This window comes from Capra hircus, chromosome 28 (genome assembly GCF_001704415.2).
Source record: "Capra hircus breed San Clemente chromosome 28, ASM170441v1, whole genome shotgun sequence".
Lineage (NCBI taxonomy): Eukaryota > Metazoa > Chordata > Mammalia > Artiodactyla > Bovidae > Capra > Capra hircus.
In genome coordinates this window covers 19,262,268-19,384,163 of record NC_030835.1, presented here as the reverse complement: position 1 = coordinate 19,384,163, position 121,896 = coordinate 19,262,268, and the positions used below count along the sequence as shown (strand labels likewise).

The following is a 121,896-nucleotide window of genomic DNA, read 5'->3' as shown; positions in this document are numbered from 1 at the left end:
AATCCTATGGACAGAGGAGCCTGATGGGCTACAGTCCATGGGTTTGCAAGAGTCAGACACCACTTAGCAACTAAACCACCACCACCTCTGGCTCTAAGGTTCTTCTTGCTCACTTGTTACACTGGGAGCGCTCAATTTCATGACCATCGACACAGAATGAAGTGGTGACTGCCTTCACTTAATGAGCTGGATGAATGTGGCAACCAGAGAGAGAGGTAGCCCAGTGTCCTAGAAAGAGAACTGGGCCTCTTGACAAAACCAGACTCAAAGGACAAGGCAGCTGTGACCTTGTACTGATGAGAAAATGATTTCATCAGAAAATGGTGACTACACAGTCCTTTGGTCATAAATCTATGAATACACCAGAAGATTCTGGGTACATCTACTTAATTGCTTCCATGAAAAGTATCTTTTTATGAAAATGAATTGTGTCAATAAAGAAATGGGGTCATTTTCATTTGTCCACATAAAATCCAACTGCAAAATCTTCCTGTGTTGAATTATTTTGGAGTCTCTTCTAAACTTTTGATGTGAGACACACACAATGATGTGTAGTGAGATTAACAGGGGCAGTTAGGTGGAATGGAAAGAACCGTGGAATCTCCATCAGAATGTCACAGTTCTGATGCCTATTGGGCCACTAGCTACGTGACTTTGGGCCCATAAGACAAAGTTAGAAGACAAATTCTCTCTGAGACTGTGATGTAACTGTGCCTCTTGCCAGAGAAGCCTAGAAGAGGAACATCTCAATGATTCATTGCAAAAGACTGTTCTTCATCTTATCCAAAATGCTTGTTTTAATGTACATCTTTAGTTTTGGGGGGTTTTTTTGGCCATGCCAAGCAGCATGCAGGATCTTAGTATCCCTGACCATGGATCAAACCCATGAATCAGTCTTAAGTATACATATGTCCCCTCCCTCTTGAACCACCACCCCCCCACACCCCACCCCCTCCAGGTTGTCACAGAGTGCCGCACTGAACACCCTGTGCTATTCAGCAACTTCCCGTTAGCTATCTGTTTTACATACGGTAATGTATACGTTTCAACGCTACCCTCTCAATTTGTCCCACCCTTTCTTTCCCTTGCTGTGTACAAAGCCTGTTCTCTATGTCTGCATCTCTATTCCTGCCCTGCAAATAGAGTCATCAGTACCATTTTCCTAGATTCCATATATATGCCTTAACATACAATATTTGTTTTTCTCTTTCTGACTTGCTTCACTCTGTATAACAGGCTCTAGGTTCATCTACCTCATTAAAACTGACTCAAGTACATCCCCTTTTATGGCTGAGTAGTATTCCATTGTGTATATATATATATATATATATATATATATATATATATACCACAACTATTTTATCCATTCATCTGTCAATGGACATCTAGGAGTTTCCATGTCCAAGCTACTGTAAATAGTGTTGCAATGAACACTGGGGTACGTGTGCCTTTTTCAATTATGGTTTTCTCAGGGTATATGCCCAGAAGTGGGATTGCTGGGTCATACACAATTATTGTAAGAAGTATATGAGATAATACATGCAAAGCACTTAGCAGAATACACAGCACATCATAAGCATGCAATAGAGTTTATTATTATTAACATCATTACTATTCTAAAAGTGCTTTGCAGACCCAGGCATATGGAAAATGTTCAATAAATAATAGCTATTGATATTATGGGGGCTTCTCTGGTGACTCAGAAGTAAAGAATCTGCCTGTAACGCAGGAGAACCAAGTTTGATCCCTGGGTCGGGAAGAACCCCTGGAGAAGGGATCAGCTACCCATTCCAGTATCCTTGCCCAGAGAAGTCCATGGACAGAGGAGTACAGTAAGTTTGTATGTTAAATAAAATTCATTTTAAAGATTCATTTTAGAGCAAATAGTTAAAGACTTAATTACAAAAGGACAATATGGTACACCCCCCACTCCATTCTTAACTATTATTATCATTTTATAGATGAGGAAATTAAGGTTCAAAGAGATTCTGTCACCTCCAAAGTCACACAGTGGAGGAACTAGGACTAGAACCAAATCTTTCATTTCTAAGCTCCATGAACCCACATGAAGAAAAACAAAATAAGCTAGGAGTGTGGTCATGTGACAACGGTTCACCTATCACCCAACTGAGAGATGTGTTACCTCCTCCGCTGCTTACCACTTCTGAGCCTTTCAATTCCCTCATGTGAAAAAGGTGAGAAATTTATTTTACATGTAATGGAGAACCTCCTCCAGTTGAACATGACTGATTGAACATACAGTGGATTAGTCTACTTACAATGACCTAAACAAGACAGAGGTGTAATTCTCTCCCACATACCAGGGATCATTAGAAGCCCAGAGCTGATAAGGTGCCCCACTATGCTGGGGACCCAGATTCCTTCTCTCTTGTTGCTCAGCCTTCCCCAAGTGTTACCTGCTTCTGCAAGGTTGAGGATGGTTCACCACCATAACCATGCTCCAGGCAAAAGGGTAGAGAAGGAAAAGATCAGCCTCTTCCCTTTAGAGTTTGACCTGGAAGTTACACACATATCACATGCAGAACTAGCCAGAACTTAATAACACAGCCACATCCAGCCCCAAGGGAAACAAGGAAAAACAGTCGTTATTCTGGCTATCTCCCTAAAATATAGGGGAGGGGATTCTTTTAAAAAAGGAAAAATACACTGACTAGCAGGTGGAATTTTAACTCTGTTACCTATGTTTATTTTCACTTCCTCCTGAAACGCCACTAAAATAATAATAAAGGAATTCACAGACATAAACCCTTAAGGAGAAAAACTGTAAGAGAAATGACCACAGGTGAAAGTATAAAATGTGAGAGTATTAATAGGCTAAAGCTGCTTTCAGATATGCAAATAGTTTCACCTCTATGCACCCTTTCTCAGGAAGTTCCTGGAAAATGTTCCCCACCAAAACAAGGAAGTCAACCAAAAATAAGAAGGACAGCAAAAGGGGAGAAGGAAATTGTTAAAGGGGTGGGAGAGATAAATCCCTCAAATAATTAGACAGCAATCTGAGAAAGCAAGCAGCACAGCCTGGAGTATGCAAAGAGAGATCCAAGAGAAATGTCTATGAGAAGAGGAAGAAGAGAGGGGGAAGAGGAAGGAGACAGAAGGGGAGGAGAAGAAGGAGAGAAAGGAGGAGGAGAAATGTTATCACCCCTAAAGTAGAATCCCATTCTTCTCATTAGTAGACCTGTATTCCAAAGAATTAATCTCCAAAATATACAAGCAGCTCATGCAGTTCAATACCAGAAAAACAAAACCCAATCAAAAAGTGGCAAAATACCTAAACAGACATTTCTCCAAAGACATGAAGATGGCTAATAAACACATGAAAAGATGTTCAACATCATTCACTATTAGAGAAATGCAAATTAAAACCACAATGAAGTATCATCTCACACTGGTCAGAATGGCCATCATCAAAAAGTCTACAAACAATAAATGCTGGAGAGGGTGTAGAGAAAAGGGAACCCTCAACATTTCCACTGTTGATGGGAATGCAAACTGGTACAGCCACTATGGAGAACAGTGTGGAGATTCCTTAAAAAAAAAAACTGGGAATATAACTTTCATATGACCCATCAATCCCATAGCAGGGCATATACCCCAAAGAAACCAGAATTGAAAAAGACACATAGACCCCAGTGTTCACAGCAGCACTATTTGCAATAGGTGGGACATGGAAGCAACCTAGATGTCCTTTGACAGATGAATGGATAAGGAAGTTGTGGTACATATACACAGTGAAATATTGCTGTTGTTCAGTCACTCAATCATGTCCAACTCTTTGCAACCCCATGGACTGCAGCACACCAGGCTTCCCTGTTCTTCACCATCTCCTAGAACTTGCTCAAACTCATGTCCATTGAGTCACCGATGCCATCCAACCATCCCATCCTCTGTCATCCCCTTCTCCTTCTGCCTTCAATCTTTCCCAGCATCAGGGTCTTTTCTAATGAGTTGGCTCATCGCATCAGGTGGCCAAAGTATTAGAGCTTCAGCTTCAGCATCAGTATCAGTCCTTCTAATGAATATTTAACACATTTGAGTCAGTTCTAATGAGGTCGAGGAACCTGGAACCTAATATACAGAGTGAAGTAAGTCAGAAAGAGAAGACAAACACTATATATTGATGCATATATATGGAATTCAGAAAGATGGTACCAACGACCCTACATGCAGGGCAGCAAAGGCGATACAGATGTAAATAACACACTTTTGAACTCAGTGGGAGAAGGCGAGAGTGGGATGATTTGAGAGAATAACACTGAAACACATATATTACCATTTGCAAAACAGATGGCCAGTGCAAGTTCAATGCATGAAGCATGGCACCCAAAGCCGGTGCTCTGAGACAACCCAAAGGGGTACGGTGGGGAGGGAGTTGGGAGGGGGGGGTCAGGATGGGGAGGACACATGTATACCTGTGGCCGGTTAATGCTGATGTATGGCAACCATTACAATATTGTAAAGTAATTATCCTCCAATTAAACTAATTTTTTAAATAAAAACAAAAATCATATTCCATTATTATTACTATATTTAGAATTGTGTTAACAAAAAATTATGGAAATTTGTTTCTTCTCTTGCTATATAAATACCTACATAATATCCTCCACAAATCTAAAATATTGACTATCTGTCCCTTTACAGAAAAATGTTTTCAATCTGTGCTATGAAGGAGGTTTTCTGGGAGTACGTAACAGAGGAATCAGAGCTAGCTGGTGAGGTGAGGAGTCTGGGGTGAGATGAGAAGATTGAGCGGGCAGCTATCTTTTGTGGGGGAAATCCCCGTGAGAAGCTGCCAACAACACAAGATGGAGCGCAACAAAAACGCACACACACAAGTCGTCCCAGAGCCTTAGTATCTCCCAGGAGCTCAATAGCTCTCAGTGGACCTTTCTGTGCCCAAAAACCCAAGCTAAGAATTTTCAAGGAGGAAAAAGGAAGGAGGGAAAAAAGAAGGGAAGGAGGAAGGAAGAAGGTCAGGGTGGGCGGGGCGGGGAGACAGGGAGGGAGGGGAAAAAAGGAGAAACAGGTTGAAACCTCTATGGACAGCAAAGGTGTGAGTGACTAAGTCTCCTTTGACATAAACTCTCTTCCCATTCACTCTGAAGCTCTTCTCCAACCCAAATCGAATAGAAGGAATACTTAGGTGAGGCAGGAAGTCTTCTATTGAAGCCCAAGCATGAAATTCTCTCTCTCTCTCTCTCTCTCTCTCTCTATATATATATATATATATATATATATATATATAAATTCCTCTGTAAGAATAGGGGAGGGAGCAACACAAGGGCTGCTGAGAACCAGACCTGAGGAGGCCACAGCTGAAAGGTTGCAGGAAGCCATGAGCTGCCCCATTCCCACTGTTTCCAGAGCTCATTTCTCTAGTGCCTTGGCTAAATCAGCCTCCTGCTCATGGAGGCTCCAGGGACACGCTGCGCCCTGGTCCACTGCCTGCAGTCCCCCGAAAGGCTGAACTGGAACCGGCCTCCAGGTGGGAAGGTTGGCAGCCCAAACCAGGGAGCAGCAGCGCCAGCTGAAGGTGAACCTGCTCAGGGGCCCCAGGCTGCAGAGATCCCAAGCAGACATGACGTTGGATGTGATCTGGGTCAACAGACATTTCATTGATTCGGATGCCCTTTGAAGTGGGGAGCGTGGGGGTAAGTGGGTTCAGTCCAACTGCCCTGGGAGACTTGTCCACATAATGGGGGTCTGGGGGCAGGGCCCATTTCATCTCTAGCCCCACTCCTGGGAGGTATTTATGGGAAATAAAACGGAATGGCATCCAGGCATCGTCAAGGAGTCATCAAAGGTGAGGGAGGGTCCCCCTGCCTTCAGAGCTGGGACTCTGGACCTGATAGACGCAATGTATTTCAGTGCCGGCCTTGTCTCTGGGGTTTGACTTACATCACGTGAGGATTTTTCCAGATCCAGAGTGGTGGGGGGTAGGAATTTTCACTTGGCTGCACCAGCAGGAGATCCTCGTGGTTACATTCACCAACATCTCACCTCCAAGTCTCTGTGCCCATACTTCTGCCTGAGATCTTAACAAAGAGAAGTTCATGTGCTGTCATAGAATCTGTCCCCTTTGAGGTTTGACTATAAAGACTCTTCCAGAGTCCCTTGGAGAAAACAAATAACACTTTTGTCCACAAAGAGACACCCAGGGGAAAAGTGGTGCTTGGAAGGACAGAGAAGCAACTTAACTTTGGGGAATGCACCTGGCTGCCTGGGGGATACAGGGAAAGGACCCCTTCGACCATCTACCTTCGCATTTTTCGATTTGTGTGTTATATTCAGGTGTCATATATATCATAATGTCTGAAATATAAAAATAAAATTAAATATTTGGGGAAAAAACTTGGTAGGGTTAATTTTAAGAATACTTTGGAAAACCAAACTATAAGAACTGGTGTGGACTTAGGAAAGGGTTCAGAGATAAGATAACCACTGACTCTGGTGAACCATTTTTTATTGATAATGTCAAGGTGATTTCTGTATCTATCACCGTGTCCTGAGTTATCAGGTAGATGGCAAGCTTCCTAAGAGAAGAAAAACATACCTTTTTGTACCTCGCCTGTGACCTAATCCAGTTTCTTTAAAAGGGCACATATTAAGAAATATTAGATTCCATTCCAAAATAATTGTTAAAATATGAATATTCAGCGGAGTATCTGTTATGTGTAGAGGGATGGGGACAGGCGGTTTTCCCTTCTCTTTCATTTATTTCCCTCACCTAGAGTCCTCTTTTCTTTCAGTATTAAAGGTAAGATCTAATTTTCAATAAGGGCTATGAGTTGGTGCCTAGAAATCAAGTGGCCAGGATCATTCAATAGTGATTTGCCTTCTTGGCCTCCAAAACCAAATCCAGGGCTTGAGTTCAAGCCCATAGTCCTACCCCATCCATCAGAGCCGTGCACTACCATGAGGCCATAGCTCTCTAAATGCTAAAACATGTTTCTCATGCAGCAATCTTAATAAATGCGATTGGGCTCCATTTCTTGGCTTTGAGGTAATGAAAAATTAATTACCATACTTTTACAAGTAATAGTTTCTACTCACAGCACTCCCTTAGAAGTAAATATATCATAAATAGTTACTGTTATACCAATGGCTGGTAGATTGGGCAGCCTGTCGTCCATAAATCCTTTTTCAACAGACATGTTATTTCTTCTGGGGAACAAACAGATTTGTTTTAGATTAGAGAGTCAACTGACAGATGGCCTTTGTAAAAACACACCATTTGTATAAATAAATTATAGTTTTACTATGGGATTCTGCTTGTGTGCATTTGGAAAATCAATGCCCCCATTCTCTAGAATGGGTCTGAACTGTAAAGAGCCATTTCATTGAGGTGTGAGGCCACATCGCACAATCTCCCAACACAGATGCTAAAGTCCAAAGTCTCTAGATGCACGCTGCCACTTCCCGTCACAACTGTCACAAAGAGCTCTGCCTGGGGGTACTGGGATGATCTCCCAGGGAGCTCCAGCACCAAACAGAGCAAGATACCAACTGGCACACTCCCCTGAGCTCCAGGTTCTGTTTCCATTCAATTTAATGATATCACGTGCCTTATTTCCCTAACTACAACTCTGCATAATTGGGGCTGACAATGTATTTCCCTTAGAAACATGAAACATTTCATTTTCCTTTACAGCATAGCTCATTGGTTAAATGCTAAACATTTGGTAGATTTCTTTAAAATCCAAATCAGGCCTTTTTTTTTTTGGCCTGGGCTTTCTCTAGTTTTGGTGAGCAGGGGCACACTCTTCTTTGCCCTGTGTGGGCTTCTCACTGTGGTGACTTCTCTTGAGGAGCACGGGCTCACGGGCTCAGCAGTTGTGGCTCGGGGGCCCTAAAGCACTGGCTCAGTAGCTGTGGCACACGGCATTGCTCCACAGTATGTGGAATCTTCCCAGACCAGGGACTGAACTCTGTCCCCTGCATTAGCAGACGGACTTCTATCCGCTGCGCCACCAGAGAAGTCCCAAACTGGGCTTAACTCTGAACCTACAGCAGTCTCAGTCACTACCCGTCTTATAACGTCCACATATGTAACATACACACCAAAATTTATTTGTTCATATGTGGATGTATATACATAGATATGCATCACACCCACTCATGTAAATCCCCCTTTCAAACCAAAATGTCCTGCGTGCATTCTAACTGGCTTCAGTTGTGTCTAACTCGCTTCAGTTGTGTCTGACTCTTTGCAACCCTATGGACCATAGCCTGCCAAGTTCCTCTGTCCATGGGATTCTCCAGGCAAGAATACCGGAGTGGGTTACCACCTCCAGGGAAATCTTTCCGACCCAGGGATCAAACCCGTGTCTCTTGCGTCTCCTGGTTTGGCAGGCAGGTTCTTTACCACTAGCACCACCTGGGAAGCCCAAAAGGTCAGGACACAGTATCTAAAAGGACATATTCTATCGTTGTTCTTAAGAACCAGAACCAGTAAAATGTTTCTTTTGTTAGGGGACGATGTTCATTTTAGCCTGAGACACCAAGAATGCACTTTGCTGGCACAATAATTGCCTATGTGTTCTCTCTTTAAGGATATTATTCACTACCCAAAATGATTAAGATTTTAAAGCCACCAGTTCTGTGATAAGGAAATAAATGTTTAACATTAATCATGTTTACAATTCAAAATATAACAGGAAAGACTCTGCATTTCTCTAATAAAAAACTTTAATGTCAGATTGCCTAATATTTTCCAGGCTATAAGGTACACTTAGAAGCTGCGTTTGCGTCTTAGCATAGTGGGGAACTGTTTAGCTTGATGTTTTGTGGGCATTCATAACCTCAGGCTTCCAAGTTGCTATTTAGAGTTAGGCCAGTTGGTGCCTTGATGGAATTAATATACCATCTAGAATTGCCTAACTTACATTCAAAGAAGAGCTTAAACCAATGATTTCCATCTGTTTTTATGACATTCCCAGGGAATCTCAGGTTACTTCAAAGGAGATCAGAATTCTCAAATGAAATTACTCTGGACATAGAAATCTCATACTCATGTACTTAGATATGTCAGATAAAAACATACACCTACATGATATAGTCTTCTAGAAGAGGTGAGGATCAGGAAATTAATAAGGTAATTGCATCCCAAGATCTCAGAAGGGTAAGACAATCACAAATTATAATAGCTGTCATAAACCAGATTTGAACTAATTATGGAAAATAAAAACCCACTAAATTCACACATCAAACATTTGGGTCACAGAAAAAGTAAAATGGCTTTGGAGGGTGGGCAAAATTGAACCTATTTTTAAAATTGATGATTTTGTGGATGAATTACTAGCAGACCCAGCAGAATATGAATCTGGTAGCATGGCTAATTCATTTCTTTCATCTCTAAATCATGTGACATGCCTGTCTCTAAGTGAAGAAACAGTTCATCCTGCATCTCAATAAAATGTTTATGAGAGATCCTTGTTGCTAATGGAGTCAACTCACAATCAATACATTTATTCATAAAGTCATGCACACATACAGGTCAAGGGTTAAGAAAATATTTTCACTGCCACGGTAATCAACCAAACGTACTATAATCATGCTTTTCACTGACTCCTTGAGGATATGGATTGGGAACGGTCCAAGAGACTTTCGACCTTGTGACCAATCACAAAATTGCTCTGCTTAAAGCAAATGCTTCCCTGGTAGCTCAGCGGTAAAGAATATGCCTGCCGTGCAGGAGGCCTGGGTTCAGTCCCTGGGTCAGGAAGATCCTCTTTATAAGGAAATGCCAACCCACTCCAGGATTCTTGCCTGGGAAATCCCATGGACGGAGAAGCCTGGCGGGCCACTTAGCAACTAGACAACAACAACAAAACAAAGAGTATGAGGCTGCCACTTTCTAATTGTAACTGCGGGTAAGTTTGTCTCCCGCTCACTGCCTCAGTTTCAACACCTGTAAAAAGGAGAAAACAACACCCACCCCATAGAGTTGTTGTCAAGATTACATGAGTTAGTATTGGAAAAGCTCAGTGCATACAATAAGCATTCAATAAGTGTAGGGTCTTACTATCATTATTTATTATTCACCTTGTCAGAGGCTCCCTGTGTGGGAGGCCACTGCAGAACTCAAGATTATTGATGAACTCATAAGCCTGTTGACTATTTCAAACGTATTTTAACTATACAATATTATCTCAGTGCTAAATTCCTGTTCATGTTCTAAATGTTCAATAATAAATATAGACAATTTAACTAGATCTGCACATTAGGTTACATTTTTGTCCCCTCTACATCCTGAATACTAGATTTTTCCTATCACATAAAGGGTTTGACCAAGTGAACTCTGGGATCTCTTCTAAGAACCAGACTATTATGAAACTGACATTCCCTTGATTCTCTGAATTTCAACTACATCATCTATTTGAAGGAACCAACCAGTATGAAAGGGGAAAGTCCTGTCTAGTAAATTTCTTAGACTCAGCCTTTATCAGAGGAGCATATAAGAAAATGCTATGATGAAACAAGTTATATAAACTACACATAAAAATGACCATGCCTACATTTTTATTGGGAAGTTATAGGGAGAATGTGAATCTAATATATATTGATGAATTATTCAGCTCTATCTCAGTCAGCCTGGCTGCCTGCATCACACGATAGGAGGATTTTTCAAGCACTCCCAGAAGGCTCTTGAGCCCTCTTGAATGTTGGCCTGGAGATTATTTCTGATCAAGTATAGGCATCAGAAATCTATATAGTAGGGAAGGTAGGGGCTTCCTGTGGGAAGGGAAAATCGAAACCATTATGAGATGCCCCAGGGGATCATTTTTAAACTCTTTAAACACGTCTTAGGAAAAGAGAACTTTGTCCTGACTAGATTTCTGACCTGGCAAGTGACCTTCAAAGACAAAGAACAGTGAAGTCATACACAGGGAGTGTAAAAGAGCACGAAGGTGAAGGAAGGAAGTCCCGGAGAACAGAGACCATTTGGGTCCAGGAGACTTTGAGAAGCCATGTGAGAGTTAAAGACAGAGAGGTTTGTTTATACCTTTATGATACATCATAATCTTTTGGGAAATAAACCAATGCTCAAAAAACCCTTTGAAGCACATTTGGTTTAATGTGCTAATTCCATCAATAGCCCTGATTAATTAGCATAAATCCAGAGGGTAATGGACATTTGGGGTCTTCCCACTTAAGTCTATTGGAGGCTTTTACACTGAAAGATTGCCTAAACATTTATACATTTATAGCATCAAATACACATAATATTACCAAATGGAAGAGGCTTTGAAATGCATCCATTTGGCCAGTGTTGGAGAATTGTGTTTTCCTGTGGGTTTCTCTTTTGTGAAGACATCAAAAATTTGCCTCTCCTTTCGTCAATCCTTTGACTTACCAAGAGCAGGAGATCACAGGAAACAAGAATGGCCCATAGCAAGATAGCTTTTCCCACTGAAATAAACAAATTCCTTTGACTCAACCCCCTAGCCATGGAGCCCTAGCTAATATAATACAAAGGACAGAACTGGCTTCCAGTAGAACAGAACTACAATAAATGCCATTTTCACACCTGATATTGTCCACCACACCCCCATAAATATATTTTTTTCCAGAAACTAACAGAAATTGGTCTTTAAGACAATAGCCTCCTGCTAGTCTTAATACCTACCAAGAATACAAATTAACCCCCCGTAAAAGCAACTGAACTAAAAATTAGGTCCACGCACACAGTCTTACCCATGAAAACATACATCTGCTAACTCCAAAGAATATGCAACTCTGGATTCTGTCATAATTTATAAAAAGCTAAAAGGCAGGCATGGATATAAAGTCTTAGTTCTCGTGGCTGTGGCCACCCAACGCTATCTTCCCAGTGGTGGACACAATCGTTAATGTATTTATTATTCTTTGAGGACACGAGACATTGGAAAATGGCATTTTTCCCTTTCACCTTCTAAGGCTTTCCCCAGGACTACCAGATGAACGCCCACGCCACCTTTTTCCACCAAAGGTGGATCCCGCTAACAGGAGACTCTGGATCGAGACCATAGCGCCTCAATCACCAGCTCTGGGGGAAGCCTCATCTTAGCAAGAAGCCCTCAGCGCATCCAGCGGATCCGCCAGCTAAGCGGAGGCCGCGCGGTTTCATCATTAATGCTCCTGAAGGACAATAGCTCATCAAGCCCCACCGAAAGCCCCGGACCGGTCGCGGAGCATGGGCTGGCGGGGGATGAGGCTGAGCGACTCCTCCTAGAGGTGGTTATGTGGAGAAGGAGCAATCCCTTCTCCCTCCTCCTCCTCCCCCCGCTACTATCCGCGGCCCGGAGAACTGCCGCTTGCCGCCATTGACACGCACAGATAGAACCCAAAGAAAGGCAAAGAGTCCTGCCCGGCACCGGCGCCGCGCCGGCCGAACCTGCGCCCGGGAAGCGGCGCGCGGAGGGCACCGGGCGCCCGGAGCAGGCGGCGCAGCACCAGGTGAGCCCGCCATGGCGGTGGCATTATTGTTCAGGGGGCTTCGGGGTCTGGAAACAAAACGAGCCGCGGGGGCAGTGCAGGGGCCGGAGAAACCCCCCTGCCCCTCCCCGCTGCCCAGCCCCTGCGGGCGCTCCCCGGAGAGCCGATCCTTGCCGCAAAAAAAAAAAAAAAAGAAAGAAAAGAAAAAGAAAAATTAATAAATCAAGCTGCCCAACTTGCCTTCTCGGGAAATAAAGGGGGGTTGCTAAAGAAGCGGTAAAATTCCTGGGGCTGGCGAGGAGCCGGGGGCATCTTGGGCGATGAGGGAGGGAAGAGAAGGGATGCGGGGTCCAGCCGCCGGCCCCGGGCGACGCTGGACCCGAGGGAGCGGAGGGCTCCTGGGGATGCGGAGTTGGGGGCGCAGAGGGGGAGAAGGGAGACGCCCGGCCGCAGAGGAGGGCTAGTCCGGGGGCGGTGGTCTGCGCAGGGGCCGAGAGAGCCCAGGCAAGGCCGCTCTGGGGGCCTCCGAGGGTGCCCAGGTCGGGCGCCGGCTGCTCCGGGCTGACAATGGAGGGGGCGCGGAGGCGCCGGGTGGAGGGAAGAGACCGGGGTCCGGGGGCGGGCCGCACCAGAGAAGGTCAGGCCGGGGACGCGGGCCCCGGGGGCTAAGGTCTGGGGCTGCCGCGCGGTGAGCGGGGCGCCGCGGGCGGCTGCGAGCCCCCGGCCGGTGCGGAGGAGGGTTCGGGGCCGGGCACTCCCCTCCGGTTTCCTTTCCGGGGCGCCCGGTGCCGACGCGCGCGCTGCGCTTTCCCCGGGAAATGGCGGCCCCTCCGCCGCTAGCTTGGGCAGTCCCAGGTTCCTGCTTTGCGCGGGAAAATAATAATAATAATTACGGTGGAAAGGAATAAAAGTAAAGTGTCTACGACTCAGGAAAGGGCTGCGCCGGGCGCCAGATGCGGAGCGAATCGCGCGCGGGGCGGGGACCAGCCCTGCCTCCCCGGGCGCCCAGCCCGCTCTCCAGGAGCACCCTAGTTCCAGCCTCGCCCGCCTCTAGAATTCCGCCCGCGGGTGTCCTTCCCCACCTTTCCTCCTGGGGGCGCCCTCCGCTCCTGCCCTCTTTGTTCCACACAACAACGGCCAGGGCACTGAGCCTCTCAAGGGCCAAACGAGCCTCCTGTTCCAGTTGTTTCCAGACCCTGATTTTTCCTGGCCTGAAATGGGCCGCCGCGGACTTGAGTTAAGCCTGGTCACTGCTGGGTTTATTGGCAATGGCCCCAGGGTGGGCGAAGGGATGAAAGGGACGGGGATAGGCTGAGAAACCACAGCGCGGGTTCCTGTGTATTTTAAGGGGGTGCCGCAGGGACCACAGCCCCGAACCCCTGATGGTAAACTAAAGGCAGTTTGGGTTTTCCAACAGCGCTAATGAAATAAAGTATTAGCCTTTCTAGCCTTTCTCCAGCCCAGGGGAATTCAAAACCTGGCCTCGGTCTAAGCCCCCTGAGACCTCAGGGGCCCATTCCCCAATCGGTCCAGCACAGCAAACAACTTCCTCATTTTTTTCATTTGTTTTTGTGTCGAAATGCAATTGTACCCTCACTGGGCTGCGCAGTTGCTATTGAAACGGTTCATTAGGTGAGAGAAAAAGAAACACTGTTAAGAGCGAACATGTGTCTTCCTTTATGTTATTTCTTATTTAGGAACAGTTCCTTTGTGAAACACAAACCAAGTTACATGTAATTCTCAATGAGTTCACGTTTAGCTGAAAGCTATCTCTTACCCCTTTGTAAAATTCTTCTTATTTTCAAATTAATGTTCAAAACAGCAAAATTTGGAACTTCACTAGTCGATTTTTAGAATTGCTTTAGCTCAAGATTATCATATAAATAAATATAGGCACTGCTTGGAGGGAAGTTTCTCTTGAATCACGTAATTCACACCTTTAAAACCCTTATTTCCTGTATCCACATTTCCTTTAAAAATATGCCCAGTTCTCACTCTGGTTTTTCCTACCCCGTCACAGTTCCTCCTCACCCAGATCCATTTACTGCCATACTTTGGACATTATTAATGGTTTCCTCTATTTCAAAACCCTATAAAAGAATTTACCTTCTTGGGTCCAGAATGTTCCACAGATTGTGACCCTGCTCCCTCACCATTCCATCTTGTCTAGTTCCCTGGGGTTTTGAGGCGCCTTTGGTCTCCTGTTTCCCAGCGGGTGGGACACCCTGCTAGCTATTGTCTGAGATAACCAGGTCTGTTTTCACTGCTTCCTGCCAGTGAGGCAGAAGAGAATCCTGTCTTAAACAACTTTAAATGAAAGATATCTGTAACTTGTTCAGGAAGGAGGTATGTGCAAAAAACAACAACAACAACTTTCTTAGAATTGTTTTCATTCTCAAAGTTAGATGCTATCTTGCTAAATGCTTTTGAAAAGTGTGTATTAACCAGAGGTGAACAGAAAACTTATGGTTAGAGAGCATTCGACAAGCATTTGTGAAGTACCAGTTATCAAACCCCACTGGATGCGGGAAGAATTCCAAATATGAGGAGATCCTAGACCCTGCTTTCAGAGTGCTTACACCCCCAAACCTAGGAAATAAACTATATATGAAGGTAAAAGAAGGGGAAAGGAGATAAAGATTGGCAAACTAATGGGGAAATGGGTACTTTTATATACTGCTGACAGGTGTGTAAATTGATATAGCCTATTTGGAGGGCAGTTTGGCAGTGTTAATAATGTGCACATTCTATGACCCAGCAATTCCATTTCTCAGTATATATCGTAGAGAAGCAGGCAGGCGTGTACACATATTATGTTATTCCCTTCCATGGCAGAGTTTTGGTAATTTTGAAGTTGAAAAAGCCTAATGGCCATCAGTAGAGAATGGCTGAATAAACTCTGTACATCTTCTTGGAAAGTAGGAAATGGTTAAAAAGAATGAAGTATAGCTATGTATACTGAGACAGAAAGGTCATTGAGACTTATTACTAATGAAAAAAGCAAATTGCCAAACAATATATATTGAATGGTACCACTTTCATAAAAACAAAATAAAACCATGAATTTGTATAAGTAAAAATGCATACATAAACAGATAGGAAAGGTGTAGAATGAGACACCCACTAAAAGAGACAAGAATTAAAGGCATTGTGGAGGAGTTTAGTCATATTAATCATACCCATCCATAACCATTGTTATAATATTTGAAATTTTACAACTTGGATTAATTTGTATGTTGCTTGGATAGCTAAACACAATTAATTTCAAAGTGATTGATAATATGTAATAAAAGCCATAATTAAAATGCTACAACAGTTTTTAAAGGGAGAAAAGAATTCTAAGCTGGAAGGGAGGATTTGGGCAAGGCTTCACAGGGAATGTAGCAGGATTGGAGGGAAAGAGGGAGGGGAGACAAGGCAGGAGAAGGAAGCCTAATGGAGATGCCAGGCTCTAGCTAGCACCTCCTCTTTCTTCTGCGTGATGATGTACATTCCCTCACAGGCTGAATCCTGGCCTGTCCTGCCTGCCCAGGTTCAGGCTGGGGAGTGAACTAAATGAACAGGTCACAGCTGCTTTCATCACTATGACTCTAGGAATCCCTTAAGTTAGATGTGGAAGGGAAAAATGAGGACATGAGTCCTAACAGTGGTATTGGAAAATAGCACTTTGAAAAGGAATGTAGGGGGGACTTCCCTGGCAGTCCAGTGGTTAAGACTTCGCCTTCCAATGCAGGGGGTGTGGGTTCAATCCCTGGTCTGGGAGCTAAGATCCCACATGCCTCAGGGCAAAAAAACAAAAACAAAATAAAACAGAAGCAAAATTGTAACCAATTCAATCAAGACTTTAAAAAAATGGCCCACGTCAAAAAAAAAAAAAAACTTTAAATAAAAATGGAAAGGAATGTGGTGGAAACGAGGATGGGGATTGGTTTTCCTCTGGATACTCAATGAGATATGAACTGGGAAGTAGGTTGGAGGGAAAAGTGTTTGAGAAGGTGATCCATTCCCTCTCCCCAAATATTACAAAAGGGACCCCAAAATACTTTGAAAACAAATCGTTAAGGTTGGTTTCACTCTCTCATTGAAGGAATATTTTTTTGAATGTCAAATGTGTAGATAATACTATGCAAGGTGCCAGTGTGGATGAAACATACAACAAAGGGTATGAGAAACAGCCCCAGACCAGGGTTCCAGAAGTGGGGGTGAGGGGACTTGGTCTGGTCTCAGACTGTGTAGCCATGGACAAGTCGTTCAGTGACCGCCACCCCTCATTTTATTGTGGCAGAAATTGGGGAGGGGGTCTAAATGACTGATCACTCAGGTCCTTTTCAGTCTTAAGTTATGATGTTGTGAGATCTTATGGGTCTAACATTGTGATGATTGTGAATTCCCAGGCAGATGGAAGATGGGAATATGAGATTAGAACGAGACGGGCCCAAGGTGCCAGGCCTTGAGGGAAACAGAAGCATTCCCACAGAGCACGTGGCTCTTGGTGTCCTCCCAGGACTAACGTTTCTTTTCCACCCCACATTGCCTCCTAAGAGGAATGAGAGAAGCAGAAAGACATCTCTGAGTTTTAAGCCTCATGTTATACACACATCCAGCACTGTACTATTATAAAAGTCGCTTTTGAATTAAAACGTTAGCCTGCATTCTATAAAAATAGTCTCTAAAACTTGCTTTTGTGGAAATAAGTCATAATAGCTAATGTTTATTAAATGCCTTCCTGCCTGCCAGGTACTGTTCCAAGCATTTTATATGTATCGATGAGTTTCATTCTTATAACAGCCATAAAGACAGGTACTGTTGTTATACCCATCTTGCAGAAAAGAAAGGAGAGGTTAAAATGTATCCAAGGTCACCGCACAACTGGTGGGTGGTAGACTCAGGACTCCCACGCAGGCAGTCTCACTCCACCAACCATATCCTCCTGTGTGCGCAGAGAGAACAGGAGATACCAGCATTCCACTGATTCTCAGATTATGTTCTTTTTAAAGTTTTTTAATGCTATTGTATGCAAATTTTCTGTTGAAACTCTTCTTTATGTCACTATTTTACCTGACTATATCAATAAAAGATAAAGAGCATCAGATTGAACCACCTCACACTGTACTTTAAACTGTCTTTGTCATGAAGTATTAAATAAGATAAATTTGGTGGTTTCTCTGAAGCCCTTACTGTTCATTTATCCATCTCACCATCCATCATACTTTGCCCGATTTATTTGACTGGCATTGCCAATTTCGACTTGGAATGGAGTAAGTAATTCAAGTCAAAATTCCCATGCTTTGACAGAACGTGTATGGAAACAGGCATAGGACCACCAACCTCGTACAGGGATGTTTATTTCAGCTGATTCTGTGATGCCACAAAAATTAAGTACAGCAATAGTATAGTTTAGGTCAAAATTGCAACACATGGTCTGACCAAAGATTTGAAGGTCATTTCTGAATATGAGAAGTAGCCCTGATGATACAGTTTCGATGCCTAAATGTGGTTATTTCCATGACAACAGGATAAAAATCTAACAGAATGAAATCAGACTTTCTGGGAAAACCCAGACCCTGTGTTCACTGATCTGGCCTCAGTAATGGTTCATACACAGAACTGCGTAACTTGTATTTTTGCTGCCTTCACTGCTCAACAAAACCAGAACAGCACATAGTGGTGGAAGAATACAAAGAGGAAGTTCCAGTAGCTTATACCATATACAGCATAAACTTTTGGATCAGACGATAATTCACTGGGTTCCCCACCAGAGTGCTCAACTTCCAAATCGACCAATCTTCCAGAATTTCAGTAAGGTGGTCATCCACTCAAGCACTGCCCCCTGCTTCTAAACTGGATTTTCACCCCTGGCTATTCTTTAGTAAACAATATAGATCATTGTCTTGGAGTGGAAAAGAAACAAGCCATAACCTCAGTAAAGTTTTTTGGGTCGCTTTTTCTTTTCTGTGGTTATCATGGGTGATGGAATAGTGACTTCAAAGGAAAGATCACCAGCATATGATTTAATTCTACCCGATTGTTCCATTTCTAGGAATAAAGTAACAGATGGGGGTTGGGGGGTCAGAAGGAGTGACATTTTAAGCATCTTCCTAGAGTAGCAGAAACGTTTAGGTCAGAAAGGACCTCGGAGGTCCGCTAGCGCCATGGTTCTCCAGTGGAGTACCACAGGCCCAGAGTTCCTTGGAGGCCCAAGACAATAAAGGGTGGGGACCAAGCCGTCAAGCTTCCCAGGCCTTCCTCATTCCAATCCGCATAACTCCCCCTCTTTCTGCGTGTTATATATATTCTGAAAGGTGTTTCATTTGAGCAAAAGAGAGGTTCTGAAAAATCAACTGATTTGCCTAAGGGCCACAGCTGGGTGTTGCAGACCTGGAATCCTCCCATTGCCCCACCATTATGCACACTGTGAGGTCTAGCTTGTTCCACCCACAGATGGAATGGCACCATATGGCTGGCAGTCTCCTTACTATTGCAGGTGATATAACCTGCCAGGGCCCGACTATGGGGGACACTCACCACTTTGACCAGGGAGCAACACTGCCTGTCACCAACATAGAACCGAAGCAACAGCCTTGCCCACAAGGTAGCCACTGCCTGAGGACTGACCGTAAGGAACACAAGGTGGGGAGAGGCAGGCAGGGGGAGGGATGGAGGAGGAGGGGCTCCAGGACAGCTGCCTCTGCTCAGCATACAGTCTGTTGTAGCTGTGAGAGCCCGCAAGTGGCGCCACCTGTATCCTCAGTTGCCCAGCAGTACTGAATGTCTCTGGAAGCCCCTGGTAGGTCAGGCAGCACAAGGGGCTGCAGCCCACTCACTGGTGGACTGGTCCAGTCACCACCAAAGGAGGCTACATCCCCTTCCCTCCCACTGAGCAGCTCATCTGGGTTCAAAGCTAGTCCCCTGCAAGGACAGGTCACTGTTATAACAATACACCTCACTATTAATCTGAAACTGTTCGATTTTAAGGAAACAGGATAGCATGCCCACTGTTCTGATTTGTTAATTCTCAAAAGAGCAAAAAGACAAAACCAGGCTGGACTCAGTGAAGGGTTTTCTTTTATTGTGGTTTCCGTGAATAAATAGATTCAGGAAGGCAAACTGGCTCATTTTCTTCTGGGATGTGTTACTAACTCAGAATCAAAGAAAATTCAAAGTATTTTTATTCATTCCTGTATACTCATTTCTCATCTAATTAATACCATAGATGGCCAAATATATTTATATTAGAAAGCAACAGAAGGCTAATAACAAAGAAGAAAAAAAAATCCTTAACTCTGGTTCAGTGAAGACAAAATGTTTTAAGAGTCACCAGAGATAATTGAGGAATATAAAATTTCTTATCCAGAGATGGTACAAGACTCGGGGCTTCCTGGTGGTCCAGTGGTTAAAATTTTGCCTTCCAATGCAGGGGTGCAGTTTCCATCCCTGGTTAAGGAGCTAGGATCCCACATTCTTCATGACCAAAAAATCACAAACAATGTTGTAACAGATTTTTACTTTAAAACTGGTCCGCATCAAAAAAAAAATCTTAAAAAGTCACCATGTACTATAGTAGCAGCAGATAGCCTAAGTCCACTCCACATCGGCTCCATCCCACGCTCTGCCCTCCATCCCTTCTAAAATGTCTCAGACAGCCGCATATCTTCTGCCTCTGAATTATAAAGAATGTGCTGGCAGTTGATTTTCCCGCCAGATTATTCCAGGACATGACTTGAAATGCTTTTTTGAACGGGACTGATTTGTAATCCAATAGTATAATTTAAATAAATTGGGTTAATGCTTGGTTCTAACGTTCGTGGTTGGTTAATTTAGTTAATTTGATCCATGTCATCTTGATGAAATTGCATTTGATATAGCTCTTTACATTATAAATTGTTAATGCGCTTTAACATATATGACGATAAAATTATTGACTCTTCTCATTCACTTAAAGGTGGCCTTGGAAGAAAATGGTTTGGAAAGTATTACTTGTGCAATAATGATTTGCCCTTGGAGTTCATAAATGGAAGTGTAATAGAGCAAGTGATTTAGCTAGCGCTACTGAAAATGGTTTTTACAGCTACAAAATAATAGTAATAAACTATTATTTTAATACAGTACTTATAGTAACACACTGAAATATGTTAGAATTTTATCAGATATGAGACTGGAATTTTTTTTCTACCCTTTAAAAACATATTTCTACATACAGTTAATGTATTTACATTGAATTCCCTTATGTCCTACCTAATTTTATTTCATCTCATTTTATTCTCCCAAAGGATAGTTTTGAAATGACAAAGTAAAGATGCTTATTGCAGGATCTACTTTGTTTTTTTTCATAAATATTTACAATAGAAAATATTCTGAAGCATAGTACGACAGATTAGGGAAATATCATGGGAACTGAAGATGAATAAATTGAATAAATTTTAGCAATTTTAAAACGAATCCATTAGGGGATGACACTATGAATTTCATGATTATAAACATTACAGAAGTTTGTTTTTAAATTTATTTCTATCATTCAAAAGCGAGAAGACCTCTTAGTTCTAGATTTAACATATTGTATGTATAAAAGCATTTTGATTTATATACTTCTGAAGGGAATGCCCTCAAAAGAGTATTTAAAATAAACTATCTTGATAGTCTAGATCCTTCATCAAGGTGGCGCATCAGCCCAATCAAACTACGCCTGTGACACACTGGCCTGTAATTATTGCTGCCAATCTCAAATGCTGACTGCTATCTCTTTTTAAAAGATGGTTTGCTGAAGCTCAGAGGCAGAAAAAGTTGTCATTTAAATCAGAATTGCTGCTGGCTGCTAACAGGCCATCTTGCCAGTTGGCTATTTTGTCTTGTTCCCCATCAGTTTGTATATAATAAAAACTTCAAGAAGTTGGGGCATGAAACTTAGTTTATTCTCAATCAGCTATTTATGCTTGAGAAAGAACTTATTTAAATTAAACAAAGATACTGGTCTAAAAAGAGCTTCCCTGGTAGCTCAGCTGGTAAAGAACCCCCCTGCAATGCGGGAGACCTGAATTCCATCCCTGGGTTGGGAAGATCCCCTGAAGGAGGGCATGGCAACCCACTCTAGTATTCTTACCTGGAGAATCCCCATGGACAGAGACTTGCAAAGAGTCGGACACAACTGAGTGAAAAAGCATACAACACACACATTGTTCTAAAGAAACCAGATTATTTCATCTTTTCATGAAGGCAGTGTATTAAGTAAAGTTTGCTGTTTCTCACCAAGAGCAATTGATTCAATAAGGGCAAATGCTTGCTTAGGATGTTTTCTTTCCTTCCACTCCTCCCATCTGGGATTACAGTATAGTTTTAAATATTGTTTATAGGAATTCCATATGCTATAATTATGCAAATACAGACACACTGAATCTAATTCTACTAGTGAGCCTTATACAATCTTTCTTTTTGATGTGGACCATTTTTAAAATCTTTACTGAAGTTACTGGGCTTCCCAGGTGGCCCTAGTGATAAAGAACCTGCCTACCTGTGCAGGAGACATGAGACATGGATTCAGTCCCTGGGTTGGGAAGATCCTCCGGAGGAGGGCATGGCAACCCACTCCAGTATTCTTGCCTGGAGCATCCCATGGACAGAGCAGCCTGGTGGACTACAATCCATGGGGTCAAAAACGTCGAATGTGACTGAAGTGACTTAGCACACTGAATTTATTACAATATTGCTTCTGTTTTATGTTTTGAGGTTTTGGCCGAGAGGCATGTGGGATCTGAGCTCCCTGACCAGGGATCAAACCCAAGCTCCTTGAGACAGAAAGCAAAGTCTTAACCACTGGACTGTTGGGGAAGTCCGAGTCTCCTACAATGTCTTGATAAGAAATTTTGTATTCCTCAGTTGTCTCAGGACCAGTTAGTTTCCACTGACTCACCTGGTGATGAAAGTAAATCTGAATTTTTCAATATGCCATTCTTATTCAATCACAAAACTCTTGAGCCTTTTCTCTTTACTGGTATACGCATATCTAGGCTAATTCCCAAGTGATGTTAAGATGTTAAATTAAAATGACACTTTTGATTTCCGGTCCTAAGTGATGGACTCTGAGCACCTGCGCTTTCCTAAAGCGCATGAGCTTTTCCTCTGGAGCCCACAGAAATAATGGTAAAAGACGTACAGAGAAAATAAGCCCTTCACAACCAAGCAGTGGGGGCTGCTGATGGTAATCAGCAAATGGGAGGGAGATTTCAGCAAATTTCCTTCTGTGACTGAAAGCACATAGAAACGTAAATGGCATCACTGAAAGAGCCACAGCTAAGAATAAAAGCAGGAGGGAGCTGCCCTGAAGTTGGGCAGGATGAAAAATGGAAAGTCACTGAAGGTCTGTCTCCAGAACAGCTAGGTGAATGGGTCTCTCTCCCTCCCCTACTCCTAGTCGGGCTTCTGTCAACCTGGCATTTATCCTCCAAACTGACAATCTGAGGTTTCTTCTCGAAAGAAACTGAACAACTACAGAGGAGATCTGGAATCTGGAGGATGGGTATGGCTCTACCAAGTAGAACTCTCATTCTGCCATTTGAGGGCTCTCAGTTCCTAACCAAGCATCCTAAGATGATGCCTGCTAATTGGCATGCCCCATGCATGTACCCTGAGGTCCCAAACAGGAACGGTGCCTACCAAACAATAGCTGTGGAAAGCTTTTCTGTCTGCCTGTAGTAAGCAACCGTGTCTTTCATTCATAAATATGAATGCATCCCCAAAGATCACCAGGCATGGTAGGAAAGCCAACATGAACAAGAAAGATGAAAAGAAATAAATGGGGCAACTGAGTCAAAAACCTCAGGTATGCAGATGACACCACCCTTATGGCAGAAAGTGAAGAAGAACCAAAGAGTCTCTTGATGAAAGAAAGAGGAGAGTGAAAAATTTGGCTTGAAGCTCAACATTCAGAAAACGAAGATCATGGCATCCAGTCTCATCACTTCATAGCAAATAGATGGGGAAACATGGAAACAGTGTCAGACTTTGTTTTGGAGGGCTCCAAAATCACTGCAGATAGTGATTGCAGCCATGAAATTAAAAGACGCTTATTCCTTGGAAGGAAAGTTATGACCAACCTAGACAGCATATTAAAAAGCAGAGACATTACTTTGCTAACAAAGGTCCGTCTAGTCAAGGCTATGGTTTTTCCAGTAGTCATGTATGGATGTGAGAGTTGGACTATAAAGAAAGCTGAGTGCTGAAGAATTGCTGCTTTTGAACTGTGGTGTTGGAGAAGACTCTTGAGAGTCCCTTGGACTGCAAGGAGATCCAACCAGTCCATCCTAAAGGAGATCAGTCCTGAATATTCATTGGAAGGACTGATGCTGAAGCTGAAGCTCCAATACTTTGGCCACCTGATACGAAGAGCTGACTCATTTGAAAAGACCGTGATGCTGGGAAAGATTGAACGCATGAGGAGAAGGGGATGACAGAGGATGAGATGGTTGGATGGCATCACCGACTCAATGGACGTGAGTTTGGGTAAACTCCAGGAGTTGGTGATGGACAGGAAAGCCTGGCATGCTGCAGTCTATAGGGTCGCAAAGAATTGGACACAACTGAGTGACTGAACTGAACTGAGTCAATAAAATAATTTAGAGAAAGAAGATGATGTAAACACCCCAGCTAGTTTCAGGGAAATTGGAAGACATGGTGCATTCATTAAAAAAAAAAAAAACAAGATGCTATGAAAAAGGAACAATCAAAGAACAAGAAAGAACCCTCAGAAATTAGCAATATGATTACCAAAATTAAAAAGATGGGACTTCCCTGGCAACCCAGTGGTTAGGACTCCACACTTCCTGCAGGGGACATGGGTTCGATCCCTGGAGGGAACTAAGATCCTGCATGGGAAGAAAAGGAGTGGGGAAAGAAATTTAAAAGCCTGAGAATCAGAAGGAAAAGGTTGAGACTTGGGGGAGCAATCTGGAAGATCCAAGACCTGGTTTACAGACATCCCATTAAGAGACAGTTAAAGGGGGAAGGGGGAGAAATAAAAGAGGTGGGGGAAATAATCAAATACACGACAGGAAAATATTCCAGACGTTTTGAAAAATTTTCAGATTGAACAGGCTTATCATCAAGTGCTGACACCTAGACACATCCTTGTAAAATTTTAGAACACACAGAGAAAATTTAAGTTTGGGGAATGGGGTCTACCAAACTTCTCTATAAAACTGAATGTCAAAAATGATGGCTCAACGGCTTCAAGATGTTGAAGCAAAATGACTTTGATGCTAGAAACTCCACCAAATAATAATCCAAAGATCATTCAGTAAGGACAATTTCATTTGTGTAAGAAAAAGTTCACCTCTCAGCACTGTCCCGGAAGAGCAACATGAGGCAGATAAAAGGAAAACGAGAATGCCAATAAGGAGGAAGTCGTGGCATCCAGGTTGAGCTGGGAAGACAGCCCCGGGATGACTACTGGGTAGAACAACCACCCCACACTGGAGCCCAGGGCAGAGGGCTCCAGGAACAATGTCTCTGGGGGAAAAGTGCCCCCTGCAAACAACAGTGTGACCTAGAAGCTGGGTGATGCCCAACCAGGGATCAAACCCAAACCTTGCAGTGAAGTCTTTCCCAAGGGCTCAGCAGTACAGAATCCATCTGCAATGCAGGGGATGCAGGCTCAATCCCTGGGTCGGGACGATCCCCTGGAGGAGGAAATGGCAACCCACTCCAGTATTCTTGCCTGGAAACTCCCATGGACAGAGGAGCCTGGTGGGCCACAGTCCGTAGGATCACAAAGAGTCAGACACGGCTGAGCATGAGAGCACTAGTCAATTGCAGTGAAAGCCCAGAGTCCTAACCACTAGGCTACCAGGGAACTCCCAAGGCACATTTCTCTTCTGTCAACAGGAGCAAAGATAAGTACGGTCAACCCTCATTATTCATGGATTCCATATATGCTAACTTGCCCACTCACTGAAATTTATTGGTAACCCCAAAATCAATACTTGTGGCACTTTTGCAGTCATTCAAGGACATGCACAAAGCAGATAAAGCTGACCCATCCACTGCACACCTTCCCAGCTGAGATCAAACAAGGCCACACTCTGCCCTCTTGTTTCATCTTCCACGTTGTACATGAGTCTTCATCATGGTCTATTTAGTGCCGTGTTTTTCAGTTTTGTGCTTTCTGTTAGTAACCTCACTGTTCAAAATGACCCCCAAGTGTGGTCTTGAAGTGATGTCTAGTGTTCCTAAGGGCATGGAGGCTGAGATGTGCCTTATGTAGAAAGTATGTGTGTTAGATAAGCTCTGTTCAAGCAAGAGTTATTGATGCTAGCCATGAGTTCAGTGTTAGTGAATCAACAATTCATATTACATAAGGTGTCTTTGAACAGAAACATACATCAGACAAGGTTGTGTATTGATCCGTTGATGAAAATGTTGTGATCAGAGGCTCACAGCAACCCAACCCTGTTTCCCCAGAACAGCTGTTCACCACTCACTAATGCAGTGTCCTACCTACTTTATAGAACATGTTGTAGCACATGGAACTCTGCTCAGTGTTCTGTGGCAGCCTGGATGGGAGGGGAGTTTGGGGGAGGATGGGTACAGGTGTATGTATGGCTGAGTCCCTTTGCTGTCCACCTGAAACAATCACAACTTTGTTAACTGGCTATACTCAATATAAAATAAAGGGTTTTTTTTTAATTAAAAAAAAAAGAACTACTGCACATAACAAGGATCAACTGTAATTACACAAATACCTCATTTTATTGTGCTTCGCAAATATTGCAGGTTTTCACAAATTGAAATTTTGTGGCGACCCTGCCTTGAACAAGTCTACCGGAGCCGTTTTTCCAGCAGCATTGACTCACTTGGTGTTTCTGTCACATTGTGGTAATTCTCACAGTATTCCCATCGTTTTCATGATGATTATTTTTGTCGCAGTGATTTGTGATCAGTGATCTTGGATGTTTCTGTTGTAGCTGTTTGGGCATCTTTTTAGCAGTAAATTATTTTTTAATTAAGGTCTGTACTTTTTTTTAGACATGCTGCTGTGCTGTGTGCTTGGTTGCTCTGTTGGGTCCGACTCTTTGTGACCCCATGGACTGTAGCCTGCCAGGCTCCTCTGTCCATGGGGATTCTCCAGGCAAGAATACTGGAGTGGGTTGCCATGCCCTCCTCCAGGGGATCTTCCCAACCCAGGGATTGAACCCAGGTCTCCCACATTGTAGGCAGATGATTTTTTACTGTCTGAGCCAATAGGGAAGCCCAGGACATACTGCTATTGCATGCTTAATAGACCACAGTGACATGAAAACATAACTTTTATATGTGCTAGGAAGCCAAAAAATTTGTGTGGCTCACTTTATGGGGTTATGCTGGAGCTACACCTATAATATCTCTGAGGTATGCCCGTAGTAACTTGGGTGTGTGTGTGAAATGTGCTAGCGTTGGACCACAGAGAAAGAAGTGTGATGCTAGCATCCCACTCAGGTCCGACAGGAACGATATTTACAAGGCCTTCATCACGTTAATGCTATTCATCGGCATTTATTTTTAAAATTTCACCTAGGGACAAAATTGTGATTACAGAACAAAATAGAAATGTTGTAATTCGGGATAGTGGAAAATACAGGAGAGGTGGAAATAGGGAAATAAAGTCAGGAGATGAGGGCCAAGGAAAGATTGGGGCTCGCACATCCTCATTTTACATGGAGAAGGCTCAGGAATCAGTACCTAAAGTTGTGTGTGTGAAAGTTGCTCAGTCGTGTTCAACTCTTTGTGACCCCATGGACTTATACAGTCCATGGAATTCTGCAGGCCAGAATACTGGAGTTGGTAGCCTTTCCCTTCCCCAGGGGATCTTTCAACCCAGGGATCAAACCCAGGTCTCCCACATTGCAGGCGGCTTCTTTACCAGCTGAGAAGGGAAGCCCGGCAATACTGGAATGGGTACCCTATCCCTTCTGCAGCAGATCTTCCAACACAGGAATCAAACTGGAGTCTCTCCTGCATTGCAGGCCGTTTCTTTACCAGCTGAGCTGTCAGGGAAGACCTGAAGTTGATGGAGTTAGTAATAGGAATTGAAACATATTATTTAAAGTTTTCAACGCAATCAATGGTTGAAATAAAATGATAAACTTCTTCACCTTTTCACTTTATTTTACTGTCGTGTGCAAGTATTAAATTTAAAGATAAATTCAAAAATTTTTATATAACTTCTTTAACTTTCTTGTTTTCCCGGCTTTAGGGAGACCTTGAGCTGGTCCTAATTATATGTTTCAGCTTATATAAGCTCACAAGAGAATGTAGGGTCTTGGCCATTTTTTTTCACAGAACCCAGAAGAAAAGCCTTCCATTCCATTTATTAAGTGGTTCGATCTCAACAACTTAACAAGTATTTCTGTCCTAACAATTTAGTAGCCATTTGAAAAAATAATAACACATGAATTAGGAGAACAATTGGATCCCAGTCTTAAATAACCAGGGATGAGTTAGAAAGAGGGGGTGTACACCTATTGGACAGTCTATGATTTCTCCCACCTTGGAATCAGATTGAACACCCCATTCTCATTCACATTCATTTTCACCCTGCACTTGCTTTTAATCACAACAGCCAATAACTCAGCTTTGCAAAGATAAGGAATCACCAAAAGGAAGATAGTACAACCTACCCTGAACCACCGGTGGAACCACATAAGCTGGTAGGTATAGAGGCAACCAGAAGTTGACTATCACCGTAGTCCACTTGAAAGCTTAAACATTCGCTGTTTTGTCCCAGGGTCCCTTGGCACACAGTTTGGGAACCATGGCTCTAGCATCTTTAAAACTTTATCATGATCTGTCATGTAACTTCATTGGAAAATATTTGAGGACAAAGGCCATGTATATTTTACAGTATCTAATGTAGTTTCTTGTTCAATAATAAGTGCTCCATAAATACTTTCATTGAATCTATGATCTCATAGATTGTAAGATGCATACTGATTTCTAGAGATTAAAAAAACATTTAAGTGCATCGTAAAATCAGTGAAATACAATAGTAATTTAAATAGACTGGTGTGATTTTGTTGCCCAGGTCTGAGTCAGTGTTGCAATTTAATATTAACCCTTGTGATACCTGTAAAGTCTAACCCATCAGTGTTCTTATGGACTTAAAACCCAAACATAAAAATAAATCCTAAAACAACAGAGTCTGATATGCCCTCTTCCCCAGCACACACAAAACCAGTGGTGTCCTCCCAACCGCTGTGCTCCCAGAGGTGAAAGGCAGTGAGCAGGCCACACTTATTTTCCCTGCCTCTTCCCTGAGTTTTATTTTCCTGCCCTCCCTCAACTTAACATGCTTACAATTCGTTTGTTCACTTTGCAAGTCATTATGAGACTTTCTACAGTAGTCATACCTTAGTCTTCCAGATGTGGAAGGACAGGTATGATGCGGATCCGGCTTGTATCTGGTCTGCTCTCCCATTCCTCCCGTCCCCCACGTAGTGTGTGTAACCACTGGAAGAGCTTCATCCAGCCATCTTCCTTCTTCAGTCCTATAAACAAACATCACACTGTAGTCCTTAAGCTCTGCCTAATTAGAACAGAGCTTGTTTTCGAGGAGAAGGTAAGTAAATGTAAACATTTAATTATTAGTCTAGTGAAACAAGTTTCACGTTGCCGTAGTTCTTTCCTCTTTCCAGGAGTGGCCCTCCACAGAGATTCATATTCACAAGAGGAGGGAAACCTGCATTCAAGTTTTTTTAACTCCTCTATTACCAAGCCTGCATAGAGTTGGGTGGTCTGGAAAAGAAGGAAGTTAAAGGTTATCTTTTCTCACCACTCCAGGTAGAGTCCAGCGCAAGCTAGTGGGCAAGGGGGGATTTGGAAAGTAGGGTCTCCTCTCAAGTGGGCCGAGAAGGTTCTACCCTTCCTTCCATCTATGGGTCCTGGCAGGTGTGACCTATTAGCTCCCATGAGCCTGCTGTCTGCTTCCCCGAAGGATTCCTGGACGTGGTCTGATTCTTTCAACGTGCAGGGGCCTCCCAGCCCTCGAGGCCAGGAGTTAGGCACCTGGCTGCTTAAACTGAGCACAGTGGCTGCACGTGCAACCAGAGGGAGACCCCTTCCAGGGCCCGAGAGTGGGCTCTCGTCTAACACTTGGAAATGAATTGTCCAAGAAGACACACCTACTGACAAAACAAAAGACTTTATTGGCAAGGGGGTGGAGAGCAGCAGGGTAAGGGAACCCACGTGAACCGCTCTGCACATGGCTCACTGTCTCAGGGTTTGTGGTGGTGGTGGGGTTAGTTTTTGGGTTGACTCTGGCCAGTCATCTTGCCTATGCCCATACTTGGTCTGACTTTGGGTTCTTCCTAGTGGCCCAGGCATCTCTCAGCCAAGATGGGTTCCACCATGAGGGTTTCTGGAAGGTTGGCAGAATACATCACTCTCCTGATCAGGACCTCCTGTAGTGAGACTTGTAGTTCATGCAAATGATTATTCTTGTGCCTGGCCACGGCGACTGGTTGTGGTCACTGGTTTCCTATCAAAAAGACAGGTCCGCAGACACAAAGACTCCGCTGTCCTAATGCACGCGCAACAGTCCACCTCACATTTAGACTTCAAATAGCGCTGCACCCCTAGCTCTAAGGCCCTTTTGTTGTTTAGTCGCCAAGTTATGTCCTCTTTCGCAACCCCATGGACTGTAGCCACCAAGCTTCTCTGTCCATGAGGTTCTTCAGGCAAGAGTACTGGAGTGGGTTGCCATGTCTGGAAGTCAAAGGAAGAAATTCTCGATACAAAGTGCAATGTTGGGGGTGATCCCTACATTGTATAGTGTTCAGCTCGTACGTTACTTTGTTTGATCTAACCCTTGTTTTCCTTTCTTGGCTCTTTTATCTTCATGAATGTGCTAGCCATCAATTCCCTAAAGTCCCCTATTTCTCTTCTACTGCCAGTCCTCATTTCCAACTTGTAGGGCAATTTGTGACTCTGCTTGGCTAATTCTGGGAGAGTCCCTGGTGGCTTTATCCTGCACACCTAGTCATTCCTTGTCTGTTTTCATTTGAGAAAATGTCCTGGGCATGGGGGGGATGAAGGGGTCCTGCCTTCGTGGCCTTTGTGCTCCGTGGGTTTTGCTCTCTGTCAGAGAGATTATGACTATCCAGCATGTCGCACTGTTGCCATAGAGTATATCCATCCTGTGATGGGCTTCTCGGGTGGTTTCCTTGGCAACCACACCTACTAATCTTCCCCCTCCCCCAACTTACTGGTAACTGGAAAAAGCACATAATTGGTTTAGTGGAGTTACCAACACTAACGCATCTTTATGCACCTGCACAGGCTTTTAACTCTTCAGATTTCATTTCTTAAAGAGACTAAGCTTCTTTTCCAGAGCCACTGGAAAGTGCATTTCCAAAGATTGGAATGTTTAAGATCAGAGAGACCTTCAGGATCAATTAGTCACCTCCCTGTTTTATAGAGGAGGCCCATATGAATGACACACAGAGCTCCCATAGCTGGTCATGAAGAAGTGGGACCACACCCAGGGACTCCTGCCTGGTCCCGGGCTCTTTCCACTACACCAGGGGCCACCCCAATTCTGAATGTCACCAGTGGCTAGCCAGCATGTGCTGCGAAGCTGTCCCTGAGAACAGCAACTGTTTAACATTGTTTGGAGTGTTCCCTGTCTCCCAGGACGATACGGACCAGTAGGTACTTCATATACATACTACTAATGCCTGACCTAAGTTTCTTTAATATGAGTTGATGGTCATAGTCCTAATATGCAGCTACTTGCTCCATCACAGAGAGGACAGCTCTAAGTGGATTTGTGAGAGTTTGCAGCAAACGCACAAAAATGTGGAAGTTCTAAAAACATTGATGCTGTCTTATCCTTGTGCCTTACTGGGAAAGAGATAAAGTTCTTAGGCTGTTTGCTCATCTTTCTCGTACTTAACTTTGATGAATACCTACATCTCTCGGTGGCAAAATGACATAAAATAGGAGTGCAGTAAGTACATAAGAACATACAAAAGGAATGTATGTAAAGTATGTAGTTAAAAATGCCTCTAACTTACATCATTTACCTCTGAGATAAGAGGGTGCTGAGAATGGGGTTTGTTGCTAATTCCATAGTTTTTATATAAAAATCCTCAGTCATACAGAGTAATCAGATACTTTAGAAAACTGAACTCCATGTTCGGTCTTCCATCTGGATTAAATCCCAGTTCTGTATCTTTCATATTAGTCATGAGTTTATTTATCTAGCACTTTCTTCTATCTTTTTTTTTTTACTTTCATGACATCTTGGTTGTTGGCAAACCGACTGAGCCAAAATTTGTGTTGCTTCAACAGGTAGAACCAATTTTATTTTTGACCTTCTCCTTCTCATTTTCCAACCCCAAAGAAAATGGCCACTGAAAATAATGTTGCCTTTGGGCCAGAGAGGTTTGATTCACTAACATTTTTCCTAGAAAACGTTTGTTTCCTTTTCTTTGATCCTTCTTGTTTATAATTTGCTTTTACTTATTCTAGCTTATATTTCTTTTTTTGGTTATAATACTCTCTCCACCAACAGGTTAAGCTCTATTACAATTCTCTGAATTAGTTTTAGCCTTACAAAGGTTTCTTCAGAAGTATATAATTATTTTTCATCTTTGCACTAAAGATAGCTTCCTGAAATAACAATGAATCATATATGTATCTCTCCATGCATTGTACTGAAGTCACCTCTTTGTGCTGATTCTGAAGTTCCTCCCCCAAATCACCCTGGGTTCCCCATTCCAAAGAGCAAGAGTCTGAGTTGCACTATGGTTTTTCATTTGCTGTGTTACTCTGCATTAGCATATTCAATAAAACTGCCTCTTCTGGCATATTTGTTTGCAAGGATGCTACATTACTAGAGAATTTAGAGAAGTGTTTCCATCTAAAAGGTGCACATCAGCTCTGAGTTGTGGGTCAAAGCAAACCATTATGATAAGCATGGCCATATTAACTTTGTACTCTTTTATTAACAAGAGGCAGAAGCAAATCAGGGCAAAGAGGAACCATATTAGTTTGCTTGTTGCCGCTGTAACAAGTTATCCCCCAAATTTAGTGGCTTTGAATAATACAAATTTATTCTCTTACAGTTCTAGAAGTCAGAAGTCCAAAATCATTTTCTTTTTTAAACTTAATTATTTCTTTGGCTACGCTGGGGCTTCATTGCTGCACATGGGCTTTCTCTAGTTGCAGTGAGCAGGGGCTACTCTGTAGTTTGAGTGAGCGGGCTTCTCATTGCTGTGGCCTATCAGGTTTCAAAGCTAGTTCTAGGCACGTGGGCTCAGTAGTTGTGACCCATGGGCTTAGTAGCTCCTCTGCATGTGGGATCTTCCCAGACCAGGGAGCGAACCTGGAGCCTCTGCACTGACAGGTGGATTCTTATCCAGTGGGCCACCAGGGGAGTCCCAAAATCATTTCCAGTGGGCTAAAATGAAGATGTCAGGAGGGCTGGTTCCTTTGGGATTCTCTGAGGGGAGAATCCCATTTCCTGCTGTCATCCTGTCAGTCCTCTCATCTCCCTCCCTTCTTGGAAAGACCCTTGCAATTACATTAGACGCACCCAGATAATCCAGGATAATCTCTCCCACTTAATCACACCTCCAAAGTGTCTTTGGCCACGTGAATGAGTGAGAGTCGCTCAGTCGTGTCCACCTCTTTGCAACCCCATGGACTGTAACCCGCTAAGCTCCTCCATCCATGGGATTCTCCAGGCAAGAATACTGGAGTGGGTTGCCAATTCCTTCTCCAGGGGATCTTCCTGACCCAGGGATAGAACACGTGTCTCCTACATTGCAGGCAGATTCTTTTACCATCTGAGCCACCAGTGAAGCCTACTATGAAAAGACATTTTGAGTATAAAGACAGGTCAACTTAAAAAGTATCAGCAGATAACATGCTTGAGTAGCCAATTCACAGGTTCTGGAGATGATGAAGGGGATTTCATTGGAGACTGACCACCGGGTATCCCTCTCCTGAGTTTCTGTGGCGTCTCCTACAGAGGCTGGGCTGGCTGGGTGGGATGGGGAGTTGTTTGTGGGTGGGCGTGCCTACACCCAGCTCCCCATCTGCAACACCCTGCAGTGGCAGCCAGGTCTCAGCCACCTCCCCGGGGCTATCAGGTGGGTCGCAGGTGCTCTGGGGCTGCACTGCGGTTCTCAAGCCGTCGGCCAGTCGCCCTTCCTCACCCTGCCATCTTTCCTTTCCAGCATTGAGTCAGTGCCCGGAGGCCACCCTGTAAAGCAAGCTGCGAGGGAAACTAAGGCAAAATGTCGGGCCGGAGCGGGAAGAAGAAAATGTCCAAGCTGTCACGTTCAGCCAGGGCCGGGGTCATCTTCCCGGTGGGCAGGCTGATGCGGTACCTGAAGAAAGGGACGTTCAAGTACCGGATCAGCGTGGGTGCTCCTGTCTACATGGCTGCAGTCATCGAGTACCTGGCAGGTAATGTGAACACGCAGGTCAGGTAACCCCTCCCAAGTAACCCTCCCCTCCCTTCACCCCCCCCCCCCCCCACCGACCCCTACATCCAGGCTGGGCAGGAGAGCCTTGATTCGCCCTGTGGCTGTCTCAGGGTCGCTGTGGCGGGTATTGGGGTTTTGGGTTGCCTGATTGACTAAAACTGACTCCTGCTGGCTTTAGGGAAGAGGACAGAGGATCAACGTGAAGGGAAGAGAAACAAAGGGACTCTTCTAGACCACCCCAAGAGAGGTGTGTCTTGCTGTATACAAATGTAATACATAAATTTCTAGGCTCCCACAGAGACAAACTACAGGGAAGATAGGGGCTTGCTATTCATTTTGCAGGAGAGTTTTTCACTTTTACTCCAGGGTCCTCACTTCAGTACTCCTGCTGTACTGAACTCGATGTCCATAAATAATAGACTCAGTGTCCAGAAGTAATGTTGACTCTGGCACTGAAAGCATCTTCAGTTCGTTCTATAATGCCAACAATATTTTAATTTTACTCTCCATTACAGAGGTTTTCCTCTGTCTACAGATATATTGGAAATAGTTTCCTGTGTTGGTTGCTAAAATTTTTTTTTTTACTGAAAGATGACATTTTGTTGTGTGTGGTCTCTGTCTATTTGAGGACTTTTAACTTTTTTGTTGTGGCTCTCTTATGTCTTAAACAGAAATCAAACTTCACAGTATCAAAACATATATACATATATAAAATATATAAGTATAAAAATACATAGGAAGAAATGTGATTAGTTCCTTGAGAGGTCATTTTAGCCATCAGCAACAATATCCCTGACTTTGCCCAAGGTTAACAAATTCTCCAGATACCAGGGTTAAATCCCAGTTAAGTCCATGAGATAACTCCCCAAACAGTTTACCCAGGAAGCTGAGCTCCCTGCAGCGGCAACATGACCCTGCTTCTGTCACCAGGTCCCTTTTTCCCTCTTGCTTCTCCTTCAAGAGCGGCCTCTTCCTTCTCTTTATCTACTCAGTCCTGTTCTGCCCTCTTGGTCCCCCATCGCTCACCAAGCAACACTTACTGGCAGGAGGTTTGCTGTGATCCACCCATGGAAACCTCCTCCCGCTAGAGCTTCCATCAGGCAGACCTTGGCATCTTGAGTCTTTATCTTCTCATGAAATGAAATGCTGGTTCCTGAGCTAGAAGTTTTTGGGGAGGATCCTTTAGGAGGTTGGCAAGAAGGGCAGGAGGGATCTGAAAGGCAAATCAATCAAGTGTGATACAGCAGTGCTTTTCAAAGTGGGGGTCGCTCTGGGAATCCTGTGGACAAGGTCAAGGGTAAGGCCTGAGACTCTGCATTTCTAACATGCTACAATGATGCTGATGCTGCTGGTCCAGGGACCACTCAGAGGAGTGAGATTTTAGCCAGTCTTTCAGCAGCATGAATGCTTCTTTAAAATGCAGGTTCCTGGCTGCACAGACTGTACCCCCTGGAGTCTGATTCATTGGGTCTGGAGTGGGACCCAGGAATTTGATAGAAAAAAATCTCCTGACTTGGAGGGAGAGGAGGGACTTTGAAAGTGATGACAGAAGTTTAAAACAACCTATCAGGTCCATATCACCCACTGATGCAAGAAGATCCTGAGTAACCCAGAGATGCCATAGCCTCCAAGCAGGGAGCCAGGGTTCCCTGAGGTTCTTCAATCCCAAGCCATGCATTTTCTACTTCAATACACTGCTCCATTACAATGTTTGTATAATCAAAATAATTAGTACTTCCTGTGCCTCCACTTAGCCAAAGCCTAAACTGTGCATAATAAAACAAAATTTGGCCTTTTCAGTCACCAGAGACTCTCTTCTTTGGTTTACACATGTTTGATGAGAAAGCTTATGTTTTCCTCTCCACTCATTCAACAAATATTGGCCAAGCCTCTACCTGTCAGTGCACACAGTAAGTCCTTAGACTTTTTCCTGGTAACAGCATTGGGCTGTTTATATATTTTGGCTTACTTCCATGAGACCCCATAGCAATGCATATTATAGCCTGAATGTCACACTCTGGACTTTGAGACAGCACATCCGTGAAGACTGATGGTGTCTCTCAAAGTAGGACGTCACTCATTTTCTCATAGTCCTTCATTCACTCAACAGACATTTATTGAGCACCTACTATATGCCAGGTGTGGTTTTAGATGCTGAGGATCCAGCAGAGACCAAGGCAGACAGGAGTCCCTGCCTTGGAGCAGAGTGCATTCTGGAGAGAGAAAGGAGTGAGCAGAGGAGTCAAGAAATGAGTGGGGTGTATGTGCTGTGTCAGATGGTGACACGTGCTCCAAGATGAATAAAGCAGGAAAGGAGTGAGGCTGTTCCCGGAGGCTGGGAGCTGAAGGGAGGCCCAGTGAGGGGCTGGCACCTGAAGGAGGCCAGGAAGGGGCATGTGGGGTGGGCCCTCCGGGCAGAGGGAAGCAGGTGCTGGGAGTGTCTGAGAAGCAGCAGTGGGGCTGGAAGGCTGGGGCTGAGGGAGGGGCTCAAAGTGGAAAGGAGGCCCGAGGGACAGTGGCTGGTCAGGGAAGGAGAGCTTGTCCTGAAGGGTTTGAGCGGAGGCAGAGCAACCTGACCTTGCAGGCAGAGGGATACAAGGCTGAAGCAGGGGAAATGGCAGGAAGTTAGTTAGTTGCAGAGATCCAGGTTAGAGGTGTGAGGCTGGGGAGAAGCCGGTGAAGCTTCTGAGGAGGGATCAGAGTACTGAGGGATTTTGAAGGCAGAGTCAACAGGATCTGCTGACAGGTTGGACATGAAGTGTGGGAGACAGGAGGAGGAGCACGCGGAAGGATGGTGTTTCCAACAACACTCCTTCCCAGGGCCAGCCTCCAGCTGCCCTGGGTCAAATGGAGAAGATGCAGCGGGGCTTCTGGCTTCTGTGTGTCCTTTCCATCCCTTCCATTTGTGCTTTTTCCTCCTCTCCGAACTCAGGCTGGAATTGAGAGCAGGGGTTTAGATGTCAGTTTAAATCGGGTTTCTCAATTTACCAGCTCCATTACCTTGGACTAATTCCTTAACCTCTCTGATCTTTGAGTATTTTCAGAGCTAAGCTCATTTAACTTTGTTAATGAGCCACAATGTATGTAAAATGTCTGGTGCATAGGACGCACTCAATAAATGCTTATCCTTCTCCTTTCTCTTCTATGAAGAGCTGATGAAATCATTCAGGGTAAAGTGTAATGACTAATTCCATAAGGGTGGTTTATTTGGGGGCTGTATTGCATTTTAATGAGAGAGGAGTTTAAGCCAAAAGAATGAATCATTGCTGCAGGCCACTGGTGAATAAGTAAAAGGAGGATTTCTGTTAGCTGTTGTTTTGTTTTGTTTGGGAGAGGGGCATGAATTGACTTTGTTTAGGGAAAGGAGTTGAAAGTGTGAAAGTCTCCCGTCACCCTTGAAATGACCTTCAACATTCATGACAATATTGACTGAGTTTCTCCTTTGGACCAGGCCTTGAAAATACAAAGGAAGACAGACAGATGTGGTCCTGGGTTTACATTCTAGCAGGACCAAAGAACATTGAACACAACAGAAAAGGGACTTCTCTCGTGGGCCAGTGGTTAAGACTCTACACTCCCAATGCAGAGGACTCGAGTTCAATGCCTAGTCAGGCAACTAGATCCCACATGCCTCAACTAAAGATCCCGCATACTACAATTAAAACCTGGTGCAGCTAAGAAACAAAAAACAACACAATAAGATGGCATGCCTGTGGGCAGGGAAGCTAGAGGAGCTTTGGGAAGCAGGGGGAGGCTGCCTAATATCAAGCAAGGGCTATAAAGATCTAAATCAGGTTCTCAATCCTGGTTTTTTAACAAATTGATTTAAAATCCTGATGCCTGGATCTTACACCCAAAGATTCTGAGATAATCCCTGGGCATCAGGATTTTTTTTAATTTCCCCAAAAGATTCTGATGGGCAGCCATGATGAGTAATTAGCAGGAGCCGTATAGACTCAGATGGGTTATTTGTCAGGTTGCGGAGAAACGAGAGTGAAGATGGAAGTTTAGAGGAAGTATGTGGCCCCTTGCAGGACCTGGAGGCATTTCTGTGTACGTGGAGCAGAGCTGGGGAATGGAAGGGTGAGAGATGAGATGGGGGACAGGGGACAGGGCTTTGAGGGCCACATGAGAATGTGCACATTTTGCACACTCGTGCCAGGGGAAGGCATTGAAGGCAGGAGGTGGCATACTGGGGCCCTTCAATATCCATAATGGAAAAGACCATGAAAAAGAGTGTACAAGAAGCCAGTGGGAACCTGAAACGTCTTGTAGTTGTCTGAAGATTCTTCAGTCACTATGTCAAGCGACACAGATGTTTCTCTTTCTTCATTTGATGAAGATCAGGGATCTAAACTTACCCTAAAAGCTCACTGTTTGTCCCCATTGGAATGGCAGGTGTGGCAGCAATTGTTGCATATGGATTATATAGATTGAAAAGCAGGGGAAACACTAAAATGAACGTTCACCTGACCCACATGCGTGTGGCAGCCCAAGGCTTTGTTGTGGGAGCAACGATTCTTGGTATGGGCTATTCCCTGTATCAAGAATTCTGGGCAAAACTAAACGTTAGAAGAGGAGATGCCGTCTTGGTCTTGTTGGTGGTGCTTGCTTTAGTTAGACATCTCATATTGAGCTCATATGTGTATATTGAAAATAAATTGTTTGGGTCAGACAAGAACATGGTAATTTGAATATTGGCTTCCTTTCTTGCAGGCTTGATTTGCGTGGTGACCAAGTTACTGGTGACTAGTTCGCTAGCTAGGTCATTCAGGGGAGTCAGATCAGCACACAAAAAAACATGTCACTTTTAAATACACTTGATAGCAGTACCTGTCCACCTTCTTAAACTCTTCCGTTGAAGTTAGTTCCAAAGAAGACAACATGCCAATCCTGAAAATGCTCCCAGTTGCTGCAGAATACCATATGCTTTTGATGTAATGTAGGAATCCTATTTACCCCACTTAATTTTACTTTCTGACTGCCTTGTGGACTGAGTTCCGTTTTAAGGGCTGGCTGGCTCTTGAGGAACCCTTTCAGAACAGTGCGTGGAATACAACGTTATAAACCTCCCTGCAAGTCTTGTGTGTGTTTTTAAACCAGACCTAAAAAGCTGGTAACAGAGCCACTTTGGAATAGTATCTATTTTAGAATCGTAGTTGTAAACATGAGAATAACTTAAATTGTAGATCCCTTTTAGCTCTTCTGTAGTTGCAGAATTATGTTTTGCTGCTGTTATATTAGAATAATATTAACTGATATTTTGAAACAAATGTGTATTTTAAGTGCTAATACAAAGGCAAATGAAAACCACTTTTTAAACGTGTGCAGTATGTTTATTCTCTCCAAAAGAATCATCAGCTAAATAAAATGCCTATAATGGAAGTGATTGATGAGCAAGCTGGTTTAGTCAGACGTTATACAGACTTTGGTATATCACAGAATGCTTTGCTGTGCTTGTAAAATTTTCTTGTCTAACTTGAATTTACATTCCATGGTGATAACATGGTAAATGTAGTGTTATTAAAGTAAATGAACACACACACACACAAAGAATGCACATATACGTATGTGTAACTGAGTCACTGCTGTACAGCAGTAATTAACACAACATTGTAAATCAACTATACGTCAATAAAAAATTTTTTTAAAGAAAAAGAAAAGGGTTTTAAAAATAGCGTGTAAATTGGTGGGAATGCAAATTGATACAGCCACTATGAAGAACAGTATGAAGATACTTAAAAAACTAGTAATAAAACTACCATATGACCCAGCAATCCCACTACTGGGCATATACCCTGGAAAAACTATAATTGAAAAACACACATGTACCCCAGTGTTCATTGCAGTACTATTTACAATAGCCAGGACATGGAAGCAACCTCCATGTCCACTGACAGATGAATGGATATAGAAGTTGTGGTACATATATATAATGGAATATTACTTGGCCATAAAAAGGAACAAATTTGAGTCAGTTCTAGTGAGGCAGATGACCCCAGAGACTGTTATACAGAGTGAAGTAAGTTAGAAAGAGAAAAACAAATATTGTATATTAACACATATATATGGAATCTAGAAAAGGGTGCTGATGAACCTATCTGCAGAGCAGGAACAGAGACACAGGCTTAGAGAACAGACTTCGGACACAGCAAGGGAAGGAGAGGGCGGGATGAACTGAAAGAGTGGAACTGACATACATGCATTACCGTGTGTGAAATAGACACAAACGGGAAGTTGCTGTTAGCGCAGGGAACTCAGCCTGGTGCTCTGGGACAACACAGATGGATGGGATGGGGGCCGGTGGGTGGGTGTGAGGGAGGTTCAAGAGGGAAGGGACGTATACCCATGACTGATTCATGTTGCTGTATGGCAAAAACTAACATAACATTGCAAGGCAATTATCCTCCAATTAAAAGTAAATAAATTATTTAAAAATAGCATGTAAAAATGCAAAGTCATATTTCACAAATCTTTGAAATTCATGAACCATTCTTTCTATTAAGTAAAACTGTACCAAGAAATTATCCATATTTTAAAGTCCATTTTAATTTTTCCTGGAGCAGATCCCCCAATTTCATAAAATCTATTAAAAATTTAAATTTTAACAAATAAAATCTATACCAAATGGAAAAAAACAAAAGAGTGGGTGCTACTTAGCCAAAAAAAAAGGTTGCACAAATTTTCAGGTGCTTGGGGAGAAATAGTAGTTGGCCTTGCCCAACTACTGGACTTCTCTGGGCTGGCTGCCTGGCTGACCCCAGGTTTACACGTCATTATGACTTTAGGGCCATAGGCCATTTCTGGTCCAAACCTATGGGGGAGGTTGCACACTCCGCCTCAAGTACCTGTTGGACTGCTCATCTAGAAACATCCACCAGCCTCCGAGAATGGACATCACATTCATAGTTCAGTTTACATGCTGGCCCAGTTTACATCTCTGACGTAAGTGAGGGAAATGGACTGAAAAAGCAAGCCCAAATTCTGGAAAAGAATTTTGTATCCATCAGCAATAAATATCATGATATGGATATCAAGATATTTATAATCATTTTATGGTGAGAAAATGTTCTGTAATTATTTTTAATTGACTGGACAAATAGGCCTTAAAACAGGGTTGAGTGGCTTCCGTGGCAGTTCAGTAGTTACAACTTCATGCTTCCACTGCAGAGAGCATGGGTTCGATCCCAGGTTGGAGAACTAAGATCCCACATGCCACTCAGCATGGACAAAGGAAAAAAAAAAACAAGGTTGAATTTGAGAGCACTTCATGAAATCTTCATGTAACCGAGAAACCTATCATTTACACATCATTTCCAGACAATTGGGTCTATCCATTTAACACCAATGGGTAAATTTAATTCATAGCAGGAGAGATAAGAAAGCCCTCCTCAGTGATCAATGCAAAGAAATAGAGGATAACAATAGAATGGGAAAGACTAGAGATCTCCTCAAGTAAATCTGAGATACCAAGGGAACATTTCATGCAAAGATGAGCACAATAAAGGACAGAAATGGTATGGACCTAACAGAGGCAGAAGGTGCTAAGAATACATGGAGTGAGTGAAGTGAGTGAAGTCGCTCAGTCGTGTCTGATTCTTTGCAACCCCTTGGACTATAGCCTACAAGGCTCCTCTGTCCATGAAATTTTCCAGGCAAGAGTACTGCAGTGGGTTGCCATTTCCTTCTCCAGGGGATCTTCCTGACCCAGGGATCGAACCCGGGTCTCCCGTGTTGCAGGCAGATGCTTTAACCTCTGAGCCACCAGGGAAGAATACATGGAAGAACTATACCAAAAAGATCTTAATGACCAGATAACCACGATGGTGTGATCACTCACCTGGAGCCAGCCATACTGGAATGCGAAGTCAAGTGGGCCTTAGGAAACATCACTATGAACAAAGCTAGTGGAGGTGATGAAATCGCTCACAGTTGAACTATTTCAATCCTAAACAGTGATGCTGTTAAAGGGCTGAACTCAATATGCCAACAACTTTGGAAAACTCAGCAGTGGCCACAGGACTGGGAAAGAATGGCAATCAACCCAATCCAAAAGAAAGGCAATGCCAAAAAAAGAAAAAGAAAAAGAAAAGAAAGGCAATGCCAAAGAATGTTCAAACTACCGCACGATTGTACTCATCTCACACACTAGCAAAGTGATGCTCAAAATTCTCCCAAGTCAGGCTTCAACAGTACATGAATCGAGAAACTCCAGATGTTCAAGCTGGATTTAGAAACGGCAGAGGAGCCGGAGATCAAATTACCAACATCCGTTGGATCATAGAAAAAGCAAGAGAATTCAAGAAAAACATCTTTATTGACTACACCAAAGCCTTTGACTGTGTGGATCACAACAAACTGGAAAATTCTTCAAGAGATGGGAATACCAGACCACCTTACCTGCCTCCTGAGAAATGTGTATGCAGGTCAAGAAGCAACAGTTAGAACCAGACATGGAACAACAAACTGGTTCCAAATCGGGAAAGGAGTACGTCAAATCTGTATATTGTCACCCTGCTTATTTAACTTATATGCAGAGTACATCATGCGAAATGCTGAGCTGGATGAAACACAAGCTGAAATCAAGATTGCTGGGAGAGATATCTGAGACATATCACCTCAGATACACAGGTGACACCACCCTTATGGCAGAAAGCGAAGGACTGAAGAGTCTCTTGATGAAAGTGAAAGAGGAGAGTGAAACAGCTGGCTTAAAATTCAACATTTAAAAAACGAAGATCACGGCATCCGGTCCCATCACTTCATGGCAAATAGATAGGGAACAATGGAAACAGTGAGAGACTTTATTTTCTTGGGCTCCAAAATCACTGCAGATGGTGACTGCAGCCATGAAATTAAAAGATGCTTGCTCCTTGGAAGAAAAGCTATGACCAACCTAGACAGCTTATTAAAAAAGAGAGACATTACTTTGCCAACAAAGGTCCATCTAGTCAAAGCTATGGTTTTTCCAGTAGTCATGTATGAATGTGAGTCGGTCTATAAAGAAAGATGAGCACCAAAGAATTGATGCTTTTGAACTGTGGTGTTGGAGAAGACTTGAGAGTCCCTTGGACTGAAAAGAGATCCAACCAGTTCATCCTAAAGGAAATCAGTCCTGAATATTCATTGGAAGGACTGATACTTTGGCCACCTGATATGAAGAACTGACTCATTAGAAAAGACCCTGATAATGGAAAACACTGAAGGCAGCAGGAGAAGGGAACGACAGAGGATGAAGTGGTTGGATGGCGTCACCGACTCAATGGACATGAGTTTGCACAAGCTCCGGGAGTTGCTGATGGACAGGAAAGCCTGGCATGCTGCAGTCCGTGGGGTTGCAGCGAGTCGGACACAACTGAGTGACTGAACTGAACTGAACTGACTTAACACCAAACTTTTTTTTAATCTATTGATTTTTTTAGTTTTTACATTTGGGTTTTGAAAAGATCACTTTGGCAGCCAGGATCACACCTGTGGTTGCGCAGGTTGTACACTGCCCAAGGACATACATTTAAGGTAGTAACATTCGCATCACAGACCTCAAAGAACTGTAACTTATGAACACTTCCAGCAGATGGCGGTAGAGCGTCTTGTCCTAACAAAAGCAGGGCAGTCCAGCATCTTGAGGAAGGGGCATCTTTTTCTAATTTGCACAAAGATGCCATCGGCCAGTGCTGGCCTTTTTGGCATGGGTCTAGAGGAAGACAAAACCAGGGACAGGAAAACCACTTAGGCAGCCGCCACAATTATCTGGGCTGGAGGAGAAGAGAGGTTTAACTCAGGTAATGGCAATAAGTTTGGAGAAGAGAAAAGGTGTGTAAGACTGATGAGGCCAAGTGAAGAGAGGGAGAAAGTGAGGTAGGGATAGAGAATGACTCCCGGTCTGTGTGTGGATGGAACTGCCAGTCCCAGGGGTGATGGGAAGAGCCTCTTTCTGGGAATGATTTAGATTTGGGGATGTGGTGAGTTTGATTTACCTGCAGAACACCCAGGTGACATCATGGCAGGGCTGGAGGGACAGATCTGGTGACATGGGAAGGAGGATGGAAGCGGGCGCTGTGACTGAGAGAGATTTCCCCAGAAGACTGCACAGCCTGAGCAGAGCAGAGCAGAGCACCCAAACCAGGGACACAGCCACCTAGTGGGCGGGTGGATAAACGTGCAGAGGCGAGGGCAGGAGATGGTCCCGCGTTCTGGTATTTCCCATCTCCTGTGAGCTGAGCTGTCCATTGTTGGGTTAGATTGTGTCCAGAATGAGAGGACATGGGCTCTTCCAAGCATAATGTGCGTAATGAGCTTTCCTGCATCCTTTTTGGCTAAGAAATCATTCTTTTTACTATCAGTTGTATTCCAGATGGTTACTGTGACTGGAAGTGTGACTTGTGAGAAGTGAGCGGTTTGCTGTAGAAATTTCCAGACTTCCATGGAAGTCTCCACCACTTAACAAATTATGATCTTCCCACAAAATTTGCAGTGAAACATTGTGTGCCATATAAATTCAGTTTTTGTATCGACTGCCAGTTCGCACAAGGATACTTGTATTCCCAAAATCAATAAAACCACTCAGGAGTGTAGCAAACTTTTATAGTTGACATGAATATATTTGTCATAACAACATTCAAAAATATTAATAATGATTAACGTTATTTCAAACATTTAAATGGTGAAATCTGCCCCAAGGAATGCTTAGGCTAAACATCCAACAGAGAAAAGAACTTCTAGGTCTAGATTTTCTGCTGTGTATTCTTTTTTTTTCTCTTTAAAAAGAAAAAGTTCTACCTCTGCTTTCGCACTCGAGCACCTGATCAAGCTCTTCCTCCCTATAAATTATTTCGGAAGAGTTAGTCCAAGAGCCCAGCTGCACACGGGCCAGCCTCACCCGTGGGCCTGCATTGTGCCTTCTAACAAATTGCTGCCTTTAGCCTCTTCCTGTGGCCGTGTACGATGAGGGCAGATTTTCCCTTTGAGAATCCAGTCTTTGCATCTGTCTGTCAAGCTGAAAATAACCTGACCTTTAGGGGCTTCCTAAAGGCTGCAAGCATGGGCTGCAAGCTTCCCATTAGCCCTGCCTCTCATACTGATGGTTAATTTGATGAACCCTGGAGAGGATCCTTAACTGCTTCCTCTAAATGCTGGTGACAGAGGCAGGACAGTTACGGTCCCTGATGCTAAAAGTAATTCATCTTTTCAGAAGCTTAAAACTCAGAGGCCCATTTCCACCATCTAGACAAAGGGGTGAGTGGAGCGCTCCTTCCTCCCAGGTTTGGGGCCCCTGGTATCAGCAGGTATAGGAAAGTCCTTTTAATTGTGCTCAGTGGGGTGCTATACATTTCAGCCTAGAGTCATAACACAAGCTATTTGTGAAGACTTTACAATGACACCTCTTTTGATGCGTTCCCATTTGTATAATTTGATTGATTGATTTCTTTGGCTGTGCTGAGTCTTCTGAGTGGGCTTTTCTCTAGTTGTGGCGAGCAGGAACTACTCTTCTTTTGCAATGCACGGCTTCTCATTGTGGTGGCTTCTCTTGTTTTGGAGCACAGGCTTTAGGGCACTCGAGCTTCAGTAGTTGTAGCACATGAGCTCAATAGTTGTGGTTCTCGGGCTCTAGAGGCCAGGCTTAAGAGTTGTGGCTCACAGGCTTAGTTGCTCCGCGGCATGTGGAATCTTCCCTGACCAGGGTTCGAACTAGAGTCTCCTGCACTGGCAGAAAGATTCTTTACCACTGAGCCACCAGGGAAGCCCCATTGGGCACCCTTTTTAAAAGAAAGAAAAGTTGGGCAACAATCTGAAGGCAGCAAACCATGTTAGATATCTAATATGGCATTCATTTCAAATGCTCTTGTGTTCCATTCCCAACAAGCCTGCTCATATTTTTCAAACCGCGGTTCCTCAATCTTTGATTCAGAAAACGCCGTGACTGTGTAAATGAATTGTTGGTAAACACCATATTCCTTGCTTAATAACCTGGAAAAGATGTGAGAAGAATTTGCAGTGATTTAGCGCTTTTCATTATGGAAATGCCATATAAATATTTAACTCTAATGCGTATTTTATTCTAATTTTTTGTTAATCACATTTGCTTAGTTAATATGGCGTATTTATGCCAACTTTTTATTTTATTGCCATAGATTTTATGAATGATGGCAATTGCATATGTTGTTTTATTTGAAATTGGGTTGATTGTATAGACTCATGCAAAATTGTCTGTTAATTTTAGGGCTTAGTATATATGCCATTGTACCAGCAAATCCCCTCAACACACACGTACACACACACCTGGACACATACATACGTTACAACACATTCATGCACATACGGTTCCCCCCACCCCCACATATAACACATTGGCACTTTGCCTTTTTCGCTAGGGAAGGAATTCTTCCTAGGGAAGGAATTTTTTTTACAGGCTCATTCATACTTTTGAAGGCAGACAAATTTGATTTAGCAAAACATTCTTCTAAAATTGAGAAAGAATTAAAAAAATAAATAAAACAAAGGTGGAAGGAGAAAGCATTCAGGAGTATAAACCAATTCTATGGATTTTTTTAAATTTTGACTCCAAAATTTTGATAGTATGTGAAATACTTTTAGGGATATTCTTTTCTTTAAACTTTTTCACATTTATCAAATGATACGTTTGCTGAAGTCAGAGCCATGGTTAGGTCCTGAGGGATATGTGAAAAACCCCTGGGGCCCAACAAAGCTCCCTTCCTAGGTCTCGAAGGTATTCCCGTTAGGAGTTCACCTTTTAGGTTAAATAGTTCCTCACCCCCGAGTATAAATCAGTTCTTTCTATCCACTTTCCTTTAGGACATAAGGGACCAGGGGCATCAAGTGAAGAGGAAGGAGATTCTGAAAGGGGTCTCAGCTCTCCTCAGAAATGGCTGCACAGTGAAAGAAACTAGGGTTTTATATTAGAGTTGTGTTTTAATAAGGGTTAACTTCTGCTCAGTGTGGGCTTCCCTGGTAGCTCAGAGGTTAAAACATCTGCCTGCAATGCGGGAGAGCTGGGTTCGATCCCTGGGTTGGAAAGATCCCTTGGATGAAGGAAATGGCAACCCACTCCAGTGTTCTTGCCTGGAAAATCCCATGGAGAGGAACCTGGTGGGCTATACTCCATGGGGTAGCAAAGAGTCGGACACGACTGAGCGACTTCACCTTCTTTCTGCTGAATGTGGCTTTAAAAAGACAGTTTCTTTTTCTCTCATACAAAAGAAGTCTATAGAAGACAAGGAGGCTCCACGGTCATAAGAGATTCTGGTTCCTTCTATCTTGTTGCTCTGTAATCCACTTCTTACTCTTGGACAAAGGTGGCTGCTCAAATTCCAGCCATCGTGTCCTCAGTCTGCCGGTAAAGAGGGAAGAAGAGCACTGTCCTTTCATTGACGGATACTTCCCAGAAGTACCATGCAACACGACCAGATCTTTGTCACATGACCACATTTATCAACAAGGGAGACTGGGGAATACTGTCTTCATTCCTGTGATTATGGGCTCAGCAAAAAATCAGAGGTCTACCGCTAAGAAAGATGGGGGAGAATTAATGTCAAGGGACAGCTAGAAGACTGCCACAGGATCATATATCAGGTCTTTCTAAAATACCTTACATGTCTATGACCTGAGTACTTTTCAGTTTTCTGGATTTCTTTCTAGCCCCAGACATAAAAATCGCAAATGAGTAAAAGTGATCAAACTCAAAGACCATTTCCAAAGAAAAGCTTTGGAAAGCTCAGACCCCATTCTATGATTGCCTATTAACACTCCCTTGAAATTTCAGCGGAAATTCTAGAATTGGCTGGGAATGCAGCAAGGGACAACAAGAAGGCCCGGATAGCCCCAAGACACATCCTGCTGGCTGTTGCCAATGACGAGGAGCTCAACCAGGTACGTCTGAAGCACTGACACCAGCCACCAAATGGATTTGCCAAACACATTACTGCTTGTGGACCCAGCTGGTTAGAAATCCTTCCTGCTGTAGTGCCCAGTTACATCTACACTGAAACATTCAGATAGTATAGGACTGAGATTCAAAATAAAATTGTCTCTGGAATAGACTCCATTATATATTCTGAATCTTGCCAGAGCTTCGCTTCCTCTTTAAAAGCAAGCTCTGTGTGTTGCTAGGGGAGGTGCGGTACACACGTGTTCTTCTCTATACAGTCTCCTCACCCAGTCTTTGTTGATGATTTATTCTGATGAGGGCAGAAGTGTCCTTCTTTCTATTATCAAAACTAACCCTTTATACTTTAAAACTGATTGCAAAATCAAGTAAATTCCCACCTTCATTCCCCCCACGGAAGATGTGCGAGGTAGCAGGTAGATAGTATAAGAACTTTCATTTATATTTGTTTTCTGGTCTTATTTTTTCAACCTGTTTGTGGCTAAGAATCAGTGCCTATTTCCAATCCAACATGAACTGATAATTTCCAAAAATAAAATGAAAAGTAATTACTAGAAAAATTAAAAGACAAAAATATACAAACTACCAGCTACAATTTTGTTGTTACTAGATCCAATAGATAAACAATAACTCTATCAACTTATGAGACGCTTCCTCATGATTTCTGTACCGCTTTTGCCACAGATGGGTAATAATAGCTTATGGACGGGCCCTGGTTGCAGACCACACTTGGAGTGGCCCTGCTATAGAATGTGCAAAATGCATTAGTGTAGCAGTTCATGTCGATTAGTTAGAGTAAACAGATATCCATTGGGAGGTGCATGGCCAAACATATTTTACTGATGGAATGCATGATCAAAGGAGTGAGGAAGGTTGTTAACTGAGTCTAGCCCTTGCATTAACCTTTGAACCCCATTTTGTCAAGCTGTGCTCCTACGTCTGAAGCTCTTTATCCTCTGTTATGTCTGGAATTTCTGAGCTCTGGGCAACATCCCTGGTTCCACCCTGTCTACGCTTTCATTTCACTTTGCTTGTTTTTTTTTCCATACAAAATTGTGGATTGCCTTGATACCTACAGAGAAAAGCCCTACCCGTGAAACAGGGAAAACCAGTTAAATCTCGTGTATCCTGCAGTTTCTTTGGAAAGCAGAGACCAGATTTAACACTTTCTTTGCCAACAGTTAGAATCATTTTCAATCCAGAACCAACATGCTCTTTGCTGTCTGAGCTCACACATCGTCTCTCTTCAGCTGCTAAAAGGAGTCACCATCGCCAGCGGAGGCGTCCTGCCCAGAATCCACCCTGAACTGCTGGCCAAAAAGCGAGGGACCAAAGGCAAGTCAGAAACCATCCTCTCCCCTCCCCCAGAGAAAAGAGGAAGGAAGGCCACGTCAGGAAAGAAGGGGGGAAAGAAATCGAAGGCTGCCAAACCACGGACATCCAAAAAGGTAAGCCTAGTGGTACCTGTGAGCCCCAGACACTCACAGAACCGGAGGGAAGTTGAACCATCCAAAGAGGAGGATGTTGCCAGCATCTCCAAAGGACTGGGGACTTGCCTCCGTGGGTGGGTGGGGGGAGGAAATGATAGGAATGTCTGTGAAAAAGAACAAAGAGGGGACTTCTTGGCAGCCCAGTGGTTAAGACTTCACCTTCCACTTCAGGGGCGTGTGGGTTCGACCCATCCCTAGCCGGGAAGCTAAGATCCCATATGCCTGGAAGCCAAAAAAATCAAAACATAAAAGCAGAAGCAATACTGTAACAAATTCAATAAAGAATTTAAAAATTAGCTACATCCAAAAAAATCTTTAAAATAAATAAAGAGTCTTTGAGACCAGCTCAGATAATCATGCAGGGTCTACTAGAGATTTCCAACCCCAAAACATGGTGGTTTTCACGTTTCCGGACCCCTTCCACTGCCCCCACCAAAATCTTCGGTGAGAGATGCTGGCCTGGAACACTACTTCCCACCTCCCCCATGTGTCATGCTGACACATCTCTAGCCTTCCACAGAGAGTCATCCAAGTTCAGCCACTGGCATTTCAGGTGTTTGAATAACCTGATATGCTACGTAGCTATAACTCAGAGATACCATTCGTGGAGTCATATTTTTCATATGCTGCCCAGTACAGCAACTACTAGCGACATTTGGCTATTTACATTTGAATTTAAATTAATTAAAATGAAATAAAACTCAGTTCCTTGGTTGCTCCAGCCGCAATTCACATGCTTGACAGTACCAAGCAGCACAAAGGTAGAACATTACCATGAGGGAAGGAAGTTCTGTTGGACAGCACTGCTCTGGGGGTTTCAAGTTTTCATTCCTCGGACCTCTGTGATGACTAAAAAGATGACAAAAGAGTTCATTTCTCGGCCGCTGTGCCCCAGGGAGTCCTGGGGAGAAGGGAGATTGAACAGTGTACTATGAATGACCCCAGCCTCCATGAGGTGCAGGTGTTGAAAAGAGCAAGAATAACATACCTGTGTCCAGGTTTGAGTAAGGACTGTGGATGCATAAGAATCCCTTGCTGCTGGTGCTAAGTCGCTTCAGTCGTGTCCGACTCTGTGCGACCCCATAGATGGCAGCCCACCAGGCTCCACCGTCCCTGTGGTTCTCCAGGCAAGAACACTGAAGTGGGTGCCATTTCCTTCTCCAGTGCATGAAAGTGAAAAGTGAAAGTGAAGTCGCTTAGTCGTGTCTGACTCCTCGAGATCCCATGGCCTGCAGCCTACCAGGCTCTTCCGTCCATGGGATTTCCAGGCAAGAGTACTGGAGTGGGTTGCCATTGCCTTCTCCGAAGAATCCCTTAAATACACTTTATTTTTTGTAGTATTCTTTTTTCCCCAGGTTGGTATCCCTTGCTTCCCTCCATCAAAAACAGTAGAACCTAACACCTGACCACTTCCTTTTATATACAACGGGGTGGTTACCAAGGGAAAGACTTAAAAGCCACTTTGGGCTTTTTCTGGATGATTTCTCATCTGTCCTTCTGGTTTCTACCAACAGTCCAAACCAAAGGACAGCGATAAAGAAGGGACTTCAAATTCCACCTCTGAAGACGGGCCAGGGGATGGATTCACGATCCTGTCTTCTAAGAGCCTTGTGCTAGGGCAGAAGGTAATAAAGAAACTTGTAATGTGCTGCCATAAAGCACGACTGCACTTTTATAACCTACTGTTTACAAGCAATGATGCCACCTTCATCCATTCCTTCCCTGATATAACTTTCACTCTGGTCTTGTATTCATTTTTAAATTGAAAAGCTATGGCAATGTCTGCATTGTGAGGATAAACAAGCTCTTTAGCGCTGAGAATTGTTTATGCTGACATTGGTCAGCCAGTGGATCTTTCTGCTCAGTGTCTTTCTGCTTCCCATGTCCCAGTTATTCCTGTGCTCACCAAAAACAAATCCAGGGCTAACTTTCTCAACCAGCCTTTGGGAGGCCTGCTTTACATGGTGTGATGTAATTTATCATGAAAAGAAAATGGAAAGATATGTTCCCTGAATATCCCTGGTGTTAGAAGTGAATTATTTGCCAATAATTCAGTCTGCTTGCCTTTCTAGGCTTCAGAAAGAAAACAAACTGGGTTATACATTTCAACAGTTTTCAGCAGCACAACAGCAGCCCCCGCCAAACATGCAGATAATTCATTCCCACAAGCATAACAGACAATTTATCTACTGAGTCAACTGGGGCTGCAATAAGACACGTGTAGAAAGAGTTAGTTAATCATATCTCAGGTAGCGAATGTTTGCAGCCTGTCAGTGGTAAAACCTCTTTTGAAGCCATTGGCAAGAGCATGTTTTGAGAAGCGCATGAAAGTGGCAGGTTACTAATTTATCACTGATGAAAGCAGGGGAGCAAAGAGTGGAAGTTATGTCTGCTCTAGGGGCTGTCCGTGGTTATGAGATGATTCGCTTTCTCTCACTTAAATAGGGGAGCAAGAAGTTCTTGCTCAGGTGGGAAGATGATGGAGAATGGTTTCCATTCCACTGAGTTCACGTCCCTAGGGCAGCATTTCACAAGTGTGGCTCCAAGGTCCCCAAAAGACAAGGTGGCCATACACGGGCAGGTCAGAGTCCCAGAACCCATCACTTCTCTCCCGCAGAAGTGGTTGGCTTTGCGTCCCTGTCCCCAGAGGTCTGTGCTGCTCTGAAAAGAATGCTGGGAACTGAGTAGCTTCTTGCAGGAGCTACTCAGAAACTACAACATCAAACACCAAGACCACCCAGAAGAGAAATGAGGACATAATTTATAGGGAGAAGAAAAGGAAGGGAGATCCCATTCCTGTTCCTGGAAGAGGAGGCAGATTTGTTGCGTGTTGCTAACCTCAGGGTGAATATCAAATCCACTGAGCTCAAAAGAGCCTACTGGAAACCACACACCAGGGAAACCTGAGATGGCTGTTCCACGTAGAGCCGTTTCTGTTGGCAGTCAGTGAAAGAACGCACAGATATGAAGGTCTTCCGGAGGACTTACTCGCCCAACTCTCCATCTTCTCTTCCCAATGCAGCTGTCCTTGACCCAGAGTGACATCAGCCATATTGGCTCCATGAGAGTGGAGGGCATCGTCCACCCGACCACAGCCGAGATTGACCTCAAGGAAGATATAGGTAAGGTTCCAAGACTTCAGGAGACGTGCCTTAGAATAGCTCCTGTTCCGGCAAGTTCTCGTGAGGCTGGTCTCTGTCAGCTGGAGAGCCTCTGCTTGGTGGACCCTGTCGATCAGACTCTGCCGTTGTGTTTAACTGAACAGCATTGAAGTATTGGGACTTCCCTGGGGCCTCAGACAGTAAAGAACCTGCCTGCAATGCAGGAGACCCAGGTTTGACCCAGGGATCAAAAACTAATTTTTTTAATATGCATATATTTCTGAAATTTTTATTAAAGTGTCATACAAAAACAGATGATTAGTGCACAGCTTGATGAATAAAACTGTGTCACCAGCATCGTGATCATGGAACAGAACCTTGCCAGCACCCCACAAGGCCCCTTCATCCCTCATCCCAGGACCATTTTCTCCAAGGGTAACCACTATGATGTCCTCTGTTTTTTTGTTTATTTGTTTGTTTGTGGCTGCTCTGTACAGCATGCAGGATCTTAGTTCCCCCACCAGGGACTGAACCCACGCCCCCTACAGTGGAAGCACAGAGTCTCAACCATTGGGCCACCAGGGAAGTCCCTACCGCTATCCTGTCTTCTAATAGCATAGGGGGGGCCTCATCTGTTTTAGATTTTATAGAAGTCGTGCAGTACGTCTCCTTTTGTGTCTGGCGCCTTTAGCTCAGCTTTGTGAAACCCACGCGTGTTGTTGAGCTTGGTTGTAGTTCATTCGTTGTCTTTCTGTGCAGTGTTCCGTTGTAGGAATATAACAGTTTGTTGATCCAGTGTACCCCTGGTGGCACCGGGGCCGTTCCAACATGGGCTATAATGAGCAGTGTTGCTCTAAGTATTGTTGTGCTTGTTTTGGGTAAACCTGTGCATGTGTTTTAAGCTGCAGTATTGAGAACACCACTGGTAAAAAGGAAATTGACATCTGGAACAAGTTAGGCTGTCTGTAAGGCTATACACTGAATTATTTCACCAGTGGATTGCCCCCTGTCCCACCAGTGGGACCAGGCTAGGCGGAGGAACCTAGGAAGGTAAGCTTCCAGACACTAGAAATAAGATGGCAACTAAATGGTCACCATCTCACCCATTTTTACAAGACAGAAATGAGTAAAGAAAAGGTTTTGTTCCTGGGATACAGGACTTGCTCCTGAGGTAGGTGATTTGGAGTGGATACTAGTAGCTCAGCCCTGAATGGCAGCACCAGGGGCCCCAGGCTGCCGGGCTCACCTGTGTGTCCCCCTTGGCATCAGAGGCCACTTGCTTTGCTGAAATGGAGATACGATAGCACTGGGTGGGAGAAAACACAAAAAACAAACAACAAAAACTAGTATTACAGAGAAACAGGGTTTCTCTTGCGCATAGAGATGGTGACAACTCCTCCACACCTCAAACCCAGCCCAGGCTCTACCAACTGCCCTCAACTCACTGCGTTTGGAAAGCCTCTCCCTAGTGGCCTTAATCTGGAGCTCTGCCTGAAGTGTGTCCTAGGACACGACCGAGCGACTTCACTTTCACTTTTCACTTACATGCATTGGAGAAGGAAACGGCAACCCACTCCAGTGTTCTTGCCTGGAGAATCCCAGGGACAGGGGAGCCTGGTGGGCTGCTGTCTCTGGGGTCACACAGAGTCGGACACGACTGAAGCAACTTAGCAGCAGCAGCAGCAGCAGTGGCTCAGTTGGTAAAGAATCTCCCTGCAATGCAGGAGGCCCTAGTTTGATCCCTGAGTCGGGAAGATCCCCTGGAGAAGGAAATGGCAACCCCACTCCAAGATTCTTGCTGGGAGAATTCCATGAACCGAGGAGACTGGCGGGTTACTGTGTCACAAAGAATCAGACACAACTGGGCGATTAACACTTAAGTGTGTCCTAGCTTCTCACACAGAGAAGGCAATGGCACCCCACTCCAGTACTCTTGCCTGGAAAATCCCATGGATGGAGGAGCCTGGTGGGGTGCAGTCCATGGGGTCGCTAAGAGTCGAACACGACTGAGCGACTTCACTTTCACTTTTCACTTTCATGTATTGGAGGAGGAAATGGCAACCCGCTCCAGTGTTCTTGCCTGGAGAATCCCAGGGACGGGGGAGCCTGGTGGGTTGCCGTCTATGGGGTCACACAGAATCGGACACAACTGAAGCGACTTGGCAGCAGCAGCAGCAGCTTCTCACAAATAAAATAAGTTTATTTTTTAAAGTTTTACCTTCTTTTTCATTTCTACAGTATTTGCATTTTTATATCAGGAAAACAATAAAGATAGCTCTATTTTTAAGTAGTGGGTGATAGTAGAATAGAAAAAAACACTAGAATTGGAACAAAAACTCAAGGTCAGATCCCAAACCCAGTGGAGGTTCTGAGTCCTTAATTTTTTAAAAAGATCATTAAGAGTTCATGTCATTGAGACTGCTTTATGAACAAATCAACCTCTAAAAAGGTCCTTTGAAGAGTTTGTGGCGATAGCCAACAATATAACTTGTACCACTGACTTACTCTGATAGCACTCATACTGGGATAACTTCTCCCATTTTACGACTCTCCTTCTGTTTTTTCTTATGCTTCCTTTTTGCTTTCAAGAGGGATCAGTCTTTTTTATCTCCAGTATCCTTTTCCTCTACAGTGGAGACTTCTTCTTCTAAATAAAATATCAAGTTAAGAAATAAAGACATAAGTTGAAAAAAAAGAAAACCTTATTTATCTAACCCTAAACCTTAAAGTTATAAATACTTTTGTTTTCGCAGAATACTTTTGGTTTTGGTTTGGTTTTTTTTTTTTTTTTTTGCCACACCACGGGCTCCGGCAGTGAAAGTGCCAAGCCCTAACCACGGGACCACCACGAAATTCCCTCTTCGCAAACTTCTGAGGCTTCTTTTTTATTGTTGTCTTTCTGGGCCATTTTTAAAATTTCTAATTTGGGAGCGAGGCATTCTGCATCTTCAGAGCAGCTTCTTTGCCTCTTCCCTATTCTGACTGAGGGCCTAGACCTGCCTCAATAGCTTCTGCTCCTTGTGCTCATTTCACATTCCACAAAAGCAAACCCCTGTGACTCTCCAGGAGACTTATAGTGTGGTACAGTTAGAAACAACATTACTGTATTTTGCAAATATTCTTTCAATCCAGCTGTGATTAACATTTTGGGGAAACAATTCCTATGATACATTAGAAGCAATAGTAAGTGAAATAAAATATTAAATAATTCTTTAAAAAAAAAAAGTTTGCTAGCATCTAAGTACTGTTGGATAGAAGCACAGGGACCCCTGCCACCAGTGATCACTGGCAACCAGGATTTAATTTTTTAATTTTTGAAGTTTGTTGATTTACTTTTGGCGGTTCTAGGTCTTTGTTGCTGCATGTTGCTTTCTCTAGTTGCAGAGAGTGGCGGCCGCGCTCTAGCTGGGGCACACGGAGGTCTCACTGCAGTGACTCTCTTGTCACAGAGCACAGGTTCCAGACGCGTGGGCTTCAGTAGTTACAGCTCATCAGCTCTGGAGCACCGGCTCAGTAGTTGCGGTTCATGGGTTTAGTTGTCACGCAGCATGTGGGGTCTTCCCGGACCAGGGATTGAACCCTTGTCCCCTGTTTTGGCAGGCAGATTCTTAAGTGCTGGACCACCAGGGAAGCCCGGAAACCAGGATTTAACTGCGAAAGTTGATTGCTACTTTCTAAGCACTTTTTTAAGACGTAGTAAAACTGTTACCCAGTGTAAATTAATGGCTTTGAAAAGGGCAACCACAATGGCTTTCCGCTATTGTCCTTCACAGGTAAGGCCTTGGAAAAGGCTGGGGGCAAGGAGTTCTTGGAAACAGTAAAGGAGCTTCGCAAGTCCCAGGGCCCTTTGGAAGTAGCTGAAGGTAAGTGTGGAATTGGGTCACGTCCCCAGCCACCTTCCCCTCTAGCAGGACATGCTTCACACACATTCAGTTCACAGAGCAAAACAGGCCACAACCAGTCAGGAAGGCGTTTTTAGCATCTCTCAGATAATTTGAGCAGGCCCACATTGATCATTTCATACACCATGGGGACTATAAAGTGTCTGGATAGTTCGGGCCAATTGGCATCATCAGCTCACCCAAAACCGGTCTAGAACGGCTGGGTAACTTTCTGTGTGTGCAAAAAATGCATGACAAAGTTTACCACTGTGACCTTTAAACCTGTGCAGTGCAGTGGCATTAAGTATACTCAGCGCTGCTTCTCTGTCACCGCTACCTGGTTCCCAGAACTTGTTACCACCTTCTGTAGCAACTCCACATGGGTTGAGTAGTCACGTCCCTCCCCCAGCCCCTGACAACCACCAGTCTGCTTTCTCCCTCTATAGATTTGCCTCTTCTGGATGTTTTATATAAATTGAATCGTATAATATGTGATCTTTTGTGTCTGGCTTCTTTCACTTAAAATGTTTGGAGGCTCATCCATACTGTAACTGGTATCAGTGCTTTGTTCCTTTTTAGGGCTGAATACTATTTCATTTGTTTATCCATTCATCACTTGGGTTATTTCCACCTTTGACTTCTGTGAATAGAGTTCCTCTGAACACCTGTGCACAGGTTTTTGTTTGTTTGAACACTTACTTTCAAAGGTAACTTTTTGACAAGTGGGTCTGACTTCAGATCCATGTTCACACCTGCCTCCAGGGACATCTAGTTGGTGCCAAGTGCTGCCCTGGGGCAGGGGCTCCAAGGACAAAGAAAACCCACTCCTGTCCTCCAGCACTAGACAGTCGAGAAGGTGAGACAGACACATAAGTGGGGCACAGAGAGGGAGCCATACACTCTGCTTGGGAAGTTGGGGAAGTGCCAGTGAGGATGCGAGATCTATGTGGGGGCAAGGACACTGTGGGCAGTAGGGACACAGTGTGAGAAGGCAAGGTCAGGAGCCGGCAGGGAGGAGATGAACAGCAGCCGGAGATGGGCCTGGCCCTCGGGCTGTGCTAATGGTCTGGATTTGACTCTGTATAGACTAAGAGAGGTGCTTTTGAAAATAGAAGCTGGGGAACGTCACGATCAGATTGGATTGCAAGAAAACTTACAGGGCTACCGATCAAGAAAGCACGCATGTCCTCACTTTACAGTCTGCACGTACCACTCGTCATACAATGATAGATAGAATTTCCTTTTTAAAATGTTAAGACATTGGACTTCCCTGGTAGTCCAGTGGCCAAGAATCTGCCTCCAGTGCAAGAGGCATGGGTTCAGTCCCTGGTCCGGAAGGATCCCACATGCCGTGGAGCAACTAAGCCCAGCTATTGAGCCTGTGCACTGCAACAGAGAAGCCACTGCAATGAGAGGCACGTGCACCACAATGAAGAGCATCCCTTGCTTGCCACAACTAGAGAAAGCCCTCGCACAGCAGCGAAGACCCAGCACAGCCAAAAATAAAAATAAAAATAAATTTTTAAGACAGTGGCATGCTGACATAAAACATAAGCATCCATGTAGACAGAGATAGGAGAGCTGCAAGCAGCAACAGTGAGGGGATGTGGGAGCTGGGCTGCAGTTCTGGTAATACGCAGAGAAATCAGGAGGCCACCTGCTGAGGGAACTAGAGTCACCTCACACTTGGAAGGGATGCGAGCCAGGTTCCCTGCTGAGAGAAGGGGCTGGATGAAATCTCAGCCCCTACAGGAAGCCAAGGTTCTGACCGACACCTTGGGCTCTGGCTCGTGTGAAGTCCATTTTCTAAAGTAGCAGAAGGGTGTAGAGGGCCCCTCACCCAAGCCCAGGGCCAGGTCATCCATCAGCTGAATGCCTGCATCTACCCCATCTCTTGTATAACCCAGAGACAGCCCTGAATCGTCCGTGGAAGAGAGGATCCTAACCGGGGGTCTCGGGGAAGCACCTGCAAACTGCCTGATAGGATGGGAAGGAGAGAAAAATAGCTTCTCTACATAAAACGAGAGCCTCCAACATGCTGCTAAAGAGTTCCAGAGGTAGGAAATAGGAGGTAGAGAAGCAAAACGTAAAAGGATGAAGGGACTTCCCGAGTGTCTAGTGGTTAAGACTCCATGCTCCCACTGCAAGATCACAGCTTCAGTCTCTGGTCAGGGAACTAAGATCTTGTATCATGGGCCAAAAAGTTTAGAAAATTAATAATAATAATTAATAAAAAGATGAAGAGTTACAAACTACTATGTGTGAAATAAATAAACTACAAGGATATATTGTTCAGCACAGGGAATACAGCTAATATAGCCAGTATTTTATCATAAGGTTAAATGAAGTATAATCTATAAAAATCCTGAAGGACTATGTTGCACACCTGAAACTAGTATTTTATAAATCAGCTATACCTCAATTTAAAAAAGGTCTTGACTGAGAATTTTCCAGAATGAAACCCTTGAGTCCTCAGGTTGAAAACATTGAGTATATTTAAAAAATCAAAATAAATCCAAAACCTGGCCTGTCATGGTGGCATTTCCAAAAAAATCAAGAGAAACCTGAAAAGCAGCCCATGGAAAGGCAGGGCATTTGTAAAGATGGTTCTCCTGCCAGCAGACCTGTCAGCAACAAAAGATGCTTGGAGACAGAAGTGTCTTCAAAGCACCAAGGGGGAGGACTGTGCACTAAGAAGGTCACATGTTATTTGTTATTAGTCAACAGGGAGGGTAAAAGGTGCAGAGTTTCAGATAGCAAAAGTTGAGAGTCAGGGGTCCACAGACTCTTGCTGAAAGGACCGCAGAAGCCTCACAGGGAGAAACAGAAATGAATCCAGAAGGACTGAGAGAGCTGCAGGAAACAAGCATGAGCTAAGAAAGCAGATCCCTCTGTTAGGGCCAAGTATTCATGCCCCGGGGCCAAACAGCAGTTACCTCCCTGGGAAGAAGGATTTTGTGTGGGTGCATCTGCAAAAGGGGAGATAGTTCATCAGGGTTTAAATTAGACCTTTTTTTTTTCATTCAGTTTCAAAACACCATCACTTGTAAGATATGTCCTTATTGTGAGAAAGAATACATTTCCAAGATAGGAGACCCCACACAAAGCCTGGGCACCTTCAGTTTAACAGAAAGCAAAACATGGACCCACCATGCAGAAAGGGCAGCCAGTACCTGTCTTGACCTTGGCATTGGGTAGACCAATGGGGAAAAGCCTCACTAGGGAATTTGAACCACATGCTGGTACGCCTGTGGATTTGCACTGTGGCCCCAAAACCTCAATTGGGAAGGCTGGTGGGACGTGACCTGGGTATGGTTGAGTCCCCAGATGACATAGAAGCAAATGCAACTTCCCTGTGGAAGAACTCATCTCGGTCCAAGCCCACAGCGATTATAAGTACGTCCAGATTCCAGCCGGGAAGCTGGATGGGAGAGGGGTGGGACATGGTGGTGAAAGTGAAGCAGATGGGCCTGGAGTGAGGCAAGTCAGAGGAAGCCAACAGGTGGTGGCAGCGACAGAGACAGAGAAAGGGGAACTGGCTTTGGGCGCGAGCGATGACTCTGATGGGCACCTGTTGGACCTGGGGCTCCAGCAAGGTCACTGGTAAGCAGCTGATGAAAACTGAGGACAAAAATGGTTCGAAGGAGCCAGGGCCAAGTGGCAGCAGAGAGAACACTAGGCCTGGGTGGACAGGAGAAGGAGGGGCTGCTGCACAGGGCCGTGGAGACCAAGGATCGGCCGCAGCCATAGCCTCCCAGCAGGACAAGGCGCCGCCCTGCCGTCCACTTGACGGTGGTGACTCTGAAAAGGTGCTGGGCTCCCCTGAAGGAAGGTTCTAGAGGCTCCTTGCAGCCACTCTGCCATCTCAGAGCATGGTCCCCACCAAGTGAAGGTGACTCACCAGGGGACATCACATCACATAAAGAGTATTAGTAGATGTTTCTACCAAATATCAGGGTCCCGAGCCCCAAGATCACTTGACCTTCACCTTGGCGCCTCTAGAGAACACTAAATCGTTACAACTACAAGCGGGGGTTTCCATTTACAGTTGCCATGGAAATGCTTTGTTTTAGGCTGATCTGCTACCATGGACTTCCTTCAAAATCTAGTGTAGGGACTCCCCTGACAGTCCCTACTGCAGGGAGCCCGGGTTCAATCCCTGGTGGGGGAACTAAGATCCCACATGCCATGTAGCATGGACCAAAAACACCAAAGAAAGAAACAACAACAACAACAAAAAAAACCTAGTGTAAATAGAGAGTGTCAGAGGGGATGAGAAGGCACGCCATTTTTTCTTGATTAACAACACATTTCTTGTTTCACTTAACACTACCACTAAGGGTACATTTCTCTTATTTAAAATGACTTTTAACATTAAAAAGAATATCATTCAGCTGGTAACATGATCATATTTTAAACATATATAAAATAAATCAACCTGGTTTGTAAGGAGCTGAAATCTCCCCAGCGTATAAGAACAGTGAGGGCCTCAGGGAAGTTGCCCCAAGCAGGCAGTGCCAATCCCCACGATACTGGGTTCCCTTGAACCACAAGGTCAGTGGGAACATTCTGCTTCTGGTGTACAAATGTACATGGTCGGAGAGTCAACCAGTCATGCCCGCTGCTGCCTCAGTATTTACATCAACTGATTCCTTAACTCACTCAGTCACTAATCAGACACTTGGCACCAGCCTGGGCACTGGGAAGGCAGGGCGTTCACAGCTGTAGCCGAAGGGCAGGGGACGCCCCTTCCATTTGTCGCCACCCACCCTGGCCTGTGCAGGTATAGCCTCTTCAGCACGGTGGATGGACATCACTAGGAAACAGCTTGTGTACTAGGTGGGCATCATACCTTCCAAATAAGTCTTTTAAACCAACCGCACATGCTGCTCTGGAATGCGGCAGACATATATTTGTCAGAAATGCTGCCATAGCAGCGTGACCTGCTCTAAGTCCCCCGGTCTCCCAGAGCCTGGCCACTGCAGGAGGGTGGGGGGCCTCTGCTAAATTTGGTTCCTTGAATGGCACAGAGCCCCAGCTCCACAAGGTGGGTGGCTTAGAGGCAAGCAGCAGGTGGCTGCAGCCACCGACGCCCCCAAGGGGCCAGAGAGTGGCCAGTGGATCAGACCCAACCGCTCCTTTGGAGATCAATGGCCACAAGGACTTACCTAGAACTCCTCACTATCAGCTCTGGCACTGACAATAAAGAGGTTTGGGGGAGTAAAAAATAAAAATAGGGAGTATGAACTGAAATTATGAGACCAAGCAGCTGTGACTTAACTTCACAACCTATTGTGAACACCTGCTCGCTGCAGGCTTCTCGGGTATACAGGGATGATCAAAAGACAGTCCCTGTCCAAGGAGGTGTACAACCTAGTAGAGTGGGTCTCAACTTATGGAGGGTCCTCAAATCACCAAGCACAAGGCCTGCATCAGACCTACCAAGTCAGGACCTCAGATGGGGAGAGAAGAGAGGGATTGTCAGTTTTTAAAAGCCATTTTATTAGTCTCCCATCACTAGAAACTATTACAGGCCTGCACAATTTAGCACAAACTTGGTAGCATCAAACAACACAAATGTATTGTCTTAGCACTCTGGACATCAGAAGGCTGCAGTTAGTCTTAAGAAGCTAAAATCAAGGTGCTGGCAGGGCTGGTTCCTTCTTAAAGCAGCTGTTCCTTGCCTGTTCCAGCTTCTGTTTGTGCTAAGTTATTTCAGTCATGTCCGACTCTTTGTGACTCTATGGACTGTAGCCCGGCAGGCTCCTCTGTCCATGGGATTCTCCAGGCAAGAATACTGGAGTGGGTTGCTTTGCCCTCCTCCAGGGGATCTACCTAACACAGGAATCGAACCGGCATTTATTGGCAGGCAGGCTCTTTACCACTCTCGCCACCTGGGAAGCCCGCTCCAGCTTCCGGCCTCCTGCATTCCTTGGCCCCTGGACACATCACTCCCACCCCTGCTCCTCTGTCACAGTGCCTTCGCCTACCTTTGACCTCTCTGCCTCCCTCTTATCAGAACCTGTATGATACATTTAGGGCTCAGCTGGATAGTCCAAGATAACCTTCCCATCTCACTCTCCTTCGCTTAATCATATCTGCAAAGTCGCTTTTTCCACATAAGTTATCATTCACAGGTTCCAGGAGTCAGAGACGAGTCCACTGTGTACCTTTGATTGTGTGTGTGCACATGTGTGCTCACTCATGTACAACTCTTTGTGGCCCCATGGACTGTAGTCCGCCAGGCTTCTCTGTCCATGGGATTTTCCAGGCAGGAGTACTGGAGTAGGTTGCCGTTTCCTCCTCCAGAGGAGCTTCCCAACTTAGGGATCGAACCCACATCTCCTGCATTGGCAGGGAGATTCTCTACCACTGCACACATACTACCTGGGAAGCCCCACACCTTTGATTAGGAGGCCAGAAGGCAGACCATGTGAACGTCTGCGGCATACTGTAACATCTGTTTCCACTGTTTACCCGAAACTTGTGCCAACTGTCAAAAGCAATTCTGCCACGGCTCTTCCTCTCCTGAGGAGGACACAGGAGGTTCAGCCTAACCCCCTGGCTTAGTGTGAAGACATAAGAAATAACCTGCAGCATCTCTCTCTCATGTCGCAGCTGCCGTCAGCCAGTCGAGCGGACTTGCAGCCAAATTTGTCATCCACTGTCACATTCCTCAGTGGGGCTCTGACAAATGTGAAGAGCAGCTTGAAGAGACCATCAAAAATTGCCTCTCGGCAGCAGAGGACAAGAAGCTGAAGTCGGTGGCGTTCCCACCCTTCCCCAGCGGCAGGTAAGATGTTCTCTTCTGGACAGGCGGCAGGGATGCTGGGTCAGTTCATCCAGCTTTCTCCCTGGGAACCAGCTGCGCCCCCACTTGGTCACATCCAGCTTGGCCATCCCGGAGGATGTAACCAAGGACTGCCCGTGGCAGCCAAGCACTTTGACCAGGCGACAGAGTGAGAAACCCAGTTTCCATCGTTCGAAACACATAGAGAAAGGTAGCCTCCAGGAGGAACAGGAGGCAGAGTTCCTTTTTGAGAGCCGGGTTCAAAGGCCACATGCCCACCAGCTGTTCCTGTCTAGAACACAGAATGGGAAACACCAGGCTCAAAGGCGCTTGCTTCTCAAAGCGTGGTCCACCCACCAGCAGCAGGGAGCCCACAGAGTTAGGATGCAAATCTCAGAGTCCCCAGGGGAATCCCATGCTGCTCTGGGGTTGGGTGAGCCCTGCGGCTGAGGCTGGAGAAGTGAAAGGTCCTCAGCAAGGGCTTGCTTTCAGGGTTTGGAGAAATGATTGCTGTCTCTGCCACAGACCCCAACTGGGCACGGGAGCAATATTTCAGGCAAATAATGAGGCTGTCTGTCCTCACATGTAGCATGGCCTCTCCCCTTCCACTCACAGCCAGAGGGAATTATTGCTTTAATTTTGAACAGCCTCTCTCTTGAGAGTCCTCCATAGCGAAGATGATTTACAGTCTGAAGATGTGACGGCTGAGTCATACCGGAAGGCAGAGAGGGAAGGAATGAGGCTTAGCTTCCTGCCGCAATTCTATCCCAACCTAAGTGGGCAGTGCTGGGTCTCCATAGGCTGGCCTGGAGACGCTTTGAATGGAATTCTCTGCATACAACTGCGACCACTCGCCAGGATGTTCTGGGCTGGGACATGACAGCTGACCAAGAAGAATTCTTATCAGGCCAGCCCATCCCAGACCCACCCAAGGGGGGCCAGGGTGTCACCACAATGGTTGGGTCCCTGGCAGACAGCTCTCCTGTGGCATCCTGGGGCTTGGGGCCCTGCCCAGAATCATCACTGCTGAAATTACATTGGCACATCCACATGGGTTAGTGAGAGGAAGGTGAAATGCATGAAACAGGAACTAATGAAGATGTGCCTCTTTTGAGCATACATTTGTGCCCTTTAATAAATAATCCGTTTAGCATGGAAACCAGTTTTGAGTGAGCTAATAAAAACTATACAGGCTCTCTGCAAGATCAATTATTTTAAATACTGAGTTGGTATTTTTTTAAAGCTAAGCCGGACTTGAGTCAGGCCACATAGATTCAAACACGGGGCTCCTCACCAGCCAGCCCTAAAACCGTGGTGCCTCTCTGAGCCAGTGTGGCACTTGTGAAGTGGGGACTTTACAAGGACCTTGCCTGTCTCCTTCCCAAGCTGTCCTCCTGGGGTCAAAAGAGATTGTGTGTGGACCCCCCTGCACACAGTAAGACCTTGAGTGACAGGAACAAGGGCCTGGTGCCAAGATAAGAAGGAACCACGTTGCCCCCACCCCGGGCTGAGGGCAGAGTTCCTTCATGGGCCCCAGGACTAAAGTGACATTGGCTCCTCTTTCCCTTTGGCACAGAAACTGCTTCCCCAAACAGACGGCAGCCCAGGTGACCCTCAAAGCCATCTCGGCCCACTTTGATGACTCGAGTGCATCCTCGCTGAAGAACGTCTATTTCCTCCTCTTCGACAGCGAGAGCATCGGCATCTACGTACAGGAGATGGCCAAGCTTGATGCCAAGTAGCCGCCCTGCGCCCACAGGCGGCCACCACACTCACCAACAGGAATCAGGAGGATCAGAGTCACAGGAGCGGGGTTTTATCTTTAAAAGGAGAGAGGAAGGGTGACGGCAGGGGAGCGGAGGGCAGCTGAAAGGGAAGCGCGTAGCAGGAGCTGCAGGAGCAGGCCCTGCCCACGGGAAAAGCCCTCTGCATTTCCATTATTTTATATTCTCGTTAAAAAAGAGCCTCAGTCCGTAATTAACCAGGTCTCCACCAGGGTTTTCTTTCTATGTGTTTTCTTCCTGTTGTTTTAGAACTTTTTTAAAAAAAAAACACAGACTTTGTTTAGATTTATAGCATTGACTTTTACACACACACAAAATCCTTTCAGAATTCTTAAAATCTTCTGTTTCTCCTTTTTTTGCAAGGGAAGAGGGCGGAAAAAAAAAAGTGACTTGGGCTTTGTTGGCTGTCTGTATTCAGTGATGGGAGAGAAGAAAATTAGAAAGGCATCTCACTGGTGCTTTTCTTTTCTGTTTTAGTGCCCCCACCTTTAACCCTATAATATCTGTAACTGCTCTTAAAAAGATTTTGCTTCAGGCTTTGTTTTGTTTTGTTTTGTTTTTTTAAAGAAAATGAAAGGAAAAAAAAAATAAAAGATCCAGTGTCTTTCTTACAATATATTCTTTTATTGCAACGTTGTCCTCAGTTTGGAGAACTGTGTCCCCGTGGATGGACACTTCTAGAATGTTATAAGTAGAACAGGGCCTGTCCCTGCAGGACAGAGGCTCCCACCATGCCAGGCCCCAGGGCAGACGGCACGCAATGGCTTGTGTTTCTCAGGCAGCAGGTCCCGCTTGCAGGAAGGGAGCCTGGTTGGTTGTGGTCCGCAGGAATGGAGGCCTGGGTGAAGCCTCCGTGGGGTGGCCATCCTTTGGGAGAGAGGCACAGTCTCTCTAAGGCATGGGCAACAGCATGGAACAGACTTGGGCCACAGCCTAGACAGGATAGACCACAAGACCCTAGTGAGGCTGGTATCCTAAGAATTCTGGCCAAGTACCCAAAGGTTACTGTTAAAAGTAGGCAGGGAGAGACAGGGTGGGCCAGGGCAGGGCCTGAATTTATTCAGATGAACTCATCAGCCACTTCCGCCTTAGGCTTGTGGTCCCAAATAGGCTTGTCCTGATTAGAAGTCCTCTCTCTAACAGAGGAGTCAACTTTTTATTTTTTTTTTATCTTAACATCATTGGTGGCAGGCATTATTGCCACAAGGCTGAGCCTCCAGATAAGTGACACTGGGGTTGGTCAGGAAATCAGAGGAACAAAACCACAGGGTTCCCACAGGGTACTCCTGCCCCAGCATCAGCTAGAGATTTGTCACAAATTTGCCCATGATGCTAGCCTGGAAGCATACAGGGGTTCCCCTGCTGAACCCCAATCTATTCTCTGAATGTTAGCCAGATTGCAACCCATGAAAATGGTCACATTAGCTTGGCTGCCTTTCCTTAAACACCCCCAGCAGCTGGCAGACCAGGCTTCCGTCTTAACCCTTTAGGTCTATAAAAACTCGCTCTCTGGTAGAATGGACTATCCAGGAGGGAAATTTCATCTAATGCTTCTTAAATACAACCTATGGTATATAATCAGGATCTAAAAATAGAAATATTTGTTTCATGAAGAATAAAAATGGTATGGACTAACAGTTGAAAAATCAGGCTCCTATTAATCTGAGTGTTGCAGGATGTACAGGCTTCCCCAGGCCCCATGTGATGGGAGAGGTTGGGTTGCAGGCCATCCCTCCATCCCAGCCCCCTTTCCTTAGCTGGTTTTGTGCAGGCCCTCTTTCCTGCCCTTACAGACAGGGAGATGCTTCCTGCCACCAGGAGAGGGAGCTCTCTCCCCCACTCAGAGCTCTGAATGCCACATACCGCACGAACACACACACACCCAAGAGGAGGCTGGGGTAGAGAAGGCAGGCTATGCCCTTCCCAGGAACAAGTGAACCCTTTAGCCAGCATGAGTGCAACACCTTTGCAAACCCAGAACGAGTCCCTTAGGGGTGTCTTTTACCATTAACATCCCTCTCCCTCGCCGAGTTTCTGGTTTTCTATAAATTGTGTGTCTGGTCGGCACTTCACTGACATCTTACTCCAGGAAAAGGGCTTTTCCCCTTAGGCATTTGTCAAGTGGGTACCATCTGTCAAGAAATCTGATCCCCAGGCGGCGGTGGTACCTGTCTCTCGCCTGGATCCCCATCAGGGTGGAGACTGTTTCATGGTTTTCCAGCTTGTGGAGACCAACAGGTCCCGGCTCTTGGCCAGCCGAACCATAAGCCGCCCCACATAGAAGCCGCTGATCTGGCCCACGCCGTCATTTCTCCCCATGGCCAGGAGGAACGTCAGTGAACCTGTAGAGCAGAAACACGCACACAATCTAGAATCCTGCTCACTGTTCATGGGCCTGCAACTCCCTGGGCACAAACCCTTCCTGGGGCCTTCAGTGTCGGGGCGGGGAAATGCATACGGCCTTCAGGAAGGTGGCCAAGTCCCCAACATACCTTCCTAGAGCTCTGGGTTGGGGTTGGGGTTGGGGTTGTGGGGGCGGGTTCCTATCCCTAACTTTCAGAGTGTGTTCTAGCGTTCAGGCATCCTAAAGTCCACAAAGGCTTCTCCGCATCTAACCCAAACTCTCTTAAGACTGTGCCGCATGTGGGGCTTCCTGACCTGGCTTGTAGGTTTTGAGGGGCCTCTGTTTCATGGAGTTGACAATGTTGGCCACGGCGACATTGGCATGGAGGCCGGCGTGATAGGCCATCTTGGGCTCCCTCACATCGGCGCAGTCTCCGATGGCATAGATGTGGCTGTAACCTTCCACCTGGAGGTACTCGTTTACTCTCAGAGCACCGTTGCCAGCCAGCCGATCACCTGCCAGGAAGAACCAGCCCGAAACCAAGATCCTGAGCTGCCGTGGCCACCTGAACCGCAGTGAGGACTGGCTGTGGTGCTGGTCTGGCCACCCTCTAAAGGCACATCCTCAAGAGGCAAGTCTCCTTCCTGGTTTATTTCTGCCTGACCTCTCCACCTCAGAACGCTTCATGCAAAGGTGAGGTTACAATTCTAGGGTGGAAACTGGTCAGAAATATCAGAAAGGGTCACTTCTTACAAAGCACTTGAGTCTTTATAAGTTACCACGATTAACAAGAATTCACTTGATGAATAAGTCACAACCTAGGCAAGTCTTGATTTCCTTCTGAATGAGGATCAGATTTTTTAAATAACTGCAGGGCTTTAATAAATGATAACCATTTCTTTATAAGGGACTTTAAACAATTTACCTTTGGAAATATAACATTAGGACCATTAGGTGTTAAGTCCTGGGATCTCTGACCCCCAAATACCCAGGACTAGTTTCTTTCTGGGATTGGATCATTCTTTTCTGCTAGACACACAACAGGAGCTTCTTATCTAGGAAAGGTACTGGGGAGCATATGATGGGGACTTGGGGACACACCCACAGTGTGGCCTGAGAAGAAACCACTGAGTCTCCAGCTCACAGATGGAGCCATGGGTCTAGCTCCCTCATCTCCATTTTAGTTCAATAAGTCAACGCTGAGCTTTAAGAACAAGAGGTTTCATTATCGCCCCCGTTCCTCAAGATTGTTCCAAGCTCAAGTGGTCAAATGCCTGGGTCAGGATTTTGGGAGAGCAGCACCTATGAACAGAGAAAGGCCTGACCCTGGAATTTCCCCTGCATCTGCAGAGAAAAGTAAATAAGTGTTAGTCGCTCAGTTGTGCCCAACTCTTTGGGACCCGATGGACTGCAGCCCACCAGGCTCCTCTGTCCATGATCAAACCCAGGTCTCCTGCACTGCAGGCAGATTCTTTACTGACTGAGCTACAAGGGAAGCCCAGAGAAAAGTAGAAAAAGCAGAGAAAAGTAACAGAAAGCAAATCTTTCTCTCTGAAACCTGTTTCCATCTCTCACCACTAGGGGCGCGGGATCCAGTTTTGGAAGAGTCCGGTCACTGGGCTGCTGCTGCTAAGTCGCTTCAGTCGAGTCCGACTCTGTGCGACCCCAGAGATGGCAGCCCACCAGGCTCCCCCATCCCTGGGATTCTCCAGGCAAGAACACTGGAGTGGGTTGCCATTTCCCTCTCCGATGCATGAAAGTGAAAAGTGAAAGTGAAGTCGCTCAGTCGTGTCCAACGCCTAGCGACCCCATGGACTGCAGCCTGCCAGGCTCCTCCGCCTATGGGATTTGCCAGGCAAGAGTAATGGAGTGGGGTGCCATTGCCTTCGCCTTGAACTAAGTCACCATCAAAACAGCCTAGGGAAGCACAGCAGGAGTGGACCCAAACTTGAAGTTTGATGTCACCATTCAGAAGACACCAAATGAGCTGTTGAGATAGGGTGGGGGTGGGGGGCAGAGCGCCGATTCCTGAGGCAGAGTCCTGCAGGACCTTCCCCAGGGGCTGGAGAGAGAAGAGGTACCCTGCAGAAGGGCCCTCCGCTCAGCCTCCCACTTACCAAATGCGCTGCGGTAGGCTGCACTGTTGATCTTGATACCGTTGCAGACAATCACCAGGTTGGCATCCACCTCCATGCCTTTGTCCGTCTGCACCTTGATGCACTCACAATGCTCATTGACAGGCAGCGCCTCTAGGTTGCTCACCCGCTCACCTGTCAGGGAAGGCTCGTTGACCAGGAGGCTGGCGGAGGGCAGGTGTGTCTCCAAGGCCGAGGCCCAAGCCAGGCTGGCCTAACAGCCAGACACCAGTGCGCTCTGCAGCCCTGAGAAGCAACAGCTTGGGACCAGGACATCTGGTCCCAAGGGACCCAAGGGGAGGCAGATTCCAAGAAGCAATTTGGGGAAGTGAGGTTGAGTTTTCCAATAGGTTCTCCAAAAGGTTATTTGAGGAAACCACCTCCCTAAATGTTCATTCCACTAGCCCAGCCAGGCAGGACGAGCCCTCTAGGCTTTTCCCCGTCAGGGACAAGGGAAGTTGAGGGGTCCACTGTCCTTGCTGCCTGGAGGAGGGCTGTACAGTCACTTCCATGAAGCCCAGGAGCGGGGAGGGCTCTCATGGAGCAGACACCTCACCCTCCCAGCAAAAGGTGAGAGGGTCAGGGAAGGAACTGGGGGGATCACACCCCCAGAACACGAGCCCCACCCTAATATGCTGGGTAGATCTCTTCCCTCCTGCTCTGGACAAAAGCCATGCTCTTCACCACCCTCAAAAAGTGAAAGTGTTAGTCTCTTAGTTGTGTCTGACTCTTTGCAACCCCGTGGACTGTAGCCCGCCAGACTTCCTCTGTCCATAGAATTCTCCAGGCAAGAATACTGGAGTGGGTTGCTGTTCCCTTCTCCAGGGGATCTTCCGGACCCAGGGATCAAACCGGGGTCTAGATTCTTTACCATCTGAGTCACAGGGAAGTCTCACCACCCTCAAAATACAAACCAAAAACACCTCTTCTCTCCACCAAAGAGATATCATAATTCAGGTAGAATATTTTACATGATTTTTAAACCATTCAACAAATGGGTCCCACCTGTACTCCATCCAAAGCAACATCCAGGACGGTGCTGCCTCCACAACACAGAAGTCTGTCAGGACCAGGGCCTCGGCCCTGCGCAGACATACCTTCAGGAGAACAATGGGCTAAATGGGCACTGAACAGAGAGCCTGGGCTGAGTGCGGCCACCCTCACTCGGACTGTGGGCAGAGACCAAGTCTCTGCCGGGGAGAGGGACCAGGCAGGAGGGGCCTTGCACGTACTCAGCAGCAGCTGCACACCTTTCCGGAGCAAGATCTCCTTCACTTCCTGCCGGACACAGGGCAGGAGCTCTGTGTCTGCGAGGGCCATCTGGGAGTGAATGAGAGTGACCTGGGGGCAAAGAACCACAGGGCAGAGAAAAAACACTGAGTCTCCCACTCACACAAAGAGGCCCGAAAACATAGCAGCACTTCTCCCCCACCTCCTCCCAACTTCCAGTTTACAAGTGAGGAATCTGAGGCCCCAGAGAAGTAAGTGGCCCACTGGCAGATCAGTTATAAGACAGTAAAGAATCCGCCTGCTATGCAGGAGACCCGGGTTTGATCTCTGGGTCAGGAAGGTCCCCTGGAGAAGGGAATGGCTACCCAGTCCAGTATTCTTGCCTGGAAAATTCCATGGACAGAAGAGCCTGGCGAGCTACATTCCATGGGGTCGCACAGAGTTGGACACAACTGAGCGACTAACACTTTCACTTTCAGACCAGTTAATGGTGAGCTGGGCTGGAACCCATATCTCCCAGACTAGAATTCTTTCAGATGTGCCAATGCTTCTTGACACATACCTCACCGAGAGACATGTGGAAAATTATTTTCAAGCATCCTTGGACACTTACACAGTCTCTATGTAAGCCATTGACACCCTGTAAATCAGGCTGACATTTACACCAAAGCTGGTTCTAAAACTGGGGCTTCCAGGCATGTCTATTTGCTGCCTGGGTCAGTGCAGTGAAGTGGAAGGCAGCCTATAGAGATGTTCAGAGCTTGGACTTTGAAATCAGACTGCCTGGGTTGAAATCCCATCTCAGATATCCACTCAGACACATCCCAAAGACTTCGTAAGGTGGACAGTCCCACTCAGAGGAATTTTGTAATGATGAAATGGCTAAGCAGAAAGTACATAGCTCAGTACATGTACGTGCGTACTCAAGTCATGTCTCTTTGGGTCCCTATGGACTGTAGCCCACCAGGCTCCTCTGTCCATGGGATTTCCCAGACAAGAACACTGGAGCAGGTTGTCATTTCTGCCTCAAAAGGATCTTCCTGACCCAAGGATTGAACCCGCATCTCCTGTGTTGGCAGGTGGGTTCTTTACTGCTGAGCCACCTGGGAAGCCCCAACTCAGCACATACTGACTCCTCAATAAAGGGTAACTACTATTACTCTTACCTGTCTACTAATTATAAACATACAAGAATTACACTGAGTTATTTACTACTTCAGACCAGTCTCTACCCCATAAATCAAAATTAATCAACTTCTACATCAGTCACTCATAATAATTTCCAATAAATCATCAGAGAATAGCCATATAATTAAATTAGCCTATATTGATCTCTCTTTTCAAAACCAACCTGCCTTTCTCTAGGGAAAAAGAACCAGCCACAGGCTCCACATGGCTCCCAGAAGCTGATCTGGCATCAGCTACAGGCAAGCTCTCGCCTCATGGATCCATAATTGGTGAGCATCACTCAGCCCTAGGCTGAGCGTTTATAGCCTGCTCTGTTTGTCTCCAAGATGCCAGCAAGACAAACGGGAGCAGGGCCACCCTCTCGCAGGCAAGAAAGCAGTGCTGGCCAGTCCTTCCCCAGCAGGGGCTGTGAGGGGTGTGCTGCAGGGTCCCCCTATCTGTCCAGGGAGAAGACTACTGTCTCTTATCCAGAAACAGTGTAAGCGTTGGTCGCTCAGTCATGTCTCACTCTTTTGCAACCCTATGGACTATAGCCCACCAGTCTCCTCTGTCCATGGGATTTTCCAGGCAAGAATACTGGAGTGGGTTGCCGTTTCCTCCTCCAGGGGATCTTCCTGACCCAGGGATCAAACCCAGGTCTGCTGCATTGCATTGCAGGCAGATTCTTTACCGTCTGAGCCACCAGGGAAATTTGTCTCTTACCCAGACAAGACACCAGTGAGGGAATCTTTGACCAAGCTGGTTGTCAGCAAAAAGAGGTAATCAAAGTTTCTATCACAAAGGAGAAATTGCTGCAGGGCACACAGGAGTTAACCTTTTGTAATGTTTTTCCCCTGGGCTTGATCCTCTGGGTTGGCCTAGAGGGCAGAACCCCTCACTGAATGAGGGCACACCCTAGCTCTCCAGGAAGAACTCCCAGCAGAATGGGACTTTAGAGGGGCCCCAGTACAGAGAGCAGGAGATGGGAAACACATGCTCCCACTTTATGTTAATGAGACTCCCTTCCCAGGCCCTGAGCAAATTCTGAGGTTCATTAGACAAAAAAGAAGCCCACCTTGGGGAGTTCAAACCCAAGGTCACTGGCCTACCTCTTTCTCGGGGTATTCCGTTTTAATCTCTGCTGCCATCTCCACTCCTGCAGAGCCTCCTCCCACCACCACAATGGACTGTGAGCGCTGGACCTGGAGAAGCAGGAAATGTAAGCACACCCTCAAGTCCACCCCACCTCTGGGCCCAGACTAGGAAGTGGGTACCTTGACCAAGGAAACATAGAGAACCCTTTCCAAGTTCAGGGTCCAAATAACCTTCCTGGGGATCAGGCTCTTGCTGGGTGTCTCCCTGCATTTCTTACTAAACTCTCACTACCTGCCCACCCTGCAGATGAGCGGATCTGCCTGAGTTCATAGGCTAGGTTCTTAACTTCAAGTCTAACATCTGCTCATGACTATGTGAGAAGTTCCCCAGGCCTCTCAGTGGCTTTGCAGAGAAGGAAAGGCCTGACCTCAGTCACACGGCTGCATGACCTTCTCCAGGTCCCCATGCCTCATCTGTTCAGTGGGGACAGACCCATTCCACCCACCTCTCAGGATCCCCATGAGAACCAAGAGCATGGATCCAAGCCCGCTCTGTAAAACATATGCCCTGTACAAACAGGAGCCAATAGCTACATGAGCAGGTCTAGATGCCCATGTCCAAACTTCATGACAGGTCCAAAGGTCTTCTCCCAGGAGCCTCTTTCTGGTAACTCTGCATCTCTGCAACCCCAGACACCTCCTGGCGGCTCCCTGCTGCAGCCCCAGGTGTCCCGCAGCTGTTTCACTCTCCCGGCACACCCCCAGCTCTGTCCTCAATCCCCGCCCCTGGCAGTGGGCAGCTCACCTGCGTCACCATGTTCTCATAGGCCTGGATGGCCATCTGCTGGCTGGAAACCTGGTTAAACTTGCCCGGGAAGAGCCCAGTGCTGCCCGTGGCCAGGATGAGATGTGAAAAGGGTAGGGCCTGGAAGGAGCAAGGAAAAAATAATGGTGAGGGTAGAGCCTGGGCTTCTGCATCCAACCCCAGGCTCCACCAGGCAAAAAACTATTTCTGGGGAATAAGTAGGATTCTAGCTTCCAATGCGGAGTTAGTCTAGAATCTCCCTATTACTACATTTATTCTAGAAGAAACTTCCCCCATCCTGGCCAAAAGAAGGGGAAAAAAAAAGGGAAGAAAAACCCTTGGGCTGGCCAAAAAGTTCATTCATTCGGGTTTTTCCGTAAGATGTTACAGATATAAAATTGACAAAGGCAGAGCTGCTCTGATGGGAGGGAGATGGAGGATCTGTATCCCACTCAGCTCGCCACTCCCCCATGGAGGCCTGAGATGCCCTCAGGGACCCAAAACTACAGGATAAGGACTTTTTCTATCATCATGCCAAGCAGAGGTTCTATAGTCTTAAAATTGATTCAAGGAGGACTAATTCACAAGAAACCACGCACTCATTAAAGACAGGAATTGGAGCCCCTTTGTCCAACCCCCACTTAGCTTTGACTAGAGCAGAGGGCCAGGCTGGAGGGGATCCTCCAGTGGGTGGGCAGGTGGCGGCTCACTGACAGATTTCTGGTCCCTTGGGGATCCACCAAACACTGAACTTATACCAGACTGGGTGCTGGGTCTGAGGAGCACTAATTCCAGGAGGAAAACCTCTGCACCCCTCCCCCACCGGGTGATGTGGGATCGTGGCACCTACCCCTTGATTCGACAGCGAGGGGGCCTCTGGGCTGGGCAAAAAAAACTGGGTCCACATGCTGGTGGAGGGTTGGGGTGCACCTCCCTCCCAGGGTCACAGTGGGCATTAAAGGAGAACACACGAGGCTTCAGACAGTGCCTGGCATACAGGGAGGGCTCCAAAAATGTCTGCACCACTCCTGTGGCCGCTGGGGTCTAGCCTCGGCTCAGAAGGCATCTGCTATCTTCCAGGCACAGGGAAGGGATGGGGGCGCCTCGTCCCTGAGGAGACCAGCCCAGGTATCCTTCCACCAGCAGCCACATCCCTGGGGCCTCCTGAAATCAGCTGAGAACGGCCAGCCCCCCTGGACTCACCTGGCCATCCTCCAGCAGCACCGTCTGATTCTTCAGGTCTATCTCAACCACCAGGCCCTGCCTGAAGTTTTCCTTGAAGGTCACCGAGTAGGAAATGAATGTCTTTTTGGCAAACCCTGGGGAATGGATAGGAAGGAGGTTGCAGTATAAAGCTGGGCTGCCCACAGGAGGCCAGAATAACTCAGAACCCGTCCTGAGCTGCATGCCAACAGTGACACCGCTGGTTAAACGACCCCTGGGTAGCCACTACACCCTAAAGTACCCAGTCTGAGCCCTAGGTCCTCAAGGAAGCTCCACTCTGACTTCTGGGGCCTTCATGTGGTAGCTGCTTAAGGGCAGGGACTTAAGATTCCCCAGAACTTGTCAATGGTGGAATTTAGGCACCTTGCCGTAAAGGGAGAAAACCACCCTCTGACCCACAGTGGTGAATAGGCCACTGTCACAAAGAAAGCCCCAGAGAGGGGCCCCTTACCACTCTCCACGGAGGCCCGGAGGGCTGCCACGTTGTGGTGGAAGGAGTCCTTCATGTCCACCAGCACAAAAGGGATGTTCAGTGCCTGCAGCTGGCTGGCGGCCGCGATGCCACCAAAGCCCCCGCCCACAATCACAACATGCACGGCTCCCGCGTCCATCGAGACCTGGGACCCCATCTCGGACCAGGCACTACTGGGATAGGAGGAAAGACCACATCAGATTCAGGGGGGCTCAAGGTTGAGAAGGCAGAGGTGGGCCCACAGCAAAAAAGGCCTCAAATGCCAAGACCTGATCTTCTGAAAGCATGTGATCACCTTTCAATGAAACTCCAATTTTTGTAAAATTTGAATTAAATTCCAAAGGAACAAGGGGTATCCTAATTCCATCTCATCCCCCCAGCCCCCCGGTTCCCTTCTCCAAGGCATCTACTGTTACCAAGTTTATATGAATCTTTCCAGAAACATTCTGTGTGCCTACAACCATGATTATTATTTTTTTTGCACACATTAAACAACTATTTTGCACTTATTTTCACTCATTAATATATTCATTCAGTCAATAATGTAAATTAATGAACCTCTTGCTCTTTGATGTGTTCTGTGCTGTGGATGCCATAGTCAGAGACAGACAGAAAGATAAGGCTTAGCCCTTTTAAAGGGAGGATTTCAAACTCAAAGAGCCAGTGGATGATGATGTGGGAAGCTGGGTGCGTGCACAGTACCAAGGAACAGTGGGTGTGCCTCTGGGGAGCTGGGGAGCAGAGGCCACGTTAAAGGAACAAACAGAATTCTTTAAGGAGCGCACTAAGCAGACAGTGACCAGATTCCACCCAGCTCACAGGCCACCAGCTTCAGCCCCAGGTCTAAGGAGATCAGTTAGCCGGTAAGACAACCAGCCTATAAAATAGGCTGCGGTGTGAGGCTACGACAGTGGGGTCAGGAGGAGGGGGCTGCCAGAGCAGAGGAGGTGCAAAGGGACTGCTGGGTGACATCCCCCAGGAAAGAGGGGGCAAGAAGGAAGCTCTGCTGAGAGAAGAAACAGTGCTGGTTAAGGACCAGGAAGGAAGTCTGCAGGTGAGAAAGAGGCTGGAGAAGCGCCGATCATGAGGGCTTCAGGGAGAGCGGCAGGTGATGCAAGGTCCTGCTTGATGTCCAGGAAAGGGGACCTGCAATCAAAGAGAGCATCTACAAGGAAAGAGGGCCAGGTCTGCAGGCCAAGTGTGGCCCAGGCTCACACACACACGCATGAGCACAGCAAGGAGGAGTGGGGAGGAAGCAGACAGACAGCAAGCTGCCAAAAAGCAATGCAGAAGCATGTTCCGGCCCACCTTGTACCCTCAGGCAGCACTGCAGGCAACTGGAAGGCCACCACTCTGCCCCGCATCATCAGTGTGGTCTGGGGCACAACACCTCCCCTCTCTGGGCCTTCATTTACCCTCTGTAATGGGAGGGGCCAGCCCGCAATGTCCTTGAACAGTAGCTTTCCAAGACACAGTGGTCCCCAGATCTTCTCACACTTATGGGGGCAGCTTATCGTTGGACCTCCAGGTACTGTTGCCATTGGTATTCAAATACACACTAATTTCTCTTTTGGGGAAGTAAAAACCTGGGTGAGGGAGGGCAGATCTGGCATAGGAGATTGGAGGGAATTTTTAACTTTGCCTTTCATTGACTAAATGGTCCCCAATGTGTTGAAACTTATGCATTCTACCATTCTTTTTAATTATGACTTTTTTTACTGGAGGAGAAATATCAATAACCTCAGATATGCAGATGACACCACCCTTATGGCAGAAAGCAAAGAACCAAAGAGCCTCTTGATGAAAGTGAAAGAGGAGAGTGAAAAAGTTGGCTTAAAGCTCAACATTCAGAAAACGAAGATCATGGCATCTGGTCCCATCACTTCATGGCAAATAGATGGGGAAACAATGGAAACAGTGGCTGACTTTATTTTTCTGGGCTCCAAAATCACTGCAGATGGTGATTGCAGCCATGAAATTAAAAGACGCTTACTCCTTGGAAGGAAAGTTATGACTAATCTAGACAGCATATTAAAAAGCAGAGACATTACTTTGTCAACAAAGGTCCATCTATCTAGTCAAGGCTATGGTTTTTCCAGTGGTCATGTATGGATGTGAGAGTTGGACTATGAAGAAAGCTGAGCACTGAAGAATTGATGCTTTTGAACTGTGGTGTTGTAGAAGACTCTTGAGGGTCCCTTGGACTGCAAGGAGATCCAACCAGTCCATCCTAAAGGAGATCAGTCCTGGGTGTTCATTGGAAGGACTGATGCTAAAGCTGAAGCTCCAATACTTTGGCCACCTGATGCAAAGAGCTGACTCATTTGAAAAGACCCTGATTCTGGGAAAGATTGAGGGCAGGAGGAGAAGGGGAACAACAGAGGATAAGATGGTTGGATGGCATCACTGACTCAATGGACATGAGTGTGGGTAAACTGCAGGAGTTGGTGATGGACAGGGAGGCCTGGCATGTTGAAGTTCATAGGGTCGCAAAGAGTCAGACACAACTGAGTGACTGAACTGAACTGAGTTGCTTTACAATATTTTATTGGCCTCTGCCATATGTCAACATGAATCAGTTTTACAAGCGAGAAACTGACAGGGCTGGGACCAAAACAAGCCCCCCAACAGGTATTGTCACCTTCATGGTCCCAGGCCCTCAGAAAGGTTGTCCAGATATAGCCCGAGAAGTGTTCATCAGGCTGAATCTGCCAACTGGGCCAGGACCCAAGAGGACCCCAGGGACCAGCCAGGGACAGAAGCAGACACCAGGAGCTGAACAGGGCCTGGGAATGTGGCAGGTGGTCAGGCAGGCTATGGAAGGGGTACATTTCACCTGCCCCCTTCAACATGGCTCCCCTCTGTGCCAGCCTGCCCTTGGGGCCAGCAGCCAGTGAAGAGGTCAAAGAACCACCCAGAGAGCTCCGCTTCCAAAGCCAGGGGGTCATAGGACTAAGAAGCTACCAGCTTGTTGGGGAGAGGGGTCTACCATGGGCCACCCAGGGAAGCTTGAGGTGGAGCCTTGAAAAACAGCTGGAGCCAGGGGCCTTCATCACAGAGGAAATAGCTTGGGCCAAGAAGTCCAGTGGCAGGAGGGGAGGGGGTGTGAAGGGTTCAAGGAACAGGTTTGGGCAGCCAGGAAAGCAGGTGACAGGGGCCAGCAAGCACAGAGGACTGTCATGTCAGGCCAGTGTCTGGACCTACAGGCTGCCCTGAGGCTCTCACAGGGAAGAAAGCCCCGTGAGCCCAGCACAGGCTGGATGTGCAGTGGGTTAATCAAATGAGTTGAACTCCTGCTCCCTCAGCGCCCCCGGGATCATTAACCGGTTCCCTGGAGGGCAAACCCTGGCCTCACCCAACTAGGCACAGCCCTAGCTGAACTGATTCTCTAGTTGTCCAGGTGCAGAGTGGGGCCTAAGCACACACCCAGGCCCAGGAAGGGTTGCCATAGCCGGGTTGGGGAAAGGAGGCATTTCTTAGCCACAAGCTGCCTGAGGCCCCTCTCCTGGAATCCGCCCTTCTCTCTCCTCCACTGACCCCTGACACACCCACTTGTGGACAGGGGGCCTGGCGGCGCTCCAGCCCATTCCACCCTTTCTCCTCGGCAGCCTCCCTTGCCCAACACTCTTGGATACCCTCCTCTCCCTTGGCTCATCCAATGCCAATTCTCACCTGGGCCCTGGACTCCCCTCTGATCAGCCGTGACCTACTTCTCCAGACACCTAAACCCTTGGCTTAAGCCACAGATCTGCACTCCCAGGCACACACCCTGTAGGGGCTCAGAAAGCAAGTGTGCAATTGGTGATGTTGAACTGTAGGTTCTAACGTAGTAGCAGTGCTGGGCAAACAGCCTGAACCAATGGGCAACTCCATCAATCAGTGGACACCTCCACCAATGGGAGATTATAGGCTAGTTATTATACACCCATACGGTGGAATATTCTGGAGGCAATTTAACAGTGAAAGATTTTTTACATGAAAAGCTTGTTCATGATTCATTTGCACCCACAGATCATACAAGACCAAGAGAGAACTATAACATAAACTATGGTCTGTGGGTGATTATGTCAATGTAGGTTCATCAAATGTGACAAACAGAGCACTCTGGTGAGTGATGTCAATAATGGAAGAGGCTATGCGTGTGCTGGACAGAGGGCGTGTTGAAAATTTCTATGCCTTCCACTCAGTTTTTCTGTGAACCTATGACTACTCTAAAAACATCATAAAGTCTTAAAAAAAAAAAAAAAAAAAGCTTGTCCATGAAAAAGTTAGACAATAGAACAGCACATAGAGCCTGATCTCATTTGTGGACCACCAAGCACAGGTGCCTAACCACACCTACACACATGCATGGAATGATGACAACAGCAGGCATCCACGGAGCTTTCAGCAACATCTTTGCATTCAGTAGCAGGGGTTCCTCTTCATTTTGGCAAGAACTTCAGGAACTTGCCCAAGCTTAATCCTCAGCAGTTTGACATCTGCACTCTAAACCTAAATGCTAATAGTGCTTGCCAGATGATGTTTTTACTTTCTTCTTTGAGCTTTTCCCCTCTTTTTTGGTATTGTTTGAATATGTTTAAGTGAGTATGCCACTTTACAGAAATAATAAAATTTTAAAGACAGAGCAGGCCTCCTACCACCTAACTTTCTAAATTGAGATACTTGGGGGATTTCTCCGGCAGTCCAGTGGTAGGACTCTGCACTTTCACTGCCGAGGGCCCAGATTCAATCCCTGATCAGGGAACCAAGATTCCGTTAGCCATGCGGTGCAGTGAGATGTTTTTCATATATTATGAAATTCACTATCTTAGAGTGTAAAACCCAGTGGATTCTAGTACATTTGTCAAGTTGTACAACCATCACCACAATCTAATACCAGGACATGAAAATCACCACTCCCCTAAAAAAGACTCCATATCCATCAGCGTTCGTTTCTCATTCCTTCCTCCCCTCCAACCCCTGCAATCATTAATCTTTCCGTCACTATAGATGTGCCTACTCCATACCTTTTGCTTCTGGTTTCTTTTGCCTAGCATGATATTTTCAATATTCATCCAAGCTGTTACTTGTATCAGTATTTCACTTTTTTTTATGGCTGAGTAATAATATTCTATTGTATGGAGATAGCACGCTGTGTTTATCCTTTGGTCCACTGACGGACATCTGGGTTGTTTCCCCCTTTTGGCTAAAGTGAATAATGCTGCTATGAATGTATAACTCTTTGCATGAACAAAAAAATTCTCTTGAGTATATACCTGTGAGTGGAATTGCTGGGTCCCATGGTAACTCTAGACTTCACTTTTTGAGGAACTGCAAACTCACCATCTGATTTTACTGATCATCAAGCCAAGAGAATGAGCACAGAGGATCTTAACTGAATCCTCCCAGATGCAGAAATGTCAGCATAAAAGAAGGTCCAAGAGAACAAATCCTAACTGTCCAGCAACTCCTAAGTAATGCCATCTTTGCCCCTTCCCAAACACACACACAATGTGGCTTATACCCAGATTTTCTCGGTAAATCCTGTTTCCTCTGCCAAGGACACTCAGCCTGATCCCAACGGGACTCTTCTCTAATAAAACAAAGGGCTTTTAGAAATCAACTGAAAAACAAGCAAGTTACATTTAGGCCAAAGCTGTGAAGAGGTCACGTCTCAGAAGACACACAGCGGGGACCATGTGGGCTCTGATCAAAGGGTGGATATCACCCCAGAATTGTTTCATAGAGATTACAAATAAAATCTACCGCTTTCTAGAGCTCACTGGTTATGCCCAAGGTAGATTCCACAGCCATTTCCAGAGTGGCTGACCTGGATGAGAGGGCCTAGCGTGCATGTGTGTGTGTGCATGCTAAGTTGCTTCAGTCATGTCTGACTCTTTGCGACTCCATGGACTGTAGCCTGCCAAGCTCCTCTGTCCAAGGAGTTCTCCAGGCAATAACACTGGAGTGGGTTGCCATTTCCTTCTCCAGGGGACCTTCCTGACCCAGGGATCGAACCTGCGTCTCCTGCATTGCAGGTGGACTCTTTACCACTGAGCCACCGGGGAAGATCTGAAAGGGCCTAGAGAGAGACTCAAAACACCATAAACATACCCCTCCCCACAGGGGAAGGCAAAGGGGTGAATGGCCTCCCTCGCTGGACACCAGGGCCCGGGCTGAGAGTAGGCACTCCATAGCCAGCTCCTCAGGAAACATATGCAGAACAAAACCCCAAAAGACCAGTTTCCGAAAGGGACTCAAAGTCTGAAAAAGGGGTTGTCGTTTCATGTCCCAGGAGAGGGCATTTTTAGACAGACCGATTCCTTCATGTGTCATATAGCCTCTGGTGCCAAAACCCAGGCCACACAACTTGTACAGTCTCCTGGGAGCCAGTCACTTTGTGGTTCCCCTAACATCCCCACAGTCTGTGCCTGGACCCTGGCTTCCTCATTTCACCACCAGACATAGAGATCAGGCTGGCCCTGGAGCATACCTGCTCTGCCCAGCCCCTCACTTACCTGATAGATAGTCCTGAGCAAAGGCCCATCCAGCTGGGTCTCACCTCCCGCTCTGAAATGGACCCTCCAAATGCGAGGTTACTGACTGCACTCCTTGGAGGCCTCTGAGAGCTTGGGGCATGTACATACCCAAGGAGGCCTCCTTGATGTTTTAACACGTTTACATATTTTGAACACAAGGTGCAGAGCTGGGACATGTGGAAGCCCCTTCCCAAACCAAGTCTGAACCTCTGCCCTGTGCCTGCCCTGCTGTGGCACCATCAACTCCCAAGCCCCTTGCCTCTCTCAGTGTCCTGGTACAGTCAAGGGGCAGAGAGAGTGTAACCAGAGGGGAAAGACAGGGTACATGTAATGGGTGCTTTGAAACAAAAATCCCAGACATCAGGCACCAAAAGCAATTCCTGCTGCATCAGGAACTTCTGGACCCCGCTGGCAAATCCGAGTTACTTGAGTCACCTCTGGCCTTAGTTCCCGGGAAAGCTGGAGCTCCGTGGAGGAGCGGACCTCCCAGTGCACCCTGGAGCCTGGGTAACCCCCGCATTTTCCTCCTGACCCTGAGGCTTTGCTCCCGCCTTGTGACATCGGCTTCAGTCCGCCCACGGCGGCTTCCACCGTGCGACCCTCGGAGCCCTCCCGGGATGGGGGTCGGGGGAAGTGTCTGTCTTACTTGGGAAGACTTAGCACGGATCTCCAGGGTTGGGCGTGAACGAGGTGACAGGCAACTTTGCTCCATCCTCGCTGGAGCAAACTTCCTCCTTGACTTTTGGGGGACCTGGGGGGCGGTGCAGGCCTGAACCCCGCTTCCCATACAGATCGCCCTCTCCTCCCAAGGCCACATCGGACGCCCCGGCCCCCGCCGCTGTTCCGGGCAACTTTGGGGCCCAGCAGCCGCGGGGGTCCCGGAAAGCCCGCCCGGCGTGCCCCTCACCTGCCAGCGGCCTCTTGCCGCTCCCGCTCCCGCCAGCAGCTCCCGTTGTCGCCGCCCGGCCCGAGGCCCCGCCCGGGCCGGCGTGACTCGGCGCGTCCGCCCTCCAGCCTGGGCTGTGCCCCTGGCGGCCCCTCAGGGAACTGCAGCCGCCCAGGAATCAACCGCCTCAACCGTGTGTCCTTGACCCCTGCTGCCGAAGCCGCCCGCGCTGCGCCGGCCCGGCTCCCCTGCGGGACCCCCTACCAGTCGCCGTTCCTTGGAGCGCGGGGCTCCGACGCGGGCTGTGGGACCTCGGCGGCGCGGATCACCAGCCTTCTGCCCTCGCTTAGGTAACAAGCTGAGCACCTAATCCGTGTCTGGTATTGTGCTAGGCGCGCGGGGTTGGGGCGAGGGGTTGTAAAATGTAGAACAAGACAAGGTATGGTTTCTGCTTTCCTCGAGGTTGATAGTCTGGGAAAAGATACTACACTACAAGGAAAAAAAAAAAAATATATATATATATATATGTATATATTAATAATTGCAGTAAGAAAGACTGGGGGCAAAAGAAGGGTGCCAAGGCCTCTCTCCAAGGATAAGTTAGCCCTGGGCAGAGAAGAGGCAAAGAACTGACAATGGGGGCATTGCAGGAGAGGCTGGGGACAGAGCAGCCCAGCGTGGCAGGATGGCACAAGCCTCCAGGCCCTGGTGAAGACTGTCCAGGGCAATGGGGAGCCCTTGCTGGGTTTGTTTGTTGGGTTTGTTGTTTGTTTTTTTTTGTTGTTGTTTTGGTTTTGGTTTATTTTTGGTCACAGCATGAGGGATGTTAGTTCCCTAACCAGGGATCAAACCCATGCCCCTGCAGTGGAAGTGTGGAGACCTAACCGTTGGACCACCGGGGACGTCCCACTGCTGGGTTTTAAGCAGAAGAGTGAGGTCTGAGTCAAGTTGGAAGGTGAAAAGATGGGGGAATGGAGGGCTGCCTGAAACTCGGGGAACTAGGAGGAGGAGAGTCCAGGGGGAAGAAGGCGGCGGTTGGACTCTGTCAAGAAATATACTGATGTAAACTGGAGGTAGGATCAAGCCAATTTGGTGACAGATAAGCCATTTTCTGGAGAAGGAAATGGCAACCCACTCCAGTGTTCCTGCCTGGAGAATCCCACAGACAGTGGAGCCTGGCAGGCCACAGTCCACGGGGTCGCCAAGAGTCAGACACAACTTAGCAAAACAGCAAAGCCATCTTCATCTATTTAATGCAAATATTAGCACAAACACGAAGCGTTGTAGAAGAGTTGATGGAAAAAAAAATAAAGAAAAGGTTCAGTGAGATCATTTGTGTGAAGTGTGTTAGTATGTTGCCTGGCACGCAGCAGCAGAGTACAGAGCGGCTGTTTATTACAGCTCTTTGATATAAGGAAATTAGGTTGCCCAAGGCTATGACGCAGAACATTGGCAGCTTCCTCTCTCCCAGCCCGGTGCTCTTTTGAATAGTGCCCTTTATTGCCTTGGTTTTCATGACTGTTTATGCTAGAAGTAAGCATTTCTGTACCTTTTCCAAAAGCTGTGGTCAGAGGTCTTGTTTTCAATACCCCTGGTGTAGGGAGTGTTGTGAGCGATTCCATCTAGAAGATGCTGGTACCCAGAATCATCTCAAGGTGGAGGAGGAGCTGGCATCCTCCCATGAACATCCCATGCTCATCATTAGCCTATACACCTCAGGCTGCATCTGCTGGTCCTTTGGAATCCTCCCATCTCCTCCCATCCAGCTGGCACCCTGCCCAGTGAGAACATGAGCTGAAGAAAAGAACACAGTCAGAGGCATGGGAGTCTGCACCTCCTTCTCTCAGGCCTTGAGGTCACAGAAGAGCAACTGTGCCAGAGTGTGGGGTACAGAGAGCTCATAAGCCCTGCCTATCCCAACCCTGCCTCTCAGGGATGCATCAGAGAGCCCCGAGTTGGCTTTGATGTTCTGGGCACAGTGAGCCTTCATTTGTCCTGGGCTTTGCAAACTTCCAAATAGCTTGTATCTCCTCATAGTCCTCCTGAAATCCCTAGAGTAAAATGGTGTGTGTGTGTGTGTGTGTGTGTGTGTGTGTGTGCGCGCACACGTGCGTGTGTGCATGTGTGCATGTGTGTGTGTGTTGGGGGGGGGCACACACACAGTCATGCCCAACTCTTTTCAACCCAATGGACTGTAGCCTGCCAGGCTCCTCTGTCCAAGGGGATTCTCCAGGCAAGAATACTGCTGGAGTGGACTGCCATTTCCTACTCCAGGGCATCTTCCTGACCCAGGGATCAAACCCATGTCCCTTGTGTCTCCTACATTGGCGGGCAGGTTCTTTACCACTAGCACCACCTGGGAAGAGCTAGAGGAAAGTGGGGTGTGGGGGGCGGGGAGCTTGTTAAACTCTGACACTGAGGATAACCACCACCATTGACTAGCTCTTTGGGGCAGAGACCTGGCTTTGCTGGACTTTGAGTCCCCAGCATCTGGCACTGACCCCAGCCCTTGGTTTCCTCAGAGTTCACTAATGTTTGCTTAAATGACTAAAAAATTATATTTCTTTATTTGGCTACACTAGGGCTTAGTTGTGGCCTGCGGGATCTTTTGCTGTGGTGCACACACTCTTTAGTTATGGAACTCATGCTCAGTAGTTCTGGTGCACAGGCTTAGTTTCTCTGAGGTATATGTAGGATCTTAGTTCCCCAACCAGGAATTGAACCCAAGTCCCCTGCATTGCAAGGCAAATTCTTAACCTCTAGACCACCAGGGAAGTCCCTGCTTAAATGATTTTTTTTAATTAAGATATAATTCACATACCATAAAATTCACTTGTAAAACGTAAAACAATGGGGTGAAGGCTATGCAATCCTCACCATTATCTAACTCCAGGATATTCCATCGTTTAGTTGCTAAGTCATGTCTGACTCCTGGTGACCCCATGGACTGAGGCCTGCCAGGTTCCTCTGTCCATGGAATTCTCCAGGCAGGAATACTGGAGTGGGTTGCCATTTCCTTCTCCAGGGGATCTTCCAAACCTAGGACTCAAACCCGGGTCTCCTGCCTTACAGGCAGATTCTTTACCTACTGAGCTATAAGGGAAGCCCAAAATGTTAGTTGCTCACTCGTGTCTGACTCTTTGTGACCCCAAGGACCCATAGCTGTCCATGGGATTCTCCAGGCAAGAATACTGGAGTGGGTTGCCATGCCTTTCTCCAGGGGATATTCCTGACCCAGGGATCGAACCCACGTCTCCTGCACTGCAGGTGGATTCTTTACTATCTGAGCCACCAGGGAAGCCCAGGATATTTGCATCACTCCAGAAAGAAACCCCATACTCAATGAGCAGTCCCTCTCCACTCCTGCCTCCATCCAGCCCCTGACAACCAGAATGATTCATATCTGATGAAACAACCCTACCAGTACTCCTAGAAACATAGTAACTAATATTTGTTGAACACAAACTAAGTGCTTTGAATAGCTTCTCAAATTTACTTTACACGTGGGTCCTCCAAGGTAAGTCTTATTCATCTCCACTTCACAGATGAGGAAACAAACTCAAGCTAATAAATCAGCAAAATCACACAGTTAGTAAAGGAGAGGAGCTGGGTCTTGACCCTAAAACCAGGGCATCATCGCTAAGGGAGCCAGAGGTCACTGAGCAGGCATAGGAGAGACTCAGTGGTGAGTCACACAGGTATCAGAAGTGCACTGGACACACACCCCAGCACTGTGGGAAACGGCCTGCCCGGGGCAAGGACACAGCCCTGGGGCTTGGGAAGGTCAAGGAGAGTTTTGTGGAAGGACTGGACCGATACAGGTGAAGTGGATTCCAATTGGCAGGGTACAAGGAAAGGATTTATTGAAATTGCAGCACCAACCTGAAGCTGGGAGGGAGGAGAGAGAGGCATGCAGCGGTCCATGCTGGCCTTGGGGCGTGGCTTGCAGAGCTGGTATGGCCTGTCTCCAAGGACCTGACCCCCACCAGGAAAACTAGGGAAAGTGTCACTGTCGTTCAGCACCTTCTTGGCAACCAGGGAACACCTTGATTCAAGAGCGGGGAGGGGGTCCCAGTGGAACCTTCTTGTCCCCACATCACTCCTCTCTTTCCACTCAACAGTGTACATATCTTTGGCGATGAAAATCGCGGCTCCTTGCCTAACAAGGGACTTTTGTCTTTGAATTTCCAGGTGCCGGAGATGCCGGAATTGTTCCAGGTGCCGGAACAATTCAGATGCCCTAACGTCGGTAGTTCTATGGAACCTTAATGATTAGCAGGGGGACTTCCCTGGCAGCCCAGTGGTTAAGATTGTCCCAATGCCACGGACACGGATTCAGTCCCTGATCCGGGAACTGAGATCCCGCATGTTGCATAGCACTGGCAAAATAGTTAGAAAAAGTGAAAGATGGGAACCTTGAATTAAAAAAATAATAATAATAGTAGGAACATCAGGCAGGTTGTCTAATATCCCAGAACCTAAGAGGAGGACGCACTGCTGGCTCTCAGCAAGGCCTGAAGGCATACATTCCATGACAGCAACAGGTGTCTCTACTGCTGGCTCCCAGGGCTGGGAGGAGCGCCATGGTACTGGGATCAACTCAAGGGCCCAGAGAAACAGAAGCGGTATTCCCATTTGAGGAAGGGACAACTCTTAACTTTATCTGAAGAACCTGGTCAGTTTTAGTGAAATTTACAACCCTCAAACAATGGGGGGAATCCTCCAGTTTCTTCTCTCCCTTGAAATGTGGTTTGGCAGAGTGCTCACAGCTGGGGGAAGGCTATATTCATGAAGCTAGATTCTACTACTGTGACAAGCAGACCCCTTCCCCCCCCAAGTCAAATGGCTCAAATACAACAGAAGTGCATTATTTGCCTGGGCTTCAGTACCAGGCCAGTGGACTAGTTAACACGGCTGCCCACTCCACACCATCATCCAAGGACCAGCTAAAGGGGCTGTCTTCACCAACTGGCTGCCAAGGTGTCTTTTAAGGGATGTCTCCACTCCCAGCGGGTGGGGGTAAGGGCACAGAAAAGGCAGGGCCTGGAAGTGGGGTACCTCCCTTCTGTGCTTTGGAACTCATGGACACACCTGACCGTGGGGATGGCCAGGAGATGCCGTCCAGTGTATGGGCAGAAAGAAGAGAGGAAAACAGATCCTGGTGTCTGCCCTGCTGACCAAGGTCTTAGCCCCCCGACTTACTTCCTGTGCTACTGCTTGTCCTTTCTCAGGCTCCTGCAGGTTCCTGCTCTTAAACACTGGCAGCCCCAGGCTCTTCACTGCACCTGCTCCCAGATGTAGCAAGGCATGAGAAAATGATGGGCTCAAGCAGATATTTGCTCTCTTGGACATTTATTGAGGAAATCTGATAATGGGGCACGTGACAAGGAAATCTAGAGGTAAAAGGTCATGGAGAGAAGGGCCAAAAAGACCAAATTGTACTAACACAGGAGGAGAGACTCAGTGCCCAGAAGGCCACAGGAGAGGAAGCAAAGCAGAGAGGGATGCTGAGTCATCACTCATGCCTAGAGGGCCCTAGAGCTTCCCCAGGCCAAGCTACTTTCCAGCACCTGTGCAGGAGCATCTAACAGCAAACTGACTTTTATTTTGGTAATACGAGTGAGTCTTTGTTCCTAAAGCAGCACTGAAACAAGGCCCAGCTTGGCAGAGCCAGCCAGCTCTCCACAAAGGTCGTTCTCCCCTTCCATGGCACAGGGGGCCTGCCGAGGAGCATCTGCCAATCTCCCCCACACCACTTCGGGGCTGGCTGGGGCCAGATTCTCATGGAAGGAATGTGAGCAGGAACGATTATAATGTCACTCCTGGGCTGAAGCAGTTAAGAAGCAAGGGTGACTTTCTTCCCTTTTTACTAATGAAGTAAAAAAATCACGAGGCAGGCTTGTGCAAAGCAGTAATGGAGGCCTGTTTAAGAGCAGCATCAGAGCAGAGAGGCAGGGACAGCCTGATGGGGTCAGAAGATTGGCTACATGCAGGGGGTGGAACAAACAAGTTAATATATTGAGGATAATGGAGCTGTGTTTCTCACTGAAAGGAGGGAGGTACCAATATGAAAAGGGGACAGCTAGAATGCACCTTGTGGTATTGAGCTTGTAGTTTCAAACTGCAACTGTTGGTGTTAACTCGTGACTTACAATATATAGAGACAGAAACAAATGCAGATCTAAGTTCTGTCTACTGAGAGGGCCTGGAAGCAGCCACACCCGAGTGAGCAGCACACCCAGTACCTAGATATTTGTTTCTATATACCATTCTCTAATGAAAAAGGACCCCAGAGAAGTGACTGATTCCAGGGAAAGTACAAGGTAAGTCTAGAACAGTATGGTTTGAAGGAAGTTCTCAAAGAATGATGGGGAGGGGACTTCCTTGGTGGTCCAATGGTTAAGACTCCTTGCTCCCAGCAGAGGGCTGAGGATTAATCCCTGGTCGGGGAACTAGATCCCACATGCCACAACTAAGTGTTCATGTGCCACAAGTGAGACCCGGCACAGCCAACTAAATTAATTTTTTAAAAAAATGAGGAGGAGAGGCCAAAAGAACACAGAAGTTAGTTTGAAGGAGTTCCCACCAGCCAATAGGGACAATTTGAGCATCAAAATAATGACAATAATAGATTATAATCCACTGATTAAAATACAAATCCATAATTCCACACAAACATAGTTAAACAGAGAGAAGGGAAAGCTTTCACTTCAACAGAATGCCCATGAATAAATGCAGGAGGAAAAATGAAAACAAAAGATTACCATTTGGCAAACATTAAAGTTACTTAGTCAAGGGACATCAATGCGTGATAAGCATAGTAGATGAAACTGGGTTGGGGAACAGTATTTTTACACAGTCTTCAAATATTTCCACACAAATACCTATTAATTACAAACAAAAAAGAAAATTTATAGTGGAGAAACCTAGCAGGCATCATCTTAGTCAAAGGATCAATATTATCATCTGTCATTTGACAAAGATCGTGTGACACCCAGCAGGAGAAAATGAGAAGACATCACTAATGTAATATCCCAAAGATGTACATCCTGAATCTAATCATGTGGAAGTATGGACAAACCCACACTAAGACACAGTCTATAAAATGACTTCAGGAAGATCAAGGGCATCAAACTCAAGGAAAGACTAGGAGCTGCTCCACGTCAAGGTGGGGAGAGAGCCAGGGCAAGTGGGTACCATTCATGATCCCAGATGAGGTCTTTTTGTCACGGAGAACATCACTGAGGTGTTTGGCACAGGCGGTATGGGGTGTCTGGGGGAAGGGTGTGTCGGGATTCTCGCTACTTTTCTGTAAGTCCGAAACTGTTTCAAAATAAAAAATAATTTTTTACAAAAAGAAGCCGTAATATCTTCTCCACTCTCTCTTGCCCCACCCACTAGCAGGATACAGAAGACCTGCTAGGGTCTGAGGTCCCAGGCCCAGGGATAAGAGCTGTAGAAGGGAAAGAGTTCGGGTACCTTAACCCCGAATGCAAGACAGCCAACCCCCCCGACCCCGCAAACTTTCCTGGTCAGGTGCACGACTTTGGACTTTCTATGAGCAATGAACAAACTTCTATTGTCTTTAGCCACTGAGCTGGGAGAGAAGGGACCTTTTCCTGCATTATCCTAACTCATGGGACTTACTCAACAGCCTGCTCTGCTCTCCACTTGAGGTCCCACAGACACCCCAGGGAAACATCTTGTCCCTACACTTGCCAGCCGCTCATCACCATCCTGGCCAGAGACCCAGCACCGCTTGACCCCTCTTCTCTCTCTGCATCGCCCCACATCCAATCAAGCCCACTTCCTGTGTGACGCTGGAGCTTCTCCACACCCACCAGGCCTGCCTCGGCCATCTTCCCCTCACCAGGCCCATTGTCACTGGTTCTCTAGCCTCCGTTCCAATCTTTTCTCCACTAAGCCTGGCAAGACAAATGTGTAGTTCCACAATTCCTTGTCCCAGCCCCTGCTGCCTTCAACCTGGACACCCTCCCTGTTTCCAGCCTATCTGGTAAACACTTAGTCTCCCCTCAGGGTTCAACTCGTGAGTCACGTGGATGAATCCTTGCTTGATCCTCCATCCTTGGGGCCCTTGGACACGGTCTTCCATCTGAACAGGGCAGAAAGGCCCTGCTTGCTCTACCAATCGGGGCAGGGTCGGGGGCACACACCCGTTTCCCCAGCACAGCCTGGGCTCCTTGGCACCCACACATGCTGGAATGAATCCTCTCCCCTCCCACTCACAGCCAAGTCAGACCCCAGCCCTCCTTCGCCACCCGTTAATTCACTGCAGGCTTTCATTCGAGCTATTAAAACATTTGCCCTCTGGCCCCTTTCCTAATCCACACAGAGGAGAATCACTGTCTCCAGAGTGTTCTGTGGTTGCCCAGAGCTGGCACTCAACAAATAGATATTGAAACAAAGTACTCAGAGCAATTCTCTCTGCTTAGATTAGAGCCCCGCCCCATTTCACTCCTGTCCCAGTTGTTCCCAAATTGCATTCAATCTGTCAATGATTTAACAATTATTTCTTGAAGGTTGGTGCACACAAGGCCCTGGGCATGCAATACATGTTCCTGACTTCAGGGGTTGGTCTTAGCTCCTAGGGGCCACCGTGGCCTTGTTCACCTTTGAACTCTCTAACTCCTGTCCATTCCCAGGCCTGGCACAGCTAGGCACCCTGTAAACACCTGCTACCAGGCCAAGACCACTACTTACCCAGGCCTACAAGCCCATCCAGGGCTGACTGGCACTACAACCAGCTACTAGGTCGAGTCTGACACAAGAGTGTCCTGTGAGATCAAACCCCACTGAGTTTACTTCTGTGCCTGGAGCTTTCCTATTCCCCATTCAACTCTTGAAACAAAGAAAGAAAAAAGAATCTGACATATAAGGACCCAGCCTTTGGAGGTCCTGTTTATTCCTGAACCCCAACCAGAGAGCCCAGCAAAACACATTCCACCCCTCCAACCAACCCCACCCCATATCCCTGAGGCCCATTTCACGGGCTGGAAAACTAAGGCACTGTGTCTGAGTGCCCCAGAGGTCAGGGCACCTGACATACGAAAAGCTGGGAGTCCTGGCTTCCAGGGATGCCACTGCTGGTCCACGGAACAGGACGATGCTTTTTCTTGCACCTCTGGTCTTCGGAGCAGAGCCCCTCTGCTGAGGTATTCCGAGGAAGCCCCCGTGCTTTGTCAGCCCCATTCTGACCAAGGGCAGAGAGGAGCCAAGGCCCCAGGGAAGATGCTGTTCCAGGTGGCCAGCGATCATCAGGTGACAGGGGACAGACTCGAGACCAGGACTGGGGCTGTCTTGCAGCCAGCATCTCTGTCAGGACCAGGGCTGTTGTACGGCTGTCCTGAGCTCGCCAGAAGGGAAGGAGCAGAGCTGAGTCTACTGTCGGGGGCAGAGAGAGAAAGCACCTCCAAACGGCCTGCCCGGTAAGAGGTACCCAGAGGCTAAAGAGAAGTTTGGTCCAGACTCCAGAGCTGAGCAAGGTGGGTAGTCAAGGGGAGGCAACTGGGCTCTGGTGGGTCCCGTCTAGATCATGAGGTCACCAGCATCAGCCCTCCCCACGGCATCAAAGGGCTGTTCTCCCCCGCAGAGGGGTGACACGGCTTCAGAGCTTGCTCCGCAGGGCCTCTGCTGGGGACCGCTGCAGCCGCCACACCACCCGCACTGGCTCCGAGGCGCGGTCTAGCTGGCGGAAGCCACCCAAGTCACCTGTCTGGCTGTACTGCTGCAGGGCCGGCTGGAGCACCGTGATGGGGATGCTGAAGTTCAGGTGGGGGTATGTGGCCCCTGTGTTATTATCCCGGGTGTTGCTGGCGACGATGCCTGTTCAGAAGACAGAGAAGAAAAGAGGGTATGAGCAAAGACTCAGGGAAGGGAGGGAGACCCACCTCTATTCTGGAGGCCCTAGGCCTGTGGGGGGGCGGGGGTGCTGAATACCCCTCATATTGACAGACACCAGGCTTCATGTATCGACATAGGCCCCTCACGCCCCAGCCCTCCTTCCTGGCTTTACTTTCTCCCTAACACTATCAGTATCTGACACACTATGTCTCACTTATTTTGTTATTTTTCTCTCCAACTTCTGTTATCTTTCAGCTCCATGAGGGCCGGGCTGCTGTGTTTTATTCATAATCTCCCCAGGACCTGGAAGAGTGCCTGGCATAGCAAGACCTCCACACGTACTTGTTGAGTGAATGAATAAATGCATCAGACTCACACATAAGTTTTGGGTGGCTGGCACAGTGCATGTGTATGAATTTTTTGAAGAAAATTTTAGGCTTACAGCAGTCTTGCCCAAATAGTACAGAGTTCCTGTACATTCAGCACCCAGCTTTTCCTTATGTCACCACACCACATTGATCAAAACCAAGAAATTAAGCTTCGTGAAATGCTATTAACTAAAGCACAGAACTCACTTGGATGGACCAGGGTTTGCACTAATGCTCTTTTTCTGATCCAGGATCCCACGTGGCATTTAGTCATCATGTCTCCTAGGTCTCCTCCTATCTGAGTCACTTCCAGCCTTTATCTTTCACAGCCTTGACACTTTGAAGAGTACAGGGCAGTTATTCCGTAGAATGTCCCTCAATTTGGGTTGACCTGATGTTTTCTCACGATTAAGACTGAGGTGATACGCGTGCCTGGTAGTCCAGTGGTTAAAAATCTGGCTTACAACACGAGGGACACCAGTTCAATCCCTGGTCTGGGAAGATCCCCTATGCTATGGGGTAACTAGGCCCATGTGCTACAACTACTGAGCTTCATTTCTCCAACATTTATTAACAGAAATTCTTCCATAAGGGAAAGCTATCCTTTGGCTCCATTTTTAAATCCATTCAATATTAACTTATATTAGGATAGACTCACGAGTATTCATTCTTTTCATGGGTTACAATGCAATACTACTGCTATTTGTTTTGTTGTTCAAATTGTTCCCACAGGAGCTCCTTCACATCAGCTCTTGGGTTTTTCAACATTTGACATGCTCATCATTTGGTTTTTCTTAGAGTTTCCTTCCTTTCCAGCACCACAAAGCAGCCCTGGAATCAGTCAGTTCCTGGTTCTTTTTACTAGAGAATGACTCTTAGAAACCAAGATCTGGACTCTCGGCACGCTCATTGCCACTGGAATGTCACTGGCTTCGAGCCTCTCTCAGCAGACCGAGATAAGAGACATATGTATACACATATACACACACGCAAACTCATGCATACACACATTTATATTTATCTCTGTATCCACTTATCTGTATACATCTTTTAGAAGGTCGACCAGTATATGGGAGAAAGACAGAATGCAGACTAGGATGAATGTACCTAACTGTATTTCAAATGAATCACATAACCATTCTGAAGGGGAAGGAGCTAATCTAAGAAACTTTGGAAAACAGCCTTTTGACTGGACACTTTAAGGCTAAAGAACGGTACTCACTCAAATACTGTCTTCTAGTTGGTAAATCTGTTTCTCACAGGGATGTGGTTAGGAATTCTGAAAGTACTTCTTTTGCACACTGCAGTTGAAGAAATAAATAAATCTACTGCAGCTAGCAACAGAAAGGCAATGTTTCTCAGTCAGAAATAAGGGAAGGGGAAGGCTTGCATGAACCCTGTGTGCTGGACTGTAGGTGGAGGTATCCATATGGACTCATGGTTGGCTTTTTTTTTAAACAGATTAAAAAAAAAAACAAAACTTGAGTTCACAAAATTTTTAAATCGAAAGATTTAAGAAACACATATTTATTTTAAAAAAAAAGAGTTCACACTTCCTTGTGAAAAACTGTAAAGTCAGCCAGTGTTAGGCCCACATATCTTTGTAATGAGGCAAGAATGTGCTAGAGTTGAGTGGTGTTCACCCCGTTTCTCCTTTGCCCTCCACTCACTGAAGATATTCACTCACTCACTCACTCATTCACTCATTCACTTTACCTGCCCAGCTGGTAGGTTGGGCTTTTGAGTTTGTGACCCTTGGACTCATCAAGATCAAACGATATTAAGTGATTTACCTAAGGTCGTGGAGTGCCTTAGTGGCAGAGAAAGGACTAGAACTCAGATCTCTTCCCTCCAAGCCCAGCATCCATCCTCTCTGACCTCAGAAGCACGACAGTCCAAAAACCTTGGCTAATTACCCCTGGGCATAAGGCCCATCATCTTCCCAGACAGAGCGTGGCTCCCAGGGCTGGCCACTGAGCACTCGTGGGTGGGACTGAGGCTCTGGCCAGGGGAAGGCTGGGAGAGGGCCAAGGAGCTGGTTACCCAGGAGGTCCCCGGAGCAGGCAGAGAAGAGAGGTCCCCCGCTGGAGCCACCATGCACGGCACACGTGGTCTGCAGCATCACTGGTGTGTCATCCACCTGCACCACAGCCGACAGGATGCCTGAGGTCACTGAGGGCCCGCAAGCCTGGCCGAAGACACCGAAGCCCACTACACTGACAGCCTCGCCTGCCAGGGAAGGAAGGAGGGTTAAGCTGGGGAGCCTCCTCCATCTGGCAGGACTCATACACTAGCCAAGCCCCACCCCACCGGTCCTCTCCAAATTTCCAAACCCTGTCTGCCTTTCTAGTTTCTGCTCAGATGCCTGTTGCCTCCATGAGAACTTTCCCCAGGCCCCTACAGAAAGAGGTCAGAACCTCCACTGTATCTGCTCCATCACTTCTCTTCAGCCCTCATTCCCCTTCTGGACTGGGTAGTCACTTTTTAGGATTCCTAGCATCTAGCCAGGGGCTCAATACATGTTTGTGGAATTAACACCCAACTCCTGGGACTAAAAAGTCTATTGATGAAAATAAAACGCTGACAATGACTACAAAATGGCACCACCTTCCTTCACCAAGTGCTTTACAGGCAATATTTCACCCAGTCCTCACAAGACCTAGGAATAAGTAGCATTATCCCCATTTTACAAATGTGGAAACCAAGACAAAGAATATTAAGTTGGCTCTCTAAGGATACAGGGCTAGTAAGTGGCAGAAGAGATGCCAAAGCAGTGAGCTCATAATCCTTGTTACGTTATAACAAATCACATCCACAAACCAAAACATCTGGTACTTCTGTGGCAGCATCACAAGGCCTTTTACTCAGATCATGCCACTGGAGCCTCACAGACCAGCCTGTAGTGTTAAAAGGAGTCCTCAAGGTTCAGCACCTCCACACTACACTGCTGCGGGGCCTCAGGAAAAAGACATGCTTTACCTCTCCCAGAGAATTCCACCTGCCCCCCACCCCCCGCCCCAGCACTGCGGGCATGCTGAGCACAGCAAGGAGGCCTCTAAGAGCAACTCCAGCCAAAGCACTGTAACCAGGATGCAACAAGGTGCCAGCTTGACTCCAGCAGGGGTGAGGAGGAAGCTGACCTGAGGAGCTGGCCCCTGATCTGTAGGCTTGATGTGCCCAACGCTGATTTTCCAAGGTCCTTTCCTGACCAAAGGGACCCTTTGTTCATTACCTTCATGGAAATGCTCAGCAGGCACAGGGACAGGGACACCATCTAGGTCCTCCTCCACGCTCACAACTGCTATGTCATACGGAGACGTCTCCTGGGTGGCAAACACCACGCGTCCCCAGATTATGGCACTCCTGGACTCAAGAGAAACCAAATGGCAGGTTAGCTCTCCCAACTTTTAGCACTGGGAGGAACCAAAACAATGAGTAACAGTAAAAATCATGAACTTGGGACTCAAAAGATTTGGTGTTAGCCCTGGAACATACCCGCAAGCAACTCTGGGCACATCACTTAGCTGTTCTGTGGAATTTCCAAACATGCTTTACAAGTGCAGAGTACCTCTCTATACAGGTTCCTGCACGTTATCATGATCACAGACACCCAGCCCCCAGGGAGCACTGTGGGCCAGGCCTGGTGTTAAGGTTCTATGGACATCAGTTCATTTAGAGCTCAGAGCAGGCCCATGAACTAGACACTGGTATTATCTCCATTTCAGATGGTGCTTTTGAGGCCCAGAGAGGTTGAGTAAATACATCTCACAGTCACACAGTTAGTGGGAGAAGGCAATGGCACCCCACTGCAGTACTCTTGCCTGGAAAATCCCACGGACGGAAGAGCCTGGTGCGCTGCTGTCTGTGGGGTCGCACAGAGTCAGATACGACTGAAGCGACTTAGCAACAGCAGCAGCACCAGCACACAGTTAGTGGGAGGAGCCAGGGCTGATTTTCCCAGGGTTTTCCTTTTCTGCCTCATTTGATACCAACAGTCTTGTCATTTAGTGGGACAGACATGATACAATTTCATCCTCTGGGTCGGTGTTTATACAGATGCTAGCACGTCTATAGCTCTTACTATGTGGCAGTAAGAAGACTTTACATGTCAACTCCTGGGAAAGCAGCTTAGACAGATTAAGCACATTGCCCAAGATCATGCACGGCTGCCTGTTACACACACCGCAGGAGTAGCTTCCAAGAGACCTGGTGGGCTCCCTAGGACCAAGAGTAGGTTGGGGTGGGGGATGGTGGGAGGGGGGAGGAATTGGGGACCACGCTCAGAGGAAAATTCTCAGCATCAGTCTTCCCTATAAAGTCATGGCCACCCTGTTGATTGTCAGAGGGGATTCCTATGGCAAAGCCAGGTTGGGTTAACCTTGGAAGTTCAGTAGAGGCATTTGGGAAGATCTGGACTGAGAAGTTGGGTTGGACCACGTACAGGAGAACAACAAGCATTAACACCAAGGTGCTATAGTGCTTTGCTTTGGCCTAGGTAAAGCACCTGGGATTACAGAAGAAACAGCAAGAACATGCATTAGAAAATCAAGCCAAGAAGCCGAGGCTGCCGACTCCACTGTCAGAGCAAGTGAAAAGTCTAGAAAATCAAGCCAAGAAGCCGAGGCTGCCGACTCCACTGTCAAGAGCAAGTGAAAGTACATGACAGCAAGAGTGCTTTCCTTGCAGAGAGGGGACAAATGACTGTCTGAAGTTCTAAACTGGCGGCCAAGACCACCCCACAACTGTTCAAAATATACCTATTTGCCTGGGCCCCACACTAATACTCTTATTAGGTGGAACCCCATATCTGTCATTCTGATCCAGAAGGGATGTTCTGGTTAAGATCTAAGAGATAAACCAAGTAAGAGTAACAGGCTCCTCTCCTACTCCAGGAGGGTGGCACCCTGGGCCCCTGGCATTTCACTAGGCATTCAGGGGAAAGAAAACAGGGTTAGGAAGACTCCATTCAAGGGCCTCTGGTGTGTGGGTGCAAGGCTAAGACAGGAGTTGCCCAGAAGGAATTCAGACTGGGAATGGGAGCTCAATGATGCTTAGCCAGGGATGCTGAACGCTGCCACAGACCTCGAGTTGCTTGGCATCTTGCCCAAGTCCCATTCACCCTCTGCCAGGAGGCAAAGAACTCCTTACTCTAAGGTTCTGAGTATCAAGGATGAGAGGAGGGTCCCAGGTCCCTACACACAGTGCACCACCAAGGCGTGAGCCTGAGAATAGAAGGCCTCCATAGTCCTCAGGATTATGACCTGAGGCCTGGGATCTAGACCTGACAGCCGGTGAGGAAGTGGAGTGCGGGCAACCTTGCGGGCCTTACTTGGGGGTGGTGGAGCGCACCAGGACCCTCGCCGTTTCCCGAGGGGCCACATGCCGGCAGGTCACCACGAGACGGGGCGCCACGGCCACTCCGGAGCCCCAGACAGAACCACACTCCACCAGCACAGCCGCAGCTGCCCAAGGGGGTCCGGGGTCTCGGTATCTGAGAGGCAGGCCCCACGGGGCCCCCATCTCAGGCGGTAGGAGGGCAGCCAGGGCGGCAGTGTCAGGGTGAAGGCGGTAGAGGGCGGCTCGGGCGACGCTGAGCAGTGGGGCGGCGGCGCAGAGCAGCGTGAGGCCCACCCACTCGCGGGACTTCCAGCAGAGGGGTGCAGCCACCAGCGCCACCAACGCCCCTGCGGGCCGTGACGCGAACACGCCTCCACCCTCCGTGCCTGGCAGGCAGCGGGCATCGGTGAGCAGCAGCGGGCCGGCCGAGTTGCTGAGCACGCCGCGGCTGAGCGTATTGAGAAAGATGTCCGGACAGAAGGCCCCGAACGGGGAGCCGCAAGCCAGGAGCGGTGCGCCCTTGGGCACGTCCCCGAGAGGCGCCACGGCCAATACCGGCCCTCGCTCCTCCGCCTCCTTCTCCGTCTCCGGCCGCACGCGAAGCAGCGCGAACCACCCCAACGCTCTCAGCTGGTCCTCCTCCTCCTCCTCCGACATCTCATCATCCGGTGCAGCGTTTGCGAAGCGCCACTGCTCGGCCTCCTCGCCGCCGAAGAGGTGCGCGAAGTGGCTCCGGAAGGCTGGGCAGCTCAACAGCAGCAGAAGTTCGGCGGGGCGCGGGGGCTGCAGTGGCCGCCCGCGGGGCCGGGCGGGCGGGCCGGTTTCCAGGCCGGCGCAATGGGGCGTGCACAATCCCGGGCGACCCCTCTCCGCGCGGCCTGCCGGAATTGCGGCGGTTGGGCCCCACTGCACGTGCAGGCGCAGGTCGTCGCCGCAACTGTCGCCAGGCAGGAAGGCGGCGCTCGCAGCGGTCAGCGCCCCGCTGCCGGCCCGCAGGAAGGGGGTGAAGATGCCCCCATGGCACAGCACCAGGCCCGGGCGACGGTTCAGGATCACCCCGCTGCAGCTCCACGAGCCTGCCTCGGGCTGCCCTGCCCGGGAGGCGCTCACCACGCAGCCCGCCTGCTCAGCTGCCTTCATGGCGGGCCCCCACTGACGCCCCATGGCCTCCGGGACGGCACACCGAGGGCTTCCCGAAGAGGGAGCGAGCTAGCAACGACCACGACCGGAACCAGCTGACCCCACGTAGCGCCACCCAAACCTGGAAGCAAGAGGCGCAAGCACTGTCCCAGGGCTTCCTCGTCAGGCCGGATTGGCTAAACCCCATTGGCTGGGCAAGGGGCCGAGTTCTGATTGGCTGCTGAGGTTGACCCCGCCTTTCCCCGCCTAGACCGTTCAGGTCACCTGCGCAATGTAAGCGGGAGCTGTAGGACCGGAGGACGAGCCCCGGGAGAGTGACAGGAATATGGCTTTTACCGGGAGATAAGGGCGTGCTGGTCTTTCGGAGCCTAGTCTCGTCTCTGTTCGCTGAGCTGCAGGAAAGGGAATACAAATATGTGCTGACGTGCGTAGACTTGCCCAGTCCCTAACGGGTCCTGTCAGTATCTGCCCAGGTGTAGGAGACATCTGACCTCTGATCCCTGCGATAAGACGGGCAAAGAAGCCGTTCTGTACTTTGAAATTTTGTAAGTAAACCCTACAGCAATCCACTAGGAGATAATAGAGCTCATAGGATACAACTTGAGGGTCTTTCGTTATGCCAAAGACCACACTACCAATCTCATGGAAACTGGATTTGCTCAAAATAAAATTGGCCTTCAAAACTATGATAAACAGTTGTCTAGTTGCTAAGTAGTGTCCAACTTTTTGTGAACCCATGGACTGTAGCCTGCTTGGCTCCTCTCTCCATGGGATTTCCCAGGCAAGAATACTGGAATGGGTATTCTTTTACTTCCCCACCCAGGTCTCTTGCATCTCCTGCGTTGGCAGGCAGATTCTTTACCACTGAGCCACCAGGGAATCCCAGGATAAACAGTAGCCGAAGTCAAAGTTTTAAATTACACAACCCTATAGTTGGCAGTATACACATTTCATATAATGACATTTATACGGTTTAGGGGTTCCTTTTTCTGTAAAATAGATCATGGTTTGTGAGCCATATAGTGTAAATAGATCATGGTTTGTGAGCCATATAGTCTCTGTCTCAAATACTAAGCTCTGCTGCTGTAGCATGCAAAAGCTAAAGGAGTGGGATGGCTGTGTTCCAATAAAATTTAATTCAAAGAGTTCAAATTCTTTATCATTGTAGCATGTCACAAAATTGCACTTTTTTTCCCCTCACAGGTCATACAACAGGCAGCAGGCCAGATCAGGACCGCAAGCTATAGTTTGCCATCCCTGATCTTTTCCAATGAAGTCACCCTGAGGGCAGAGGAATACGAACAAGTGTGTTTTGGATATCCCTGAAGCAGACACCACAAGCTAGACATTTTATGAAGGTCTGTTTATCACACTATCAACTAAAGTACACATTAATTTTAATGAATTATTTTAGTAGATATTTATGTCAGCATTAATGAAAAACATTCAATTACTACATTACATAACCTTTCTAGTCAATTTTTGAATAAATTAATGCTGCTTGGTTTTATCTGCAACACAATACAGGGTAATGTTCAATATTTCCAGTAACACAAACCTGAGAAAGGGAAATGATCCATTATAGTATGAAGCAGTACTGAAATCAGCAGTTTTCCCATAGCAGGTACTGTCTTCTTTTAGTTCTGTGACACAGATGGCTTGATCACAGTAAAATCTGACTATCCAACTTCCCAGAAATTAAGAAAGTGTTTCTTTCTCTTTAGAGTGATGCTCAAGCCTCCAGCATGAACTGTTTGCATCAGGTTTTTCTCTATTTCTATTCTCTCATCACAGTAGAGTCCTGACCCCCTGAGTGCTGGGCTCATTGATTCAGCCTTTAATTTTCATGCTCTGATCTGACTCAAGTAGCACAAATAAATTCATATAAATGTAAAACCCATGCCATCATTTCACAGTATGTTTCAAGCTCAAGATGTCTCCGGTAATTTAATACTCAGTCAAAAACAACCTGCTGCATTTTGCTTCCCATTCTATTTTATCCCAGTACTTAAATTTTATAACCTTATTTGGGTTTTTTAAAATCAAAGCTTCCTACAAGCCTAGTAAATGCTCAAGCATGTTTCGTTACTTTTCCTATTTTGCAAAATGTAACATTTAACTGAATCTTTCCAATTTTATATCAAATGATGAAACACAGCTAAACTGAATCCAGCCCCTACTAGCGTGTTAATATAGGAGATTTTGTACAAAAAGTCTGCCATGTCCATCCTGTTGCAGAAATAACCAATCCTGGGACCACCATTTGTTGCAAGGCTCTCAAACAGTACTAAATGTATTACTTGTAGTGGAATGTGTAAATTGGCCTGGTCTTTCCACACACTCACAGCCTGCATCCCCTCATAGCAAAATTTTTGTCTCTCATATCTGTTGTATGTTCATACTCAGAACAAGCCAATGCAAAAAAGGAGCAAGATAGCAAATTTGTTTTAACTTTTTATTAAAACGCTTAAGATACAGATTGACTCTCTTCTGTAAATGGCTGTTTTATTTTTCCTGAAATAGGACATATACGCACTCTGATAAAACAGAATGAAAAGTCTCAATTCATGGGAGTTCCTGTACAAAGCTCTGATCCTGTTAGGAGCTGAGCTCCTTACAGCAGCTTCTTTCCTCTATTTTATCATAGGAACTGTGTTTTCTGTGGGGCAAGAAACAGACAGGCGCCACTTGATTTTTCAATCCCAGCTCTTTCTCCGGTGGCCAAAATAAACCACTTTCACAAAGAGCTGCCCTGTGTAGAATCCATAGTTTTCTAGCTTGCTAAAAATTGACTAGGGACAAATAGAAAAAAAAAAGAAGAAGAAGAAAACTAACACTGAAGCAATCACACCTCTCCTATCTCTGGATAGAGAAGTGTGGGTTACCTTTAGCCAAAGGAAATCAAAAGTATGCAAGTTAACTACCTAGTTCATTCACCATTAGCTAGATTTGTTCACTTAAGGCTTTAACCCCTTTCCAAACCAGCTATGCTTGCTAATAAATGAAGACTTGCTCTTCCCAGCTTTATGCTTCATTGAGCCTCTGCATTTGGGACCTAGCCGTGAAAAGTATGCTTTCCCAACAGGTCAGTACTGAAGACTAACGAGGCAAAATCCAACTAAAGAAAAATACTCTCACCCCAGGAATGTGTTATCCACACTTTCCATGCTCTCACATTAAAAACAAGAATCCACTGAATTTAGTTCAATTCTCTGCAAATAAGCCTCAACATCACAATTTTCAGTTCTGAGAAAAATATCTCTAATTTTTCATTAAAGAAGATATCCTTCCACATGAAGACCATCTCTTATCCCTTCATCCTTTACTACAAGGGTAAAACATTGGTTAAGATCATGAAAATCCAATTTCACACGTGGCATTAGAGAAGTGGAATGCTATAAAAATAACCCTCATCACACCGCTGTGGACGTAGAGGCTTTTATACCGGTGCTAACTGACAAGAGATGCTGGCTCAAAAGGAACAGCTCAACACACAGTTCTTGGATTAGAATTTCCCCAGGTTATTTCTGAACTGGAGAAAGACAATTTCATAACACCTCCCACCCACCCCCCCAAATCTGGAAAAGTTACAGATGATAACTAACACCAAAAAAAAAAAAAAAAAAATTTGATAACCAATACAAAAAAACAGAGTTCACGACGTCCAATAAAGAAACCAAATTCTGCAAGTGGAATAAATCTTTCCTAGATTCAAACAAATGCTACAATATCAGATGTCGAATTTCTCAACTCACAGAATTAAGAGTCCTTAAGCTGGTAACTTTGTCCTGTGTGACTCTCCTATTGAGAAAAAAATTTCCCCTAGAATTTGCAAAAATGACTGAGACACACCTGTAGTATGTGACATGGGAGATGTTCTCAAATCTTTCATGAGGCGAAAGTCACTTTTTACAACTGAAAATGAAAAAGGTGCTACAGAAAGAAATGAAAGTTTAAAACTGCATAAAAGTAAAGACTGGCTGAAATTGGTAATTTATTGAATGAAGACAGTAACAAAAACCCACGCTAGAACTAACTCCTCCACAATGACCCATCTGCTATCCATACTGGGAGGAGACATGACCGGAGCCCAGCACAGTGGAAAGCAGCCTCGGCTGTGAGGCTGCAGTTCTGCTTTTCTGGTGCTCTGCACACAGGGTGGTGCCACCTACTAAAGGCAGTCAGGGAGACGGGGGAGCCTCTCTCACCAGCCTGCTGTTCACTTAACTCAGCTCTGGACTCCAACGTGTATCTGTGCATAATTTTATGAAATATTTAAATGCCATTCACTAGATTAAAAAAAAAAGAAAAGAAAACTCTGGACCAAGTATATTGTGAACTTAAAAAAAAAGTTATGAGGAGGGTCACCAATTACATTAACAACACTTTCTTTAAAAAATAGAATCACTTTCTTTTGAAATCAACCACAGTGGTGAGACGTGTTTTTCTTTCCAGGTGGCCCGTGATGGCACACAGCTCTACTCGACAAATCCTGCCACCTCCAAGTCCCGGGGTGCTGACCTGCACCAGCACGTGGGGCAGCGTTACCTCCCAACAGTGTGGAGAAGAGCACATGTCACCACTGGGCGATGAGAGAGCAGACAGAGACTCTTGGCTTCTCAACGCCAGACACGGTCGGAGAGCTTTCCTTGTTCTATTAGAAAAGTTCATGAGGAAGCTGTGAATAGGATCAGTCCAGAGAAGTAAAACTCTTTTATTTTCACTGTCCAAACATCAGTCAATATACTGGGAGAGCCAGCGGAAGCCCTCGCCGTATCCTTGCCTCTTGAGCACACTGCACATAAACACTTCCATGGGGCGGGCATTCAGCTCCTTCAGGGTCACATTCCCCTAGGGGAGGCAAAACCAAGATGTTAGCATTTCCTTGTGGAAAAGCTTGCAAGGGTGATGACAAAAATCACTTTCTCCATCCATCAGAAGCAAATCTGAGCAGGGATTAATTACAGAAATGTGGTCAAGGCCACTGGGGTTCATGCTTTCAGTAGAGTCCTGCTCCCAGATTCTCTCACTGTGAAGCACCTTTGCTTTGAACACACGAACTGGTTCATCTGGAAAGCTATGGCAGCAAACCAAGAAAAGCATGTTCTCTTACGGACAAAAGAAGTCCAGGATTTCTTAGAAATAAGAACATTCTTATTAATACAAGCACTCAGAAATATATACGAATGGCAGGTTATGTCAAGAAAATAAAAAATTCAAGTGTGTGTAAAATGGAAAACTAAGTTAATGAAAAAAAGTATTTCTAGAAAGAACTATATAACCAAGAAGAGGCAAGACTAAGGCACCATGCAAAAAAAGTCAGGAAGTTACAGATTCCAGAAAAGCAAATTTTTAAAAATTAAATATATCAAACCTTATGCGGAAGAGACCAGGATTCCAATAAACTAGAGCTTATCTGGATTTTTCTCTCACAAGCATAATTTTCTGCAACAAGATTCTACTGATCTGGAAGATTTGGGTTCTATTCCTGGTTTTATCACTGACTTGCTGTGTAGACCTGAACCAATCACTCTTAGTTTCCTCATCTCCAAATGGGGGTAATAGTCCCACCTCTCTCAGCAGGAGCACAGAGAATAACCCAGTACTCTGAGTTCAATGCTTAGAAAATGATATAAATGAGCACTCTTCATAACCTAAAATTTCCAGTCCAAAAAAATTTCTAGCTAAAGACTCCGTCAAATACCTGAGAAAAACTCTCATTAGAAAACAGGAAAAGAAAGAACATGCTCCAGCCTTCACAGTCTACAGATCACCTCTAGAAAAATAAATGTTAAACCCAGTTACTTTTAAAAGACAAGTAAAATCTAGATTGTGAAACATGAATGTTTCAAAAGCTGTGAGCTGCCTTTATAATGTATCTGCTGAAGATTTTTTCTCTTACCTTTCCTGTGGTCTGTCCATAAAGCCCAAATATCTCACGGAGTTTTTCTTCACTGATTGCATCTGTTCTGTCAATTTTGTTACCCAAGATAAGGATTGGCACGTTGGATATTGTCTCATCTGTCATTAAAGCCTAAAGCCAAGATTTAAAAAAAGAGCTGGGTGAGGAATCTATAAAAGCCCACCAGACAATGAAGATAATTTTGCCTTTCACTTGTCTACAAGGTACCAAATGCAGAGTGAATATCTGATCATATTTATACTTGAGTGATTAACTAAAAGTTAATCCTGACATTATATAACACCCTTATTTTTAGGCGAAAAGCCCCTAAAAATTACCTTGACATTAAAGATTCCCCAAAAGCTTCAAAACAATTATAATGTAAAGTTGTGTCTATCTGTAAAGCAGCAGAACCTTAACTCTGAGCTAAATCACTCAACCACAGACCATCCTCAGCTCTCCATTGAGCACTGTCCAGGAAGAACAAAGCTCTGGCTACAGAGCCTCAAAGATGACTACAGGAAACCGCAAGTATTCACTAGATGCTCCCTGTGTGCAACATACTATCCCCAACAATGACAGGAAGACAAAAGAAAGGTAAGACACATCCCTGGCTCAAGAAATCCTCACTCTATGCTCATCTCTCAATAAAGCAAGGCAAGTGGATGATTAACTGTCACAATGAATAGGAAGAGAATACAAATACTAAAAGACATTCATGAAAATAAAACAGTGACATGGACTTAAGCAAAGTCTTAACAAAGATGTGGAAACTAAACTGGACTCTGAAGGAGGGGCAGGGTTTGGATAGGCAGAACCCAAACAATGAAGAAGATAAGCAATGGCTTTACAGTAGGAAGAGTTCATAAAGCCATATGGAGTATCACCTGGCTGGATTAAAGCATTTATGTTGATGTGTCTTGACACAGTAAATGAGTTGCGATGGTATGACAAATATTATGGTGCCAGTCTGAGAAGTTAGCTTGCAATAGACCCTGAATCCAGGAATTATTAGATAGAATCTATACTTCCAGCACAATGAATTCTCAAATAGTATCGATCTGTGGTGCTCAGGTAAGGGATGATGATCTAGCTTAAGATAGCAGCACACACCGAATAGTGCAGCAAGCATTCTGGAGAAAGAAGTGAAGAGACTGATGTCTAAATGATAAGACAGACAACACAGGAGTTGAAGGTGGCAAAGATTTCAAGCCTAGGAATCTATTTCACTGACAGGAAGAGCTAGGAAAGGAGGGCAGAATTAAAAGGATAAAGGGAAACCTACTATGAACATCTCAAGTACCAAGAAATGTTAGACAAAATCAGAGTAAGGATGTTATTCATTCATTAAATAGTAACAAAGTGCATATTATATGCCCAAGGCTTTACTAGATATGGGGGTTTCACAAAGAAATAAGACAAGATCCCTACATCTAAGTTCCAGTGGGAGAGACCTAATAAAATCAGTAAAAACAACAGATGCTGGTAAGCTGGAGAGTCTAACAGTCTGAGAGGTCAAAGAAGGCGTCTCAGAAACAGTCATACCTAAATTCTTGGATCTCTTAAAGGACATTTAGAAATCTGCGAGCAAAAGCGGGGAAGGGTCAGGTGAGAAAACCAGGCGGAGACAGTTACTTCTGGATATTCAAGAGAGGGCAAGTTGTTGACTATGTTTGGAATGTAGTTCAAGGTAGGCAACAGAAAAGCTGGAGAAATAAACAGAAGAAAGATTATGAAAGAACTTATGTGCTATGCGAAAGAGCTGTAGATTTTATCCCCAAACTGGTAAGAGATCTACTCAAGAATATTAAGGAGGGCAAAGACAAGTAGTATGTGGCAAGGTGGTGGTGAAATCTATAGTAATTCACTGCATGTCCGGGTACAGGATGGGGAAGACGAATAGTTCCATTCTGGGAGGACAGAATTGGTAGGCAGAGTTTCTAATAAGTAGCACTATGTATGAAGTTGGAGCTCAAGAGAGAGTCAAATAACAGAAACCCATTTGGGGGTCACTGGCATGATGGGTTGCAGATGAAAGAATGAGAGAAGCCTGGACCAGCCTGGGAAAAAGTACAGATCCTGGGGAGCACCAAGATTTAAGGGCTAAGCAGGAGAACGGGTGCTTGTGCCAAGAGTCAGAGAAGTATCAGCCAGAGAAAACACCAAAACCAAGAATGTAAAGGGGAGTTTACAGAGAGAGAATGACGAGTGCCAAGGGGTCAAGTAAGGGGAGCATCTTAAGACTACAGCTTCAGATTCAACAAACATACTTACACCAGAAGAGAGGTTCAAACTGCCAGGAACAAGAATGCAGAGAGTTATAAATCAGAGAGAAAGAAGAGGCAGAGTGACACAGTATGGATTACAAAGGCGGTACAGAAATATCAAGACAAGAAAAATGGAATGTTGACAAAGGAAAAAATCTGACACGAGTCCTAGTTAGTATCAAACAATGCATGTGACCAAAACTGAGGACAGAACAGCCTGTTAAGGTCTGGGAAGTCACTCAGTGCCAAAGGTTGGGCAGGTACAACCTGAGAGCACAGATTCAAAAATGCAAAGAACTCTAATATCTCCTTTAAGGTTTCACTATGCCAACACATCATAAAGAGTGAACATATGTGATGCATGAAAGGGAAAGACATTAATTATGCTGGGAAAGCAGACATTAACTGCGGAATGTCCTGAGCAAACTGCACATAGAATCACCCTATGATAAATGTAAGCAAAGTTAATTTACTTGCGTTCAAGCCAAGTTTCCTCAGAACATTGAAAAATAATGTTTTTTATTTCAAAATACTTTCTTCCTATAGCTAGGACTTTTACCAAATGTTACCTGGAATGATTAAGTACTGGCACTACTAAGTTGTATTTCTTAGAAGAAACAAGAGGCCAAGAAAAGAAAAAGAAAATATAAACATACGTTAAGCTCAACTTTGGATTCCATAAGTCGAGGATGATCTGCACAGTCCACCAGAAAGACAATCCCATTAATTGCTGGGAGGTAATTTTTCCAAACCCGACGTGCTAAAAGACAAAGTTTGCAGTTGCCTCAATTTAAAAACATATATGCTGAATATGAATAACCTAATGGTCTATGTGTAAGCAAATTCTGGCCAGGTTTCAATAGCATTAAACTCTGTACAGATTCTCCAAGTCCTAGCCAGTATTAAGTCAAAACAGAGGACAAATAAACTGATGGTCCATGAACTGAATCTGATTTATTTAAATACTAAAATCAGGGTTTTCTGCCTGATTTTCTCAAAAAGTACAACATCTGGCAATCCCATGCCTATCAGTCCACATATACTGCGTGGATAATAATCAGCGGGACTGAGTGGTGGCTGCCCCTTTACATGCGGCTTCAGATCTTCAGTCTGTCAAAGTTTCCACCACTTCCTACTGTCTCATTTCCAATTTCACTCACTTAAAGGACCTACCTCACCCTGGAGCCATTTTAGTTTGCAAATTCTGAGTTACAGTATCAGGATGCAGATTATTTATCCATATAACTCTAGTCCCAAGTTAGTTCCTAACTAACCAATTTGTAAGCGTACTGACACTTTCATCCACTCAGCCCACAGGGAGACAGACCTTACCAGGTGGTTGACGTTTCCAGGCCAATTACCTCAGTCTCCTAATTTAACCCAGTGTGCCTTATAAATTTCAATTTTTGGTTTATAACATGATGTGACAATGATCTGGGAAGCAGTGCTTTAACTGTATTATAATTTCTAACCTATTCATTTCTATGGGATGATTAAGGAAGCACTTCTACATCAGACATTTAACAGTGGTCACCTCTGAAGAGCAGGACTGGGAAGGAGAAGTTGGGGAAATTTCACTTTTACCTTTCAGATTTGTATACTCATCATATACTGAATTTGCTACATTAATCCTGGACTACTTTTATAAGTTAAATTTTTAAGTTATACCAAAAAACAAAACAAAACAAAACCCTCCAAATAGATAGCATCTCAGTAATTTGTGTAAAATGTAGCAAGGTTATTATGGAAAAAATGTTTCTGTTAAGTACATTTTCCTCAAACAAAACTATGGACAAATCTTTCTTTATAATGGGGTTATATCCCAATAAATCTACTGTTAAGTTGAAAATCTCCTAAGTCAAAATGTATTTGATAAACCTTCCAAATATAGCTTAACCTAGCCTACCTTAAAAGTGCTCAGAACACTTATATCAGCTTACAGTTGGGCAAAATCATCTAATACAAAGCCTATTTTATAATGTTTTGACTCTCTCATGTAATTCATTGAATACTGTATGATTGTATGAAATACTGTATGAAAAAAAGCATGGTGCATGGGCACAGAATGATTTTAAGTGTATCAGTTGTTTACTCTCGGGATCTCATGGCTGACCGGGGAGCTGCCCAGCATGACGAAAGGCTGTTTTATCATAAAGTCAAAAATCTTAAGTTAAATCATTGTTAAGTTGGAGACCATCTGTACATAAATTAATTTCCTTTTCTACTCTTATCAAAATCTGAAAGCTAAATTTATCACACCAAATAATATACAATTCCCAATTCAGGTATCTAAAAACACCTCCTCCTTCTGCATTCTCCAGATGGTCTCAGTTCAGCTTACAACTATTTTATCTCTGAATTTAAATCTGTAAGTGGTTACAGATACTTCTGAAAGAAGCAGAAAAGATACCATGCTCTGTTCTCTACCCGAATGAAAACGATACAAGTTTATTATAGGAAAAAAAGAAACCAGCCCTCCATCAATACATAGCCATTGCTAATGTTTCTGTACATGTTCTTTCAATCACTTCTGTATAGGTATTTTATGTGCTGATGATTTTACATATATGATTTTGTAGGATATAAATATTACATGAATAAAGTAAGTGTAATGTTAATGAAATCACTGACTATAAAGTCATGCCAAACATAAAGTGGGCATCCATCAGATAAAGATGCCCCAAATTCTGCATAAACACCAGATAGGAATCTGGGAACCAAGTGGACATAGGCTGAGTAAGGCACAAAACACTGAGGAGAACAAGGCAGAAGAAAATGTTCCACCAACTGCCCCAAATGGGGAGAATACACAAAATATCAGTTCAGATCAAAGTCATCACAAATAGTCACTCTACTATCTTTGCAACTCTTGACAAATTTTAAATGACTTAAAATTACAAATAATTTCCTACATACACTCCACTGAATAAATGATAAAAAAGAGACATGACTAAATTCAACACGTGATACTGTACTGGATCTTGTTTAAAAGAGAGGAAAAATGTTTAAAGGAGCTTACCAGAACAAATGACCAAAAAAGGCAGTATACACTATAGAGTAGATAAATAAAACTTTCTGGGTTTGACAATTATTATGATTACGTAAGGGAATATTCATGTTATTAGAAAGCAATTTCAAAGACTCTGCTTTGAAAAAGGGGAACAAAATGATCCAGAAGCCAACATCACCCTTCCACTGAATCATCTCTTACCTTGTTCATGCCCACCAAGATCAAAAGTTGTAAAAGTCATTCCAGCAATTGTCAGCTCTTCTGATGCTGAAAAATAAAGGGAGGAAATAAACTTCTCCATCCAACAAGGCCAAGCTACCAAAATTATAATCCAATCCAAACATAAAACCCAATGAAGCTTTCACTTTGTGAAGAAAAGGATACAAGGGTGAAAATACCCTTCAGTTATTTTAAAAAGCCAAGTCTCTTTTTCTCCAAAGTGTTTGCTACTCCTTAGAAGTAGATATGGGAGATGTGTCCCATGGCAGGACTAGTAAGAACAGACAGTGACAAAGTTCCAGAGGTCTTTAGGTTCATGGGTATTTGATTTGAGCGTATCCTATAGAGAATTTTTTATCAAGTTTTTTGGGGCTTCAGTAAATAAAAGAACTGCATCAATTGGAGATCCATCCTCCAACCCTGACACTGACCCTCAAATAACAAAAGGTCACCAGGTATTTTCAAACCTACTTGGATGTAATGTTGGAACATGCTGGCCCAGTCTGTCATCTTTGAGCATGTGTAGAAGAGTGGTTTTGCCTGCATTGTCCAAACCCAAGAATACAAGTTTTCCAGATTTCTTGTAGAGTCCTTAAAAAGAAAATAATAATAATAGCATAATTAGCTTCTACACAGCAAAATCTACCTATATTTAAATTGTTTCAGGAAATGCGCAGCATTTGAAATGTGTATTTCAAGGAAACGGCTTTACCTAGGAACTGGAGCACACTGCTGAAGCCATTGTAGATCCACTCAAAGATGAAAGACATTATTAACGCTTACTCCCTGTACAAAATAGGAAAGCAGCAGACATCAGCCTTCTCAATGCTGGTACATTTCTAGAGACGTTACCTCTCATTTGCTGGCCCTCATGCATGGTTCCAGCCCCATGTTTTTGGATCTAAAAATCAAAGGATTTTGCAGCCTGGAGGGAAGTCTCTGGGGTACTCAGATCTGCATAGACTCCTGATTTTCTATCAGTTTCCAATCTATGATACACAGAGGACTAGGCGTTAAAGATACACTTTCCTTTCACTGTATGATTCACTTCTCCAGGCACCTGCTCATTCACATTCCCTAGATACACCACAGCTGTCTGCCAGTTAGCAAAACTTCTAGGAAATCACCCTCATCAATAATCTGGACCAAAATGTCACACTGATGTGCTAACTAGAAAACAAGAATAAAAGGCACATTAACCTGAATGAAAAGCATATTAACCCATTCTTGTAAACAACTCCAAAAAACAAGCTCGCTAAAATCCTACTAGCTGGCACAATTTGCACTGCTCCATTTACCAATTCTATCTCTTCTTAAACAGTATCGTTTAACCTCTTTTATAGATATGTCTCAAGTTAGAAAAAGATGACAGCACTATGTTGGAGAGCCATGAAGAGATAAGACAGTCCAATCATAATGTGAATAATTAAGACCCACCTAACCCATTTTACAAATATGGACTTTCTTAAAATAAGAAAATTCATTCAGGATATAGAGGTAGGCTCCTACCCAAGTACATACCTCAATACTGATATTAACATCACTTTTTCTACTGTTTCCCATAAGGCTAGACAAAACAAAAGATGACCCAAAGCTACTAAAAGGTATACATATACTGGGAATAAGCAAGAGGACCTCTAAATGTAACAGTAATAGAATCTAGAGCCAATGGTGGGTGTTTAGTTTTCTCAGAGTCAGCATTTCCTGATCACACTGCATTTTTGCCTCAGCACCTCAGATTTGGTGCAGAAAAAAGAATGATCCCCCACTTTCACTGCTCTCCAACAGCAAGAACACCTGAACGCCAAGGTTTTATACTAGTTGTGGCCAACTGTTATCAAACAAATTTCCTGAAGTTTTATATATTTTTTTAAAGTAAAGGTTTACTGTAAAAGGGTTAGCTACAAAAACCTACCTATATTCATTTAAAGAATGAGACAGCATATGTTAATTTTCTTTTTCATCCAATTACTGTTTTTGGTTTGGTTTTCTTTATCAGGCCTGGGGCCTGACCTGAAAACTTTCAGGACTGCTTAGTGCTTACCTGCTATGGCTTACCATAGGTGGGTCAAAAGAAGCTTGGGAGTTTGGGTGGGGGTGGAGACTGAGGGAAAAGCTTTTATACAAAGATATTAAATAAGGATTTTTTTGCCTTCTTCAGCAACATCAAAATATATTTTGGTAGAAAAACCAAATTTAGTATGAAGTCCAATGATTTAAATACACTTACAAAGTTCCTGTGCTTAAGTTTCCACTGTTGGTAAGTAAAAGAACAACATGCCTCTCCTCAGCAATCCTACAAACCAGTCATCCTTCCCTGTTTTCTTTCTCTACCACTTGAAGAAGCACGTCTCACCTTTAGAAAGCATGTCTCGTTAAGGTCACTCCCACTGATTTCAACTTTAAAACCCAACACATATATTCATTTGTACTACACTGGTTTGCAGTCAGTACTTTACAGACATTTTGTAAAGTTTTACCACATCATTATAGAAGTGTTCCCAACTAGATAAATTCTCTGGAGGTGACAGAATGGCAGAAAATCTCATTTTAAGGAATGTTTCATAATTAACTGAACTACTTTAACTTTCCAGTTTATTTTCCCTTGATATCCCCGTTTGGAAAATCCTATAATTCTTCCCTCCAAAATGAAGGTGATGTTAAAAAATAATAAAACCCCTTACTGGACCCAAAGAACCTCACAGTAGTGCTACCCAAAGAGGAAATGGCTCTGATGGTGCCTCCATCCTTGAGATCTTAGGCTTTGCACCCTCCAGTGAGTAGTTTTTCAGTTTATAAGGTGCCCGTACATACATCTCATTTCAGCCTCACATTAACCCTAGGAGGTAGGGATCCCTGGCTTCATTTAACAAGATGAGGGCGCTGATGGTCCCAGATTAGTTAGCTTAACCAAGAGAGCTCAGCTGAAAAGGTAACAATGCAAAGACTCAAACCCTCCTCTTTTAATGCCAAAGTCAAAGCCCTTCCTTTTAATATCACATAAAATTCCAATGCAAATCACAAAACTGCTTAAAAAAAAAACTTTTTTAAACCATCAATTACACCTATGATAATCCAATGTTTTCATCCTTATAACTCATCACAACTTTTAAACCGTAAGTTAAATAACTAGCACTTTATTTCTTTTCTAGCCTTGACCCACTTTACCACCTTATGGCATCTTATGGCAAATTAACTTAAGGGCTCTAACCACCAACAAAAGCACTGCCAACGTACCTAAAATTTGCAAATTTAAGGATGGATGATTCAAATAAATAAAGAGCACTAGACTGACGATCGGTCAATAAAAAACCTATGCATCACTTATATTGCACATACTCGTTATTTATATATGCTCCGAGCAACTTTAAGACACTATTTCAGACAGATGTGGGATAGCAAGCAGCTGGCTTTTGGCTAGGAAACTCTGCTTAGCGGCAGGGTAAATGTCAAAGGTCAGCTCCACTGCAAAACTCTGTAAAGCCACATCACAACCTAAACAGATGTACCGAAATAAAAGAGAAAGGACAAGAACAAGGGAGAACACTAACCGAGATATTTTCCCATGCACTGAAGAGAGGGAAAAGGGGGGAGGCAGAAGAAAACACGGGGTTCAACCCAGGACAGCAGATGATAATATACTGAAGTGGGGGTGGGGAGAGCCCTGGACTAGGAGCCAGGATATCTAGTTCGAACGGTCACACTTGCTATCTGCGGGGTCTTGAGCAATTCACTATGCCTCTACAGGCCTTAATCTCTGTAAAAACAAGGATAATTATCAAGGCTTCAATCCACCCCACCGAGGGCTGAGAATCATCCGAGACAGGGGATGTGAAGCCGATTCGTAAACCGGGACGCACAGTAAAGACAGGAAAACTGGTATCCTGCCCAACAGCTGCCAAGACCCCCGAAAGAAATGCGGATGGACCCGATAACCGTGAGGCCGGCAGGGAACCGAGCAGACCCGGCCAAGCCGGCCCGTCCCCGCCCAGAACAAGCCCCGCGGCCCCACAGAACCGCCTGCGTGTCACTTCCTCCCCCAACCTCGCCTGCGCCGCCCTCCACCCAGACCCTCCCTGCCCGCCACCTTCGCGCCTCCAGCCCCAGCTCCCGCCTTCGCCGGGGCCCCCTGACTCACGGCCCAAGGGGTTCCTCCGGCGGCAGCAGGCGGCTTGGACCCTCCCTCAGAGCACAGAGCCCAGCAGCACCCGGGACCGCCAGCTACTCGCCGGATATACGTAACACCCCCCTCCCCGGAACTTCCGGGCGCGTGCTCGGCCCCACCCCCTCGTACCGTCACGGCGCTTGGCCATCCGGTGCCGCCCTACCAGCGACTGTGGCCGCAGAGGGGCGGGCCTCGGCGTGACGAGTCGCTCTGGGGCGGCCTCTACCTCTTGTAGGGAGCTCGGGATACGCGAGACGTGGCAGCGCTGCAGCCCAATGGGTGGGGTAGGGTTCTGGAGTCTAGCAGCGAAACTAGGCGCTCAATCTCGCGGCTTCAGATACGAGTGCGTGTTTTTCTAGACGCTCGGGGAAAGTCACAAGTGGCGACCAGCGGGTAGGTAGGTCCTCGGAAGGAAGAGTTGACCTGAGAGCCCTCGACCTAAGATGGATTTCCGTAAGCTTCAGCGTTATGTCACAGTTCCCTGGGATAACCTGTTTTCTAGAAGAACAGCTAATGCTCATTGAGTACTTATGTTCCAGTTCACTTGAGTACTTTGCACGCCTCATCTCATTTGACCCTCGTCACAGCCCTGTGAAGCCGGTACTATTGTTATCCCCAGTTTACAAATGAGAAAATCAAAGTTCATAATACTCTGGTAACCAAACCCAAGTTCATACCGTAGGAAGTGGCAAAGCACTTCCAAACCAAAACTTTGGAAGTTTTTTCCTGTTATACTGTCATTCACCTGCATTTCCCCATTTAATTATGAGGACAGCCCTATGAGATTGGTATTATTGCTCTCATCTTACAGGTAAGAAAATTGAGTCATATGGAAAGATGAATGATGCCTTTGGATGAGAAGATGCAATATAACGATCTCAATTTTCTGTAAATAAAATTACAAATTTAACATAATTCTTATAAAAGTACAACTAAGATTAAACTACCCTGTTTGTTCCTAAAATTCAAATGGAAAAATAAACAAGAATAGTCAGAAAACAGTCTCTGAAAAAGAACGTGGAGGGGAATCTAGCACTCAGATATTCAAACATTATCAGTTCAGTTCAGTTGCTCAGTGGTGTCAGACTCTTTGTGACCCCATGGACTGCAGCACACCAGGCCTCCCTGTCCATCACCAACTCCTGGAGCCTACTCAAACTCATGTCCATCACGTCTGTGATGCCATCCAGCCATCTCTTCTTCTGTCATCCCCTTCTCCTCCCGCCTTCAATGTTCCCAGCATCAGGGTCTTTTCCAATGAGTCACTTCACATCAGGTGGCCAAAGTATTGGAGTTTCAGCTTCAGCATCAGTTCTTCCAATGAATATTCAGGACTGATTCTTTAGGATGGACTGGTTGGATCTCCCTGCAGTCCAAGGGACACTCAAGTCTTCAACACCGCAGTTCAAAAGCATCAATTCTGTGCTCAGCTTTCTTTATAGCCTCAACTCTTTATAGTCTCAACTCTCCGGAATAGAGAAGGTCTTTCTATTTGTGACTGAAAATCCAGAAGCCATAAAAGATCGATAAATTCATCCACAGAAAAATTAAAATACCTTGTATGGCTAAACAGCAGTAATGATGACACCATAAACTCAAAAGATTGATGATAAGTTGAGAAAAAAGTGCGCGTAATCTCATCGTTGTTGTTACTGTTGGTCACCTAATCATGTCTGACTTTTTTGTGACCCCGGGCACTATAGCCTGCCAGGCTCCTCTGTCCATGGTATTACCCAGCAAGAATATTGGAGTAGGTTGCCATTTCCTTCTCCAGGGGATCTTCCTCACCCAGGGATCAAACCTGCTTTTCCTGCATTGGCAGGTGGATTCTTTACCACTGAGCCACCAGGAAAGCTGTAATTACATCATAGGCAAGTAAAAATTTTATATGAAAAAGGTTTGTATGAAAAAAAAACAGAATCAGATGATTATCAGGGAAGGAAATGTAAATGGCTGTTAATCATCATAAACACAAAAATACAGGTTACAGAAAATAATAAAAGTTAATAAATTTAAAACTCAGTAAGATGCCATTTATTTAACTTATATGCAAAGTACATCATACCAAATGTTGGGCTGGATGAAGCACAAGCTAGAATCAAGATTGCTGGGAGAAATATCAGTAACTTCAGATATGCAGATGACACCACCCTTATAGCAGACTATGAAGAGGAACTACAGAGCCGCTTGATGAAAGTGAAAGAGGAAAGTGAAAAAGCTGGCTTAAAACTCAACATTCAGAAGACTAAGATCATGGCATCCAGTCCCACCACTTCATGGCAAATAGATGGAGAAACAATGGAAACAGTGAGAGACTATTTTCTTGGGCTCCAAAATCACTGCAGATGGTGGCTGCAGCCATGAAATAAAAGATGATTGCTCCTTGGGAAAAAAGCTATGACCAACCCAGACAGTGTTTTTAAAAGGAGAAACATTACTTTGCTGACAAAGTTCTGTCTAGTCAAAGCTATGGTTTTTCCAGTAGTCATGTATGGATGTGAGAGTTGGACTGTAAAGAGAGCTGAGTGCTGAAGAACTGATGTTTTTGAATTGTGGTGTTGGAGAAGACTCTTGAGAGTCCCTTGGACTGCAAGGAGATCCAACCAGTCCATCCTAAAGGAAATCAGTCCTGAATATTCATTGGAAGGACTAATGCTGAAGCTGAAGCTCCAATACTTTGGCCACCTGATGCAAAGAGCTGACTCGTTGGAAAAGACCCTGATGCTGGAAAAGATTTAAGGCAGGAGGAGAAGGAGATGACAGAGGATGAAATGGTTGGATGGCATCACTGACTCGATGAACATGAGTTTGAACAAGCTCTGGGAGTTGGTGATGTACAGGGAAGCCTGGTGTGCTGCAGTCCATGGGGTCACAGAGTCAGACATGACTGAGCGACTGAACTGACTGAGATAACATTTTCACTAAGGTCGGCAAATGTCAGCCTGTTTACTGGTGGCGAAGCTATTGTCAAAGAAGGCCCCACCAAGATGCCATTTGGAGAGGACCTGAAAGACATCTGGGGGTGAAATGTTCCAGGCTAACAGCAGGGCATGTGCAGAGGCCCCAAAGAGGAGTGTGCATGGCAGGTTCCAGGAACAGCTGGGAGGCCAGCATAGCCAGGCAGGGTGTCAAGGGAAATAGTAGCAAGAGATGAGGTGATAATAGTGTGGGGCAGACGGTTAAGAATTGGGAAGGTTCTGAGACCACCTAAAGAGTTAGCCAGGCACACTTCCATGGATACTGGCAAACACGAGACTCCTGGGGCAGAGACCAAGGATTTTATTACCTCAACCAAAGCAAGTAGTATGAGCTTCATGTTGATATGTGTTGCACTTGCCCCCCACCAAGTTCTCTGGTTGTGATGCAGAGCAGCATAGAGTGGGTTTGCATCACAGCTGAAGAACCCAGAGCTTAGGGAACCCCAGTCTTTCATAGTGGACTGCAGGCAAACTTGCCTGACTTTTGACCCAGATAGAGTCAGTATTACACTAGCCAGCAGAGAGACCTATCCCCTGCCCAGATGGAGCCTCTTTTCCAAGGCTGTTCTTTATCTAAACATCTTTGAAAAAAAAGATAGTTGAAATAAAGGCATCTAGTACCTCCGCTACAAGAAGTACAGAAATATGAGAGATTCATGGAGAGTTATCTCTCAATAGGGGCAGACCTTTAGAGCCTTGTAGGCCACTGTGAGGACTTAGCCTTTATTGTGAGTGATCTGGAGATGGAGGGTTTTTGTTGAGTTTTATGTAATTCTCCTCCTCATTCTAGTCTTATTCCCCTACGTGTGCTCAACATTAGGTCGACAGGAACTCAGAAACTGAAATGCACCTGTGTTAGTCTGAGGTCTCCAGAGAAAAAGAACCAATAGGGTACATAGATCTGTATAAGCGGAGATTTATTAAGGAGCGGGCTCATTTGGTGATGGAAGCCAAGAAGTCCCACAGTCTGCAGGCTGAAGAGTCAAAAAGTTGGTGAAATAATTCAGTCTGAGTGTGAAGGCCTGAGAATCAGGGGGCTGTTGGTGTAAGTCTTGGAGTCTGAAGGCTGTGGAACAAGGAACTCTGATGCCCAAAGGCAGGAAGGTAGATGTTCCAGCTCAAGAAGTGAGAGAGATTTTGCCCTTTGTGTTTCTGTTCCATTTGAGCCTTCTGCAGATGGATGATGCCCATTGACAGTGGTGAGGGGACATCTCTTTACTTTGTATACTGAATCAAATGCTAATGTCTTCCAGAAACACAGACACACCCAGAAATAATGTTTCACCAGTTATCTAGGTGTTTTTTAGTCCAGTCAAGTCAACACATAAAAATTAACCACTTACTGAAATTGTCAGCATGGAGGCCACGGATGACCTTGATACATGCAGTTTCAGGGGAGTAACAGGGATGGATGCTGGACTGGAGTGACCAAAGGGGAGGCCAGGAGGGGAAGAAAGGGGGCAGTGACACTAGACAGTGCCATTTGAAATGTGGCTATGAAGGAGGGGAGAGACCAGGGAGCCAAAAGGGCACGGATGATGAAAATTAGTGATTCCTTCCTGCATTGAGCATGGTAAAAACTGGAAAACCGTCTGTGTTAATACATAAAAAGTCATTCAACTCCTGAGAAAAATGTAAATGTTTAGCTTTTTATTAGCCAGAGGAGTTCATATAATGCTAGAAAAATCATTCTGAAAAGCAATCAATCTAAAATTTGAGGAGGTAGAAGTCTTAAGATTTCTAAATGTTTTCCCTTTAACATAATCTAGAGTACAATTTGGAAGAAATCTCAATTCTTAAGCTAATTGTATGTTCCCAGTATGTATACTGTTGGAGGGAATGTATAATTGTGCAGCCCCTGTAGAAATCAACAGGGGATTTGCTCAAATATAGGAAATACAATTACCATATGATCCAGCATTCCACTTCTGAGTATATAACTTACAAAATTGAAAACAGAGTCTCAAAGAAATATTTGTACACTGATGTTCCCAGCAATAGTGTTCGCAACAGCTAAGAGGTGGAAGCAGCTCAAGTGTCCATCAGTGGATAAATGGATAAACAAAGTGTCATATTATTCAGCCTTAAAAAGGATGGAAATTCTGACAAATGCTACAACATGAGTGAACTTTGGGGACATGCTAAGTGAAATAAGCCAGTCACAAAAAGACAGATACTATATGATTCCATTTATACTGGGTACTAGCATAGGTACTGAGAACTAGAATTCTCAGATTTGCAGAGACAGAAGGTAGAAGTGTAGTTACCATGGCCTGGGAGGGGGCAAGAATGGGGAATTATTTAAGGGTTATGGTGGCACTCCTGCCAATGCATGAGACATGGGTTTGATCCCTGGGTCGGGAAGATCCCCTGGAGGAGGGAATGGAAATTCACTCCAGTATTCTTGCCTGAAGAATCCCGTGGACAGAGGAGCCTGGCGGACTACAGTCCATAGGTTCACAAAGAATCAGACACAACTGATGAGACTTAGCACACACATAGTTTCAGTTTTGCAAGATGAAAAGAATGCTGGAGATCTGTTGTACAACACTGTGAATGTACTCAGCACTGGTAAACTATACAGAACACTTAAAAATGGCTAAGATGGTAAATGCGTGTTATGTGGGCTTCCCTTGTAGCTCAGTCGGTTAAGACTTTGCCTGCAGTGCAGGAGACCCAGGTTCGATCCCAGGGTTGGGAAGATCCCCTGGAGAAGGAAATGGCAACCCACTCCAGTATCCTTGCCTGGAAAATCTCATGGACATAGGAACCTGGTGGATTGCAGTCCATGGGGTCGCAAAGAGTCAGGCACCACTGAGTGATTAACGCAACACACCACAATTTTTAAAAACATTTTTTTCTTTTACTTGGTATCCCAAGCACCTTTGTCTTTCTTTTCTGTGTCTGGTCTGACTTGGCATTTCCATTTTTTTCAGGGTTTTTCCCTTTCTCACCACTGTCAGCTTTTCCCCCTTTCTTTTTGGGTCCCTTTTCTCCCTTCTTTGCAGGGGCATTTTCAGGCTTGGTTTCTGTCTTTGGAGGATCCGGTTTAGCAGATAATCTTGCTCTTGTTCATATTAACAGAGTTAACACTCACAACATACTATCTTAATATTAGTAGAATAATTAATAGTAGTTTTTAATTAAAAAGCATTCGTTGAGGTCCCCAAGAAGCATTAAGGATACAACAAAATAAAGATTCCTTCCTTACGTTGCAGAAATTCCAACCACCTCCATACCTGCAGAAAAGAAAAAGAAAAAAGCCTGAATATGGAAGCTTTTTTTCCTTTTTTTTAAAAATTAACTATCCTATGATGACTGACTAGATTTAGTAAAATATTAAGTTACTGTTCTCAGCGAACTCCAGAAATAGACATTTTAGTTTGTGAATGCCCAATTATGGTCTTGTCTTGATACATAAGTATTTCCCTTTAGGAAGCAATGAAAGAATTTGTATTTTGGATTAATTCATTCAATACTTATGAAGTACGTGATATATGCAAAGACATGTGCTAGGTGCTAGAAATACAGAGGGAAGCAAAAGAGACAGAGCCCCTGACCTCATGAGGCTTAGAGTCTAGTGGCACTTGGAAATCACCTCCTAGATTTTGAATGGCCCCACTGGAGAACACCTCCAGAGAGCCTTGGACCCTGCTTCGGAAACCACTACACAACTTGGTACTCCCCTCCACTGCCTCCCATGGGGCACCCAGCAAATGCTTGCGGAACATGTCCAAATGACATACCATACCAAGACCACGTCAGTATTTATGGAGGAGTTACACATTCAGCAAATACGGTTGGACATTTCCTAATGAGAAGGGTATGGTAGGGAGGGGGAAATATTATCAAACAGCACTGCAGATCACCAGGATTCCTAGAATTCCTAGAATTTTGTACCCATTACAGAGAGAATAGTCGTTACC

The 121,896-nt window shown here is 45.7% G+C and overlaps 4 protein-coding genes, 1 long non-coding RNA gene and 1 pseudogene across 10 annotated transcripts; 3 read left to right on the top strand and 3 right to left on the bottom strand.

The window, feature by feature from the left end:
• LOC102191766 (core histone macro-H2A.2) lies at positions 11,976–65,456 on the top strand. The gene is made up of 9 exons (XM_018042509.1): positions 11,976–12,459; positions 33,645–33,876; positions 47,677–47,783; positions 49,050–49,247; positions 50,804–50,914; positions 52,312–52,411; positions 56,164–56,253; positions 62,890–63,064; positions 64,638–65,456. Exons 2-9 carry the CDS (start codon positions 33,705–33,707, stop codon positions 64,801–64,803), a joined length of 1,119 nt encoding a protein of 372 aa, XP_017897998.1. The 5' UTR covers positions 11,976–12,459; positions 33,645–33,704; the 3' UTR covers positions 64,804–65,456.
• LOC102179635 lies at positions 38,196–38,590 on the top strand (annotated as a pseudogene).
• Positions 65,450–82,831, bottom strand: AIFM2 (apoptosis inducing factor, mitochondria associated 2). 5 transcript variants are annotated; one of them, XM_018042504.1, is made up of 11 exons: positions 82,745–82,822; positions 82,484–82,588; positions 75,296–75,489; positions 74,824–74,939; positions 73,621–73,740; positions 72,831–72,923; positions 70,557–70,665; positions 69,307–69,459; positions 67,504–67,704; positions 67,014–67,187; positions 65,450–65,778 (listed from the first exon to the last, which is right to left on the bottom strand). In XM_018042504.1, the coding sequence occupies exons 3-10, from the start codon at positions 75,471–75,473 to the stop codon at positions 67,036–67,038; spliced, it is 1,122 nt and encodes a 373-aa protein (XP_017897993.1). In that variant the 5' UTR covers positions 75,474–75,489; positions 82,484–82,588; positions 82,745–82,822; the 3' UTR covers positions 65,450–65,778; positions 67,014–67,035. The 5 variants fall into 5 exon arrangements, with proteins under 5 accessions (XP_017897993.1, XP_017897992.1, XP_017897996.1 ...); XM_018042503.1 differs by lacking the exon at positions 82,484–82,588 and having other exon boundaries at positions 82,745–82,831; XM_018042507.1 differs by lacking the exon at positions 82,484–82,588 and having other exon boundaries at positions 65,450–65,712; positions 82,745–82,831.
• On the bottom strand, positions 89,340–100,123 carry TYSND1 (trypsin domain containing 1). 2 transcript variants are annotated; one of them, XM_018042339.1, is made up of 4 exons: positions 98,282–100,115; positions 96,185–96,315; positions 94,996–95,181; positions 89,340–92,566 (listed from the first exon to the last, which is right to left on the bottom strand). In XM_018042339.1, the coding sequence occupies exons 1-4, from the start codon at positions 99,451–99,453 to the stop codon at positions 92,349–92,351; spliced, it is 1,707 nt and encodes a 568-aa protein (XP_017897828.1). In that variant the 5' UTR covers positions 99,454–100,115; the 3' UTR covers positions 89,340–92,348. The 2 variants fall into 2 exon arrangements, with proteins under 2 accessions (XP_017897828.1, XP_017897829.1); XM_018042340.1 differs by lacking the exon at positions 94,996–95,181 and having other exon boundaries at positions 98,282–100,123.
• LOC108634144 lies at positions 99,889–102,263 on the top strand. The gene is made up of 2 exons (XR_001917396.1): positions 99,889–99,974; positions 100,633–102,263. It is a non-coding gene; the product is annotated as an uncharacterized LOC108634144 (long non-coding RNA).
• On the bottom strand, positions 101,871–115,082 carry SAR1A (secretion associated Ras related GTPase 1A). The gene is made up of 7 exons (XM_018042341.1): positions 114,966–115,082; positions 111,540–111,613; positions 111,299–111,418; positions 110,810–110,875; positions 108,255–108,358; positions 105,332–105,463; positions 101,871–104,280 (listed from the first exon to the last, which is right to left on the bottom strand). Exons 2-7 carry the CDS (start codon positions 111,595–111,597, stop codon positions 104,164–104,166), a joined length of 597 nt encoding a protein of 198 aa, XP_017897830.1. The 5' UTR covers positions 111,598–111,613; positions 114,966–115,082; the 3' UTR covers positions 101,871–104,163.

What these genes read in the sequence shown, in the direction of transcription:
- SAR1A (XM_018042341.1), bottom strand. Translation starts at nt 111,597, where the DNA reads ATGTCTTTCATCTTTGAGTGGATCTACAATGGCTTCAGCAGTGTGCTC. An exon ending in CAGTGTGCTCCAGTTCCTAG is followed by an intron (nt 111,419 to 111,539) that starts GTAAAGCCGTTT and finishes TTTCTTTTTAAG; the next exon opens with GACTCTACAAGAAATCTGGA. An exon ending in AATCCAAAGTTGAGCTTAAC is followed by an intron (nt 105,464 to 108,254) that starts GTATGTTTATAT and finishes TCTTGGCTTTAG; the next exon opens with GCTTTAATGACAGATGAGAC.
- TYSND1 (XM_018042339.1), bottom strand. Translation starts at nt 99,453, where the DNA reads ATGGGGCGTCAGTGGGGGCCCGCCATGAAGGCAGCTGAGCAGGCGGGC. An exon ending in TGCTGAGCATTTCCATGAAG is followed by an intron (nt 95,182 to 96,184) that starts GTAATGAACAAA and finishes CTTCCCTGGCAG; the next exon opens with GCGAGGCTGTCAGTGTAGTG. An exon ending in CTGCTCCGGGGACCTCCTGG is followed by an intron (nt 92,567 to 94,995) that starts GTAACCAGCTCC and finishes TCTTCTGAACAG; the next exon opens with GCATCGTCGCCAGCAACACC.
- AIFM2 (XM_018042503.1), bottom strand. Translation starts at nt 75,473, where the DNA reads ATGGGGTCCCAGGTCTCGATGGACGCGGGAGCCGTGCATGTTGTGATT. An exon ending in TGCTGCTGGAGGATGGCCAG is followed by an intron (nt 73,741 to 74,823) that starts GTGAGTCCAGGG and finishes TGCTCCTTCCAG; the next exon opens with GCCCTACCCTTTTCACATCT. An exon ending in CCTCAAAACCTACAAGCCAG is followed by an intron (nt 67,188 to 67,503) that starts GTCAGGAAGCCC and finishes TCTGCTCTACAG; the next exon opens with GTTCACTGACGTTCCTCCTG.
- LOC102191766 (XM_018042509.1), top strand. Translation starts at nt 33,705, where the DNA reads ATGTCGGGCCGGAGCGGGAAGAAGAAAATGTCCAAGCTGTCACGTTCA. An exon ending in CCCTTTGGAAGTAGCTGAAG is followed by an intron (nt 56,254 to 62,889) that starts GTAAGTGTGGAA and finishes CTCATGTCGCAG; the next exon opens with CTGCCGTCAGCCAGTCGAGC. An exon ending in CCACCCTTCCCCAGCGGCAG is followed by an intron (nt 63,065 to 64,637) that starts GTAAGATGTTCT and finishes CCTTTGGCACAG; the next exon opens with AAACTGCTTCCCCAAACAGA.